Here is a 106,077-nt window from a genome sequence, read left to right on the forward strand (position 1 = left end):
CCTGCCTTGGCTGTGGCATCCCAGAGGTCCTGGACACTGGGATGGACCAGGAAGAAGTGAGAGGGTGGTGCCTCTCCTCCTCCCCTGACCAGTGAGCCCTCGGGATGCCTCCAGACCCACCTGCTTCCCTGTGGGGGCAACACCAGTGAGAAAGGGAAAGAGACTTTGTCCAAGTACCAGGGCTCTGGATTCCAGGGCCAGTCCTGCTCACTGCTGTGTGACTGTGGGCAAGTGAGACTTCACCTCAGTTTCCTCACGAGTAAGATGGGAATGCCCTCCTGCTTGGCTCCCACACTGACATGGAGAGTTGATGAGCTACTGCTGCCAGGGAGGCACCGGGGGAGCTACAGGGTGTTGGCACCCACCCCTCCAGATCTTGGTGGGTCCCCGCCCATTTGCAGAGGTCCTCCAAGGAGGTTTCCCCTGCTTTTGGCTCTGATGTGATCCTTGCCTCAGGGCCCCTGGTAGCCAGGAGGTTTTCTGATGCAGTAGAGAGGGAGGGCTTCTTGGAGCCATGCTGTGCATCCAGGAGGGTCCTGGCCCAGTACCCTGGAGCCCTTGGGCCACTCACCAGCCCAGGCAGTAGGGTGGAGTGGGTGTGGCTGTAGCCCTCTCTCGCCTTCCCTCTGCAAGTCTGGCTGGGATTTAACTCTGCTGACAGGGTAGGTGCTGCAGCTCTGCCACTCTCCCTCTGGAGCTGGACCAGGAGGGCTGAGAGGAGTACGGGCACATGTCTGTCATCCAGGGCCGCGATTCTGCTGCATCCCCTGCCGGTGTGTGCCTCCCAAGATGCCATCCTTATTGCAGCCCCACCCCCTCTCCTTCCTAGGTACTCCCAGGAGTGAGCTGGGGACGGGGCAGACAAGGTCAACCAATTCCAGGCTGTCAGGAGGCCCCTATGAGGTAGAGACAAAAGCCCCCATTTCTCAGGTCAGAAAACTGAAGGCTGTCTGAGACCACAGGCAAGTTCAAGGCAGACACAGTGCTGGAGCTCACGTCTCTAAGCCCTAGGCCAGGGCCAAATGCCGGGTGTGCGCAGTTTTCTGGGGAGATCTGTACCTTCAGCAGATGTTCAAGGGGGAGCTATGGCCCTGAACACAGAATTGGATGGAAGGAGAGAGTAAGGGTGGCTTTTCCAAAAAGCCCACACATCATGAAGTGTGGGGAGGTGGGGAGCATACAAGGAGACTCCCAAACACAGTGCTCCAGCATGCACGTGAACCTTTGGCCTGGAGTTCAGGTTCTGGGGGGCTAGTGGATGTCCCCAAGCCTGTCCTCAGAGTGAGGACACCTGGGCCAGTCCTCACATGCTGGGAGGACTCTGAGATTAGATCTCTGGGGAGGGGCTTCAGATAACCCTTTGCCCCCCCGCAAAAAGCAAAGAAGGCTTTCACCCAAAGGAGAAGAGAGAGGGAGAGAAGAGAGAAGACAGCCACGATGCGCAGGGACCAGGGCAGCCCTCACCACTTCCTGGCTGACCTGTCAGTGCCCTATCAGTGCAGCTTCATGGCACTGTCCAGCAGTAATGGCCCCTCAGGAAAGGAGATGCACTGCTCCCACCTCAGGAGACGGGGTCTCCTCAGGTATTTTGACTCCATGTAGAATGGCAGAGTCTCCCTGGGAGTGGGGAGAGAAAAACTGTCAAGACGGCAGGAGCCTGGCAAGCACTGAGCTGAGGGGGGTGGCTGGGAGAGGAGTGCCCTTCCAGCTCGGCCTCGGCCTCTTGAGATCTGGCTGGCTGGCACTGCGTGGCAGACAGCCTGCTTGTTCCTTGTTCTTGCTGTCACCTGGCTCGGGCCCCTCCCCAGATAGAGCTCACCTGGTGGGCTCACCCCACCAAGCCAGGCCCAGGGAGAGGTGTGTGAGGCCCACAGGAGGCCAGGTCACATGACGCAGGGACTCAGGCCCACTGGTCCCCTCACCCTTCCGTTTGCCCCTTCAAGGCCAGCTGAAACCCTGATTTCTTGAAGCCTTCCTTAACCATCCCCTCTCCCCTTCAACTGGCCTCACTGAGGACTCTCCCGCCCCCACCCTGCCATGGACACACATGGGTGTGGGAGGAGGCACCCAGGCCTTGATGCTGGACAAAGTTTACGTAGGTGCCATCTCAGCCAGGTCCAGTGACTCACGCCTGTAATTCCAGCACTGTGGGAGGCTGAGGCGGGCAGATCACTTGGGGTCAGGAGTTCGAGACCAGCCTGGCCAACATGGCAAAACCCCACCTCTGCTAAAAATACAAAAGTTAGCTGGGCACGGTGGCACCCACCTGTAATCCCAGCTATTCGGGAGGCTGAGGCAGGAGAATCGCTTGAACCCAGGAGGTGGAGGTTGCAGTGAGCCAAGATTGTGTCACTGCACTCTAGCCTGAGATAGGGTGAGACTCTATCTCAAACAGACAAACAAACAAACAATCATAGGTGCCATCTTTGCTCCTGACCCAGCACCTCCTTCTGGGCTGCACGGACCAAGAGGGTCTCTGCTGGTACACTGGGCACTGGTGTGCAGGAATCCACTTGGGCTGTAAGGGCCTGGAGTCACCTGCCCAGCATCCCTCCCTGTCCTCTTCTTGCTCAGCCCCAGTGCTGGGGAGCTCACTGCTTCTCAAGACATTTGCTGTTAGAAACACCTTGAGGTGAAACAGACCCCCCACCCTGCCCCACAGCCTTCCCTTGGGCTGGTCCTCAGGGTCTGCTAAGTAAACGACTCTGGTGGATGTGACTGGACAGCAGGAAGGACAGAGAGAGCAGAGGCAACGCCTGGCAGGGGGCGCAGCTGTGGCCCTGACTCTGTCCTTCAGTGGGCCTCAGTCTCCCCATCTGTCCTGAGGGGACTGAGTGTCTTGCTAGTCCTTGCCTGGCAGAGAAGAGGGGGCAGGGGAAGAGAAGAGAGGGAGGGGAGGAAACGGGAGGTAGAAGAAAGCTGAGTAGGGAGTGGTAGGCAAAGTCCAACCTGGGGGAAGGTGAGCAGGCAGCAGGGGGACTGCCTCAAAAGGGGAGCAGGGAGCCAGCAGAGGCACTGCTGGGACTGCTGCCTGGAGGGCTGGGGCATTATCTGGCTTGGAGGATGCCACAGACAGAGGCCTGAAGTGGGGATACTGGACCTCAAACCAGGGCTGGCCTGAAACCCTTAGAAGGGCCTGCTGATAGAGACAGAGGTGCGCTGGGCCCTTGGCAGGGCGGGATGGGCTTTGAAAGCCAGCACGACAGGACCAGCCCAGACCTGACCCCTCCATGGCCTACCATCCCGGCCACAGCCTTGACCTTCTCCCTCCCCAGCACCTCAGATGCCCACACACCCTGTGCACTACACTGTGCCCTCCCACCCAGGGCAGCAGCCCCCTGCAGGGAGGGCCCAGGCTAAAATCCCACCCATTCTGTCTCCTCTCCTTCCATTAGAATCCCACCTGTTTTGAGAAGTTAGCTGGGCCTGTGTTAAGGAAGCACCTGATAACCAAGGTGAGAGTGGTGGCGCTGGTCCCATGTCCTGTCTCACTTTTAGATGAAGAGTTTCTTCATCCTCAAAAAAAATGACTTGGAAGAGAGCCCTTTAATAGACTTCTCAGCCAGGGGTGGAGGGCTTGTAAGGACATTTCCAGATCCTTGAAAACAGAACTTCCAACGTTTAACCCTGGAGAGAGTGGGAGCCCGGGCCCCAACTCGTTACCCTGCCCAAGCCTCTTCTCTGAACTGGAGGCCTCTGAGCCTGACTCTGTGCACCCTAACGCTGGCCCACAAGCCATGGCTCCCTTCTGATGTCCCCTGAGGCCGCTGGCATTGGCAAGGGCTCCCTCAGCACCTCCTGGCGGGTGGGGGGGGTTCCCGCTTTCCCTACTTACTCCAGCCTTGGTTAGGGGGCCCACTTCCCAGCTCCTGCCAGGCCTCTCCACCCATTTGTGGTCAAGGCAAGAGAGACCACACCCCCTTGGATGTCCAGGCACTGAGTCCCTGCCGGCTACTCATATGGATGGGCCCTCCCCAGCTGCTCCTCACCACAGCTGCGTCCGGGTCCACACCACAACCACAGCATTGTTGGAAAGCAACTGCACACCTCCCTGCAACTTCCCCTCGCATCCCCCAGACTGAGTCATGCAGGCGGTGCCCGTGAGCAGGCCTGGCCAGGGTTGGCACCAGCTGGCCAGAGAGAATGAGAGGCACTGACCACACCCAGGAACCTCCCCAAAGTCTATGCATAGGAGTCAGGAGAGCAGCCAGATGCTGGGACCCAAGGGTGCCTGTGACACACACCACCCTGAAAGTTGCAGCTGAGCTTTTCTGAGAAGGATGACAAAGTCCTGGAAAAGTTTTAACTACAAAACTCAACATATGGAAGGCAGAGGAAGCAGGTATGGATTCTGGTCTCCTTTTACGTGAAATAGCTTCTAAAAAAACTGTTTCAAAATCACATTTAATATGCGTTGAGCCCCCTGGCTACTAGGTGGGAAATTCAAAGACCTGAATCATTTACTCCCACCCTAGATGCCTAGAACTTCAGAACTTCAGAGAGGAGTCCTGCGGTCTTCAGTCCTCCCGGTCACCGATCCCTGGCTCATTCACTCTCCTCTAGGGGCGGTGTCTCCACTTCCTGCAAAGCTTGGGCACATGGGCAGCCATGTCCCTCGAGGTTCGCCACCTCCCCAGGGCACTGCCAGGAGGCACTGTCCTCACTATTAGCAGAGTCAGAGCCACCACCACGACCATAGCCACTACCTCCCCAGCCTGGGGAACTCTCCCAGCCTCTTTCCTCGGCCTGTCTTCACTCCCTCCTAACTACTCACTCCTTTCCTCTTCCTCTCTGGGGCAACCTTCCATTATCCCTGCCATGTGCCTTGGTTCACGGATCAACTTTGGATTCTGGCCCTTGAGATGAGAAATCACAAGTACCTTCTAGAAATGAGAAAGAAGAAAAGACCCAGCAGGGGAATGCCAATAATGTTAGTGACACTCACCAACTTCTTCAACACTTAGCCATGGGCCAGGCCCTGCCCTAAATGCTCTACAAAGGTTAAGGCCATTTAATTCTCACAAGAGCCTTATGAGGGAGATGCTGTCATTCCCATTTTGCAGATGGACAAGCTGAGGCACAGAGAAGTCATGTGACTTGCCCCAGTTCCATCAGCTAGTGAATGGGAGAGCCAGAATTCCAACACAGGCACATTTCTGGAGACAGGGCATGGGTTCCTCCAGGTCCTCAAAGGCATCTGGGACCAGCAAAGAAGCCATAGGTCTGTGCTCTGAAACATGGTCACAGCACTGTTCAAACTGTCACCTCCTTCCTCCACGAGCCCTCTAGAATCATGCGTGACTCCTGGAAACCGCAGCTTGAAAAGGATTGGCGAGAAGTATAATTCCTCTTAGAAGTAGTGTGGTAGAGTAATTCAGACTTAGATTGTTCTTTATGGGTGAGAGAGAGGGTAAATTACAATCGATAAACCGGCTGGGTGCCGCGGCTCATGCTTGTAATCTCAGCACTTTGGGAGCCTGAGGTGGGTGGATCGTTTGAGCCCAGGAGTCCGAGATCAGCCTGGGAAACGTGGTGAAACCCTGTCTCTACAAAATATACAAAAATTAGCTGGGCATGGTGGTGCACGCCTATAGTCCCAGCTATCTGGGAGGCTGAGGTGGGAGGATTGCTTGAGCCCAGGAGGTGGAGGTTGCAGTGAGTTGAGATTGTGCTGCCGTACTCCAGCCTGGGCAACCGTGAAGCCCTGTCTCAAAAATAAAGAAATAAATAAACCATCAGCTAGTCAACAAAATATTAATAGAAAAATACGGGATTAGAAGGGATAAGAACACAGCCATGGAGATGACTTTTCAAATTGAAGAAACTAGTGCATGCTTATACATAGGAGTGTCCCAACATTAAATAATAATTTTCTAGTACTTCTAAATTGCCAAAATTGACTCAAGTGAAAAGCACAAAAAGACCAATTACCACAGAAGAAAATTTAAAAATTATCATCTCTAAAAAGACACCAGCCCTAGAGAGTTTTAGCATGAGTAATTTCAAACTGGAAGAACAGTGAATTTCTCTGTTATTTAAACTCTTCCAGAGCATATGGGGAAAATGCTGAATTGATTTTATGCTTCTAAATTGATTTTATGAAGCTAATCCTAACACCAAACTCTGATAAAGATTGCTATCCTGCACCACCCACCCTCATGCTGATAACCACAGACCAATTTTACTCCTGGCTACGAATACAGAAGTCCTGGATAAAATGCCACCAGTGGAATCCCGTACCATTGTACTGCCAGATGCAGCCCGTGTTTGGCATGCTTTCCCCTACACCAGATGTGTGCTAGGGCAAAACTGGAACCTGATATCTGGGTCCAGGCAATTTGGACACAACATTCATTTCTGTGGTCCTAAGTACCCCCTCTCAGGAAGCAGAGAGTAAAATGCAGCAGGTGTCCAAAGCTTGCAAATATACAGAAAGGCTACAGCTTGGATTACTGTTGTTGACTGGCAACATAGTTAACCACAATATCCTGTTAAGAGTGATTGTTCGTCGTTTCTCTTTTTTTTTTTTTTTTTTTTTTTTGAGATGGAGTCTCGCTCTGTCGCCAGGCTGGAGTGCAGTGGCGCTATCTCGACTCACTGCAACCTCCACTTCCCGGGTTCAAGTGATTCTCCTGCCTCAGTCTCCTGAGTAGCTGGGGCTACAGGTGCCTGCTGCCACACCCAGCTAATTTTTTTATTTTTAGTAGAGGCGGACCTTCACCGTGTTGGCCAGGCTGGTCTCGAACTCCTGACCTCAAATGATCCACCCGCCTCGGCCTCCCAAATTGCTGGGATTACAGGTGTGAGCCATCATGCCCGGCTGTCATTTCTCTTCCTTGTTGAGAAGTTCTTAAGTATTTTTTGTGCTTTTTTCTTGTTGGTAGGTGGCTACCTTCTCTGCCTTTTCCCTGCGGGTTTGATAACATGATTGAATAAGCAAGTCCTAATAGATGCCCTGTTTGCTGTATCAACATGGATACCCCCAAAACTTGGGAGACAGTGCCTGTGGTGCCCTGGGAAACCGAATCCTGGGCCCAAGGGACATGATCCAGCTGGTAGTGCCCCTGTGCCAGGTGAGAAAAAGAGACCTTGCCCTCTGCGGGAGTTGCAGTAGCCTGGAGCTTCTCGGCCAGGGAAGAGATCTTCGCTGCAGCTGGAGGACACTCTATTTCAGATATGACATCAAAGGCCATCTCATTTCTGGTTCACAGCCACTGCCCCTTCCACTTCTTCACTAAAATTCAAGTATATTAAGAAATATATTTATTTTTTGAGACGAGGTCTCACTCCGTCGCCCAGGCTGGAGTGCAGATCATGGCTCACGGCAGCCTCGACCCCCTTGGGCTCAGGCAATCCTCCCACCTCAGCCTCCCAAGTGGCTGGAACTACAGGCAAGTATCACTATGCCTGGCTAATTTTATTTATTTATTATTATTATTTTTTGTAGAGACATGGTTTCGCCATGTTGCCCAGTCTGGTCTCAAACTTCTGAGCTCAAGTAATCCTCCTGCCTCCACCTCCTAAAGTGCTGGGATTTATTTATTTTTTTGTAGAGACAGGGTTTCGCCATGTTGCCCAGTCTGGTCTCAAACTTCTGAGCTCAAGTAATCCTCCTGCCTCCACCTCCTAAAGTGCTGGGATTACAGGCATGAGCCACAGTGTCTGGCCAAGAAATAATCTGCATACAGCAAAATTTACCCTTTTTAGGTGTACAGTTTGATGAGTTCTGACAAATATATGCAGTGATATAAATACCCCCACAATGAAGATGTAATACCTCCATCAGTCAGGACTTCCCTCATGCCTCTTTGTGGTCCGTTTTCTACCTCCCACCCGCAGCCCCTGGCCACAACTAAGCTGTTTTCTGTTCCTGTAGTTTTGGCTTCTCCAGAATCTCAAATATATGGAATCACATAGTATGTGGTCTTCTGTATCTGGCTTGCTTCACTTAACATAATGCTTTTTTAATTTAAATTTGATTTTTATTTATTTATTTATTTTTGAGACGGAGTTTCGCTTTGTCGCCCAGGCTGGAGTGCAGTGGCATGATCTTGGCTCACTGCAACCCCCGCCACTTGCCAGGTTCAAGCAATTCTCCTGCCTTAGCCTCCCAAGTAGCTGGGATTACAGGCACGCACCACCATGCCCGGCTAATTTTTTGTATTTTTAGTAGAGACGGGGTTTCACCAATGCTGGCCAGGCTGGTCTCGAACTCCTGACCTCGTGATCTTCCCACCTTGGCCTCTCAAAGTGCTGGGATTACAGGCAGGAGCCACTGTGCAGGCCTATTTTTGATTTTTGAGACAGTCTTACCCTGTCACTCAGGCTGACGTGCAGTGGTGCAATCTTAGCTCACTGCAACCTCTGTCTCCCGGGTTCAAACGATTCTCCTGCCTCAGCCTCCTGACTAGCTGAGATTGCAGGTGTCCCCCACCACGCCTGGCTAATTTCTATATTTTTAGTAAAGACGGGGTTTCTCCATGTTTGCCAGGCTGGTCTCTCAAGTGATCTGCCTGCCTTGACCTCCAAAGTACTGGGATTACAGGCATGGGCCTCTGCACCCGACCTAATCTTATTTTTAATTGTAAACTGACAAATAACAGTTGTATCTATTGAGTATGAAGTGATGTTATGATGTATTAATATGATGTTGAATAATCAAATTGAGCTAATTAACATATCCATCACCTCAAATACTGTTCTTATTTTTTGTGGTAAGAACATTTGGAATTTACTCTGTTGACAATTTTGAAATGTACATTATTTAAGATACTTGGCCAGGGGTGGTGGCACATGCCTGTAATCCCAACACTTTGGGAGGCCAAGGCAGGCAGATCACTTGAGCCCAGGAGGTCCAGACCAGCCTGGGCAATATGGTGAAACACTGTCTCTACAAAAAACACAATAACTAGCCAGGGATGGTGGTGGGTACCTGCAGTCCCAGCTGCTCAGAAGGCAGGGATGGGAGGATCACCTGAGCCCAGGAGTTTGAGGCTACAGTGACACTGCACTCCAACTTGGGTGACAGAGGGAGACCTTGTCTCAAAACAAAAAACAAAAACAAAAACAAAGTGTCTACATGCTCAACAGACACATTATATCTTCTTCTTCTTTTTTTTTTTTTTTTTTTTGAGACGCCAGGCTGGAGTACAGTGGTGTGATCTCAGCTCAGTGTGCAACTTCCGCCCCTGGGGTTCAAGCGATTCTCCTGCCTCAGCCTCCCAAGTAGCTGGGATTACAGACACGCACCACCACACCTGGCTAATTTTTGTATTTTTAGTAGAGACAGGGTTTCACCATGTTGGCCAGGATGGTCTCAATCTCTTGACTTTGTGATCTGCCTGCCCCAACCTCCCAAAGTGCTGGGATTACAGGGGTGAGCCACTGTGCCTGACCTGTATCGTCTTTTTTAAAGCTATTCTACTAGGTACCCAGTGGCAGTCATCTTTCCATATTCCTGGGGACTGATTCCAGGACTCCTGAAAATAGGAGAGTCTGGGGATGCTCAAGTCCCTGATATAAAATAGTGTAGCATTTGCATATAACCCATGCACATCCCCCACTTTACTTTATCTCTAGATGACTTATGATCCCTAATATAATTTAAATGCTATGTAAATCCTTGTTATGTCGTATTGTTTTTTATTGTTGTATTGTTATTTTTTTCAATATTTTTTATCTGTGCATTCACTGTGCAGTTGGTTGAATCCGTGGATGTGGAACCCATAGATACCGAGGGCCAATTGTATTTCATTCTGGTTTAAATTTTCATTTCCCTAGTGACTAATAATGTTGAGCCTCTGTTCATGTGGTTGTTTGCCAGGATATCTCTTCTTTTTTATGAAGTTTCTCTTCAAATCCTTTGCCCATTTTTAATTGGCTTGTTTGTCTTATCATTGAGTTGGAAGAGTTCTTTATCTATCTATTCTGGATACAAGTTCTTCATCAGTTATATGTTTTGCAAATATTTTCTCCCAATCTATAGTTTGTCTTTTCATTTTCTTACTAGTACCTTCTAAAGAGCAGAAGTTTTTAATTTTGATAAGAGCGAATTTATCACTTTTTTCCTTTTATGGATTGTGTTTTTTGTCCTATCTAAACCTCAACATAAACAATGTCACAAAGATTTTCTGTAAGCACTGCAGTAAATGGTATCCCATGAATTTTTAGAACTAAGTTCTGAGTTTTGATCTTGCCAAAATTTCTATCTAAGTGGTCTAGGGAGTCATGCCCTACAAATCATAAATTCTCATCAGATGGATTTTATTTATATATCGTGACTTACTTTTCAATCTGACTCTGGCATAACATTACGAGACAAGGAAAAAATATTTAACCCCAAAATGTATTTCCTTGCCATACCTTGAAATTGCCCTGCAAGTCTCTTGTGGGAAAAATCCACATTCTATAGAGAATCCCTTTTCCCTTTTGTTTTCCTTTCTTCCTTTCCAGATCCAGGAGATAATCAACTAAGAGCCAGGCACCCTTTTAGGTCTAATAAGAAACATTTTACAACCTGCTGTCTCTCTCTCTCTCTCTCTCTCTCTCTCTCTCTCTGAAGTCTGCTATCTGAGAGATTCCTCTGCACAATAAAACCTGGTTTCCACAATCCTTTATTTTAACCTGAACATTTCCTTTCTATTGATCCCAGATCTTCAGATAAACCAACCGTCAACCAGAAAATGTTTAAATTTACCTATAGCCTGGAAGTCCCCGCTTTGAGTTGTCCCTCCTTTCTGAACCAAGCCAATGTATTTCTTAAATGTATTTGATTGCTGTCTCATGCCTTCCTAAAATATATAAAATTAAGCTGCACCCCGACCATCTTGGGCACGTGTTCTCAGGACCTCCTGAGGGCTGTGTCACAGGCCATGGTCACTCATATTCGGCTCAGAATAAATCTCCTAAAATATTTTACAGAGTTCGACTCTCTTTTTTTTTTTTTTTTTTTTTTTTGAGACGGAGTCTTGCTCTGTCGCCCAGGCTGGAGTGCAGTGGTGCAATCTCGGCTCACTGCAACCTCCGCCTCCTGGGTTCACGCTATTCTCCTGCCTCAGCCTCCCGAGTAGCTGGGACTACATGCGCCTGCCACCATGCCTGGCTAATTTTTTGTATTTTTAATAGAGACGGGCTTTCACCATGTTAGCCAGGATGGTCTCAATCTCCTGACTTTGTCATCCACCCGCCTCAGCCTCTCAAAGTGCTGGGATTACAGGCATGAGCCACCGCGCCCAGCCAGAGTTCGACTCTTTTCGTCGACAGTTTTGATATGTTGTATTTTTATTTCCATTAGAATATTTCTAATTATCCTCATGGTTTCTTCTTTGAACCATAAGTTGTCTAAAAGTATGTTGTTTGATTTCCAAACATTTGGGGACTTTCCAGATATCTTTCTGTTACTGATTTATAGTTTAATTTCATTATGGTGAGAGAACATACTTTGTATGATTTCACTTATTTTTATTATGGTGACAGAACATACTTTGTATGATTTCACTTATTTTTAATTTGTTAAGATTTGCTTTGTGGCCCAGAATATGGTGTATCTTGCTAGAGTTCCATGGGCACGCAAAAAGAATGTGTATTCTGCTGTTGTGCGGAATGTCCTATAAATGTCAATCAGATTAAGTTGGTTATTAGTGTTATTCAAGTTACCATACCCAGCCTGATTTTCTGTGTACTCACTCTACCAAGTATTGAGAGAAGAGTGGATTTGTCTATTTCTCCTTTCAGCTCTAACGGTCTTGATTTCTCGATTTCAGCTCTAACGGTCTCGATCCTCACTGTGTTCTCCAGTGCACATGCACGGACAGGTATGATGTCCTCTTGATGAATCAACCCCTTTATATACGGTCCTTCTTTATTCCTGAAAATATTCTCTGTTTCTGCTTCGTCTGACATTAATATAGACACTTGAGCTTTCTTTCGATTAGTGTTTACATGGCAAGTCTTTTTTCCATTCCTTTGGTTTTAGGCTATCTAGGTCTTTATTATTACTTTTTATTTCTTTTGAGACAGAGTCTCGCTCTGTTGCCCAGGCTGGAGTGCAATGGTGTGATCTCAGCTCACTGCAACCTCCGCCTCCCGGGTTCAAGCGATTCTCGTGCCTCGGCTTCCCAAGTAGTTGGGATTACAGGCACATGCCACCACACCTGACTATTTTTTGTATTTTTAGTAGAGATGGAGTTTCACCATGTTGGCCAGGCTGGTCTTGAACTCCTGCCCTCAGGTGATCAGCCTGCCTTGGCCTCCCAAAGTGCTGGGATTACAAGTGTGAGCCACGGCCCCAGCCCTAGGTCTTCATATTTAAAGTGTGTTTCTCACAGACAGCCTGGGGGGGCCCGGAAGTTTTCTCAAAGTTGCGGCTCCACCCTCAGCTCTCAGCAGCCCCTGCTCGCCTGCACCACCTAGGGGATGTGAGGTCTTGCCCGCCTCCTGGTGGTAAATGCCGTTGCTGCTACTCTTGGTTGGGCTAGTGGTGGAGGTGGTTTGTGGATGTGTATTAAAGGGTTTACTGGCGGTGGGATGTTGCTCCATTCTCCTGGCCCAGCCTCCGCAGAGCCTGTGTACTAGGGTCTCAAAACGTGGAGTCTTCGAAGTGTTCCTGTCCCTTCTTCTCGTGCCTTCTATCTCCTGTAGGTTTAACACAGGAGAGTGCGTCCTGCCCCTCCTGCAGGGGCAAGTGGTGTTTACTTTGATTCTGCCCCAGAAGTAGTGGATCTTCGTTTCTGCCTCTCTGGTAGCAGCCCAGGGCCAGAGAGAGCAGCCTCCCACGTGGCTTTGCCCAGAGAGAATCATCCTGGGGAAGCAGGTGGGAGTCGCTGCACAGCAGCCAATCACCGCTTGCATGCTTGTGTCACCAGCAAGCGGGGAGGGATCTCTCCCGGCTCCCCCTCTGCCTCCAGTCTTTTTCCCGCAGTGAAGACCTGTGCAAAAAGCTCAGAAGGCAGGGCAGACTCCCTCCTGCCCACCACATGCTCTGTCCTGCCTTTCCTTGGCGGGGCTTGTCACTCTTTGGAATTCAGTTCTCTTGGTTGCCTGCCCCCTCAGCTCCTGACTGGTTTAAGAAATGATGGTTTTGCAGATTATCTGGTGTTTTGTTATTGTGAGAGTCATGGGGCAGGGTGGCTTATTGCTGTACTCTCAGCACTTTCAGGGGCTGAGGTGGGTGGATCCTTTGAGCCCTGGAGTTCAAGACCAGCCAGCCTGAGCAACATGGTGAAACCCTGTCTCTACAAAAAAAAAAAAAAAAAAAAAAAAAAAAAATTAGCCAGACATGGCGGCAGGAGCCTGTAGTCCCAGCTACTCAGGAGGCTGATGTGGGAGCATCACTGGAGCTCCCCCAAAAAAGAATGGGAATGATGTTCCCTTGTGATTTTCTACATCCTAAGAGGAAATAAACACTCTTCTCTTTCACTTTTAACATATGCAAATGAGTGACTCCAAATGCCTTCTAGGGCAATGTCTCATGGCTTACAGTGCCTCGTGATTTTTCTTATTTTTTTGACGATTGCAGTTGTATTTGCTACCACTCGTGCAGCTGACATTTACCAAGCCCTTACTGTGTTCCAGCATGGTTTCATTTAGAACCATCCCTGACTCCTCTTTTCTCTCAAACCCACATTCAATTTGTCAGATAATCCTGTTGGCCCTATGTTGAAAATATAACCAGTTCCTTTCAAAAATAAAAATGGACTTATCATAAAACCTGGCAATTGCACTCGCATGCATTTTTCCCAGAGAAATGAAAACTTATTTCTATGGTGGAAGTTGTACACAAATGCTCACAGAAGCTTAATTTGTAATAGCCCTAAACCAGAAAAAAATACTCACAAACTATGGTGTATTCATACCACAGGATACTGTTTTGCTGTAGAAGGAATGAACTATAGATACAAGCAACAACTTGGATGAACTTTTGCTGAGTGAAAAAGCCAACCTCAAAAGGATACATCACTGCATGATTCTATTCACATAGCAAATAATGTAATTAGAGAGATGGGGAATAGACTAGTGGTTGTCAGGAGTTAGGAATGTGTATTAGTCCTGTTCTCCTCTTGCTATAAAGAAATACCTGAGACTGGGTAATTTATAAAGACAAAAGGTTTAATTGGCTCATGGTTCTGCAAGCTGTACAGGAAGCATGGTGGCTTCAGCTTCTGGGGAGGCCTCAGGAAACTTACAATCATGGGGAAGGCAAAGGAGGAGGCAGGGACTACTTACATGGCCAGAGCAGGAGGAAGAGAAAGGGGAGGTGCTACACACTTTTGAACAACCAGATCTCATGGTGAGATCCCATTCATGAGAACTCCGCTGGATTTGGTGGGGACACAGATCAGTACCATATCAGAATGGGAGGGGAGGGTGTGGCTGCAAAGGGGTAACACAAGAGGCTTTGTGGTGATGGTACAGTTGAGCACCTCGATCATTCTGGTGGCTACTCCAGGCTACTCATGGGACAAATTTGCATAGAGCAACTTTGTGGTTGGCCAGGCGTGATGGCTCACGTCTGTAATCCCAGCACTTTGGGAGGCTGAGGTGGGGGGGATCATGAGGTCAAGAGATCGAGACCATCCTGGCCAACACGGTGAAACCCCGTCTCTACTAAAAATACAAAAATTAGCCAGGTGTAGCAGTGTATGCCTGTAATCCCAGCTACTCAGGAGGTTGAGACAGGAGAATCGCTTTAACCCGGGAGGAGGCGGTTGCATTGAGCCAAGATTGCACCACTGCACGCCAGCCTGGCAACAGAGTGAGACTCTGTCTCAAACAAACAAACAAACAAAAGCTTTTTTGTGGTCTTTGTGCTGATATCAAGTAAGTGGTATCATTTCCAGTACCAATTGATTTTCTGATTCTGTGATACCAATTGGGTGTTCAATAATTCAATTCTATTCCGATACTAACTACCTGGAGTTAGTGTCAGGCTCCACAGGCTGAAGGGCTCAGTCCCATAAGACTACTCCCATTTCTGCCAGCCGCGGTGGCTCATACCTGTAATCCCAGCACTTTGGGAGGCTGAGGTGGGCCAATCACCTGAGGTCAGGAGTTCGAGACCAGCCTGGCCAGCATGGTGAAACCCTGTCTCTACTAAAAATACAAAACTTAGCCAGGCATGGTGGTGGGCACCTGTAATCCCAGCTACTCAAGAGGCTGAGGCAGAAGAATTGCTTGAACCCAGGAGGCGGAGGTTGTAGTGAGCTGAGATCACGCCACTGTACTCCAGCCTGGGCAACAAGAGTGAAATTCCATTTCAAAAAAAAAAAAAAAAAAGGGGGGCCAGGTGCAGAGGCTCATGCCTGTAATTCCAGAACTTTGGAAGGCCAAGGCGGGTGGATCACCTGAGGTCACGAGTTTGAGACCAGCTTGGCCAACATGGTGAAACCTCATCTCTACTAAAAGTACAAAAATTAGCTGGAAGTGTTGGTGAGTGGCTGTAATCCCAGCTACTTGGGGGGCTGAGACAGGATAATTGCTTGAACCCAGAGGCAGAGGTTGTGTGAGCTGAGATTGTGCCACTGCACTCCAGCGTGGGTGACAAAGTGAGAATCCATCTCCAAAAAAAAAAAACAACAAAGACTACCCCGATTTCACATGCCAGTCACGAGTACTGGGTCCCCAGGTTACCCACACTTCTGTCCAGCCAACTACAAATTTGGAGGTTCCCATGACCCCCATTCCTCAGGTTTGACAATTTTCTAGAATGACTCACAGAATTCAGAAAAACATATTACTTAACCATTACTGGTCTATTATAAAAGATACAACTCAGAACAGCCAAGTGAAGAGATGCATAGGACTAGGTACCGGGGGCTGCGTGTGCAGAGCCTCCCTGCCTGCTCTGGGCGTCACCCGTCCAGCATCTCCATGTGTTCCAACCTGGAAGCTCTCCAAACTCCATTGTTTTGGAACTTTTTGAAGGTTCCATTACAGAGGCATGATTGATGAAATCACTGGTCATTGGTGACTGAACTCCATCTCTAGCCACTGTCCCCTCCCTGGAGGTCAGAGAGTGGGGCTCAAAGTTCCAGCCCTCTCATCACCAATCATGGCTTAGTCTTTCTGATGAGCAGCCTGTATCCAGAGACTATTTAGGGTCCTTATTAGCATAAGCTCAGGTATGGTTGAAAGGGGTTTGTTATGAATAACAAGACATTACTGTAACTCAGGAAATTTTAGGAGTGTTTTAAAAGCTCTGTGCCAAGAACCACGGACAAAGGCCAACTCTATTTTTCTCACTATATACATGATTTCCCATTTCCTACAGGCACACACAAACACACACACAAATGGGTGCATGTGTAACTGGTTAGATCTGAATAAACTCAATGGATTGTGCCAATGTTCCATTTCTTCATTTTGATACTGTACTCTGCTTATGTGAGTTGCTCGTATGAGGGGAACATGGGACTTCTCTCTACATTCCTTTGTGACCTTCTGTGACCCTACAATTATTTCAAAATTAACAACTTAGAATACAAATAACCAGAGTCCAACTCCCGCGCCGCTACCAGCCTGGTCCACACCACTTTTTCTCCTGCCTGGATTATTGCAACAGCCTCCTTTTTTTTTTTTTTTTTTTTTTGAAATGGAGTCTTGCAACAGCTTCTTAATGGATCTCCCTGCTTTTACATACAGTCTATTCTCAATAAAGCAGCTTTGTAAGACGGGTCCTACCATTTGTAGAAATAAACAAAAACCAATCAAATGAGAAACACAAAGGCTACTTATTCAGAGCTTGCTATAGCAAGGGAGTCAGCCAGCATCACTTGCATTTTTGTAGGGATTCAAAGTCAGGCTGAGCCTTATAGTGGGGGGAAAAAAAGGGGTTGGGGAAGGCTTCGGGTGTGTCCTAATTGGAGGCTATTGGCCTGGAGGAGCTGAAGGTGGGATAATTTGGAGGGGATTCTGAGATTGGCTGGGGAGAGGTGGGTGCATATTTGGCTTTCTCTTGCTGGCCCCAAGTTGGAAGCTGGGACAAAAATTAGGGAAGCTGCCAGTTTTTAATCAAGTCCTGGCCTTTGGGGGCTGGTTGTTAGAGAAGTTATTGTTTTGCTTCCTGGATGGCTACTGGAGACAGTGATCTGGCTTCCTACATGTCTGACTTATAGCAGACTGGCATCCTTGGCTGTGGATGCCAGATGAAGGGGTTGGTTTCCTGGGCAGCTTGCTGCAGGCTAGGCTCGGAGTTCTAGTTTCCACAAGGTCTGGCCACGGTACACCTGTATGTTCAGTCCCTCATGTTCCTCTGCTTAGAAGCCTGCCGGGGCTCCCACTGCACATAGCCCTTCCGGTGGCCTACCAGGCCCTACACGAGCTGGCCCCATTTCCCCTCTGGCCTGGTCTTCTGCCACTCTCCCGCCTCTCTCCGTCCCAGCCACAGTGGCCTCTTTGCTGTTCTAGAACATGCCAGGCCCTCTCCCAAGGCATTCATGGCCTTTTAACATGCTGTATGCCTTTCTTATTTCTCTCTCTCTCTCTCTCACACTCTCTCTCTCTATATATGTGTATACAATATGTACACACGCACACACACATACACATATATGTGTACACACACATACACATATATGTATACACACACATATATACATACACACACACACACACATAAATGTATTTTTTTTGAGACAGGGACTCACTCTGTCACCCAGGCTGGAGTGCAGTGGTGTGATCCTAGCTCACTACAGCCTCAAACTCCTGGACTCAAGCGATCCTCCCACCTTAGCCTCCAAAGAGCTAGGATTACAAGCATGAGCCAATGCACCCAGCCTCCTTTCTGATTTTTAATGCTTATTGCTTAAGTTTAGCTCTCCCAACGAGAATGTAAATTTCACAAGGACAGGGTTCTTGGTGGGTTTGTTCCCCTACTATATCCTTAGCACCTAGAACATTGCCTTGCCCAGCACATAGTGAGTACCCAATAAAAAATGTCTGAGTGAATGAATGAGTTTGCGAGTATGTGTGTGCAGATACATTTACTAACATCTACTACTTTCAATTAGGTGCTCAGCGTTTACCAGACACTATGCTAAGTGCTTTTATCTAGTATCCAATTTTTATTCTTCATAGCTTTCCTATGGGTAGGTGTCATCAGGCCACTTATCTTTCAGGTAAAGTGAACTCAAAGGACATGCTGAGAGCCCATGAGCTTCTCAGGGACCTAAATCAATGTTTAAAACCTGAGAAAAGTCTTGGCTCCAAAACGTAAAAACTACAGAATCATCCAAATTGATAAATGTTTAATCAAATGTCTACAAAGTGTCATCGATTGTTAATTTATGTCATTAATTCTCTATTGGCCTCTTTAATTATTAAATGTAGTGTTCATAAGAATTTCATTACTTTTGGCCGGGCGCGGTGGCTCAAGCCTGTAATCCCAGCACTTTGGGAGGCCGAGGCGGGCGGATCACGAGGTCAGGAGATCGAGACCATCCTGGCTGACACGGTGAAACCCCGTCTCTACTAAAAAAATACAAAAAACTAGCTGGGCGAGGTGGCGGGCGCCTGTAGTCCCAGCTACTGGGGAGGCTGAGGCAGGAGAATGGCGTGAACCCGGGAGGCGGAGCTTGCAGTGAGCTGAGATCCGGCCACTGCACTCCAGCCTGGGCGGCAGAGCGAGACTCCGTCTCAAAAAAAAAAAAAAGAATTTCATTACTTTTAAAAAGAATCTGTAGACTAGATGTTTTTTAACTCTTGGAGCACAGTCATGCATCCGTTAACCACAAGAATACCATCAGAAAAATGCGCCATTAGGTGATTTCAATGTTGTGCAAACATCAGAGAGTGTCCTTATACACTCTGTGATGTGTGGCCTGCTATACACTTAGGCTATATGAGATATAGGCTACAAACCTGTACAGCATGTGACTGTACTGAACACTGTAGGCAATTATAATACAATAATAAGTATTTGTGTATCTAAACATAGAAAAGGCACAGTAAAAATATGATATAAAATATTTAAAATGTATACCTGTCTAGGGTACTTACCATGAATGGGGTTTGCAGGACTGGAAGTTGCTCTGGGTGAGTCCATGAGTGGGTGGTGAGTGAATGTGAAGGCCTAGGACAATACTGTACACTACTGTAGACTCTAAAGACACTGTAACCTAGGCTACTACACTAAGTTTATTAAGAATATTTTTCTTCTGCAGGGCGCGGTGGCTCATGCCTGTAATCCCAGCGCTTTAGGAGGCCAAGGCGGGTGGATCACCTGAGGTCAGGAGCTCGAGACCTGCCTGGTCAACATGGTGAAACCCCATCTCTACTAAAAATACAAAAAATTAGCCAGGCATGGTGGTGGGCACCTGTAATCTCAGCTACCCGGGAGACTGAGGCAGGAGAATTGCTTGAACCCGGGAGGCGGAGGTTGCAGTGAGCTGAGATCGCGCCATTGCACTCCAGCCTGGGCAACAAGAGCAAAACTCTGTCTCAAAAAAAGAAAAGTTTTTCTTCAGTAATAAATTAACCTTAGCTTTCTACAACTTTATGAACTTTTAAATTTTTTTAACTTTTTGACTTTTTATAATAACACAGCTTAAAATACAAACACATGATACAGCTCTACAAAAATATTTTTTCTTTGTATCCTTATTCTATAAACTTTTTAGTTTTCAATTATTTTATTTTTACTTTTAAAACCTTATTGTTAAAAACTAAGACACAAATACACACATTGGCCTAAACCTACACAGGGTCAGGACCATCAATATCACTGTCTTGCACCTCTACACTTTGTCCCACTGGAAGGTCTTCAGAGGCAACAACATGCATGGAGCTGTCACCTGCTGTTACAACGATGCTTTTTTCTTTTCTTTTCTTTTTTCTTTTTTTTTTGATAGAGTCTTACTCTGTTGCCCAGGCTGGAGTGCAGTGGCATGATCTCAGCTCACTGCAACCTCCGCCTCCAAGGTTCAAGTGATCCTCCAGCCTCAGCCTCCCAAGTAGCTGGGAGTACAGGCACGTGCTATCACGCCCAGAGAAGGGGTTTTGCCATGTTGGCCAAGCTGGTCTCGAACTCCTGACCTCACGTGATCCACCTGCCTCGGCCTCTCAAAGCGCTGGGATTACAGGCGTGAGCCCCCGCGCCCAGAGGACAATGCTTTCTTCTGGAATCTCTCCTAAAGGACCTGCCTGAGGCTCTTCTTGAGGAAGTGTCGGTCTTTTCAGAAATATGTCCATGGTGGTTTGCCGGGTTTGTTTCTTTTTTCCATAATAGATTTGCATGAGTATGCTTTGTGTCACCTAAAATGTTAGCTCGGCTATGACGTCACTAGGGGATAGCAGTTTGTCAGCTCCATTATAATCTTACGGGACCGCCATCGTATACGCAGCCCATCACTGACTTGAAACGTCGTTATTTGGGGTGTGATTGTACTTTAAGAATGCAAATGAATAACCCAGGGAGAGCTGAGAACGCATAGGTAATTACACCATAAATGAATTACTCTTAGCCAAGTAATTTCCAAGGCAAACATGCAAAAATCACCTGTGTTATCTTACAGTGCTATGTAATATTTAACGTAGGATTTCTGTGTATTTTAATATTTAATAAGATGTGGGAAGGAACTTCCAAAGGTAATAGCACCTGGTCCAGGAGGTCTTAAAACGCCCTTTGATTTCAGAATGCCTCATTTTGCAGATTTAATCCAGAATCTGCAGTTTCTGGCGATGCAGTAGTCTGCCTCCCCCAGTTTCTCCAGGCCAAAGCCTCCCACTTTCCTCCCTACCCCCACAACCCTGTCAAGTGCACCTGGGCCAGGCACAACAGCGGTGTGTGTGTGTGTGTGAGTGTGAGTGCGTGAATGCATTTGGGAAAGGCTAGGCAGGGTGAATATTCCCTAGACCCCGCTCTTCACCGTCACTCTACCACAGCAGCTCACTGCCCCTCCCCGCCCCGTCCCTTCCCGGCCCTGGAAAGCAACCTTTGGAAAGAGGAAACCAGCTATCTCCCGTGTCGCCACAAGATGGCACCACAAGCTCGGGACTGGTTTTCTCTACGTTTCCGTCATGAAAAAACGGGAGATCTGACCTGGGAGCCAAGACGCCCAGGGAGGCCTCTGGATGCCACTGCCCGGGCTTCTTCTCCTCCTCAGGGTGACTCGGACCCTCTGGAGTGACCTGCATGGCTTTGTGGTTTGGGTGCCCATGAGACCCAGAAGTCAGCATGGAGACTCAGGGCTTCTCTTGGGCCACTTTTCTTCTCATACCCAGCATGCAGACCAAGGTTGGGATGAGATCTGAACATGGGGCAGAGTCCCTGACCCCAGAGCAACTCTGAGAGCACCTTGCCCTTCTTCCCACGGCACAGGCACCAGCCCTCCTCCCCAGCTCAGTCCTTGCTTCTTTCTTTTTTTCTTTTTTTTTTTTTTTTAAAGACAGGTTCTTGCTTTGTCACTCAGGCTGGAGTGCAGTGGTGCAATTATAGTTCACTGCAGCCTTGACCTCCTGGGCTCAAGAGATCCTCCCTCCTCAGCTTCCCGAGTAGCTGGGACTACAGGTGCACACAACCATGCCCAGCTAATACCTAGGCTGGTCTCCAAATCTTGGGTTCAAGTGGTCCTCCCACCTTAGCCGCCTAAAGTATTGGGATTAAAGGTATGAGCCACTGTGCCGGGCTTGCTTCTCCTTTCTTCCTCTGTGGCCCTGTTTCTCACTCTGTCTCTGCCTCTCTCTCTCTCCTGTCCCTCCCTCTATCCCTGTCTCCCGGTGGTTTTGTCTTTCCTAGTTTACCTTCTCTCTCTATCTCTGCCTCTCTTTCCCTCCCTTCTTCTGTTCCTCCCTTCTTCCGGCCTCCTCAATATCTAAGACTTCTTCATCTTATTCAACGAGCTAATTTTGAAAACCAGTTGCTGGTGCCTGTTACATGGCAGACACCATGCCAGGCTTTGGAAAGTCAGTGAAAGCAAACTGGAGCCCCAGCCCAGAGGGGAACTATGGTGGACAAATCTTCAGTGCCGAGAAGAGTCTCTTTCATCTTCAGCTTCCTCGCTCTCTGCCTCTCCCCGCCACCTCACCTATCCTGTCTAAGCAGGGGGGAATCTGGGGCAGTAGGGGTAGAACTGTGTCCCCCTCTGCCCCACCCCGACAGTCCACCCATCAACCCCTATGCAGTGGAGTCAGGCTTGGCAGAGCAACTGAAAGTCGCAGGTCTTGAGACCTTCTTTATTCTAAACTCATCTTACCTCCCCACAGTTATGGGCTTGGAGCCATGAGACCTGGTTTCAGGAACCTGCTTTGCCCCCAGATTCCCCTGGGAAGGTTTTCTCTGGGCCTGCTGGACCCCCATCTTCCTTGGCAATGAGCCGGGTGGATCAGTAATCCCCTGCTCTTCTCCCACTCTGCACCCCAAGGTGCTCCTGACCGATCACTCACTGCTCCTTTAGCTTCACCTAACACTCCGAGCTGCCCTCATCAGTCTTGAAGATGTTGGCCTTGGGTCATCACTGAAAGGCTTGATCTCCTGGTTGGACTTCACTTGGCCCAGGACAGGAATGAAGAACTACCCACCAGCCCTCACCACTCCAGTATATAAACAAGTCTCCCCAAGTGCCCCTCCCCATCACTCTATGATTTTGGGCTGGGAGGCCCCACTGAGGGGCTAACCAAGAGTAGCTGAGTAGCTGCTGCAAATGACCCAATGACTAAGATTTTACCATTGGCACTTCTTTCCCTTGAAATTGTTACAGGCACTAAACATCCCAGAGCCAATGGGGTAAGATGGACTATGAAGATTTTCAACCTTTACCCAGGCATTACCTGCTTCCCCCAGCCCACCATCCTTTCTCCCATCTTTCTCCAGGGCAGAGTTTCTTTGTCCTTCCACCAGGGCTCAGGACCCCAGTCTCTTCTCTTCATCTAGAAACTCCCTCCTGGCCAGGTGTGGTGGTCGCTCACATCTGTAATCCCAGCACTTTGGGAGACCAAGACAAGAGGATCGCTTGAGGCGAGGAGTTCAAGACCAGCCTGAGCAACAAAGCAAGATCCTGTATCTCCAACAAATTTAAAAATTAGGTGTAGTGGTGCATACCTGTAGTCCTAGATACTTAGGAGGCTGAGGCAGGAGGATCACTTGAGCCCAGGAGTCCGAGGCTGCAGTGAGCTGGTGAAACTCCATCTCTACAAAAAATACAAAAATTAGCCAGATATGGTGGTGCACACCTGAAATCCCAGCTACTAGGGAGCTCGCCTCTTAAGACGCGAGTCTGCCGACGCTCCCGGCCGAATAAAAAACCTCTTCCTTCTTTAATCCGGTGTCTAAGAAGTTTTGTCTGCGGCTCGTCCTGCTACAGAGGCAGAGGTTGCAGTGAGCCCAAGATCATCTGAGATCTGAAATTCAAGATTGCACCACTGCACTCCAGCGTGGGCAACAGAGTAAGACTCTGTCTCAAAAACAAACAAACAAACAAACAAACAACAGAAAGAAAGAAAGTTACCTGAAGTAACCTGACATCAATCGGTTATTTTTCTTTTTTTTTTTTTTTTGAGATGTACTCTCGCTCTGTCGCCCAGGCTGGAGTGCAGTGGCGCGATCTCAGCTCACTGCAAGCTCCGCCTCTCAGGTTCATGCCATTCTCCTGCCTCAGCCTCCCGAGTAGCTGGGACTACAGGCTTCTGCCACCACTAATTTTTTTTTTATTTTTAGTAGAGACGGGGTTTCACCGTGTTAGCCAGGATAGTCTCGATCTCCTGACCTTGTGATCCACCCGCCTCAGCCTCCCAAAGTGCTGGCATTACAGGCATGAGCCCCCCCACCTGGCCACCAGTTATTTTTAAATTGTTCTGTTTCTCTGTTCCTGCCTTACGAAGAAAGTAACTTTGAAATGACCGATCCACTCTTCGTTCTTTGTTTCTGGCGTCTTTAGCCTATTCTGTCTTTAAAACCTGCATCCTCTGCTCAGCTCAATGGTACGCTCATTCTGTTTTATAGAAGTTAGTAAGTATGGGCCGGGCGCGGTGGCTCAAGCCTGTAATCCCAGCACTTTTGGAGGCTGAGACGGGTGGATCACGAGGTCAGGAGATCGAGACCATCCTGGCTAACACGGTGAAACCCCGTCTCCACTAAAAAATACAAAAAACTAGCCGGGCGAAGTGGCGGGCGCCTGTAGTCCCAGCTACTCAGGAGGCTGAGGCGGGAGAATGGCCTGAACCTGGGAGGCGGAGCTTGCAGTGAGCTGAGATCCGGCCACGGCACTCCAGCCTGGGCGACAGAGCGAGACTCCGTCTCAAAAAAAAAAAAAAAAAAAAAAAAAAAAGAAGTTAGTAAGTATGATACTATGATATATCTATTTTTTTGTTTTTGTCTATAGTTCCTGACTCACAGCCCATATAACCCTTGTAATTTCCTAAGAGACTGAAGTGTGATAAGAGTATCTTTCCTTAAAATACTTGACCTTTCATCCTTGGTTCCTGAAACGGCTCTGGAGCAGCTCCAGAATAAGCATAAAGGTGAAAGATAGGCCAGGCGCAGTGGCTCACGTCTGTAATCCCAGCACTTTAGGAGGCCGAGGCTGCAGGTCACGAGGTCAGGAGTTGGAGACCAGCCTGACCAACATGGTGAAACCCTGTCTTTACTAAAAATACAAAAATTAGCTGGGCGTGGTGGTGTGTATCTGTAATCCCAGCTACTTGGGAGGCTGAGGCAGGAGAATTGCTTCAGCACAGGAGGCGGAGGTTGCAGTGAGCTGAGATCATTACTGCACTCCAGCCTGGGCAACAGAGTGAGACTCCATCTCAAAAAAAAAAAAAAAAAAAAAAAGGGAAAGACGGGCTTGTTCTTTAGAGCCATAACTGAGCTTATGTTCATAACCACAGGATGGGGGGCTGCTTGCCAGGGGAACCAACCATTTGCTCAGAGCCCTACCCTCCACCTTCGGGCAGGGGAGAGGGACCAAAGGTTGATCACCAATGGCCAATGATGTCATCGATCATGCCTACTTAACGAAATCTCCATAAAAACCCGTAACGACTGAGTTGAGGGGTTTTTCAGGAAGGTGGTCTTGTATGGAAGATTTTGTATTCAGGGATGGAAGCTTTTGTATTCGAGGCCCTTCCAGAGTGTGCCCCGTTTATCTCTTCATCTGGCTTTTCATTTGTATCCTTTAAAATATGCTTTATAATAAACTGCTAAATGTAAGCAAGTGCTTCCCTGCATTTTGTGAGCTGCTCTAGCAAATTAAACCCAAGAAGAGGGTCATGGGAATCCTGATTTATAGCCAGTTGGCCAGAAGTACAGGTAACACAACCTGGGGCTTGTGATTGACACTGGAAGTGGGGGACAGTCTTGTGGAACTGAGCCCTCGACCTGTGGGATCTGATTCTATATCCAGGTAGATAGTATTGGAATTGAATCAGGACACCCAGCTGGTGGCCACTGCAGAACTGGCTGCTGCTTGATATGGGTGGGTGGAGGAACTCCACACATATGGTATTAGAAGTGTGTTTCTGGAGTATGGTAGGAGAAACTGAGTTTGTTTTCTACTCATACACAGAGAAACAAAATCACTAAAGAGCAATAAATTGTATTCTGTTCAGATAATATAATGGAAGAAATATTCCATTTATAGTAGTACCAAAAAGGGTAAAGTACCTAGGAATAAATGTTCAGACAATATAAAGGACATTTCAAAACTTCTAAAGGACACAAAAGAAGACATAAAAACACACCATGTTCATGGATAGGAAGACTCACTATCATAAAGACTGCAATTTTCTTTTTCTTTTCTTTCTTTCTTTTTTTCTTTTCTTTTTTTTTTTTTTTTTTTTTTTTGAGATGGAGTCTTGCTCTGTTGCCAGGCTGGCTGTAGTGTAGTGGCTCAATCTCGGCTCACTGCAACCTCCAACTCCTGGATTCAAGTGATTCTCCTGCCTCAGCCTCCCAAGTAGCTGGGACTACAGGTGCATGCCACCACGCCCAGCTAATTTTTGTATTTTTAGTAAAGATGAAGTTTCACCATATTGGCCAGGATGGTCTCAATCTTGATCTGACCTCATGATCCACCCACCTCAGTCTCCCAAAGTGCTGGGATTACAGGCCTGAGCCACCACGCTCGGCTAAAGATTGCAATTTTCTATGAGTTACTTGACACATTTAATATAATCCCAATGAAGATACTGACAATATTCTTTTTAAAAAACTACACCAAGTAATTCTAAAGTTCATTGAAAATAGAAACACTAGTCAGCCATGGTAAGTGGCTTGCATCTGTAGTCCCAGCTACTTTGGAGGCCAAGGTAGGAGGATCATTTGAACCCAGGAATTTGAGGCTGCAGTAAGCTATGATCGCACCTATGAATAGCCACTACACTCCAGCCTGAGCAATATAGCAAGACTCTGTCTCTTAAAACAAAAAAAGACAGAAGGTCTTTCTTAAGAAGCATTAAAAAGAATTACTCCTATAGATATTTAACGTTTTATGGCACCTCAATAATTAAAACAAAGTGGTCCTAGAGCATGGATAAACATTAGCCTGATGGAATAGAGCAGAAAGCCCAACTATAGACCTCAACACAAAAAATTCATGGTGTTGAAAAAAGGGGGATCAATATTTTATACTTTATACTTATTTAATTTCCAAATGAGTTTATAATTTTACATGTAAAATATAAAATAATAAGATTACATTAAATTCTGTTATGATCTCAGAATGGAGGTTTTTTTACTTATGACTCAAAATCCAGAAGTCATAAAATATTTATCAATTCAAATACATTTTTAAAATTTCATGAGAAAATATTATAAGCAAAGTCAAAATACAAACCAACAAATTGAGTGAAAAAAAATTTACAGCTCATATCAAAATGGCTAATCTTCCTAATATTTAAAGAGCTCCCAAATGTCAAAAACAGAAATAGAAACAACCGACACTAGAAAAATGAACAAAGTAGAAAAAATAACAGTTTGTAGAAAAGGAGACACGTGGCTCTTAAACATATTAGAAGATGCTCAACCTCACTCAAAATAACACAAAAGCAAATGAAAAGGTTTCTAGGTAATTCAATGGGGGAAAGATACCTTTAAACAAAAAGTGCTGGAAAAATCGGATATCACCATGAAAAAAAAGAACCTCAACCTTTACTTCATATCATATACAAAAATTAATTCAAAAATGGACCACAGGTCAGGCAAGGTGTCTCATGTCTATAATTCCAGCACTTTGAGAGGCCAAGGCAGGTATATAACTTGAGGTCAGGAGTTTGAGACCAGTCTAGGCAATGTGGCAAAACCCTGTTTCTACAAAAAACCTAAAAATTAGCCAGGTTTGGTAATGTGTACCTATAATCCCAACTACTTGGGATGTTGAGTGGGGAGGATTGCTTGAGTCCAGGAGGTTGAGGCTGCAGTGAACCAGGATTGTGCCACTGCACTCAGCCTAGGCAACATCTCGAGACTGTCTGAAAAGAAAAAAAAAAAGGATCATAGACATGAAGTCAATAGCTAAATCTGTAAAATTTTAGGAGAAAACATAGGAGAAAATCTTCAAAAAGTTGGGATGAGCAGAGATTTCCTGTGTTAGTCCCTTCTCATTCTGCTATAAATCACTGCCCAAGATGGGGTAGTTTATAAAGGAAAGAGGTTTAATTGACCCACAGTTCCGCAGGACTGGGGAGGCCTCAGGAAACTTATAATCGTGGCAGAAGGGGAAGCAAACACATCCTTCTTCACGTGGCAGCAGGAAGAAGTGCCCAGCAAAAGGAGAAAAGCCCCTTATAAAACCATCAGATCTCTTTTAAGAGATTCCAAGTCGCTGGGATTATAGGTACTCACTATCACGAGAACAGCATGGAGGTAACTGCCTCCATGACTCAGTTACCTCCCACTGAGTCCCTCCTACAACATGTGGGGATTATGGGAACTACAATTCAGTATGAGATTTGAGTGGGGACACAGTTGAACCGTATCACCTAGGCCAGGCACAAAACCTCTAACCATTAAAAAATTATAAATGGGACTTCATCAATATTTTAAAAACGTTTGCTCTTCAAGTTAGAGCATTAAGAAGCTAGAAAGGCAAGTTATGGACTGTGGAAAAATATTCCAAATATACATATCTATTAAAGACTGTGTCTAGAATATTCTAAGAACTCCCTTTTCTCTTTTCCTTTCTTTTTCTTTCTCTTTTTTTCTTTCTCTCTCTCTCTCTCTTTTTCCTTCTTTCTTTTCTTTCTTTCTGTCTCTCTCTCCCCTCCCTCCCTCCCTTCCTCTCCTCCTCCTCCTCCTCCTCCTTCTTCTCTCTCTTTCTGTCTCTCTCTCTCTCTCCGCCCCCCCCTTCTTTCTTCTTCTTTTAAGAGATCAGGTCTTGCTATGTTGTCCAGGCTGTTCTCGAACTTCTGGGCTCAAGTGATCCTCCTTCAGCCTCCCAAATATCTGGGAATACAGGCATATGTCACTGCATCCAGATATACTAAGAACTTCTAAAGCTCAACAATATTAATAGCCCATTTCTTAAATGAGCAAAATATTGAACAGATAGTTCACAAAAGAAGACACGTGCCCAAAAAGCAAATTAAAAGTGGCTCAACATTGTCAGTCACACCTGCTAGAGTGGCTAATGTTTAAAAGACTGACTATACTGCATGTTGACAGGATCACTTTGGAAATGTTTGATGGTTTTTCAATCCAGCAATTCTACTTCTAGGTATTTACCCAGATGAAAATATATGTCCAAACAAAGACTCATACACAGATGTCTGGAGGAGCTTTATTTAATAACCAAACCTGAAAACTACTCAAATGTTCATCAATGGATGAATGAATAAATTGTGCCTCTACCTAGACAATGGAATGTGTTGGCAATATAGTGAACTACAGATATAGAATAACATGTATTACTCTCAAAACCATTACAGTGAGGGGAAAAAGCTAGACACAAAAGAGTACATACTGTGTACTCATTTCATTCATATGAAATGCTAGAAAAGTGAAATGTGGTCAGCGGTTATGGATAGGTCAATGGCTGCTCAAGGCTGGAGGTGGTAAGCACTGACTGGGAAGTGATGTGGAGAACTTTGTGAGTGGATGGGAATGTTCTGTATTTGATTGTAGGGGTGGTGGTTACTCAGGTGTTCACATTTGTCAAAGCACATCAAATGATACATTTTATTTTTATTTTTATCTTTATTTAATTTTGAGATGGAGTCTCGCTCTGTTGCCCAGGCTAAAGTGCAGTGGCATGATCTCAACTCACTGCAACTTCTGCCTCCGGGGTTCAAGCAATTCTCCTGTCTCAGCCTCCTGAGTAGCTGGGACTACAGTGGTGTGCCACCATGCCTAGATAAATTTTGTATTTTTAGTAGAGATGAGGTTTGACCATATCAGTCAGGCTGGTCTCAAACTCCTGACCTCAGGTGATCCACCCATCTCTGCCTCCCAAAGTGCTGGGATTACAGGCGCGAGCCAGTCAAATAATACATTTCAAAAGGGTGTTTGTTGTATGTAAATTACACCTTTAAAAAATACTCAAATGCTAGGGGAAGACAGAAACCAAACCAAACCAAACCCTGTTCTTTGCTGGAGCTAGAAATCCAAGACTTACAAAGCAATAAACAATTGGACAATAAACAGGCTGGGTTAGGTGGCTCGTGCCTGTAATCCTAGCAGTTTGTGGGGCCAGGGCCGAGGTGGGAGGATCACTTGAGGCCAGGAGTTAGAGGTCAGCTTGAGAAGGCCCTGTCTCTACAAACAAACAAAAAAGCCACGCATGGTGATCCCTTAAGCCTGGGAGGTTGAGGCTGCAGTGAGCCATGATCACTGCACTGTACTCCAGCCTGGGTGACACAGTGAGACTCTGTCTCAAAAAAAAAATTGAACAATAAACAAAAAAATTACACTGAGATACAAATTTTAACTTTCCAGAATGTCAAAAGATCCAAAAGTTTCATAACACAGTGTATTGACATGACTCTGAGAAAAAAACACCACTGACAATGGGAGTGTAAATTGGTATAATCCCCAGAGAGGGTATTCTGGCAATATTTACTAAATTATAAATGCTTTGATTTAGCAATTCCACTTTCAGGCTTTTATCTTATAGATAAACTCTACCATAAATAGCACATGTTAAAGGTTATTCATTGCAAAAGCATTTAAAATAGCAAAACACAAGAAATAATCTAAATGTCTATCAGTCCAGGACAGGTGGAATAAATTATGATACATCCATACTATGGAATCCTATGTAACTACAAGAAAGAACAGGGAAACGCTGTCTGTGGTAACATAGAAAGATCCTCAATGGGTGATGTTAAGCGAAAAAGACAACATTGTGTTTCTAGGTTGCCATTGTATAAAAACAGGAACAACAAAAACCCAGAAGATACATATTTGGATTTTCTTGCATATGTATTTTTTAAAGAAACAAAATCTTCTGGAAGAATTACCAAGAAACTAATTGCAGGGGGTAGGGGAAGGCATGGGAAATATGTGTGGAGGGAGAATTTTCATAATATGCTTTCCTATCTTTTTAAATGTTTAGCCAACCAAAATTTAAATACTGGCTGGGTACAGTGGCTCACACCTGTAATCCCAGCACTTTGGAAATCTGTGGTGGGAGGATACTGCGAGCCCAGGAATTCAAGACCTCCTGAGCAACGGGGGAGACATCCTCATCTCTATAAAAGAGATTTAAAAAACTAGCCGGTTGTGGTGGCACACACCTGTGGTCCCAGCTACTCAGGAAGCTGAGGCAGGAGGATCGCTTGAGCCCCAGAGTTCAAGGCTACAGTGAGCTATGATCATGCCACTGCACTCCAGCCTGGGTGATAGAGCAAGACCATCTGAAAAAAAATTTTTTTTAATGCTTAAAAATAAGGCTAGGTGCGATGGCTCACACCTATAATCCCAGGACTTTGGGAGGCCTAGGCCCGCGGATCATTTGAGGTCAGGAGTTCGAGACCAGCCTGGCCAACATGGTGAAATCCCGTCTCTACTAAAAATACAAAAATTAACCAGGTGTGGTGGTGTGCGCCTGTAATCCTGACTACTCGGGTGTCTGAGGCAGGAGAATCACTTGAACCTGGGAGGTGGAGGTTGCAGTGAGATGAGATCGTCCTGCACTCCAACCTGGGCGACAGAGTAAGACTCTTTTTTTAAAGAAAATACTTTAAAATAACATCAAAATAACACATTATATATTAACATATTAACCAGGATACTATAACTATTATCATTACTCACCAGGTTATCTTGAAGAAAAATATAATACATAAGAAGTGTCTTGTCCAGTATAAGGACATATTTGGCACACAGATATGGTTACTTTTTCTATACCCTGCCCCTCAAATGCCCGCACACAACCTGTCTCATACTTCAGGTCCTAGTTCCCTAAAGCCCAGTTGCCTGGCTGCCTCTTCTAGCTCTGCCCTTGCAGGGACTTCTCCTCTGCTGAATCATTTTCCCCATCTCTTCTTACTGTCCACCTATCTGATGTGGAGGACATCACCTCCTCAGGGAAGTTTCTGATTGACACACATCCTCCTCCTCCCTCCTTACACTGACCCTTTAGGTGGCCCTTGTCCTCCCTCCCCTGTGGATTGCAGGGTCTGCTCAGTCCTCTGTAGCCCAGGGGCCACAGAACCCGTAGGCCCCCATTCCTAGAGTGCTGGCCCAGGATCGAGCTCTGCTCCGCAGGGTGGGGATCAATGGCGGGGCAGGCCTTACTCTCCACCTACACACACATCCAGAAGAGTTTTGGTTCCCCTAAATGTTATGTTGATCTTCCCATGCCCACAAAGAAGAGTTTGGGTTTCCCCTAAATTGTGATGTCATTTTTCCTGTCTCCCCTGCCCCCCAGCCCTACCCCAGCCAAAGGGCAGTGCCAGCTTTCATGGTGAAGATGCCTGGGGTTTCCTGGGCAGCCCTTCACATACTGTGTAATAGCAATGGAAGGAATCCACAGGTGAATGCTGATGTGGGAAGCTCCCAGTCCAGCAGGGAGGGCAGCCATATATGCAAGGAGGAGAAACACACAATGTGGAATGAGTGCAGAGAGCCAGGCGAGGGCATAGAGGACAAGTCCCACTGGGCCTCAAAGTGTGGCCGCAGTGTGGCTGTGGGGATTGGAAGGCAGGCTTTGGAACAGACAGCCTCAGCTAGAAAGCCCTGGAAGCGCCCATGAGAGGCCACCAAGTAAGCAAAGGGGCAACAGTAGGTGCAGCAGCCTGGGACTCTAGGAAGGGGCCCTGGAAACCTGAACCTCAATGGCCATGGCAGTGACAGAGGGGTCTGTGCTGGGCTTTAGGGAGGTGCCTCAGGCAATGTGGAGGACCTCCAGGAGGAAGGACAAGGCAGTGTCTGGCAAAGGCAGGGACAGACAGCAAACAAGACAGAGCCAGGCACCCAGGAAGGGGAGAGACCCCTGGGGGAAGGGGGGATACGGTGCCAGAGGACAGGCTGGGGGCTGTTCTTAAGGGGAGGCTCTGATTTTTGTGGTTTTGTTTTTCCCAGAAGTCTCCCCAAGGAGTAAGATTCCTTTCTTAGGACTCAAGAAGTCAGAGGCCCCCCTTCTCTGGGGCCCCTGGGGTTTGGGCGGGAGTACTGGAGCAGAAAGCAGGGCTGGGCTGGGCTGGGCCTGGGGCCAGGTCTTGATGACTGTTTCCTTCCCGGCAGCCAGCGGAGAGGCAGTGACAGAGTGTACCAGGAGGGGGAGCTGGCAGTGGTCCCAACCCCTCTTCAATGGGACATGACCACCCCGCCTGTCCCTCAGTGTTTGCAGGACACTCTGGCACACTCGTGCCTTGCTTTCCTGGTGAACCTGTACCCCACTACAAAGAGGAACAGATAACTCCCCACCCAGCGCCATCCCTGCTTCCAGGGGCTTTGAGACACTCAGGAGAAAGAGCTTCAAATATTGTGAGGGTCTGTCTGTGTCAGCCACCAGGACGTCAATCCCTGCCTGGGCTGGCAGCAGGGACCTCGTGGACCCTCCTAGCCCACCCCATGCCCCCAGGAGCTCCGCTTGGCTTCTTCTCTTTTATACATTGTAAACACCACATTTATTTGTCTGAGGTTTGCAAACCTCTGGTAAGAAGCACAGAACGCAGGGCTCTACTTCATGCTGCCCTGGGCCCCAGCTCGCCAGGCATGCAGGATGGAGCTGGCAGATGAGTCAGATATCTTCGGGAGCAGTGCCAGGGGAGCAGCAGGCCCTGCTCCTTCCCATGTCCACTCCCGCTAGCCTGGGCCTGGGCTGCAGCCAGGAAGGCAGGCCGGCCAGGATCCCCAGGTAACTCCGCCACAGGGACCTCTTCTTAGAGGCTGCCTTCCCATCCCTCCCCATCCCTCTCCAATCACTGCAGAGCTTAGAGCCTGGACCACATGCTTGGTCCCTCACACAAGGTCCAAACCAGCTGCTGTCAGGCTGTTTCTGTGGGTCCTGCCTCTTCAGTCAGGAAGCCAGCAAGGTAGGGCCCGGCAGGGCGGGCCTGGCTTACCTCCTGGCATCACACCATGCACCCAGCTCAAGGCTGGGCACTCAGCTGGGGACCAGGATGGACAAAGGCTTGTCCAGAGAACCATTGTAGGGGAGAAGTGCATGGCAGCCAGACTCAGTCTCCCCCAGCCTCCATCCATGGGCTCTTGGCTGGGCCTGAAACTTGTTAGGGCCTCAACTCTCAGTGGTACAGATGAACACTTCCTCCTCCAATAGGCCCCTCGGGCTTGGTGCCAGGCTTGGGACTGGGCTATGGAAAGTCAACCAAGGCTGCTACTTCAGGGCCCTGAGGACAGCCTCCAGCTTCATGGCCACGGCCAGGTCGCCCTTCACCTTCAGCCGTCCGCTCATGTAGGCCCCCAGGGGCCGTAGCTCTCTGCACAGCAGGGCCCGCAGGTCTGCCTCGGCCATCTCTACCACCACATCAGGGATGCCATCAGGCACCCCGTGTCCCACTCTTCCTTGTCCTGTGGGGGAAAAGAAAACCGAGTGTCAGTAGGGGGATGGAGGAACATGAAGGAGAGCTATGGGGATGGGAGGGGCTGGCATTTCCCACTGGGAGGAGAGTACTGGTTCAGAGTTCGGGTTCTAATACCCTGGGTTTGAGTCTTATTGGCTGTGTGAACTCTTGGAGCCTCAGTTTCCAAATCTGTGATGATAATCCCTTTACAGATGACAATTCCTAAAGCATAAGCTCATGGTGAGAAGTCGGTGAGATAATGCACAAAAAGTACTTGGCACAGAGCCTGACAGGCAGCAGGCCTGTAACATGGGCAGGCCTCTTGGTACTGGAAGCCTGGCTGTGTTGTCCTGCGGATGGTGGGGAGACCAGGGCATAGATAATGCCTGGAAATGGTGTCTGAGCCCCTGCCTGCCATGGGTTCACTCCAAATTATTAGCAGGAGCAGGGGGCAGTCTATAAGAGCACCACTGGGGTGGGTAACATGCAACCTAGCAAGCTGGATGGGAAGGAGAGGCAGGGAGGGCAGCGGCACCTGTAGTGAGGTCCAGGAAGTAGGCGCTCTGGGTGCCGCTGGGCAGGACGACATTGAACTGGTAGCAGGCCCCGACTTGGTTGACCAGGGCCTCAGACAGGAAGGGCTGTAGAGCAGTCAGCAGCCCCTCCGCCAGAGGCTGCTTTGGACTGGGCCTGGCACCGACTTGAGGGGCAGGCGGCTCAACTTCACTCACCATCTCCACAGTGTCTGCTGGGGATGGCCAACAGGGTTGGGGAAGGAGGCAGAGAGGAGGTCATCGCATTGCCAAGGTCAGGACCACTCACTGTGGCCTTTGCACGTCTCCTCTTACATCCCCTTCCGGCCTTTGTTCAAGTTCCTGCCCTACTGGAAAGGTGCCCCTGAGTTTTCAGCCTAAACCACAAACTCAGTTTCTAAACTACTCCAGCCTCAGATATAAAACTCTTTCCAGCTGCCCTTCTGGTGCTGCCGCCTCCTCCCACGGAGCCTGCCAATGGCCTCTGCACACTCAGACACCTGGCCTCCTCTCACTGCCTGGGCTGTGGTCAGCGTGGGCTGAACATCTGTGCAGGGTGTGTACTGCACAGGGCTGCTGGGACAGCGAGCAGTCTGTGCTGGCACCAAGCTGATAAGCACCCCCGGCCTCCTCCCCAGGGCTCCTCACCTGGCCCCGGGGACGGGGCACCTCCTGCCACTGAGTTCATGCTTCCTCCCAGGAAGTGCAGGGCCAGCTGCTGGAGGGTGCTGTCCAGGTTGGGCCCAGTTGGGCTGTCCTGGGGCGGCTGGAGCACGGCCTCCACCGCCAGCTCCACTCGGTCTACCTCCAGCCCCCAAGCCCTGGTCACATCGTTGATCTCCAGCTGGAGGACAGGGTGGGGAGAAATGTAATTCATTCAACAAACCTTTCCTGAGCACCTTCTTTGGGCAGACTGTGTGGCTGTGCACGGACATGGAGGCACCACACCACCCTTGAGACGCTCCTAGCCTGGGACACAGGCAGAGGGCAATGACCACTCAAGCTGTAGTAAGTGCCAAGACAGAAGCAAGGCCGGTGGTGAGCCCCCAGCAGAGGAGGGTGGTGCCAGCAGGAGGGAGTCCTCAGGTGGAAGAGGACCTTGCCAGGCAATAGGAACAGCATGTGCAAAACCCCGGACAAGAAAACCTGGCATGTTCACGGAGCTGCGAGGAACGAGAGTTCCATTTAGCTGGACCCTCACCTGTGGGCTGAGGACTGGAGACAGCTAAGGGGTCAGAGGTGGGGTAGTTCTGCTTACTTGGATTTATTCTGAAGCAACAAAGAGCCCCAGAGAAGAGTTTGAGCAGGGAGGTGACAGAGCAGACTTGCTTTAAGGCAAGATCCTCCTAGCTGCTGTGGAAGCTGGATTTTAGGGGGCTGAGGGGAGGGATGGAGACCAAGTAAGACATTGTTTCAAAATACAGCCAAGGAATGATGCAGCTCTCGTGAGGGCGGAGGGCAGCTGTGAAGCCAAGATCCACTGAAGGAGGCATGCCTCTATCAACTCTACTGAGCCATAACAGGGCACTAGAGAAGTGCAAGCACCAGGTTAGGGGCTGCCTTGATGTGCAATGATACAAGAGGGGGCAGGAGTGGGGAGGAGTCAGGCTCCTGAACGGATGAGTGTGGCATTCACTAGAGAGGACACACAGGGGGTGGGAAGGGAGGGTCGGCAACCTTTTTTTTTTTTTTTTTAAACTATTGTAAGCTTGAAGTGTCTGTGGGGCAGTCAACTGTCCAGTAGGCAGCTGGAGAAATGGCCCAGGGTACAGAAGCATCAGGGTTAGGGCAGGTCGTTGTGAATAATCAGCGTCCACAGGCAGCAGACAGCCCAGATGGATGAGCTCTTCCAGGGATGTCACAGATGAGAAGAGGCCAGTGATGAAACCCTGGAAACTCAAGGGCAGGAGAACAAGTGGCAGTAACCAGGGGTAACAGGGAAGGAGGAAATGCAGGGGGTTCTGGGGACTGGGGGCTGGGTCGACCATGTCGCATGCTGCCACCAGGTGATGTAAGGGAAGGGCTGAGAGGTGCCCACTGGGCTGGCATGTGGGAGGTCACCGTGATGTTGGCCAGCGCTGACTCAGGAGCCCAAGGAGGTCAAGACGAAGGATGTAGGGGCAGGGGTTGGGGGCATGGATGAAAGTCTTGCAGAAGAAAAGGGGAGAAAGGGAGTGGGAGCTAGAGGGCACTGGGGCAAAGGGAGAGTACATTTCTACACAGAAAGGAGAAGTAACAGAGAAAGAGTGCATGGAGTGGAGGGAAGGCATCCTGGGACAGCAGGGGGCCCAGAGCACTGCGCAGTACAGGGATGAGCCTCAGAGAGGGGAGACAGCCAGGAAAAGAGGCAGGAAAGCAGCACAGAGGCAGGTGGGTTTGAAGGGGTGAAACCGGAGGAAGCAGAGTGCTCATCCTAGTCTTTCTCCTGAGTGTTAGGAGGCAAGGCCTGCTGCAGAGAGCAATGGGCAGTGGTGGGGGCTGGAGGGCAGTGAAGGGCTGAGGCAGCTGGCCTGGACCTCTGGCAGGTAAGGAGTGGTAACTGGCTAAGGAGGGTCCAGCAGGTGAGAAGTGGGGACTCTGATTGCTCTAGAAGAAAATCAGGCATGTGAATAAATGTACACCTGAACCAGGGCCTGAGGCCGGTGTGCTGGACTTCCTGAGGTTCTGTCTCAACCACAGGCACAGATCTCACTCTACCAGGTGCCCACTCAGTCTGGGAAATGGGGCCTAAATGACTCTTACATCCTCGTGTGGGAATGGCTTCCCCAAACTGCCTCTCTCACATCAAAGAAATGTGCAACAAGACTGAGATCAATTTTCTCTTCCTAAAGGTGAATTAACATGGGACATGGTTTTATGAATAAAAGTTGTTATCCACTTGTTATCTGAGTTGTGTTAGATCAAGCACTGGATTGAGGGGAGCTGGTGGGATGGAAGCAGGTGGTCTGGCTATGACTCAGCTCTGCCCTTGACCATAGCTCTCAAAGGCAAGTCAAATTATTTCTTAGCCTTAGTTTCCTCCCTCCAAAATAAAACCATAGTACTGACTTGCAGCAAAAACGTGAAGCTCAGACACGCTGGGCCAGACAAAAGGACTTTGTAAACCATAAGCTGCTAAGCACGTGAGAGCTATTGTTAGGACCTCAAATAGTATTTCCTCAGGGATTTCACCTCGCTGCTTGCAGTGGGAACTCCAGGACTGGCATTTATCCCACTCCCCTGTCTGTCCTCTAACCTCGATTCCCCAGGGCAGAGGAAAGAGGAGCCAAGAGGAATGGGGAGAAACTTCACCTACATTCCCCTGTCAGGACACAAGAGGAAGCACAAGTTGAGTGTGGCTGCAGGGGACATGCCTCTGCATGTGTATTTATTTCTACCCCATCTTGTAGCAGAAGACATTTAAGGCAAACTCCAGTATATACATGGAGAAGAGGCAGGAAAAAGATCCAAATGTCCTCATGTGTCTTTGTTCTGTTCCAAACAGGGAAACCAAAATCACAAGCATGCACACGCTGCATGGTGAGCCTGGAATTCCCCAGCAGGTGACTGGGCTGGGAGGGTCCCTGCTCCTTTACCCACCTGCCTGCCCCATGAGTCAGGCCCGGAATGAGAGCTGCAGAGGCCAGCGTCATCATGGCAGAGCAGTGAGGGGTGAACACTCAGCAGTCAGGGGCAGACCCCAAGAATGTCTGCCGGGGCCACTTCCTCTTCTCAGGGACAAGTTTGCCCAAGATCGTTATGGTCTATGCCCACCTGCCATTCCTCAACTCATGGCCCCACCCAGGCACTGGCTCTTCAGAGGTGGTTACACTTTTGGGACATATGGTAAACTGAGGCCCAGAGTGGTCTGACGCTTTGCTCAAAGTGACCCGGCAGGTGGAGCCAGGCCGGTGCCACTCCCCAAGCTCTGTCTTGTGAGGGGCTACCTACCAGAAGCTGGTCGCTGATCTTGAGCTTCTCCATCTGGATCTCCCGCAGCGGCCTCTTGAGCAGGGCCTTGGTCATGGCGTTCTGGGCCGTCATGCGTGTGGCTGTGTTCAGGTCTTTCACAGTCATCACCGACAGCACCGGGTCCCAGATGCGAAACTGGACATCGGCTCCCACGGACAGCACAGCTCCATCCTTAGAGGCCAGCTGTTGGGGGAGGCCATGAGAGAGAGACACTGGAGGGGCTGGGGGTGCAGGGAGGTCAGGCCCACTGGGGCCACCCAGCTTGACCCACCTGCTTGGCAGCTAGCTCCTCAAGGGCAAATGGTGTACCCAAGTATGTAGGGTTAGGTGTATGAAGCAAGGATGTCCTCCCAGCCTCCATCAATTTTCTGGTCTCTTCTTCCCCCTTCCCCCCTCAGATGGTGACTCACAGGCCAAGGTCCTGGCACCATAGTACATTCTGGACAGGCCCCCAATTCCTCTGTCAAGGCAGCTGAGAAGCCCCTCACCTTGCAGGGAGGGACGTTGAAGGCTCGTGTCCTCAGATCCACCCTCTGAAAGGAGTCAATGAAGGGCAAGAGCAGAACCATGCCAGGTCCCTGGGGGGTGCGGATCCGGCCCAAGCGAAACACGATCATCCGCTCATACGTGGGCACGATCTGTCCACAATGGCAAGGGAAAGAGTTGAAAGTGGTTAGCCAAGGCTGGCCAGTGCCGTCTGCCTAAGTCCCTTCCTCACTTGGGTCACAGTTAGGTATCCCTAGCTCTGTTTTCAGATCAGAAAACCAAGGCTCACGGAGGCTAAGTTACTTGCTCAAAAATTGCATAGCCCTAAGTGAAACAGGGAAGACCTGAATGCAGTTCTGAATAACTCCAAAGACCATGTGTCTTAACCACTGCACTGTATTGACTTGATCCTTAAGAGAAACTTTTCATCTCTATGGTCTGAAGCTAGACATGACTCATACCAGGAAACTGTCTGTCCTTGGATTAGTTAGGAGAAAAGGCTGGGCTGCCCTAACAGCACCCCCGGGCAAAGGGCTTTGTCAACTTTAGGTCCCTGGACCTCTTAGGGAAGTAGTGATGTCCAAATTGAGAAATGAAGGCCCAGAGAGGCAAAGCAACCTGCTCAAGGTCACACAGCATTTGTTTCTGTGGCAGTTTTAGAACTAGGATCTGGGGCCATTTAAGGACTCCCTGGCAGACCACACCAAACCCAGTGATTTTCTAGAGAGGGACTGTTGCCTAGGGTTACACAAAGGGCAAGGCCTCCTTGGGCTTCCACCTTCCCCACAGCTTTCATGTGTGATGCTGAACTACAGCTCCATGACTCATCCTTTTCCCACTGTACCACTCCTTATTGAAAATGAGGCCTGAATTCCTATTATGCATTACCTGCTGGGCTAAGTTGGGTGTTTTCATTTCTAATTTATTCTAACCCAAAGAGAAGATAATTTGGCAAAGACGTCTGTGTGCACCTTAAAGCCAGTGTCCAGATCCCAGGACTTAGGAGTTTGGGACTTGTTTCTACCCGCTACTGGCTCCCAGTATGACTTTAGACAAGCCCAAGCCTTGTTTCCTCCCCTGAACAATGTGAATGAATGATTCTTGCCTAGCCCATTTCGCAAAGGGGTAATATTTAGGGAGACGGGACAGAGGATAGGCAAATTTATTCATCAATGCCAAAGCTCTGTGTGGCCCAACCACCCTGGGGGCTGACCCAGCCGGCCTTACCTTCAGGGCAAACCAGCCGGAAATGGGGAAGGTGACCAACAGCAGCAAGAACCCCAGGAAACTGATGAGGCCATGACAGAGGCAGGAGGGCCAGCTCTGGGGTGCATCTGCAGGTGAGAGCAGAGATGGTCAACTGGACCTGCCATGACAGCTGCAAGTAGAGTGAACTTGGGCAAGCGTACCTTACGCCCACCTTCCCCTCGAGAGGCTCCTTCCTTCTCAGGGCTCTCAGTCTGGCTCCTTGCCTAATATCCCCATATCTTTGGGCAGCTGCGAGTTAGGATCTGTTCCCTCCTCCCATACATCAATACTCATTTGTCCCAAGTCCAACAACCCTCACAAGGCCTTATTCTCTGCTAGGCAACAGTCATCAATCTCAGAATCCAGTCCAGGTGATGATGCTCTCCTCACTGGACTGAGTAGGGGTCAATCTTCTCGTTTAATTTATATTGCCTACTCATACCTGGCATGCAGCCAGGAGCACCTGGGCATCTGTAAACATGCACTGAATATTGCTGGCAAAACACATTCCTCCTATACCATTAGCCCTAGAAGTATGCTTTCCAGGAGTCCTTATGAAGATGATGCCTTAGCCTACAGGGATAGAGCATAAATAGCTTATCAACAGGAGCCATAAATGAGGAATAAGATTATTATTTTCTATTCCTCACCCTACTTTAATGCCTTAATGACCATTTAAAAATGTCTGTTTCACGAGATTGCGCCACTGCACTCCAGCCTGGGGGACAGAGCGAGACTCTGCTTCAAAAACAAAACAAAACAATAAAAAAACAAAAAACAAAAAAACCCTGCCTATTTAAATTCAAGAAAATTGTTAGGGGTCGGGGTCAGGGGCAGGGCTAGAAAGATGAGGCTTATCCAAGCCAAATGTCCTGGCCCCTGGAGAACCAGGATGGGAGCGCAGCCAAGACAGCTCCAGAATCTGGGATGAGGTTATTTGCTGCTTTCCTTCCCCCAACCCTGGACAGGAAGCAGTCAGGAGCCCCTGCTCCATTCTTCAAGGAAGCCCTGCCCTCTGGGCTAATCCCCAGAGCACTGAGGCTCCACTTTGTGCCTGGCTCTGATCCCCAGGCCTCTCAAGAGAGTTCTGGATACGGAGAGCTTTCAGGACAGGAAGGCCAGGGAGGGATCAAATCCAAGGTTAGGCGGTCAGGCTGAACAGTGTGGGATCTGGCCTCTAGGCCAAAGGAGCCACAGAAGACTTTGAGGGCAAGACAGAGGCAGGGCAGATCCAACAGGCAGCTGAGGACCAGTCTTTTTGGCCTGCACATCCAGGAGATGCCTAGTTCCCGGGCTTCTAGAGGTGCCCCCTAAGGTGAAAATACTTCCATTTCTTGGCAGCAGGTGCCTTTAGGGTGCTGGTGGCCTCCTCTGCCTAGACCTCGGTTTCTTCTATGCGAAATAGAAACCTGAAACGTCTTCCCAGGCCTAAAGGGCTAATAAGAACCGAGGACAAATGTGGTGAGGTGAGGTTTTGGAAGATAGGAGCAACGCTGGCTGGCTCCAGGGCCACCGCCCCGTGACCCTAGGGAGGGCGTATCAGCGCTAGCACCAGGCGCCGGGTCCAGCCCCCTCTCCACATCGTATCCCCTTCTCAGTCCCCCCTCGTAGGGTGCGATGACGCCGGGCCGGCCGACTCCTCGGAGGCAGAGATTTCGGGCCTGGGGGTTGCCGGCCGGTCCCCCCCGGGTCCGCCGTGCCGGGCGGCCACTCACCGGCCCCCGTCCCCACGCCGCCCCGCTCCGGGGACAAGCAGCCCTTCTGCGAGCCCAGAAAGCCAAAGCTCGACTGCTGGAAGCGGTCAAAATCCCCCAGGGGCAGCGCCCGGTACCCAGACCTGCCCAGCATGGCTTTTGACAGGAGACACGCCCCGCACGCCACACGGCGCCCTCCCTGACCAGCGGGCCCTACGCGGCCCCGCCCTGCTGGCTGCTGCTTCCGGCTTCACCCACGCTGCCACCCGCTGCAGCGGCGGGCGCAGGAGGAGGAGACTGGCCGGGGCCCGCTCCCGCTGTCGTATGGCGTCCCCAGTGCTGGGAGGACCGAACTGCAGCCGAGGGCCAAGGGGTGTGATCGGTGTTCCCGGGAGCACGCTGGGGTCGTCGCCTCCTCCCGTCTTCTACTCAGCCTTAGAAAAGCTGAAGGGGAAGCTGGGCACGGTGGCTCACGCCTATAATCCATCAGTTTGGGAGACTCAGGCAGGAGGATCGCTTGAGGCCAGGAATTCAGGACCAGCCTGAGCAATACAGTGAGAGCCTATCTCTACAAAAAATTTTGAAAAATTAGCCTGGCGTGGGGATGCCTGCCTGTGGTCCCAGCCACTTGGGAGGCTGAGGCGGGAGGATCTCTTGAGTACAGGAGTTTGAGGCTGCAGTGAGCTATGATCGTGCCACTGCACTGCAGCCAGAGAGAGAGAGCAAGATCTCATCAGGGTTTACAGGAAGCGAATCTTCTCCAGGATCAAGGACATGCTATTATCAGCCTTCTCAGCACTCCTTCTCGCACACTGGAGGCAGGGCATGCCATATCTGGACTTTGGGTTTCTCTGGGACATAGTCTGCAAATTATTCCTCTTTGTGAACCCATAGCCCAGCAAGCAGGGACTGGCATAGGGCAGATCTCAGTACTTATTTGTTAAGTAATGGCCTAGCCAGGTCACCGTGATCAAGGTGGAGTAGGAAGGCCTGAACTTTGGCACAAAAAGAAAGAAGTTTCACATGCAGACCTCGGGGAGCATGGAAGTGTAAGGAAGAAGGGGGTAGCACAGAGCCACATGAGGGCAGGGGCCCCAGAGCACCACAGAGGTGAGGCCCTCAGTCCTGCAGGTCTAGAAACAGCATGCCCCTTGATCTAGGTAGCTGAAATTAACTGGCCTCTCCAGGGCTTGAGAAAACCTGAATGCAACTTGCGAATTTACTTTGAGAAGTGTTAACTTCCAACAGAACTCTGGGGTAGTCTGGGAGCAGGCTATCTTTCAAAGCAAGCAAATAAATGAATAAAGCTTCCCCAGCTCTGCCTCCTCAGCCAATCGCCTCTGGCCTCCAAAGCCCCATCCTGCCATAGCCCACTTCCAGGTCCCTTGTGCAGATGGCTGCCCACCGTATTTGGCTTTCATGGACTGATTCTCTAAAGGCCTGGGAGTACTGACCAGGCTGGAGGGAAGGGCAGGCTCCTGAGGCCTCTTACAGTCCCTAGGAAGTTGGGTATCCACCCAACCCTTGACCTCCAGCCCGCATACTATAAGGTTTACAAGAGCCAGGCCCTATCATCATCCTTTCTAGTCTGTTTCTAAGTTGGAACAGAGTACAGAATGGGTACACAGGAGCCAGCACAGTGGTTGCGATGGTTTAAGTTTGAAGCCAGGGGCACTGGCCCAGTGAGGTCACCTGGAGCTGTGCCCTTTCCCCCTCACCAGCTGGGAGTCTGGCATGCTTTTCCACTGGTGAAGACCTAGCTGGCTCTCCCCTCTCCCTCTTCATACCCGCTCTCCAGCTCTCCCCCTCCCTCCTGCCCCCACCACCTCACATCCACCAGCCTTTCCAGCTGTCACTCAAGGCGTCACCCTGCTCCCTCACCTCCAGTCACTGGCTTCCCAGGATCTCTGACTCAAGACCCTCCTCTGCATCCCACAGCCACTGTCCTAGACCAGGGTACGTGCCCCTAGGTTGTTAGAGTGACTGTCCCATCATGCACAGCTGATCATGTTGTTCCCTGGTTCCAGATCCTTCACCAACTTCCCATCACTCCCAGAACTGGTCCAATCTCCTTAGTTAGGATCTTGTCCCAGCACAGTTCTTGGGCATCATTTCTCATGAATTCCCTCTTAAATCTGAAAACGGCCAAAACTAGTTCCCAAACAGGCTTTCGTGTTTCAAACTTCCATGCCTTTTGCAAGAGCTATCTTTTGTGTTTCCAGTGTCCCCTGGACCCCACCACCTACAGCCCTGAATCCCTGGTGAATTCCCACTGCTTTTTCAGGTCCCAGCTGAGGGCTCTCCTTTCCAGAATGTCTCCGTTTGCAAGCTTGCTCTTCCATTACATCTGGGGCTCTTAAAAAGCAGGGGCTGCGTGTGGCTCATATTTGTGCGCCCAGCTCCCGGCAGGAGGTGGCACGAAGCAGTGCCAGTGTGAACTGATGAATGGATCAAACCCGGGGGTGGGGCTGCCCCTCTGCAGCTCTGCCCTGCCTCTCCCGCTTTACCGTAAGCCAGCAGTAGGTCTGCGGCTCCCCGCCTCTCCTTCCTCCCCGCTCTGGGCGTGTCTTTAAAACCCACAGTCGGCCTCTCTGCCCCTAGAACCGCCCCCAGCTTCTGTCTCACTTCCTCTCCAGAGGCGGGCCCTGAGCTGGCACCTCCCCTTTCGGACAGCTCAAGGGGCTCAGCCAACTGGCTCACGCCTCCCCTTTAGTTTCTTTTCACGCCCTCCAAGATCTAAACCGAGAATCGAAACTAAGCTGAGGTCCATGGAGCCTGCACCCGCCCGATCTCCGAGGCCCCAGCAGGACCCCGCCCGGCCCCACGCGCCCACCATGCCTCCCCCCGAGACCCCCTCGGAAGGCCGTCAGCCCAGCCCCAGCCACAGCCCTACAGAGGTACTATTGGGTTAGGGGATGATGGGGTTAGGCTTTATTGGTTTGCTGTGGTGGGGAGAGTGGGGAAGAGAGGGTCTAACGGAGGATTTGGTCAAGTACGCTAGAGAGTGACACAAAGCGGAAAGACCACACACCAGGGTCCTGACCTTCTTGGCTGGGGCATGGGAGGGTAGGATAGAGTAGAAAAGAGGACCCGGAGGAGTTGGGGCGGCCTCGCTGGGCTGCGGTTTCTCCACGGAGCAGTTGGGCAAGGTGAGAAGGGTCAGTGGCCTCCGGGCCTGGGCCCTTCCGCCCACCCTCGAGCCCTGCCTCAACCCTGCCTCAGATGCAGGACCACAGATTAGGGAGGATGGAGGTGGTAGCCCTGTTGCGCTGGCCTGGAGCCAGGAGCCTGTCCCAGGCACAGCAAAACTAAAACCAACTTCCCAGATCCGAGGTGAGAAACTGTGGCTCAGACTGAAGAGGTATCTTTGCCAAGGCCTCCCAGCTCATGTGGTTTCTGCTTAAGGAAGCCTCCCTAACAAACCCTTCTCTTGCCACACCTGTCCTGCCTACCTCCCACCTCCACCCCCAAAGGAACTACTTGGGTTTCTTGTTCTGCTGCCTTCCAGGCCCTTTTGCTCCCCTTCATGAAAGTACAGAGGACACTGTATTACAGTAACTTTTATAAGCATTATTACAACTAAGAATAACATTACTTAACAACACTAGCTAACATTTATGAGCACTTCAAATGTGCCAGGTACTGTATTAAGCACTTTGGTTTTTTTTGTTGTTTGTTTTGTTTTGTTTTTTGTTTGTTTGTTTATCTGTTTGTTTTTGAGATGGAGTCTTGCACTGTCGCCCAGGCTGGAGTGCAATGGTGCGATCTCTGCTCGCTGCAACCTCCTCCTCCCGGGTTGACGTGATTCTCCTGCCTCAGCCTCCTGAGTAGCTGGGATTACAGGCCACACCACCGTACCTGGCTGATTTTTATATTTTTAGTAGAGATGGGGTTTCACTATGTTGGCCAGATTGGTCTCTAACTTCTGACCTCGTGATCTGCCCACCTCGGCCTCCCAAAGTGCTGGGATTACAGGCGTCAGCCACCATGCCCGGACTGCTTTTGTATTTTAAAAATTGTGGTAAAATATACGTAACGGATAAGCTCCTATGTTAACCATTTCTAAGTGTAACGTTCAGTGGCATTAAGTAGATTCACAATATTGTGTAACCATCACCACCATCTATTTTCAGAACTTTTTAATTGCTCCAGAAACTCTGTACCCTTTAAACCATAGGGGAGGGAAAGATGGCTTCCCTCCACCCTTCTAGTTTCCTTGGCTGGGCTATGAATTAAATAGTCATAAAATAGATTAACAGGGGGAAAACCCATATTTAATTACATATGTATACTCAGGAGTCCCACAAAGTATGAGACTCAAAGAAAGGTCAGATGATTGAAGCCTATATAACATCCTGATCCACAGAAAAGAGCTTGGAGCTTCTGGGTGGTGATGATGACACAAGTTATGGGAGGGTGAGGAGAGGAGCTGTTGTCTTGCTATGTAGATAAAAAGTTCTTAGATAATAAGAGTTGTCTGGAGCAGCCCTCTTTTAATATAGACCATTTTACTAATGTAGATTTTCTTTGGGATGCAAATGCCTTTCTGTTTTACAAAAGGAGAGCTTTTCAGAGCTATTCCTGTATCAGCAGTTTCTCAGAATAACCAGCTTAAAATATGCCAACAAAGTATATTTCAAGGGTGGCATATTCTGGCCTCCTGCAGTCATATTTTGAAGTGGTGTGTCCTGAGTCTCAGTAAAGCAATAGCTCCTCATTTTCTCCTTCCCCTAGCCCTTGGTAACTTCTAATCTACCTTCTGTCCCTACAAACTTACTTATTCTAGATATTTCATATAAGTGGAATTGTTACCAGTAGACGGTCTTGACCGCAAGTTGTTCAGGTTCTTGGCGTTTTGAACAAAGAATTGGACAAAATGCACAGCAAAGCAAGGAAAGAATGAAGCAATGAAAGCAGAGATTTATGGAAAATGAAAGTACACTCCACAGGGTGGGATGGGTTGGAGCAGGGCTCAAGGGCCCAAGTTACAGAATCTTCTGGGTTCCAAATATGCCCTAGAGGTTTCCCATTGGCCACTTGGTGTTCACCCCATTGGTTGTAGAAAGCAACCAATCAGAGGTGCTTTCAATTTTCCATCTGCCAGGCAGGAAATGGGGTGTTTTGCAAAGAGAGTAGCCTCTGGTCCTTTTGTTACTTGGGCGTGGAGAGTTCGGGTTTTCCTTTGGATTTAGTTCTAGGAAGTCAGAGGGAATCGGCCTTAGGTTCCCTGCCTCCAGACCCTATTCTCCTGCCTCAGAATCATACAGTATTTGACCTTTTGTGTGTGGCTTATTTCACTTAGCATAATGTCATTGAGGTCCATCTATGTTGTAGCATGATCAGAATTTCATTTCTTTCTAATGCTGAATAATATTCCATTATATGTGTAGACCACATTTTGTTTATCTATTCATCTGTTGATGGATACTTGGATTGTTTCTACATTTTGACTATTGTGAATAATGTTGCTCTGGACATTGTTGTACAAGTATCTGTTTGGGTCCTTGTTTTTAGATCTTTTGGTTATATATGTAAGAGTGAAATTGCTGGGTCATATGATTGTTCCATGCTTACCTCTTTGATGAACCCCCAAACTGTGCATTAAGCACTTTATATGAGGTTGGTACTTACTGTATCTACCTTCCAAACTGAGTTCCTTGAAGGCAGAATGTATCCTATACCTCTTATATCTCAGGGCCTAGTACTGTGTGTGATGAGAAGTAGATGCTCAATAAATGGTGCAGTGAGAGCAGGAGGGCCTGAATAAGTGGGAGTATTGGGGTGCTGATAAGCCAGGGTTTTGCATCATCCAATGACTGGCTGGAATGGAATATGAGGTCCTACTCCAGGCTCCAGCTGTAAGGGTGGTTGGCCAGTGGGTGGGGGCTCTTGGGACTTCTCCAGGCCTCACCCGCCTCTCTGGTCCCCCAGCAAGCCCCCTCTCCGGAGGAGGAGTTCCAGTTTCTGCGCTGCCAGCAATGCCAGGCTGAAGCCAAGTGCCCGAAGCTGCTGCCTTGTCTGCACACGCTGTGCTCAGGATGCCTGGAGGAGTCGGGCATGCAGTGCCCCATCTGCCAGGCGCCCTGGCCCCTAGGTGCAGACACGCCTGCCCTGGATAACGTCTTTTTCGAGAGTCTGCAACGGCGCCTGTCGGTGTACCGGCAGATTGTGGATGCACAGGCTGCGTGCATCCGCTGCAAAGAGTCCGCCGACTTCTGGTGCTTTGAGTGCGAGCAGCTCCTCTGCGCCAAGTGCTTCGAGGCACACCAGTGGTTCCTCAAGCACGAGGCCCGGCCCTTAGCAGAGCTGCGCAACCAGTCCGTGCGTGAGTTCCTGGATGGCACCCGCAAGACCAACAATATCTTCTGCTCCAACCCCAACCACCGCACCCCTACACTGACCAGGTGAGTGGGCTGGCACAGGGTGGGATGGTGCATCCAAGAACCAGGTAGAGGTGAGAGGAGCAAAGATCCAAAGAGTCACACAGCTGAGGACAAGGAGCTTCTGGGGCCTTGCAACTCTAAATGTGGTCTGCAGATATGCAGCATCCGTGGTGACGACCGCAATTTATGCTGCCAGTCCCCACGCAGGTGGATAGTAAGTTTCCAGTTTCCTCCTGTAATAAATAATGCTGCAGAATCATCTTTGCATTGTTATCCAGTAATTTCTTCAGGATAAATTTTTAGAAGTGCCACTGCTGGCTGTAGGGGGACAGAAATTCTACATTTGATACATGTTACCAAACTGCCCTTTAGAAAGTCTTCGAGTGAAATTTTCCATGAGCGCTGACAGAGAATCTCAGTAAGGCTGGATTCTAGGATCAGAGGCAGGTAGGTAGTTTCTGTCTGAAAAGTTGAGACCATTAACACCAGGCAGTGCTATCTGAGAGTGTCTGTATGGGAAAAAAAAATCACATCCAGTTGTAATTGTTTTTATTAAACAGATTTTAATTCAGTTTTTTAATAGGTAATACATTTGTACAGTTCACGAACAAAATTTATAAAGAGGAGAGAGAGAGTGCAGTCTTCTGTCCATCCTCAACTGTCTAATTCCCACCACTTCTCCCTCTTCCCATCCACAGGTAGTTTTGAATGTTTCTTCTGAGAGTTTCTTTATGACTATATATGCAGGTAGCAGCAGTCTTATCAGGTCCTATTTTCCCTCTTTTAGCCAAAATGGTAGCATAACTATGTGAACTTTCAACCATCAGAAATAGATTGTTTGTAGAAGGCTCTTCTTGGTTCTTAGGGATCCACTTGCAAAATGGAAGCATTTTTCGCTTGTTTTTGACAACTCAGAACTATATATGGCTAAACCACATACCTGCTAAACTACGTATCTGCTAAACTGAGTGTGGTTTGTTTCCTGCTTTAGGATAAACTTCCCCCACTATCAGAATAAGCTTTCCCCTCCGACTTCTCAACAGCTGGTATCACCACATTTCTTAGCTTGTTGTAAAGGTTGAGTGGCTTTCCACTTGTTTATTGGCCATTGTGTTTCTTCATTTGTGAATAGCCTGTTTAGGTCCTTTGCCTGTTGTTGTTGTTGTTTCCTTTGAGGAATTAAGGGATTAATTAAGGAATTCAGGAACAAATTCCTCGAAGGAAAAAAATTTATGCGTTTCTTTTGCTCTTACAATTTGTGCAGTTTTAAAACTTACATATTCATTGGATTTTGATTGAAATTGCAATAAATTAGGGGAAATTGGCTTTATCTCTGGTTATATCTTTTGGATTTAAAAATTTTTTTTAATTTTTTTTTTTTTTGAAATAGAGTCTCCCTGTGTCACCCAGGCTGGAGTGCAGTGGCGCGATCTTGGCTTACTGCAACCTTCGCCTCCCGGGTTCAAGCAATTCTCCTGCCTTAGCCTCCCAAGTAGCTGGGATTACAGGTGCATACCACCATGCCTGGCTAATTTTTTGGTATTTTTAGTAGAGACAAGGTTTCACTATATTGGTCAGGCTGGTCTCCTGACCTCAGGTGATCCACCTGCGTTGGCCTCCCAAAGTTCTGGGATTACAGGCGTGAGCCACCGCACCCAGCCTTATACTAATTTCTTAATGAATTTGTAAGCTTTCATGTTTTGAACATGATAATGCAGCCATCCCACGGGATCCATGGGAGACTGGTTCAAATTCATAGATGCTCAAGTCTGTGATATAAAATGGCATAGTATTTGTATATAACCTCTACACATCCTCCTGTATGCTTTATTTTTTATTTTATTTTTATTTTTTGAGACAGGGTCTTGCTCTGTCGCCCAGGCTGGGGTGCAGTGCTGCACTCGTGGCTCACTGCAGCCTCAGTCTCCTGGGGTTCAAACAATCCTCCCACTTCAGCCTCCAGATTATATGGGACTACAGGTGTGCACCACCACGCTCAGCTAATTTTTAATTTTTTTTGTAAAGACAGGGTTTCACCACATTGCCCAGGCTGGTCTTGAGAATTCTTGGGCTCAAGTAACAACCCTCCCACATAGGCCTCTCAAAGTGCTGGGATTACACGTGTGAGCCACTGTACCCAGTCTCTCCTTGTATACTTTAAATCATCTCTAGATTACTTATAATGCCTAATACAGTGTAAATGCTATGTAAAGAGTTGTTTTACTATATTTTTGAATTTGTATTATTTTTTATTGTGGTCCTTTTTTTTATTGATTTTTTTTCCCCTGAATATTTTTGATCCAAGATTTGTTGAATCCACAGGTGTGTAACCTGCAGATACTGAGGGCCAACTGTACATATAAATTGTTTAACATAGTGCCTGGCACATATTAAATACTCAATGAATGTTAAAATTCTATTATAATTTCTCTGCTCTAGAACAGTTTGAAGAATATAAGAAATTTAAGCTTATAAAAGTTTTTCGAAAAACCATCTTGGAACTGGTGCCTTTTTTATAGTAGATTTTTGAGAACTTTTCCCATTTTTACCATGGAATTAGTCTGTTCTGGTTCTTGTGCCAGATTTTTGGAAAATTTTCCAGTTCATCCTGAGTTATCTTTCATAATTTAAAAGACTACAGTGCCTGTAGTCCCAGCTACTCGGGAGGCTGAGGCAGAAGAATGGACTGAACCCAGGAGGCGGAGCTTGCAGTGAGCCGAGATCGTGCCACTGCACTCCATCCTGGGCGACAGAGAGACTCCGTCTCAAAAAAAAAAAAAAAAAAAAATCCTCTATGTCTGTAACTGTACCCCCTTTTTTTATTTCTGATGTTGTATATTTGTGGTTTAGTGGTCTTTTCAAAGTACTGTACTTTTAGTCTTTCCTGAGATTGCTTACTGATTTTAATATTTTCCTTCTTTCTGTTTGGTCATTTTATTATTTTTGTCATTTTCTTCCTTCTAACTTTTGTCATTATTCATTTTCTAGCTTCTTGAACTTATAATTCATTTATTTGCAATCTTTATTGTTTAATAATAATAACTTTTTTTTTTTTTTTTTTTTGAGACAGAGTCTCCTTCTGTAACCCAGGCTGCAGTGCAGTGGTATGATCTTGGCTCACTGCAACCTGTGCCTCCTGGGTTCAAGTGATTCTCCTGCCTCAGCCTCCCTAGTAGCTGAGACTACAGGTGCCCACCACCACGCCTGGCAAATTTTTTTATTTTTATTAGAGACGGGGTTTTCCCATGTTGACCAGGCTGGTCTCGAACTCCTGGCCTCAAGTGATCCACCCGCCTCAGTCTCCCAAAGTTCTGGGATTACAGGCATGAGCTACAATGCCTGCCTAATAATAACTTTTTTAAGGCATAAGTTTTCTGTATATGGCTTTGGCTGTATGCCATAACTTTGATAATTTTATGAGTGTTCTTATAGTCAATCATTTCTCAAATATCATTTCAGTCTTTTATTAAAAAGGTTCTCTTGCTTAAGGTCAAGAGTTCGAGATCAGCCTGGGCAACATGGCAAGACCTCATCTTTACAAAAAATAAAAAAAATTAGCCAGGCATGTTAGGTGGTACATGCTTGTAGTCCCAGTTATTTGGGAGGTTGAGGCAGGAGGGTTACTTGAACCTGGGAATTTGAGCCTGCAATGAGCTGTGACGGTGCCACTTCACTCTAACCTGAGCATCAGAGCCAGACCCTGACTCGAAAAAGGAAAAAATTTTTTTTCTTTTGAAAAGTTTTAGAGAAGAGTGTTTTCTAAAATTTTCAAGTGGTTTGTGATGTTTGGTTTCTCGCCCTGTCACCCAGGCTGGCATGTGGTGGTGCGATTTCATACTTGCTAATTTCTGCACTATGGCCAGTTTATACAGTTTGTATGAGTTCTACATCTAAGACTATATTGAGATTTTCTTAGTGGCCTAGGATATTCCTTGGACTCACATATTCCTAGCAATAATCCTTAGAGTTGAAAAGTTGTATTTGTTGTACAGTACACACATATATATAATATACAAATATATGTATATATAATGTATATATGCATATATATGTGTATATCCATATATATGTAAGTTCTAGTGCTTGTGTGTGTGTGTATCTACACTCTATTGAAACTTTCTACTTTTCTTTCTTTTTTTTTTTTTTTTGAGACGGAGTCTTGCTCTGTTGCCCAGGTTGGCGTGCAGTGGCGTGATCTTGGCTCACTGCAGCCTCTTCCTGTGGGGTTCAAGTGATTCTCCTGCCTCAGCCTCCTGAGTAGCTGGGACTACAGGCGCGTGCCACCACGCCCGGCTAAGTTTTTTTTGTATTTTTAGTAGAGATGGGGTTTTACCATGTTGACCAGGATGGTCTCGATCTCCTGACTTTGTGATCCACCTGCCTCAGCCTCCCAAAGCACTGGAATTACAGGAGTGAGACATCACCCCTGGCCAAAACTTTCTACCTTTCTTTCCATTCTGTTTCACCAATTCTCTAAATAATAATTACAGAGTGGTAACTTCCCCATTAAAACATATATATAGGCTGGACATGGTGGCTTCCACCTGTAATCCCAACACTTTGGGAGGCCAAGGCTGGTGGATTGATTGAGCCCACGAGTTTGAGGCCAGCCTGGGCAATATGGCGAAACCCCGACTCTACAAAAAAATACAAAAATTAGCTGGGCATGGTGGCACGTGCCTCTCGTCCCAGCTATTCGGGAGGTGGAGGTATTCCTCAGAGAGGATCACCTGAGCCTGGCAGTTCAAGGATGCGGTGAGCCATGATCACGCCACTGCACTCCAGCCTGGGTGACAGAATGAGACTCTTGTCTTAAAAAAAAAAAAAAAAAAAAAAAAGGGCCAGGTGTGGTGGCTCACACCTGTAATCTCAGCACTTTGGGAGGCTGAGGCGGGTGGATCATGAGGTCAGGAGTTCAAGACCAGCCCGACCAACATGGTGAACCCCGCCTCTATTAAAAACACAAAAATCAGCCGGGCGTGGTGGTGGGCGTCTGTAATCCCAGCTACTCAGGAGGCTGAGGCAGGAGAATCGCTTAAAACCAGAAGGTGGAGGTTGCAGTGAGCCGAGATTGTACCACTGCACTCCAGCCTGGGCAACAAGAACGAAACTCTGTCTCAAAAAAAAAAAAAAGTGTGTATACACACACACGCACATGCGCACTCTAGAACCTATCTCATCTATCACCACAAAGAGTAGAATATAACTGTTCTTCCAGACAAAATAAAACATTTAGCACACTTTTATAATTTTTCTTCTTCCCTCTTCCCTCTCACTTTCAGATTTAGTTGAAATAATGTGAACTTTTAGTTCCAGATTACTACCAAATTTTTAATTTTTTTTTTCTATTGTAAGCATCCTTTCTGAACAGGTATTAAGCTTCATGGTCATATTACAACCCACCTGTTAGCCATACCTTAGACTTTAATTGGATTCATTGCTCAACATAATTTTTCCTATAGCTTTTCTTCCCCTTTCTTGAATTATTTAAGGTGATTAATTTTCCATTTGACAGGAATACTCCATCAAGTAATTTAAAAAAATTATTCCAGAGTTTACTTTCTGAGACCTTAAGTGTCTTTACTTGTATGTCTTTCTTTTCTGTCACATATGAGGGAAAGTTTAGGTGTAAAATTCTGAGGTCACAATCACAGTGCTTTTACCTCAGAATGTATAAACCTTGCTTCACAGATTTCTAGTCTGGTGTTGCAGATGAGAAGTCCAGTTATGGTCTATTTTTTTCTCTGTGAGTATACTTTTTAGAGATGGGATCTCACTCTGTCACCCAGGCTGGAATGTAGTGGTGCAGTCAGAGCTCACCATAGCCTCAAACTCCTGGGCTCAAGCAATCCTCCCACCTTGGCCTCCCAAGTAGCCAGGACTACAGGCACCTGCCACCACGCCTGGCTAATAAATATAGTTGGATGGTTTTCATTTGTTTATTTGTTTGTTTAGAGACAGGGTCTTGCTTTGTTGCCCAAGCTGGTGTGCAGTGGTGTGATCATAGCTTACCATAACCTCGAACTCCTGGACTCAAGAGATCTGCCAGCCTTAGTCTCTGAGTAGCTAGGACTACAGGTGCCTGCCACCATGCCTGGCTAATTTTTAAAATTTTGTATAGAAATAGGATCTCACTCTATTGCCCAGGCTGGTCTAAACTCCTGACTTCAAGTGATCCTCCTGCCTTAAACACCCAAAGCACTGGGATTACAAGCTTGAGCCCATGCCCAGCCTGCTAAAGATCTTTATATAATTTTTTCTTTTTTCAATAATCTTCTATCACCATTGTTGATCTGAAAAACTCAAGTCTTTCTTCAGCTTTTCAGCTCAGGGAAATTATATTTTGCTATTTATTTATTTATTTATTTATTTATTTATTTATTTATTTGAGATAGAGTCTCACTCTTGGAATATAGTAGCATGATCTCAGTTCCTTGCAACCTTTGCCTCCCAGGCTCAAGCAATTCTCATGCCTCAGCTTCCCAAGTAGCCGGGACTACAGAAGTGCGCCATTACACCTGGCTAATTCTTGCGTTTTCTTTTTAGTAGAGACAAGGTTTTGCCATATTAACCAGGCTGGTCTTGAATTCCTGGCCTCAAGTGATCTGCCCGCCTTGGCCTCCCGAAGTGCTGGGATTATAGGCATGAGCCACTGTGCCTGGCCATACTTTTTAATGTACTCATAGCCCTTCATTTGTTTAATTTATTATTTATTTATTTATTTTAGACATGGTCTCACTCTGTCACCCACGCTGGAGTGCAGTGGCACGATTGTGACTCACTGCAACCTCCGCCTCCCAGGTTCAAGCGATTTTCCTGCCTCAGCCTCCTGAGTAGCTGGGACTACAGGTGCGCACCACCATGCCCAGCTAATTTTTGTATTATTAGTAGAGACGGTGTTTCACCATATTGGCCAGGCTGTTCTCGAACTCCTGACCTTGTGATCCACTCACCTCGGCCTCCCAAAGTGCTGGTATTACAGGTGTGAGCCACTGCACCTGGCCCATTTGTTTATTTTTAAAATGTTTACTACTGTTGTTATATGGATATTGGAACTCCAAGAACATATTTTGCATCTTTTAATTTTTTTCCCCATTAATTCTGTTGCTTTGCCCTTTTTCCCCGAGATTCTCTGAGCGCTCCTTGAATTGTTTTTCTAACTTGCCAGCTCATCTTTTCACAGCTGACTCCATTCTTCTATCTGCTACCCCTGTTGAATTGTTGTGGGTTTTTCCCCCTCAGCAATCTTTTTTTTTTTTTTTTGGTTGCCAAAAGAGCTTAATGCTGTCAGGATGCTTTTTCTTGGCAGCCTGTTCTTGTTTTCTCACTGTAATATGTTCTTAAGTCTCCCTGAAAAACACACTTCGCATTTACAGAGGTGTATGTTTCCTACATGATCCCCTTTTCAATGGGGACTTGCTCAGTTTGGTTGTTGATTCTCTTCATAGTTGTCCTGCGGTCTGTGCTGTCTGCTCCCATGTAAAGACTGACATCCAGATTGTTCAGTGTTTGTAGCTAGCGTGGGCTGGCAGCAGTTGTGTAAAGCACAATTTATACCCCACACTCAATCCCTGCAGTGGAACAGGGCCGCTCCCTGCGAGTCCCAGATGGTGTCAGCTTGTAAGTAGTCCCACCTCTACTGTGGGGGTCAGAGGTGGATTTCTCCCTATTAAGGATGGAGAAAGCCTTTTGTCTGTACCCATTTTAGATGTCCAGCTAGGTCCCTGTAAATTAGACTCACAAGATACAGATTCACAAGAGAAAAGCAGGCTGGGTGCGCCTGTAGTCCCAGCACTTTGGAAGGCCGAGGTGGGTGGATCACCTGAGGTCAGGAGTTTGAGACCAGCCTGACCAACATGGCGAAACCTCATCTCTACCAAAAATACAAAATTTAGCCAGGCGTGGTGGCACACACCTGTAATCCCAGCTACTCAGGAGGCTGAGGCAGGAGAACTGCTTGAACCCTGGAGGTGGAGCTGCAGTGAGCCGAGATCACACCACTGCCCTCCAGCCTGGGTGACAGAGCGAGACTCTGTCTCCGAAAAAAAAAAAAAGAGAGAGAAAACCAGGAGCATTTTACCATGTGCATCTAGCATGGGTATCACATCTAGCATGGGAATTGTGCATATACATGGGAGTATCCAGAGATGAGTAACTCAAAGCATTGGTTAGAACTTCAGCTTACATAGCATCTTAATGAAAGAAAAGGAAATGTTTAAAGAAGTGGCAGGATTGGCCGGGTGCGGTGGCTCACGCCTGTAATCCCAGCACTTTGGGAGGTCGAGGTGGGCAGATCACGAGGTCAAGAGATCAAGACCATCCTGGCTAACATGGTGAAACCCCATCTCTACTAAAAATGCAAAACATTAGCCAGGCGTGGTGGCGGGCACCTGTAGTCCCAGCTACTTGAGAGGCTGAGGCGGGAGAATTGCTTGAACCCGAGAGGCGGAGGTTGCAGCAAGCCGACATGGCGCCACTGCACTCCAGCCTGGGTGACAGAGTGAGACTCCGTCTCAAAAAAAAAAAAAAAAAAAAGGAAAAAAAGAAGTGGCAGGATAAAAGAAAGGGGTTTTAGGCTTGCAAAGGTGGCAAACTGTAGGAAGTTGTGTTTCTGTTTTGCATTGCTAGAAGGAATACCTGAGGCTGGGTAATTTATAAAGAAGAAAGGTTTTTTTGGCTCATGTTCTGCATGCTGTACAAGCGTGGCACCAGAAACCTGCTTGGCCTCAGGTGAGGCTGCAGGTAGGTTTTAATCGTGGCAGAAGGTGAAGGGGGAACAGGCGTGTTGCATGGCAACAGAGGGAGCGAGAGAGAGAGAGAGAGAGAGAGAGAGAGAGAGAAAGAGAGAGGGAGGAAGCTGGAGAAGGAGGTGTCAGGTGCCTTTAAATAACCGACTCTCCCATGAACTACCAGAGAGAGAATTGTGGCCCCAAGCCATTCATAAGGGATCCACCCTCATGACCCAAAACACCTCCCACTAGACCCCGCCTCCAACACTGGAGGTCACATTTCAACGGGAGATTTGGCAAATATATGGGAATACTAATGGAGTAAGGTTTGTTTGTGCAGGCCTACTTGGCGCCAGCTTTCCATCTTCGCGGCTGTAAAACTTCCCTGAGAGAGGAGATTTATGCAGTTCTTGTTTCTCAGAAGTTTCTGCTTTTAGTCATAAGAGCAAAGAGCGTAACAGTCAAAAGAGTTTCTGTTTTTAGTCATCAGCTCTTAGAAGGCTCCTTTCTGTATCTGTTGGTTTTCATTTGCCTGCAGCTCAGAACAATCACATGCCAAAGTGGCATATTTTGGAGTGGTATATTTTTATCCCCTATGTCAGGTACAATGAGCAGGGAAGGGTCAGCCAGCAAGAGGGCAGGATTCCTGTTCCTTCAGCACGATGCATGGCCTTAAAAATCCTGAAAAATCATATGCTCCACTCCCATTTCACACTGCTTCACAATTTACCAGTGGTTACTGGATAAACTCAATTTATTTTTTCTGCACAAAACCTCAATGCCATAAATAAAAGCTCACAACTTCCTCTGGTCCCAAGTCAATTAGCAGCCACCTCGCTCTTTGACACTGATCTGATTTAGAGCTCACACTGGGGAGCAGCCCCAGAGGTGGCTTTAAACCTGGGACTTGGGGTGTCTGCCCTGGGGCCATTGGTATTTGTTCCACATGCCTGTGGAGTCCATTCTTTCATGTTCATGTCACACCTACTGTGTGGCATGTTCTTTACTAGGGGCTGGGGTAGAATTACGAATGGACACAGCACCTCCTTGAGGTCACAGCCTGGTAAACAGATCAGCCATTAACATCGAGGCGGCAGGGTTCTGTGCAGAAGGCTGCGTGACTTTGCTGTCTATTGTGACTGTGTTTTGATAGTTGCCTTTGTCACACTGTCTTCTGTGTTACGTTTGGCCTCAGCAGCATGCCTTATCTGGCACAGGGCCGACATCCTGTTTGTGCTCAGTCAGTTGTGGAAGGAAGAAGGCAGGCAGGCACAAAGGTGGCTGAGCTCAGAAAAGGCCACTTACCCTGCTGGGATTGGCTGGGGAAGGCGGCTTCCAAGAGGCCATCACACTTAGTGTGATGTATAAGGAAAGAGAAAGGTTATAGACAGGAGGGACCGCAGGGGCAAGGAAGGGGCACTAGTGAGTCTGCAGCATTTCAGGAACTGCAATAGAAGGTTGATGTGAGGGCAGGCACTGGAAAGGTGAGTTGGGGTCAGACGTGGCAGGCTTGGAAGGAGTCAGGACTCTATGCTGCAATTTCCAGAACACTCAGTGTTGTCAGCTTTCTCCTTTGTCATGCCTTCATACCACCTAATCGTCTCACCAGTGACTATCCTCTGGAAGACAATGGGAATGGGACCCTGTGGTGGGCTCTACTGAAAATCCATTGATGGGGCCGAGCGCGGTGGCTCACGCCTGTAATTCCAGCACTTTGGAAGGCCGAGGCAGGCGGATCATGAGGTCAGGAGATCGAGACCATCCTGGCTAACATGGTGAAACCCCGTCTCTACTAAAAATACAAAAAAATTAGCCGGGCATGGTGGTGGGCACCTGTAGTCCCAGCTACTTGGGAGGCTGAGGCAGGAGAATGGTGTGAACCGGGAGGCAGAGCTTGCAGGGAGCCAAGATTGTGCCACTGCACTCCAACCTGGGCGACAGAGTGAGACTGTCTCAAAAAGAAAAAAAGAAAACCCATTGATGGGTGTTGAGGAGTGGTAGGATGGATGATCAGACCCTCTCTCTGCACTCTGGTACTTTGACAAAAGTGGGCAAGTTTGGGAACAGGGAGATCAGAATTTCTTTGGCTGCATACTTATTTATATTTCACCCCATTCCATGGAGAATTTGAGGGGACTTGCCACCAGATGTGGGATACATATCCAATAGAAACTGAAGCAAAGAATCTGGAGAAGGGAAAGGGAGCCTCATGAGTACACTAGGTCTTAGGTTCAGGTGGGGGTGAGACCTGCAAGAATGCAGAGAGGGAGGGGTGTGGAGACGGCTGCAGTCCCACACTGCCAGCACTTGCCTGACCAGACGTGCTCTGGAGTGCTTCCACCCAAGAATGCAGAGATGGCTGCGGTCTCACACTGCCAGCACTTGCCTGACCAGACATTCTCAGGAGTGCTTCCACCCAAGCATAGTGTGGGTCTAGGGCTGCAGGTGGAGCTGAGTCTTATCTGTGTCTGGGTGTCAGATCCTAAAGTTTGCTGGATGGAGTGGGGGAGTTAATCCAGGGCCATCAAAGCCTGCAGCCAGAAAGAGCTTGAGTTATCATTAATTGGAGGAAACAAAAGGCCTATTAATCAAGTTTAAGAGGTGTGGTTGGAGGATCAGTACCCATGCCTGCTTGGTGCTCTCTTGGTGCCCTCTGTGAAGTTAGCGGTAAATTGCATTTTATTGGGGATTGATGATATTATTGGGATTGCTTCCTGGCCTGCCAGGCGCATTACATGGGCAGAAGAAAGGCTGCTGCCAGGAGTTGGGTAACATGATGAAAGATGTGGACAATAAATGACCCATTTCCAAGTTTTTTATGAACTTACCTCGAAGGTAGATTTGTAGAATAGTATGTGGATAAAAGGGGTTTTCCTCCTGGTCTCCTTTGATGTTTTGGAGAAAGAAGCAAGAAGTTTACTTATTTATTTGTTTATTTTTGAGACAGTATCTTGATCTGTCACCCAGGCTGGAGTGCAGTGGCACAGTCATGGCTCGCTGCAGCCTCAACCTTCCAGGTTCAAGTGATCCTCCTACCTTAGCCTTCCTAGTTTGTAGAGATGAGTTTTCACCATGTTGCCCAGGTTGGTCTCGAACTCCTGGGCTCCACCCACCTCGGCTTCTCAAAGTGCTGGAATTACAGGCTTGAGCCACCATGCCCAGCCAGAAGCAGGGAATTTGAAGCAGCCCAAGCCAAGATCAGGATTAGGGCTGGCGCTGCTTTCTGCAGCTGTGGGAGTGGGCTTTGCTATTCACAGATGGAGGCCTGGGACATTTTAGAACAATTTGGGGTTTTTTCGTTTTGTTTTTTTGAGACAGGGGCTCGCTCTGTCATCCAGGCTGGAGTGCAGTGGTGCGATTACAGCTTACTGAAGCCTTGACCTCCCAGGCCCTAGTTATCCTCCCACCTCAGACCCCCAAGTATAATAGCTGGGACTACAGACATGCACCACTAGGCCCAGCTAATTTTCTTTCTTTTTTTTTTTTTTTTTGTAGAGATGGGATTTCACTATGTTCCCTAGGCTGGTCTCAAACTACTGAGCTCAGGCAATCCACCTGCCTGGGCCTCTCAAAATGCTGGGATTACAGGCGTGAACCACTGTGCCCAACCTTTAGAACGATTTTTAACAAGACTTGAAATTAACAAGCTTTTGGCATAGTGGTGCACGCCTGTAGTCCCAGCTACTAGGGAGACTGAGGTGTGAGGATCACTTGAGCCTGAGACGTTGAGGCTGCAGTAAGCCATAAATCATGCCATTGCACTCCACACTCCAGTCTGGGCAAGAGAGCGAGGGCTTGTCTCCAAAAAAAAAAAAAAAAGAAATTAACAAGCTTTTCTCATTGATTGCTAACTGACACAATTAAAAACTAACTATTAATAGAACCACGGCCAGCCAGCCAGACAGCCATTGAGCAATCACTTATTAAGCATCTATTTCATGACTGGTATTATGATAGCTATTGCCAGATGAAAAAGAATGCCTGCCTTTGAAGCTTGAATTTGTGGAGAGTTTCAGCCTATGGATAATTTGCATGTGTGTGCAACCTTGTACTCTATGGCAAGAACCCAGAGGTCCCAGAAGACACGTTCAGATCAAGTGCTGTGGCAGTTTTAAGAAGGGAAAACTTGTGTTTATGTGGGAGGGTCAGGGAAACCCTGATATTTTAGCGTTTCAGCTACACCTTGAAGAGGTTTATTTGTCTCTATAAGTTGCATCTAAAACAAACTATAAATTAGTGACTTTTTTTAGTAGGTTAAGCAAAAGCTGAATTGATGGCTGATGTAAGTGAATCGGGGTCAAGCTGGCCTCTGACCTGACCGATTAGATACTCAGATTGTGTCACCAGGAGGTACTTTCTCTGTATGTCTTGTGACCTGGCTTTCTTCCAAGACTGGTCCATTCACAGAAGGGTTAACTCCTCATGGGTGCCAGATGTTTGCAACAGCTCCAGAGGTTACGCCCTCAGCCCCAGATTCAAGGGGAAGAGAGTGTGACTCTCTCCCAGCATTCCAAGCTAAATCTCAGTGTGTCTTTGATTGGGTCAGGTTCCTCTCCCTGCAAGGGTGGCTAAGGCTAGGGGGGTTCTCAGATTAGCTTAAGCCTGAGTCATATGCTCCCCCAAAGCTCATGGACTGAGAACAGGAATGTGTGGCTACCTAAAGGCAAAGTCCAGTTTCATATTGGTACAAGAAGAAAGAAGAATGTGCCTTCAATACATCTTAGAAAAAATGTCCAGTAGCCACTGTAAATGAAAGCAAAGAAGAAAAAAAACACTCCAGGTGTATGGAAGGCAGTGGAACAGAAACTGAAGTGCAGGGGACAGGTTTGAAGCCAGCCTCAAGTGAAACAACACCCTCACCTCTTGGTACCTGGGTAAACTCTCTTCAATAGAAAGCCATCCTTTTCCAACCAGGTTAGGAAATGGGCTGTTGGGGCTGCATTCGGCCTTTCCTTTTAACAAAGTAGAGCACTATCCTGCCATTTGAGATGTTTTTCCTGTGTTATTCTTATAATTCCCACACCCTCCTGTAAGATTATTAGGAAGAGAGAGCTGTTCCCTTTGTACAAACAAGGTGAGAGGCCAGAGAGTTAACAGGAGCTTCCCAAAAGGAAGAGCTTGCGGGAGCCAGGGCCAGAACAGGATGCAGGATTTCCTGATTGCAGAATGGGTGCCCCTTTCCTACTCCTGCTGGACTCTACATTCAGGCAGCCCAAAGCTAACGACTGCACTGAGTTGCAAAAATAATTCTAACAGTTGTTTCTTAAGAATTTAGAGTGTATCTTAAGTAAGCATGCAATTTAAGCAATGTTGAACTTAATTTTCCCTGACTTTTACAGAAGATAAAGAAACTAAAGTAAAATTAGACTTGCTGAACTTCAAAGAAATCATTCTTCATCTTAAAATATTTTCCTAAAAGATCCCTCTAAGATTAAGGAAAAAAACCGCAAGACATTAAGAGGTTGCAGTCATACTGTTTTTTTGTTTTGTTTTGTTTTTTGAAACAGAGTCTCACTCTGTCGCCCAGGCTGGAGTGCAGTGGCATGATTTCGGCTCAGGGCAACGTCTGCCTCCCGGGTTCAAGCGATTCTCCTGCCTCAGCCTCTCGAGTAGCTGGAATTACAGGCGTGCACCAATAAGCCCAGCTAACTGTTTTGGGGTTTTTGGGTTTTTGTTTTGTTTTTGTTTTTGTTTTTGAGACAGAGTCTCACTCCATTGCCCAGGCTGGAGTGCAGTGGCGCGATGTTGGCTTGCTGCAACCTCTGCCTCCTGGGTTCAAGCAATTCTCCTGCCTCAGCCTCCCAAGTAGCTGGGATTACAGGCTCCTGCCACCACTCCTGGCTAATTTTGTATTTTTAGTAGGGATGGGGTTTCTCCATCTTGGCCAGGCTGGTCTTGAACTCCTGACCTCGTGATCCACCCACCTCTGCGTCCCCAAGTGCTGAGATTACAGGTGTGAACCACTGTGCCCGGCCATTTTTTTGTATTTTTAGTAGAGATGGGGTTTCGCCATGTTGGCCAGACTGGTCTCGAACTCCTGATTTCAGGTGATCCACCCACCTCAGCCTCCCAAAGTTCTGGGATTACAGGCAGGAGCCACCATGCCCAGCCTCATATCGTTTGTTTTTAATGAAACACTTCTATTTTACATGGTAGTAACTGAGTCTCTGCAATGAAAGATCAAGATGGTTGGCTTCCATCCTTCTCGTTTTGGTTCCATGTCAATAGGACTATAAGGTTCACCACTGGTCTTTTTACTTTAACATCACTTTTCCCAAGTTGTGTATTTTCATTGAGCTCTTAATTGGATAGATGTTATCAATAAGCAATTTTTTTTTTGTCAAGAAGAACTTCTTTGTTCTGAATTCCTTGAGTCTCTTGGTGTTGAGAATGTCTCTGGGTTACTCTGATACTTGAATAATAACTTGGCTGGGTATAATATTCTTGGTCACAATCACTTTCAAAATTTTGTAGATGCTGCTGCCTTGTCTTCCAGCATCAACTGTTCATTAGGACAGCTCTGGGGCCAAACTGACTTGCTTTTTCTGTCTTTCTTTTTTTTTTTTTTTTTTTTTTTGAGGTGGAGTCTCGCCCTGTCGCCCAGGCTGGAGTGCAGTGGCCGGATCTCAGCTCACTGCAAGCTCCGCCTCCCGGGTTTATGCCATTCTCCTGCCTCAGCCTCCCGAGTAGCTGGGACTACAGGCGCCCGCCACCTCGCCCGGCTAGTTTTTTGTATTTTTTAGTAGAGACGGGGTTTCACCATGTTAGCCAGGATGGTCTCTATCTCCTGACCTCGTGATCCGCCCGTCTCGGCCTCCCAAAGTGCTGGGATTACAGGCTTGAGCCACCGCGCCCGGCCGCTTTTTCTGTCTTGATGCCTAAAGATATTTTTTATTCTTGAAATTTATTAATTTAACCAAGCTGTCTTGGTGTTGAACATTTTGTATCAAATTATTCTGGAACTTAGCATGCTCCTTCAATCTAAAAATGCTCTTTATTTCAATTGCTTAAATTGCTTCTCCTCCGTCTTCCTTTTCTTCCTTCTCATTTTCTTTTTCTTGCTCTATTACCAATAGTATTGCAATTTGTAATTTATTAACTTTAGGTTTGTTCAGTTTAGTAATATAACAGTACTACTACCATTTGGGGGGGGGGGGAACTTACTTAATGACTATTGAATGAGTAACCAAGATTAGAACCACCATATACATTCACTTGATACATATTTTTATAAAAGTGCTTGAGAATATCAGAATTATTTATGTCACATAAGGAGTTACTGCTTGTTTTCTGTGTCACCAGATTATATTAATATTTAATGATTAATTCTACTCTTTGAATTTTGTAACAAATTCCTGCTGTGGCATATTTTGCAATTTGGTTATGTTCTGCCAAAGCTGTAAGAGTTGGTGAGATGTGTCAAAATTGGCATGACTGAATAGAAGAGCGGTCCGTTTTCACGATATGTTACTTAACTCATATATTGCTATGTTATTTTTATCTTACTCATCAAATTATCTTTTTTCTTATACATGGCTTTAATTAATGATTATTTTAGGTATTTCCATCTCTTGATATTTCATGTACTGAAAATAGATCAGATTTAAATAAAAGCTTGATAATCAGTATTTATGTGATAAACTTTGTCTTATTTCTTGCAACATTTACCAGCATATAAATCCAAATTGAATATTGGTTAATGTTCACCAATATTCAATACTATATAATTGTAGTGTATTGTTATGAAAGTCAATGAATTTCCCCCAATGATGTACTTTGTTCCAAAATTTGAATCTCCTTTAATAACGTATAACACATATGATGCTTAAAAAATTTCTCACCGCTGACACTATTTGGATTGTACTTATGACGGGCATACTGGCCATTACCTCAGCATATGAGGATAAGCATATTTTAGAAATACCATGCTGGTGGCACTGGGGAGAGCTGATTAGAGCTGGAGAGACCAGAGGCAGGGAGGCCTCTTAGGACATCGTGCTCAAGGAGATAAGCAATAATCGAGGCAAGAAGAGAGGCAGTAGCAGTGGGAACTGCTGGGACAGGTTTAGGAGTCAGCATTCTGCCTTAATCATCTTTATACCCTTGCCCCATGCCTAGACCTAGATGGTACTCAGTAAGTTTTTTGGGTTTTTTTTGAGATGGAGTCTCACTCTGTCTCCCAGGCAGGAGTGCGGTGGCATAATCTCAGCTCACTGCAACCTCCGCCTTCCGGGTTCAAGTGATTCTCTTACCTCAGCCTCCCGAGTAGCTGGGATTACAGGCGCCCGCCACCACACTCAGCTAATTTTTGTGTTTTTAGTAGAGATGGGGTTTCACCATGTTGGCCAGGCTGGTCTCAGACTCCTGACCTCAGGTGATCCGCCCGCCTCAGCCTCCCAAAGTGTTGGGATTACAGGCGTGAGCCATCGCGCTCAGTCGTAAGTTTTTTAAGTCAATGAAGATAGGATCAAGAAGACTTAATAAAAAATTATTGGGCCAGGTGCTCACACCTGTAATCCCAGCACTTTGGGAGTCCGAGGTGGGCAGATCACAAGGTCAGGAGTTCGAGACCAGCCTGACGAATATGGTGAAACTCCGTCTCTACTAAAAATACAAAAATTAGCCGGGTGTGGCAGCAGACGCCTGTAGTCCCAGCTACTTGGGAGGCTGAGGCAGGAGAATTGCTTGAACCTGGAAGGCAGAGGTTGCAGTGAGCCAAGATCATGCCACTGCACTCTAGCCTGGGTGGCAGAGTGAGACTCTGTCTCAAAAGAAAAAAAAAAAAAAAATCATTGAAGCCGTAGAGGACAGGGAGGCATCCAGGAGTGGCTGTTGAATGGTCGTGCGATTCCCCACCATAAAGATGGCAGGAGAAACAGGGAACCCATGTGGCAGTGTACCCGCCGCCTATTGAATGAGTGACATGATGCCGAGGAACACTGCCCACCATGGATACACCAGCCATATGCCTTGGGAGCAGGTACCTGTGTAGAAAAGAGTGGAGAAGAAAAAGCACAAACATTCCCTTCCCCATTCCTGGGTGTGGCACCAGCATAAGACAGAAGTGTGAAACAGTGCTTCCTTTCACCGCTTTCCTTGCTGCTTTTCTCTTCTGGTGTCTTCTCTAAGACCTCAGGCTTTCCCCTCTCCAACACCCCTTCTCAACCAATAAATCACTGGAGGGGAGGTCAATAGGAATAATGCATTCACTCTCTTCAAATACCCCAGGCTCTAGAATTACCCATCTCCTCTCCTGGTTTCAGAAATCTTGTTTTTTCAGCGGTGAGATAGCAGGAAACTGATCTGGTGAAATGCGTTCATACTACTGTATAAATGATCGATGGATTCTTTTAACTGTAGTTACTTGAATTTCCAAAAGAGCTGCTCTTTTACCACTCTACCAAAGTGAAGGTGGCAAGTTGCTGCATGGAAGTGGGACAGGTAGAGGAGTGTTTTTGGTCACCATTCAGGTAAGCCAGGTGGTATCAGCTCTCCTTCACTGGTCCTGTTTCATAACATTTTTGCTTCTTGCATTTTAGAGCTACCAGTTCCCTAGAACAGCAGAAATAGCATGCTCCCCTGGCCCAACCAAGAGGTGCGGCTATAGTGGCCTATCTGTACTGGGGAGGGGACACCCCAGATCTGATATTGATAGGTTCACCCAACAGCAGGGATGTCCCGTGCCATGTGTAATACCCCCTCTTCTTTTATGGCTCCAGAATGTCCAGTGACTACACAGCACTGTGCTGAGCCGTTCACATACACCAGCCTATCTTTGTGCTTGTAACAGTCTATGAGGGAAGCATTATTACTCCCATTCTACAGGTGGGGAAATTAAGACTTAGAGAGAAAAGGTAATTTGCTCAAGGCCTTGTAGCTAGAAATTGCAGGAGCTAACACATACCATTCTTGGCATGGCAGTTTAGACATGGACAGCTTTAGGATGGGGAGACTGAAAACCCAGGAAACATGTTGAGGCTTCTATTAAAATACACTACTCAGCCAGGCATAGTGGCTCATGCCTGTAATCCTAACACTTTGGGAGGCCGAGGTGGGCGGATTATGAGGTCAAGAGATTGGGACCATCCTGGCCCACCTGGTGAAACCCTGTCTCTACTAAAAATACAAAAATTAGCTGAGTGTGGTGGTACACACCTGTAGTCCCAGCTACTTGGGAGGCTGAGGCAGGAGAATCGCTTGAACCCAGGAGGCAGAGGTTGCAATGAGCCGAGATCTCGCCACTGCACCCCAGCCTGGTAACAGAGCGAGATTCCGTCTCAAAAAATAAATGAATAAAAATAAATTAAAAAATAAATAAATAAAATGAAATGAAATACACTACTCAGGAGGCTGAGGTGAGAGGATCGCATGAGCCCAGGAATTCAAGTCCAGCCTGGGCAACATAGCAAGACCCTGTCTCTGAAAAAAAAATTAACAGTGTGGAGTCATTGCACTGAAGAGTCATAAAGGGGTAAATGAAACAATACATCCCAGAGAAGAGAAAGAGCTTTGTTGTAATACCTAGATGGGAGGTTCTTTGAGTGTTCCCCATTGCTTCCTATTTAAAGTCCAAACTCCTTTACTTAGAATTGATTATAGAAACTTTTGGAAAATCTAAATAGGTGAAAAGGAGGGACGAGAGTAAAAGAGGAAACTACTATCACTCTAGACCTTTTCCTTTCCTTTTTGCTATCTCTGTGATCATCTAAAACAAAATGAACAACACTTACTGTTGTATAACTTGCTTTTCTTATAAATAGTCCTGAAAATCTTTCAAAAATATATAGTTTTGATTTTTTTTTTTTTTTTTTTGAGATGGAGTCTTGCTCTGTCGCCTAGGCTGGAGTGTAGTAGTGCCATCTCGGCTCACTGCAAGCTCCGCCTCCCGGGTTCCCGCCATTCTTCTGCCTCAGCCTCCTAAGTAGCTGGGACTACAGGCACCTGCCACCACGTCCGGCTAATTTTTTTGTATTTTTAATAGAGATGGGATTTCACCATGTTAGCCAGGATGGTCTCGATCTCCTAACCTCGTGATCCACCTGCCTTGGCCTCCCAAAGTGCTGGGATTACAGGTGTGAGCCACCGTGCCCGGCCTGGTTTCGAATTTTTAAGGCAGTGGCATCTACTGATTGTGTGGTTTCTTTCATTTTTTCAGTAATTATAGTGTCTTTACTATGGTGAGAGTAAATAGTCCACTATGTTTTCTCCTTCGAGATGTAATTTTACACATTTAACTTTGTGATTCATTGGAAGTGTATCTGGACATGAAACAAGAAGCAAAGCTCTAATTTCATTCCTGCCCCCTACCCTCCTCCCTAGCTAATTTCTCTGATTCCAATTGTTGAAAACTCCTTTAATGTCCATCAGTTTGGGCTGCTGGCTGGGCGTGGTGGCTTATGTCTGTGATCCCAGAACTTTGGGAGGCAGGAGCTGTCAGATCACCTGAGGTCAGGAGTTCAAGACCAGCCTGGCCAGCATGGTGAAACCCTGTCTCTACTAAAAATACAAAAAAATTAGCCAGGTGTGGTGGTGCACACCTGTAGTCCTGGCTGCTTAGGAGACTGAGGCAGGAGAATCGCTTGAACCTGGGAGGTGGAAGTTACAATGAGCTGAGATCGCGCCACTGCACTCCAGCCTGGGCGACACAGTGAGACTCTGTCTCAAAAAACAAGAGAAAAAGATGGGTTGCTTTCTTCATTATATAAAATATTACATTTCTATATGCCAGGGACTACATCAGGCCTATCAGGTCTGTTCTACTGATCCTTCTCTTGACTCTTGAACTAGTACCATATTCTCTTAATAATGGCATTTCTGTAATGTGTTATCCCTTCCTTACACTGATTCCTCAAACATTTCTTAGCAGCTGGTCATAGTGGCTTAGACCTGAAATCCCAGCACTCTGGGGGCCAAGGTGGAAGAATCACTTGAGCCTAGGAGTTTGAGACCAGCCTGGGCAAAATGTTGAGACTCTGTCTCTATAAAATTAAATTTTTTTTTCTTAGCTATTTTATCTGTTTGTTCCTTCATATGAAATTTAGAAACCTAGCCAGGCATGGTGGCTTACGCCTGTAATCCTGGCACTTTGGGAGGCCGAGGTGGGCGGATCACCTGAGATCAGGAGTTCGAGACCAGCCTGGCCAACATGGTGAAACCCCATCTCTACTAAAAATACAAAACAAAAAACAAAAAACAAAAAACCATTAGCGAGGCATGGTGGCTCACACCTGTAGTCCCAGCTACTTGAGAGGCTGAGGCACAAGAATCACTTGAACTCGGGAAGCAGAGGTTGCAGTGAGCCAAGATTGTGCCACTGCACTCCAGCCTGGGCAACAGAGTGAGAACTAGTCTCAAAAAGAAAAAAAAAAAAAAAAGAAAGAAATTTAGAATACTTTGGTTAAGTTTCAAAAATAATTTAATTGCCTTAAACCTGTTTATTAACTCAAGGAGAATTAGTAATTTTATAATATTTAGTCTCTCTTTTTGGGACCTTGATACAGTCTTCTGTTTTTTTAGAATTTATCTCTTAGTAGGTTTTTGTAATTTTCTAGGTATTTTGTACCTTTTTAAAATTAAAAACAAGTTTTTTAGAGATGGGGTTCTTGCTATGTTGCCCAGGCTGGCCTTGAACTCCTGGGTATAAGCAATCCTCTCACCTCAGCCTCCCTAGTAGCTGGGACTATAGGCACACAACCATGGCTTTGTAGAATTTTTTAAATAGCTGCTGTGAATGGGAAGATGGAATTTTCCCCATATTTCTTTTCGTTTGCTTTGCTAAGATAGAATTATGCTATTTTTCTTTCTTAATTATTATGTAATCTAGCCACTTTGGTGAGCAATTTCTTATTAAGTTAGTGGTGTTTTTCCTCATTATTTTGAGTATTCCAGAAGCAAATAAATAATTATTTTGCCTTTCTGAAGATACAGTTAAGTCTGGGTTCTTGTCATGGAGCCCTTCTGGGCAGTTGCCCACTTCACCTCTGCCTCCTCCAAAGTGCCAAGCACACAGTAGGTACTCAGTGAGTGTCCTTTGAATGAAGGTAAAGGAACCGCCTGGCTAAGGTCATTCCTGGCCCTGGGTGGCAGCCCTTTGATTCAGGGTCTGCACCTCAGTCTTACCAGAGGGCTGGGGGCTTTTAGACCCAAGTGTCTGATTCAGGCTGGCCACCTCACAGACACTTGCTACCCATTTCCATGTGGAGTGGGAGCAGGGGCCAGTCTCCCTAAGGAGACCCCATTCAGGACAAAAGAAGCTTAGAAAAAGGACACAGCGGAGGCGATGGCCATCCAGAAGGTCTTGCTCTCTATCCAGCCAGGCTGCCTGAGGCGTGCCCTTCCAGGCTTGGAGCCCTGTCTCCAAGGAAAGGGATCCAACATCAGACACAGCCCCTCTCCCCAAGGGTCCAAGATCCAAAGTGGGAAACTGACAACTGTTTCTTATTCTCCTCCCTTTATTCCTATACCCTATAGAATTGCCCATATTTATTAGTATTCTGTTTTTTGATTTCAAAAAAAGGAATACATTCATACATTCACAAGGCTCAAACATAATCTAAAAAGGTATACAGTGAATGTCTTACTCTACCCTCATTCCACCCATCCCGTAGCCACTTTTAATAATTTGTGTGTCCTTTTAAGATTTATTTATTCAAATACAATCAAATATGAAGATATTCTTATTTTTCCCCATTCTTACACAAAAGGTAGTATCTGATACACACATTTCTGCACCTTGATTTCTAACTTAAAATATATATCATAATAATACAAATAGCATTTATTGAACACTCATTGTATGCCAGTCATTTTTCAAACTTTCATCCATATATTTAACTCATTTAATCCTTCCAGTACTCCTATTATTAACCTCATTTCTCCATGGAGAATTTTCCTTATCATTATATAGATTCCTCAGTGGCTTACAGCTACATAGTATTTGTTGTATGGGTGGATCATAATTTATGTAACTAATTGCCTTGTAATGGACACGTGGGTGGCTTCTAATTCTTTGCTATTGTGGACTGTGCTGCAGTGAATAAATTGTATGGATATCATCTTGTTATGTGTGGAGATAGAGCTGTGGAGCAGATCCATAGAAAGAGGATTGCTGGGATAAATGCATTTGTAATTCTGATGGGTATTGCCAAATTGCCGTCTTCAGAGTTATTAGTTCTTTTCATAATTGCTTAGTATTTCTAATTAAGCGTAGCATTGATGAGCACTGTGTATCAGTCTGGCTGGCTAGTAGGCTCTCTGTTGCTGGTTCCAGAACAAGTTGATCTCAACATGGTCCCAGATGAGACCCTTTCTTCTGGCCTCAGGTGGGCTGACTAATTCCTCTTTTTTTTTTTTTCTTTTGGATGGAGTCTTGCTCTGTTGACCAGACTGGAGTACAGTGGTGCTATTTTGGCTCACTGTAACCTCCGCCTCTTGGGTTCAAGCAGTTTTCCCACCTCAGCCTCCCGAGTAGCTGGGATTACTGGCGCAGGCCACCAAGACTTATTCTGAATATCACTGCCGGTGAGGGTAAATTACAGCAATATTTCTGGGGAAGTAACAGTATTTTCCCTGGTAATATTTGAAGCAGCAGCCTTGTAATGGTTAAGAACATGGACTCTGAGCTGGACTACCTGGGTTTTTATATTTTCTTTTTTTTTTTTTTTTGAGACTGAGCCTCACTCTGTCGCCCAGACTGGAGTGCAGTGGCCGGATCTGAGCTCACTGCAAGCTCCGCCTCCCGGGTTTACGCCATTCTCCTGCCTCAGCCTCCGGAGTAGCTGGGACTACAGGCGCCCGCCACCTCGCCCGACTAGTTTTTTGTATTTTTTTTTTTTTTTTTTTTTTTGAGACGGAGTCTGGCTCTGTCGCCCAGGCTGGAGTGCAGTGGCCGGATCTCAGCTCACTGCAAGCTCCGCCTCCCGGGTTTACGCCATTCTCCTGCCTCAGCCTCCCGAGTAGCTGGGACTACAGGCGCCCGCCACCTCGCCCGGCTAGTTTTTTTGTATTTTTAGTAGAGACGGGGTTTCACCATGTTAGCCAGGATGGTCTCGATCTCCTGACCTTGTGATCCGCCCGTCTCGGCCTCCCAAAGTGCTGGGATTACAGGCTTGAGCCACCGCGCCCGGCCTGTATTTTTTTTTTTAAGTAGAGACGGGGTTTCACCGTGTTAGCCTGGTCTCGTTCTCCTGACCTCGTGATCCGCCCGTCTCGGCCTCCCAAAGTCCTGGGATTACAGGCTTGAGCCACCGCGCCCGGCCGGGTTTTTATATTTTGTTTTGCTGCTGTAACAAATTACCACAAATTTAGGGGCTTAAATCAATGTAAATGTATTCTCTCATGGTTCTGGAGGTAAGAAGTCTGAAACAGGTCTCACTGAGGTATATTAAGGTGTCAGCAGGCTTTGCTCCTTTGGGAGGCTCTCAGGCAGAATGTTTTCTTGCCTTTCCCAGCTTCTAGAGGCTGCCCACATTCCTTGGTGCATGCCCCCTTTCTGTCTTCAAAGCAGCAACATCACAACACTCCCACCTCTGCATTCATCACATCTCCCCTTCTGCCTCCCTGCCCTTTCCTTTGTAAGGATTCACGTGATTACATTGAACCCACCCAGATAATCTAGAATGATCTCTTTATCTCAAGGTCCTTAATTGAGTAACACCTGCAAAGACCCTTTTGCCATAGTAAGGTGACATATTCACAGGTCTCAGGAATTTGCACGTGGACATCTTTAGAGGCCACTATTCTGCCTACTAGAGTTTGCATCTAGACTCTACCACTTACTAATCGTGTGAGCTTGAACAAATTATTTCGCCTCTTGCACCAGTTTTCTCATCCTTAAAATGGGGATAATAATGTTATCTATTCCATTGGATTGTCAGGAGGATTGAATGAATTGATATTTGCCAACACTTATAATAGTGTCTGATACACAATAAATGCTATGGAAGTATCTGCTAGCTAAAATATATTAACCAGGCTAGGAGTGGTGGCTCACGCCTGTAATCCCAACACTTTGGGAGGCTGAGGCAGATGGATCACCTGAGGTCGGGAGTTCGAGACCAGCCTGACCAACATGGAGAAACCTTGTCTCTACTAAAAATACAAAATTAGCCGGGGTGGTGGTGCATGCCTGTAATCCCAGCTACTCGGGTGGCTGAGGCAGGAGAATTGCTTGAACCCGGGAGACGGAGGTTGTGGTGAGCCAAGATGGCGCCATTGCACTCCAGCTTGGGCAACAAGAGCGAAACTCCGTCTCAAAAAAAAAAAAAAAAAAAAATTAACCAAATAAAAATATTAAAATACAAACACTTTGATCTAGCAAGCCTATATTTATAATCTATTTCATAGGAACAAAAGCATCCATGTTTAGGCTATATAACTTGGATATTACTAAAGTGTTGTCCATATTGGCACCAAAAGAAAAAAAGGAAAGGAAAAGAAAGAAAGAAAATACACAAACAGGAAATTACCTGAATGCCAGCAAAATGAGTGATTGAATCAATTGTAGCCCATCTGGGATATACCAGAGTATTAAAGAGAATACATCTGATCTGTGCCTATGCACCTAGAGGAATGCTCTGAGTGAAAGTTTGTTAAGAGGAGGAAGTTACAAAGTAATTATATGAGTTGATTTCTTTCTTTTTTCTTTTTCTTGTTTTTTTTTTTTTTTTGAGGCGGAGTTTCGCTCTTGTTGCCCAGGCTGGAGTGCAATGGCACCATCTCAGCTCACTGCAACCTCCGTCTCCCAGGTTCAAGCAATTCTCCTGCCTCAGCCTCCCAAGTAGCTGGGATTACAGGCATGCGGCACCACACCCGCCTAATTTTGTATTTTTAATAGAGACGGGGTTTCTCTATGTTGGTCAGGCTGGTCTCGAACTCCCAACCTCAGGTGATCCGCCCGCCTCGGCCTCCCAAAGTGCTGGGATTACAGGCGTGAGCCACCGCGCCCGGCCGATTTCTTTCTTTTCTTTCTTTTTCTTTCTTTTTTTTTTTTTTTTTTTGACAAACGTCAATCCCCAAAATTGTAGATATCCAGGTCAATCATTTAACATGTTCTGTTTCTTCCTCTGGGAAATATGCATAACAATAATTCTCATCCAAGGGGCTCTCGCAAAGGTTAAGTGGCATGGCTGACATGTGTCAAGTCTGTACCATCCTGCAAGCAGCTGCCAGTCTGGCATTTGTGTAAAGCGGTTTCACTGGAGAGAGGTGTGGAAGGGTGCACCCCACAATGCTTACCTGGTGCTTCCTCAGTGAGGAAGGGAAATTCAGAAGTGGTGGAAAGAGATGATTGTCGTTTCGTATATCTTTGTATTGTTTCCCGGATGTTGAAATTGTTACTGTAGTAACTTTTTATACTCATGTTATTGGTAGTTTGGATACTATCACCATAACCACAAACAATGAATTGGGAAAAGCAGAAACCTAGAAACACGCCATGATTCAAAGTCTGGTAATTTTGGAAAAGGAATTTTATAACGAACGTTTTAAGAGGAAAAAGTCAGGAGAGTCCTAACCCAGGCCAACCTTGTGTGTCCACAGCATCTACTGCCGAGGCTGTTCCAAGCCGCTGTGCTGCTCGTGCGCTCTCCTTGACAGCGGCCACAGTGAGCTCAAGTGCGACATCAGCGCAGAGATCCAGCAGCGACAGGAGGAGCTGGATGCCATGACGCAGGCGCTGCAGGAGCAGGATAGTGCCTTTGGCGCGGTGCACGCGCAGATGCATGCGGCTGTCGGCCAGCTGGGCCGCGCGCGCGCCGAGACCGAGGAGCTGATCCGCGCGCGCGTGCGCGAGGTGGTAGCTCACTTGCAGGCGCAGGAGCGCGAGCTGCTGGAGGCAGTGGACGCACGGTACCAGCGCGACTACAAGGAGATGGCCAGTCGGCTGGGCCGCCTGGACGCTGTGCTGCAGCGCATCCGCACGGGCAGCGCGCTGGTGCAGAGGATGAAGTGCTACGCATCGGACCAGGAGGTGCTGGACATGCACAGTTTCCTGCGCCAGGCGCTCTGCCGCTTGCGCCAGGAGGAACCCCAGAGCCTGCAAGCCGCTGTGCGCACGGACGGTTTTGACGAGTTCAAGGTGCGCCTGCAGGACCTCAGCTCTTGCATCACCCAGGGGACAGGTAAGTACGCAAGCCACCATCCTGGGCGCCCTGTGCCTCTGCTGCACCCTAGGGAAGGCGAGTCAGAAGAGATCGTCTCCATTTGACAGAAAAGGAAACTGGGTTTTTATTCAGTCTTTGGGATTTGGTAAGGTCTTAGGTTCCAGGACACAGGATAAGGGGGAGATAAGGCCCTGACAAAGGGCTGCAGCCACCCAGAGGGGACACGTTTTGCTAATTTACAAGACTCTGGATTGACCTAGCAATGACTCATAGGGAACGAAAAACTGCAAAGCTGAGAATCAGACCCAGTATCATTTTGGCGCCAGAGGGACCAACCACTTCAGGAGGTTCTCTTAAGCCACCAGTGTCTCGGAACAGAGAAGTCAATTGGAACCTGGGGTTAGGGTAGAAGGGAGCTAAGAAAACCTCCGGGAGATGATTGGATGCTTACCCAAAACCGTACAGTGGCTCAGTGGAGGAGACCTCTTGTCTCTAGGATGACCTGCTGTCTGACAACCTTTGCACGCCCTGCCTAGTGTTGGGCACTTGAGAGGTGAGGAGACACAGACCAGTTTCTGATCTCAAGGAGCCAGAGCCACATCACATAGCTGGAGAATGAGACAGTGCTCAGCTCTGCAATCCAAATCCGGGAGATGTGGCAGCTGTGTATTAGCTGGAATAAGGGGACTTTCAAAGTAAGGGGTGAGGGGAGTGCACAGGAGGGTCTCCAGGACTCTTTGACTAAATCTCCAAGCTGGAATGTGAGCTCTGAGCAGCTGGTATAGGACGCCCTTACTGGGAAAGGGGAGGGAGGCTACGGAATCTGAAGGCACCTGGGTATGTGCCAGTGACAGAGAGCTTACTTACTTCTCCTGGAGCTGGACATGGATCATAAAGGATAATCTTAGAGGGCCTGGACCTGTGCCTTCTCCACCTAGGCAGTGAGTGTTACCCATATTAAGGAAGTGACGCCACAGAGTTTACACAGCTTGTCTTAGGTGTTATAACTGGGCAGTGGCAGAGAGAAGGATTATTTTATTCTGAAGCATAAGAGATTTAGATTTAATAAAAACCAGCCTGCAGATAAGGAAGATCATGGAGCTCTCACTATATGCAGAGAGTCAGTGAGCTGGGAATGATGGCTTTATGATTGCTCACACTTAGCCTTGCTGGTGGCTCAGAGATGCAGAGAGGTGCACTTGGAGTTTGGAGCCAAAAGCAAGCACTGTAATGCCACCTCTCTTTCCCTTCTGGCTGGGTTCCTGCCCACTGAATTCGAGAGAGCTCTCCTTCCAGCTGCCCCTCCAGGGAGTTGTCCAGTGCTGTGGGATGCCCTAGAAAATGTGTAACCAGGAAAAGCAACAGGGACCTCCTGTCTATCACTGTCCCAGGTCAGGATGTCCCTTACCAGCATTTCCTTGACCTGCCTGTGACCTTCTCTGTGTTCTACAGATGCAGCTGTAGCCAAGAAAGCCAGCCCAGAGGCTGCCAGCACTCCCAGGGATCCCACTGACGTTGACTTGGTGAGATGGGTTTGAGGTCTGAAGGGGAGGCGGTGGGGCCCAGCAGGTCAGGCAGGTTGTGAGTCCTGCTATCCCTGTGTGTGCAGGGAGAGTGTCTGAGTGAGGGACAGCAAGTGGCTGGACTGGAAATTTCAGTGAGAGGAAGTAAAGGGAGACAGTAAGGAAGGGTTGGCTGGCTACCTGGCTGACTCTAGGCTCCTAAATGCCGAAGTTGCTCTTGATGGTCCGTGAGCCAGGTTCAGTGGGGGTTAGATGTGGGGTAGACGGACGGCTACAGATCAGGGCTGCTGCAGAGGGAATTCCAGCATTAGATGGCATATGGGTGCCTTCCAGCCATGAGAAACTATGGTTGTCAGATGTATGGTTAGATATAGGGTCAGCAGCCCTAAGGGATGTGGCAGATGTCCTCTCCCCTCCTGCACCCTGTCCCCAGTGTGTGAGCCTTCTCTTGGAGTCAGCACAGGTGGGCCTTCCCCGCTGTTCCCCACAGGTGGTTCTTGGAAAGGAATGGGAAATGAAGCCAGGAGTCAGATCTCGATCCCAGTTGCCCAGGTTCTGCTGGTGTGATTCCAGGGCCACCATACATGTAAGAAACCAGAGTGTCTCAGGGTTGGAAGGTATCCATGTCCCATCTAATGCTGGCGTTCCCTCTGCAGCATCCCTGAGCCGTGGCTGTCCAGCTTTCATGTACACATCTCCAGGGACAGGAAGCTTACTCATTCTAGAGGCAGCTGCTCCCAACTCTGGACTGCTCTGACTTAGAAAGTGCTTCTCTGGGTGGAAATGCAGTGGTGTCCCTTTGACTTGCCCCCTTTGGCACTCACAAGTATGGCTCCTCTCCACCAGAATAAGCATCCTCGGTTTCTTCCTGGACCTGGCGTCTGGTCTCTTCCCCAGCCTGGTCACTCAGATTTGTGTGCACCTAGCCTATCAAGGGTCTGGCCCCAGGACTGGCCAGTCCTTCATGGACAGCAGGTCTTCTGGTGGTGGGTAGGGGCCTAGCTTTTGCCATGGCATGACCCATAGAAGAGAGAGAGTGCTGTAGGTTGAGGCAATCAGGAGAGGCTTCCTGGAAGAGACAGGACTTAAGAGTCTCAGAGTTTTAGAGCCAGGCAAGAGCATGGAGTCTAACCCCCTTTTTTTTTAAACAGAGGACGAAGGTAAGGCCCAGAAAGAGGATGTGACTTACCTAAGGCTACACACAGCAAGTTAGGGGCAAGATTAAAAGCTGACTCTGTTTTTGTTTGTTTGATTGATTGTTTTTTAGATGAAGTCTCGCTCTGTTGTTCAGGCTGGTGTGTAGTGGCACAATCTCAGCTCACTACAACCTCTGCTTCCAGGGTTCAAGCCATTCTCCTGCCTCAGCCTCCCTAGTAGCTGGGACTACAGGCACGCACCACTATGCCTGGCTAATTTTTGTATTTTTTAGTAGAGATGGAATTTCATCATATTGGCCAGGCTGGTCTTGAACTCCTGACCTCATGATCTGCCTGCCTCGGTCTCCCAAAGTGCTGGGATAACAGGCGTGAGCCACTGCGCCCAGCCTAAAAGCTGACTCTTAACTGCCTTGGGTACTGCATTCCTATATACACAACCTCAAAGTAAAAAGAGGACTTTAAAAAAAAAAAAAATATATATATATATATATATATACACACACATAATACAATCACATAGTCAGAAATAAAAACATAGAAAGTGATTAATAGTGTCTTACTCCCACTTCAGCCCCCAGTTCTTATGCCCATATAACTATCTTTTAAAAATTTATTTTGAGACAGTCTTGCTCTGTCACCCAGGCTGGAGTGCAGTGACACAATCTCAGCTCACTGCAACCTCTGCCTCCTGGGTACAAACCATTCTCATGCCTCAGCCTCCTGAGTAGCTGGGATTATAGGTGTGCGCTACTACACCCAGCTAATTTTTTGCATTTTTAGGAGAGATAGAGTTTTGCTATGTTAGCCAGGATAGTCTCAAATTTCTGGCCTCAAGTGATCCACCCACCTCAGCCTCCCAAAAGTGCTGGAATTACAGGCATGAGCCACCGTACCCCGCCTCTTTTTAAATTTCTTATATATCCTTCCACAATTTATTTATGTAATTACAAGCAAATATTATTACAGATATTTGCCTTTTGCATTCTGTGCTTCACAAAGGTAGCATAATACCATATACACACGGCATCATACCAGAATTCTTATCCTATCAATAGGTAGAGAGCTTTCTGATACCTGCATAATGGACCATTAAATGGATATGGCAGGCTTTATTTAGCCAGCTCCTTGTTGCTGCATATTTAGGTTGTTTTGCTATTACAAACAATGCTACAATGGATGATGTTCGCAAATAAATAATATAAAATAATAAGGCTGGGTATGGTGGCTCACACCTGTAAACCCAGAACCTTGGGACACTAAGGCGGGCAGATTGCTTGAGCCCAGGAATTTGAGACCAGCCTCGGCAACGTGGTGAGATCCTGTTTCTACAAAAAGTGTAAAAATCAGCCAGTTAATCCCAGCACTTTGGGAGGCCGAGAAGGGTGGATCACGAGGTCAGGAGATCGAGACCATCCTGGCTAACATGGTGAAACCCCGTCTCTACTAAAAAATACAAACAACTAGCCGGGCGAGGTGGCGGGCGCCTGTAGTCTCAGTTACTCGGGAGGCTGAGGCGGGAGAATGGCGTGAACCCGCGAGGCGGAGCTTGCTGTGAGCCGAGATCCGGCCACTGCACTCCAGCCTGGGCGACAGAGCGAGACTCCGTCTCAAAAAAAAAAAAAAAAAAAAAAAAAAAAAAAAAAAAAAAAAAAAAAATCAGCCAGTTGTGGTGGCATGTGCCTATAATCCCAGGTACTCAGGAGACTGAGGTGAGAGGATCACCTGAGCCCAGGGAGTTTGAGGTTGCAGTGAGCTGTGATCACACCACTGCATTGTAGCCTGAGTGACAGAGTGAGACCCTGTCTCAAAAAACAAACAAACAAATAAAATCAAAATAATAATGGGGAAGTGCACTTGGTCCACAGACTCAGCTGTCTTCCAGGTGCTAGTCATTGGTGAATGAACAGTAAGAGAGCCTGCACTGTCTTGTGTGAAGGTCTAGGTATTTTGGGTCTTTGTCTTGATAAAATCAGAATAGACGTGGCCTGTCAGTATCAGCTAGGAAGCAGTTTGAACTTGGACTATTAGAGGGTTGCTCTTTTTGCGGAGCCTCTGGCTTCAGTCCTTGCCTGGGGATGGCAGTGGAGCTGAGGGAAGAAAGTGGGGAACACAGTGTGAGTGCAAGGACAGGTGAGGCAGGCACAGACGGCTGTCCTAAGGGAAAGTGCTCCATCAGCTGTGCCAGGAGAGAAGCAGCTCTTGGGTCCATGTTTCTGCCTTAGAAGGCGGGAGTTGGGCATCTAGCTCCAGCGCTCCTCCCTCTTGAAACTGCTGGTTTGTTTACTTTCATTGCAACTATATGCCTGGAAGAGATGAAGAGAAAACTCAACAGGCTTCACTAGGATTGTTTGGGTGGGGCGGCAGCAGCTCGGATATTTTCCCTCCTCTGTTTCTCATAGGCTTTTTGTAATCATGTTATAATACTTTAATGGAAAAAAATAAATTTATTATTTAAAGCTATAAAAATTATAAATCCGTCATTATGATGTGTTTTTCTCTACTGAGCCCTCTGGTGTGTTCCCTGTTTTATTAACGTGGATGGAGGGTGTGTCAGGGAGGTTGGGACAGAGGCAGAGAGGAGGCCAGCCCGGCCTTTGGGGAGTTCGTGACCTGTCTGGAAAGAGGGTCTTTTACATACCAGCAGTTTGCAGAGCCAGACACAGAATGATAGAGCAGGACCTTTTAAACTCCTTTTTGAAGAAAAAAAAAAAAAAAAGTTTAATTTTGGTAAAATACACATAACATAAAATATTTCATCTTAACCATTTCAAAATGTTCAGTTCAGTGTATACTGAGTGTACAGTTCTGTAGCATTGAGTACATTCACACTGCTGTGCAGCCATCGCCACCACCCGTTCCAGAACGATTTTCATCTTCCCAAGCTGGAACTCTGTCCCCATAAAACAGTCACTCCCCAAGCTGCCTCCCCTCAGCCCTGGTGACCCTTGTCTACTTTCTGTCTCTGTGATTTTCACTACTCTAGGTACCTCCTATAAGTGGAATCACACAGTATTTGTCCTTTTGTGACTGGCCAGTTTCACTTAGCACAATGTTCTCAAGGTTCATCCATGTAGCATGTGTCAGAATTTCCTTTCTTGTTAAAGCTGAATAATAATATCCCATAATGTGTATATGCCACATTTTGTTGATCCATTCGTCCGTTGATGGACACTTGGCTTTTTCCATTTTTTGGCTATTGTGAATATGCTACTGTGAACACGGTGTACAAATATATCCTTGAGACCTTGCTTTCAATTATTTTGCATGTTTACTGAGAAGTGGAATCACTGGATTATATGGTAATTCTATTTTTAATTTTTTTTGAGGAATCACCATGCTATTTTCCATTTTTTATTGCACAATTTGACATTTCCACCAGCACTGTATAAAAGTTTTGACTGGAGAGAATACAGCTTCACCAACATTTGTTATATTGTCTCTCTCTCTTTTTTTCTTAAATAATAGTCATTCTAATGTGTATGAGGTGGGTTAAACTCTTTTTTGACCACTATCCTCTATTAAAAATGTATATATTTTACATCTTAACTTATAGTGTATACATATGCACACACATACTGTAGCTAAAGGAGAAGTTTTATAAAATAGGCTGGGCGCAGTGGCTCACGCCTGTAATCCCAGCACTTTGGGAGGCAGAGGCAAGTGGATCACCTGAGGTCAGGAGTTCAAGACCAGCCTGGCCAACATGATGAAACCTAGTCTCTTCTAAAAATATAAACCTTAACCGGGCTTGGTGGTGGGCACCTGTAATCCCAGCTACTCAGGAGGCTGAGGCAGGAGAATCATTTGAACCTGGGAGGCGGAGGTTGCAGTGAGCCAAGATTACGCCACTACACTCCAGCCTGGGCAACAAGAACGAGACTCTGCCTCAAAAAAAAAAAAAAAAAAAAAAAAAAAAAGTTTTACAAAATAAATTATGATTGTTACATGGGATATACTCTGATAATATTTCTATTCTATACTATTATTTTTGATATAATAATGTTGGTCATGACCCACTAAATTGCTTTCATGGTTGGATCCACTAATGGGTCACAAGCTGCAGTTTGAAAACCACTGGCCTTAAGAGTGACTAGACTCTCCTAGAGGCCTGGCAGAGACAGATCCTGGGAGATCATCTGTTCTCTCTCCTTCCCCAGACAGACTCACACTCTCTAATCTGCAGAGATCATCCTCCTTCTTTTTAAAGATGTGGAGAAAAAGGAAGGAAGGAAGGGAGGAGGGAAGGAGGTCAATCTATCATGGCCAATGGTGTGGAGCCCAAGAGAAGGACCCACGGTGGGGTTCTGGTACCTGGCACACCCAGGAGCCAGCACTGTGCTGGGGCCATCCCTGCCTTAACTCACACACCCAGCAGCCTCTGTGGGGAGCCTCTTCGCCCAGCCCCAGCTTGCCTGGGTGGTTCTCAGAAGGCCCACATGGGAGGGACAGAGCTTGTCCCCATAAGGAAGGCATATCCCTGCCACTCATTGTCAACAATTGGTCCAGTGGACGTTTAAAGTTCACATAAGAGAGAAAGATGGTGGGGAAGGATGTAAAAGACTCAGCAAGTAAAGAAAATGAAGAGCACGCTGGGCAGGAAGAGGCCTCCATTTCAAGACACTGGATTTGGCCAGGTGTGGTGGCTCATGCCTGTAATCCCAGCACTTTGGGAGGCTGAGGTGGGCGGATCACCTGAGGTCAGGAGTTTGAGACCAGCCTGGCCAACACGGTGAAATCCCGTCTCTACTAAAAATACAAAAATTAGCTGGGTGTGGGGGTGTGTGCCTGTAATCCTAGCTACTTGGGAGGCTGAGGCAGGAGAATTGTTTGAACCCAGAAAGCGGAGGTTGCAGTGAGCCAAGATCGCGCCACTGCACTCCATCCTGGGAACAGAGCAAGACTGTCTCAAAACAAACAAACAAAAAACACTGGATTCAAGCCAGGCCAGAGGTCCCGAGGTATGTGACCTTTGGAAATCACTTCACCTCTCTCTGCCTCCGTTTCCTTCTCTGAAGATTGGCAATAATCATAGTATGGCACCTACTTTTTTTTAAACTATAATCTTTATGGTGATAAAATTCATATAAAATTCACCATTTTAACTCTTGAAGTGTGCAATTTAGTGGTATTTATTAACATTCATAATATTTAAAAAATTTTTTTTTTCTTTGCAGCTCCAGCTCAAATGGTTAAATTTTTTTCTTTTTAATTTTCAGAGATGAGGTCTCGCTATGTTGCCTAGGTGGGAGGCTGAGGCGATTGTCACACCTCAGCCTGCTGTACTTTCATAGTCTTGCACAGCCATTGCCACCTATCTAGCCCCAGAATATTTTTATCCTCCCAAAAGGAAATCCCTTACCCATGAAACAGTCCCATTTCCCCCTCCCCCATTTCCTGGCAACCACCAATCTGCTTTCCATGTCTATGGATTTAACCATTCTGAGCATTGCATGTAAATAGGATTATACAATGTGTGTTTTGTGTCTGGCTTCTTTTTTTTTTAATTAATTATTATTATTATTATTATTGTTTGAGACGGAGTCTCACTCTGTGCCCCAGGCTGGAGTGCAGTGACACAATCTTGGCTCACTGCAATGTCTGCCTCTGGTCTCAAGCGATTCTTGTGCCTCAGCCTCCCAAGTAGCTGGGACTACAGATGCGCACCACCACGTCCAGCTGGCTTCTTTCATTTAATGTAATACGTTCAGGGCTCATCCATGTTGTACATCTCAGTCCTCCATTCCTTTTTATGACTTAATAATATTCCATCATGTGGCTGTACCACATTTTTGTTTATTCACTCATCAGTTGATGCACATTTAGTTTGTTTTACCTTTTGGCTATTGTGAATAGTGCTGCTCTGAACATTCACGTGCAAACTTTTGTTTAACCATCTGTTTTCCCTTCTTTTGGGTGCACACCTGGGGTAGAATTGCTAGGTCCTATGGTAATTCTACATTTAGTCTTTTAAGAAACTGCCTCTATTTAATTTTGAGATAGATACATGAAGTACTTAGCACTGTGCCTGGCACAGAGTAGTAATAAGAACAATATCATCAATGACATTTTCTAAGTGCCAGGTATTTTATATTTTACTTGTATTAACACATTTCATCCACATTACCATATAAGGTAGATGTTGTTACTCCCATTTTATAGAGGGGGACTGAGGCCTGAGGAGTTTTAAGCAATTCACCCAACTAGTGTAGTAGCTGACCCAGGTAGAGTTAAGGCTGAGAGGGCAGAGGCAAGGTCCCAGGGAGGCCAGTTTCAGCTCAATGGGAAGATTTTCTCATTGTTACAGGAGCTGCTTTCGCCAGTAGTGAGCACTTTGTCCCTGGAGGTGTGTGTATAAGTTGGGCTAATTATTGAGCATGTCCTGCGTCGGGCACTGTGATTCCTGGGGTATCTTCCAGCCCTCTTAGGACACACAAGAACCAAAGTGGTCCCTAGGCACCAGTAACTCAGAGTCAGAAGGAGGTGATGACAGGCGCGGTGGCTCATGCCTGTAATCCCAGCACTCTGGGAGGCCGAAACAGGAGAATTGCTCAAGCCCAGGAGTTCAAGACCAGCCTGGGCAACATAGTGAGAGCTTGTCTCTACAAAAAAAATTTTTTTAAAAAAGGAAGTGATGTGAGAGTTTGGAGGACTTCTTGTCCCCAGTGAGCTCGGAGCTGTGAGTCAGGGAACCTGGACCTGTGACTTGGTGAGGCCCCAGGCATTGGGCCAACCACAGGTCTGGGGTACCTGGTCCTGGGGCTACTGCCTAGTCATTTCTGACTTGATTTTCCCAACTTTGCAGCCCGAGGAGGCAGAGAGAGTGAAGGCCCAGGCTCAGGCCTTGGGACTGGCTGAAGCCCAGCCTATGGCTGTGGTACAGTCAGTGCCCGGGGCACACCCTGTGCCAGTGTACGCCTTCTCCATCAAAGGCCCCTCCTACGGAGAGGTAAGGTTCTCCCCAGCCCCGGCCTCCCCTTCTGAAGGCCTCGATTCCACCAGGAAAGTGAGCTGGCACTGGGGTGGGAATCCAGGCCTTTATCAGATCAGCTCTTCGTGGGAAAGATTTTGCTCAGCGCCTTCTCTGTGCTCTCCCCTGTTCTTGGCTGCATGGTCAGGGAGCTCCCCAAAAGCATGGCCCACTCCCAGCCCAGCAGGGGTGCTGAGACACCCAGGGCTGTCAGAGGCCAGCAGAGACTGGTGGACAGCAGACAGTACCAGTTTGGGAAGACTTCCTGTCTGAAGAGAGACGTGATCTGCATGGTTGAGAGCAGAGGAGAGGGGACAGTAGGAGCAAAAGGGTGGTCACAAGCCCCTGGCACTCAGGGCAGGCTCTGCCCACCCACCCCTGGAGGCATCTGACCTGGCTCTGTGACTCCCTCTGTGCAGGATGTCTCCAATACAACCACAGCCCAGAAGAGGAAGAACAGCCAGACCCAGTGCCCCAGAAAGGTCATCAAGATGGAGTCTGAGGAGGGGAAGGAGGCAAGGTTGGCTCGGAGCTCCCCGGAGCAGCCCAGGCCCAGCACCTCCAAGGCAGTCTCACCACCCCACCTGGATGGGCCGCCTAACCCCAGGAGCCCCGTCATAGGAAGTGAGGTCTTCCCGCCCAACAGCAACCACGTGGCCAGTGGCACCGGGGAGGCAGGTAGGGAGGTGGGTAGGGCAGTTGCTGCCTGCCAGGGTCTGGGTGGGGCCCCTCTTCTGTATTTTTGGCCCTATCCACAAAGCACAAAGCCAACAGGAGTCCCTTATTCCCACTGAATAAGATAGGGAAAGTTCACAGTGTGCCTGGGGGTGAGAGTGGATACGGTTTACCATGTGTTTTGCCATGATTAAGGTGTGGGGAGCCTGACAGGCTAAAATGCACAGTTCTATGAGTCCTTTCTCCCAAACATTAATCTTACAGTGCCCAGTACTGTGCCTTTGCACAGGGCAGGTCTCCACAAGAAGTTTTGGCTGATGCCTAGCATACTCCCAGAGAGGACTTGGGCATACCCTCACAGGAAACTGGACTCCCCGTGACCTTAACTCTGCTCTCTCAGTCTACACCCATCATTTCCCCAAGTGTTTCTACAAAGGCCACCTACCTAGGTATCTCATTTGTCAGAGTTATCTTCTACGAACACTGCCAGGCAGGTAGTCAGTTGGGCAGGAGTTGAGGTCAACCCAGAGAAATCTGGAACAAGAGAGTTCTTCTTGGATCTGCTTAACCCAGAGTACAGCTTTGTTCTTCATTCTGACCAAGCCCCAGCCCTGGTCACACACTGAGCACTGACTGATATTCCTTACCCACAAATGCCATTGGTAATCGATGAGTTTTGATTAACTAAATGAAGCATATTTTAACTCTAGACACCCCAGCTCATGGAGCTGCGAATGGGGACAAACAGTGTGCTTCTTTAGGATTGCAGAAGGTTCCAGACCAGGTAGTGGTTGTCAGGCTTGCTGTACAGGGGGCAAATTCTGAATTCTGGGCAAATAACTTAATTGAATATTCATAGATAAGGCACAGCAAGAAATTATGGAAACCCATTTGTGAATTACACAAATCCAAGTGTAAAGCAGTCACATTGGCACACACAGTGGCTATTCCCATCCCCCTGCAGGGCATCCGTTGCCCCCAGTCCACTGGCCTGCAAGGATTCCAGTAGGTGCACACCCACACCCTCCCAGCGTGTGTCCTGGACAGTTAATAATGCATCTCTGCTTGCCCGTTTCAGAGGAGCGCATTGTGGTGATCAGCAGCTCGGAAGACTCAGATGCCGAAAACTCGGTGAGTAGCCCAGAAGTTCAGCCCAGGACTCTTGCCTCCCCCCATTTCAGGTCCCAGGGGACACAGCCACAGCAGGTAACTCTCAGACTTGCCTTGCACCTGGGGAATTTTCCAGTGAGGCCTTGAGTCCCAAGCTGTGCTGAGGACAGTCTCCAAATGCTAGCTGCATGCCTGGACCACCCCAGCCCTCCCACTACACCAGGGCAGGAGCCTTCAGTAGCCATATGTACTCTTCTGAAATGCTGATAGCATGTGTCCAGAGCCCTGTCTCTTTTCTGGAATGTCCAAGGCCTTTGTCTGGAACTTCCTTATGCATTTACTGTCCTCTTAAGTCCTCAGTGAGGAGGGCTGGACAAGAATCCATTCCTTGGTTTATTGCAGCCAGTGGGGGCCAGTGAAAGGGTGTGAGGCCACAGGGCAGCTGTTCAGGGGCCAAACAAGTGAGGTTTGACTCTATCCATGTAAGAAAGAACTGTAAATCCATTCCACAATGAAACAGGTGGCCTCATGGGTAGCGACCCTTCTGTCCCTAGAGGTTTATTACTAGAGGCTGGGCCATCACCTGTCCAGGGGAAAATGGGATCTGAATAGAGTGAAAGGTTGGACTGGGTGGCCCCTGAGGTCTCTTCCAGCCCTCAGTCTGAGGTTCTGTATTGGAAAGTGCACAGAGCCCATGGAGACCGCCGAGCCACAGTCCTCGCCAGCCCAGTCTCTGCTGAGAGCACAAGGAGCCTCCAGCCTGCTCCGTGGCACACACCACCCCCCAGCTTGGCCTCCCCACCAGCCCACTGAGCAGGCTGCCGTCCCCGATGCTGAGCCTCACAGCCAGCCTCCTGATCACCAGGAGCACCCTGCCGTCCACCGTGGGATCCGCTACCTGTTGTACAGAGCACAGAGAGCCATCCGCCTTCGCCACGCCCTCCGCTTGCACCCTCGATTGCATCGGGTCCCTACTCGGGCTTGGTCTCCCCATGTGGTCCAAGCCAGCACTCCTGCCACCACAGGGCCCCTCAACCATCTTGCCAATGCCCAGGAACATCCTGCCCAGCTGCAAAGGGGCATCTGCCCACCCTGCCGGATACGAGGGACTGTGCGATCCCGCAGCCGCTCCCTCCGGGGCTCCTCCTATTTATCCCAGTGGCTCAACCACTTTTTTTCCCTTCCCCTCTCCTCCGTGAATTCCCAGCTTGATAACTCTTCCATGGTGGGGGCAGGGGGAGGCAGAGCCCAGACTCTTGGAACGGGTGTTTCCCCTGGGGATTCTGTCAGAGGCGCCATGGAGGCTTCTCAAGTCCAAGTGCCTCTGGAAGCCTCTCCAGTTACATTCCCACCACCCTGTCCCCCAGAAAGGCCCCCCATCAGCCCAGTCCCAGGCGCCCGTCAAGCAGGCCTCTGAGAGTGCTACCCTTCTCTTACAACCTTGCAGCCAACACCCCTGCCCGGCCCCTGAGCTGCCTCCTCTAGCCCATGCTCTTTCAGGCCCTGCACAGAGTACGCATTCGTTAATTCTTGGTAAAGGAATGACTCAGTGAATGACTGGCTATGCATGGACCTCTGGGCAGGGAGACATGGGTCTTCTCTGGCTGAGAGGGGAAGGCTAAGGCATGGCTGAGACTCAAGCCACCATTCCAGGACTCTGCCCAAGAAAGAAACTTTTGTCACCCCTGCACCCTCCTGTGTTCTGAGTCCCTGGCAAATAGCACAGCCTTCCATGCCCTGATCCCCACCCCAAGCTTTTCCACGGGGCCTCTGCCAGGATCTAAGCCCACGAGCACAGGGACTGGCTATCCCAAGACCTGGCAGACGTGGCTGCTCAATAAACACTTGTTGAACCATCACCCTTGCGAACCCTTATTCCATGACCATCATGTCCTCTGATGGATCCAGCTCCTCGCTGCAGGCTGGTTCTCTCTTCCCTACGGTGGAAGTTGGTTCTCCTGTGGGGATACCATGCCCCCTCTTCTGCCCACACTTATGGGCATCAGAGGTGGGAGGTAGGGTCAAGGCCCCGTGCTTCCTGGACTGTTGCATCCCCCTCCTGGCTGTCTGGTAAGATCCTCTGTGCCTCTGAGGATCCTCTGTCCCTCTCAGGGTGGGCCCTATGCTCCCCAGCTCATCTCAGACACTCACCTGCCTACCCTCACTGAGGGCAGACGTGAGCATTCGCCTCCCAGATTTCTTCTCCCTGCTCAGCTCCTGCCTTCCTCCTGAGTGAATTCTACATCCCCCGACCTGCCCGCCAAGCCACTCCTTGACCTCTCAGGGGTCATCACCCCATTCCCCCCAACAACTGCCTGCCCCATGGCTGCGCCCTGCACCTCGCCATCACTGAGCACTGTCAGTCCCTCAGCTGGCCCCCTCGGACTCTGACCGCAGCCTCCTGTTCCTTGAGCTCTAGGTCCTACCTTTGCCTCCCTCCAGCCCCGCACACTCGCCATTTCATCCCATCTTTCATCAGGATCACAGCTGCCTGCCCAGCAGAAAATCCTGGAAGGACTCAGGTGCTTGTCGCCTCTGTGCTGCCACCTGGAGGCCGAGATCTGCGGGAGAAAGGCCTGGGAAAACTATGAGTGGTTGTCTGTAACTACTAAGGGCTCCTTAGTTCTCTGCCCAGCATATCCTTTTGCTCTGCAGGATAGCCCCCGCCTGCCTTTCCTCACTGGACCCGTGTCCCAGCCTCACCCTCAGCTGGTGGTAGCACCTTCTGCTCCAGGGAGAAGACAGGAGCTCTCCAATGGCATAGGGACAGTTAACATCTTGCTCCCTATTTACAGATCCCCATCACATCCCTTCCCTGCCCTCGTTAGGGTGGAAGGGATGTCTGCCTGCCTCCAAGACTCACCCTGTGTCCTGGCCCCAGCCCTTGACCCCCTGGAAGCCTCATTCCTCCTCCTCATCTGTCTTGCATCTCTAATGCATCCAGAAACACCCTGAATGAGCTCTTTCTCATCTCAGAAAACTCCATCCACTTCCCTCTTCAACTGTCGGCTCCCCTTCCTCTGCTTTCCTTGTTTAAACTTCAACCCCCTCCTTGCCCCTTCTTCACTCCACCTCCTGCGCTTCCCCGCCAGTACCAGAGTGGCCTCCATGCCTCTAGGTGCAGTGTTGTGTTTAGTCCTTATTATTCTTGACTGGCGCCGGGCCCAGTCTTTCCTGGAAAGATTGCCTGCTCTGGTGCAGCTCTGGGCACTCCTCCCTCTCCTCTGCAGGCTCTGTTTCGTCTTGGGTGTGGTGCTCCTCCAGCTTTGCTGCTGGGCCCTTTCCTCTTTTCGGTCTGTGTATTCTCCCAGGTGCTCTCTGCCATGCCCCTGACTTCAATTACCGCCCAGGGGTAGCTGATACCCAATGCTCGCACCTGCCTGCCAGACCAGCGTGGCCAATGACCTTCTAACAGCTCCACATGGATGCCCATTGGCACCTCAAACTCAGCACCTCCTCCTCCCCTCTCAGTAGCTCACCCCACTCTCTGCCCCGTTGCGCAAGCCGAGACCCCAGCCACCCAGGGCACCCCCCTTTTGATTATTCCTTACATCCAACCAGTTATTGTGTCTTGTCTTTCTAGGGTCTAAATTCCTCTGAAATCTGGGCACTTATTTCCATCTCATAATCTTGGTAAAATTAAAGCTACCACTGACCCTGGGTAGAGGCAGAAGCCTGGGAAGGAAAGGTGGAGAACGGGATTGGAATGCCAACAGTCTCCCCAGACATCATGGACAGTCAAGTAGAGGGACCCCAGCAATATTAGGGGCGGAGAGTATCTAATGCTCAGCTATCAGCAAGGAGTCATTAGGGGCTATCCAGTGAATTAAGGGAGGGGGTAAGAGCACATTTCAGGTGATGTGAAATGTCACCTGGAGGCCTGGAGATGTGGGGAGAGAGCCAGAGGACCGCTGCTTTTGTGTATGTAGCTTTAAGACACAGGTTTTAAAAATTGTTACAGGAGTCCCAAACTTTAGAAAATATATATTTTAAAACCCCAACAAATGAGGTCCCCCCATGCATTTGTCACTCAACTTCTATGCCCTTTCCAGACCCCTGGTGCCCCTAGAGTACCCCCAGCACCCCCACTGCAAATTCCTACTCCCCAGCTTAGAGGGAGGGGGTAGGGTGATATTCCCAAGGTGACCCCGGCTCCCTCCTAACCCATCTTCCCCAGCTGTGCCGCTTGTATCCAGCCTTACAGTGAGGAAAGTTGCAGAATACTGGTCTGCTACGATATGACACTTTCCAAGTGTATCAGGGCATTTAGGGACCCCTCCCTTGAGCTTCAGCTGTATCCTAGGGATTCAGTGAGAGACTGCTGGTGCAAGGAGGAGCGAGAGGCAGCAGGGCATAGTCATGGGGTGGAGCGGTGAGTCCCCCAGGCCTGGTTGTGGAGTACCTGGGGTGAGGACTTTGCTTAAAAACTGCCAGAGTGGGACAGCAATGCGCCTGCCCTGGGGCCTCTGCTTTAGGATCCAAAGTGGCCAGAAAAGATAGGTGTTCTCACTCACTCTTGTGACAGATTACTGGTTCCAGTGCCTTGGTGGCAGCAGCAACAGGAGGGGGTCAACGGGAGGGGGCAGCCTGTGGCAGAAGTGGCAGTGGTGATGGCGAAGGAAGGGAGGCCTGTGGGGAATGGCTGATCCAGGGAGGGGCCGTGGCACTGGTGAGTGTGCATCTGAGAAAATGAAACGGAGGTGCTGGCCAAGAGGCTGGAGCTAGGCAGAAGGGCAGCAGAGGCCACAGGCTGGCCAAGTTTATGGTCCAGTTCACTGATAACATGTGCAGTATTCCTGGGGTCTTTGAGGCTTTGCAAGACCTGGGGTTTTGTGTCTGCAGAAAGACAGCAGTGCATGTGTCTTGCCAAACTGATCCCAGCTGTAGCTGATGCTTAAGTGCTCAGAAAGTTCTTCAGGAGCTTGAGGGCTCTTGATAAGCATGAATGTCAGATGCTCTGTATCTTCCAGAGGCTGGAAGCTGACTCTCAGAGTTTGGCTTGTGTGTGTTTGGTTGATGAGCAAACCTGGAATGAATCAGTGAGAAGGACGGTTGTTCTCAAGCTGGCTGTACACTGGGGAGTTTTCCCAACTACAGATTCCTAGGTCTCACGCCCCGAGATTCTAATTGAATCAGTCTTGGCTGCAGCCTAGGCCCCAATAGTTTTTTCTTAAAGCTACGAATGCCTCGCCAAAGTCAAGAACCACTGAATGGGATTCATTGCATGTCTGGTAGAGGAACGCTGATCGTTTGTTTATAGATGTAGCAGTCTTGAATGCAGGTGACATTTTCATACCGGGCTGTGATACAGCAGAGGAGGGGAGAGGCTGGATCTTCCCTGATGCACCTCCTAGACTTTTGGAAGGTGATTAAAGTGCCAATCCAGCCATTTCCTCTGAGCATGCTTAGGACAACTGTTAGACCTGCTGTGTTGAGTTGGAATGCAGTTGACCTGCTCAGGTCGGGAGATCTATGAGGAAGGGGAGTGAGATGGGTGTAGCTCATGGGCCAGACTGCATGTGTATCCAAGTTGCATGTATATCCTGAAAAAATCCCAGTTCTCACGAGGTTCAGCCTGAACACAGTTTTGCATTCAAAGAAACAATATCCATGAACCAAGTATGATAAATAAATAAATCCCAGTATCTACTTGCATCTTTTGAAAGAATATTAAAGGGAATCCAGCTCATAACCCCAGCAGCACTTCTTCAGTCCCTCTTCCCCTTTTCTTTGGCGCCTGGCATCTTTCACTACATAGCTAAGGTTTCCCCCTTCCTTCCCAGTCCTCACATGCAGGCTCAAGACTCTGCTTCCCATCCTCTTTCTTCTGTCTCCCTTCCTTTTCTCTTCCAAGCAAATCTAAGCCTTTTCTAGTGACTGTCCCTCTCTATGCTCCCCCGACACCCAGTTATCCTAATTTGTGAAATAAGGCCAAGGTGTGGGGCCTGGGGGCAGAATGGGAGAGTCTCCCCTAGTGAGCAGGGAGGGGAGTGTGTCCTGCACCAGGCCACTATGTCTGATGGCCCTGCTGGCAAACCTGAGTCTTTCAGAAAGTCTTATTTAAATGCGTCAGCACTCCCCAGCCGTGATGCTGGAGTTTAAGGTGGGGCAGGGGAGAATTCTGAGTTCACAGCTGGCTGGAGTTCCAGTGAGACCAGCTCCATGGGTGGCCATACTTTATGGAAGTTCCCAACGGCAAGAGGAATTTTGGAGGAAGTGAGTCAGGGCTGAAAGTTCCAGCCTGTCCTCCATTAACAAGCTCGGTGGAATGGGGTGTCCTTTTATTAAGGGAGAAAGCAGAGGTTTCTTAGAGAAGGCAGCTCCAGTAAGTTTAGGACAAAGGACTTTCCCTGGCCCCAGGACAATGGAAGGCTCTAGAAATGAGGGTCTAGTGGCTGCCATAAATGGCCCTGCTGTAACGATGGGAGAGATCGCCTAAAGAGACAGCACTGTGGCTCTCCAGGGAGCTCTGCTCTTGGAAGAGCAGATCTGAGAGAAGACTGGTTCTAAGGCCGAGGACATTGCCCCGAGCTTTGTGGAGGCACTCAGGAACACAAAGGGGCATTTGCAGTTGCGTTTGGAGCAGGAAGAAGAATGAAAAAGAGAAAGTCCTGTGTGCGGTGTCAGTAGGTGGCAGCATGGACTCAGCCTCAGCTATTGGCACCAGGGATCTGAACCAGGGAGGACCCAGGAGGGGAGCCCAGCCCCTCTGGCAGCTTGTGGGAGAGTGCTGCTGCCCAGTGAAGCCTGGAGAGAGGAAACAACTGGATTTTCCCTAAGCGGGAGAAGGTGGAGCCTCCAGCCACCCAGCTACAAGCTAGGAAGACGCCTTGTAGAAGGCTCCTTACAGGGAGGAAACCAAGTCGGGAAGGTGAGACAGCAGTGTGGGCTCACCCGGAGCAAGACGTGTGAAATCAGCCTTTGACACCGTGGCTAAATGAGGATCTGGAGATGCGAGGCGCTGGGCAGACTCTCTGACTAGATCCCTGGATATGAAGAGGCAAAGCCAGCTCTAGATGGATTCATAGTGAGTGCTTCTGACAATGACTGGCAGAAAGCTGGCGAGCCTGGAGCAGGGCTGTGAAATGCAAATCAAGTGAAACCCTGCCACTCCTAGGAAAACCCACCACATCTTAGGTTACTCGTAGGCGGAAATGCTTTTTCTCTCAGTTGAAGCTTGGTTGGAAACAGATGTTTCACTTGGGCATTGGAAGTGAAATGCATTGTCGCCTAGGCCAGGGACATTAGCCAGAGGCCAGAATTAACTGAGGCTTTAGCGCCAGGTGACACCAACTTCACTGAGAAGCCAGAGGCAGTCCATAAGGAGGAAAAACCCAAGGCCTGCCCTGGACTCTGTCCCAGCCATGCTCCCAGTTGGCCCTGTGATACTGGCCACGTCTCTTCCCTGCTGGTCTCTGGCTAACGTCCACAGGTGGCATTCACGGAAGGTTCCAAGTTGGTCACCAAAGACTAAACATCTGGGCTTGGCAGCTCAGCAGATAAGCAATTAACTCTGTATTACCATCAGAGGCACCACCTCCCTCTGTAGTCCCAGTCCCTTGGGAAAATCTCAGAGCTGGAGCCCTTCCCTCATCCTCTGGCTGCCCAGCCCATGGCTTCTCGAACAGTGTTCCCACCAGGACCTTGGGGCAGGAGAGAACACCTCACCTGAAGGACTCCCAAAACTCAGGTTTCTCTAAGCCTCTGGGTCAGATGCCAAGGGCCTCCACTGCTCTCTCACAGCCAAGGACCTGGGTGTCCACCTAGATGTGGCCTTCAGGAGGCCAAGCAGCCCTTCCCTTCGCCTCTGTGTAGGACACTGGCACCTTGGCTGACTTCGGGGACAAGAAAAGGCAGGCTCCTGACCCCTTCCAAAGAATCATCTGGGGTTCAAGATGAGGCTTCATTCTCCCATCCCAAGTTTTTGGTGTTTCTTCTGAGTCTGCTCAAAAATATGAAATTAGGAGCAGACATCTCAGGTCCTGCCTGCCATAGCAGATGGCTCCTTCCCTGAGCCTCCATAAGCAGCACAACACACTCGTGCACACACCCACTGGCATTTTCTCTCACACTTCCATATGCTTGTGTCAACGCAGGTTCACAGCTCACACTTAACTGTGCATGCACACACAGGCTTAGCACTTGGATTCATTCCCACACATGCACGTTCACAACCTGTGTGTGCCACCTTCCCTCCCCTACTCATGAAGGTGTATGCCCTGGTTCACACACGTAACCCTCACATGTGACACACCTAATTCACATCCATTCATGCACACATACCTTCTCTTGTGCATGCATGTCCCCTTTCCCAGTGGTACACCCTCCTTCATGTGCACGCAGATGCCCCCAGCTATACCAGCTTGCTAGTGTTCTGCACAGGTGCTTGCCTTGGCGCTCTGAACCCCTGACGCTTGGTTTTTCTGTGTTGCAGTCCTCCCGAGAGCTGGATGACAGCAGCAGTGAGTCCAGTGACCTCCAGCTGGAATGCCCCACTAGCCTCAGGGTCCTGGATGAGAACCTTGCTGACTCCCAAGCAGAAGATAGACCTCTGGTTTTCTTTGACCTCAAGATTGACAATGAAAGTGGGTTCTCCTGGGGCTACCCCCACCCCTTTCTAACTGAGTCTCTGAGTCCCAAAAAGAAGTGCAGGCAGAGCCATCTGTCAGGCTCGGGAGAGCGCTGAGCTCTGGCCAACAACTGCAGCCAGGCTGGGCAGAGCACTCCGGCTCACCTGGGCTCCGGGGGTGTCATTTGCTGGCTTGAATGAAGATGTCTGCCTTGTCCAGTGCCTGAGTGTGTGAGGGAGGCAGATGCCTCCACAAGTGCACCTCTGACCAGTTCTTCTCTTAGACGGAGAGCCTGGGGAACACACTCCTAGACAGAAACACAATGTGCGAGCTCATTGCCATGAGCCCAGTCATCCAAGTAAGGCCTCTGGCTGTGCTACACGTTTCTGAGTAGAGGGCCAGTCCCACAGGGGGCCGCACAGGGCTGCCCACAGATCCAAGGTCACAGAGGGACCAGACGCCTTATTCTGGAAGCCCCTCAACTTCCTCCAGTGCTTACCCTGGCTCTGCAAATGCCCCTCCTTGAGCCAGAGCCCCAGGCCCTACCCTGTGGCATGGACTCAACATTGGGGCTAGCCCAGCCAGACAGAAACAGCAAGTGTTTTCATGGTACAGGAAAGTTATTTGCAGACCTCAGTGGGAGGCTCTGGGCCTTGCTCTGAGTGGAGTGCTGTCTATGTCCCAGGGCTCTAACTGGGCTGGCGTCCTTGAGGGAATTGGAGGAAGGAGCATGGGATGGAGAGCTAAGTTCAAACAGCTTGGGATCTCTACTGTAAGCGGCTGAGGCTGACAGAAGACAGGAGGGCCCTGGATCCATGGAGTTTGGCCAACTCTGGGGCTGGTAGTGAAGAAGGGGAGAGCTGGATCCCCAGCTGGTGAACAAGGTGTTTGGAGGGCAGCCGAGCCTCCCCTTCTGACTGCTATCCCATCAGAACCAGGGTCAGAGCTGCATTTGGGGGCTGATGTGTGGCTACTGCCAGCAGGCCCCAAGGTGAGGTCTCTAGATAGTGGGTCAGCAGCCCTAGAGGACCCCCTGCTCCCACTCCAGAGCTCTCTGTGCCCCTGGGTCCTCACCCTGCCCTTCTCTCCTGCCCAGCCCAGAAGATTAGCCAGCTGGCTGCAGTGAACCAGGAAAGCAAGTTCCGCGTGGTCATCCAGCCCGAAGCCTTCTTCAGCATCTACTCCAAAGCCGTGTCCCTGGAGGTGGGGCTGCAGCACTTCCTCAGCTTTCTGAGCTCCATGCACCGCCCTATCTTGGCCTGCTACAAGCTGTGGGGGCCTGGCCTCCCGAACTTCTTCCAGGCCCTGGAGGACATTAACAGGCTCTGGGAATTCCAGGAGGCCATCTCGGGCTTCCTCGCTGCTCTGCCCCTCATCCAGGAGCGTGTGCCCGGGGCCAGCAGCTTCAAACTCAAGAACCTGGCCCAGACCTACCTAGCAAGAAACATGAGCGAGCACAGTGCCATGGCTGCCGTGCTGGCCATGCGTGACCTGTGCCGCCTCATCGAGGTCTCCCCGGGCCCCCAGCTGGCCCAGCATGTCTACCCCTTCAGTAACCTGCAGTGCTTTGCCTCCTTGCAGCCCCTGGTGCAGGCAGCTGTGCTGCCCCGGGCTGAGGCCCGCCTCCTGGCCCTCCGCAATGTGAGCTTCATGGAGCTGCTGAGCGCACACCGCCGTGACCGGAAGGGGGGCCTGAAGAAGTACAGCCGCTACCTGAGCCTGCGGACCACCGCGTTGCCCCCTGCCCAGCCTGCTTTCAACCTGCAGGCTCTGGGTACCTACTTTGAAGGCCTGTTGGAGGGTCTGGCGCTGGCACAGGCTGAAGGAGTCTGCACCCCTCTTGCTGGCCATGGCTTGGCAGAGAGGGCTTCTCAGCAGAGCTGAGAGGAGGGGGTGACCATCTTGGAGTCTCTGGTGGGCAGAGAGGGATGGGGTCCCTGAGCCAGGCCCCACCCATCACAGCATTCCCAGGTCCTGGTACCCAGCCCTCAGTTGTCATTTGGTTCAGAATCAATTCCCTTTCTCTGGGACCAAATTTCTCTTCTCTAAAAATCCTACAGAGAAGGTTCCAAAGCTGAGCACCCACTACCCCAGGTGTGCACCAGACTCCTAGCCCCCTCCTTCCAGGAGCCAGAACCAGGGAGGTCTGGAGTGAGGAAGTCATGACCTCTGGGCTCTCTAGGTGGCCCTGGTCTTACCCCATCCATCCCACCTGCCACTACCTTGGGTGTCCTTACAGCTCAGTCCTGACCCCAGCCCCTGCCCCAGGACACCTGTTGACAGCTCCCACAGAGAACAGTCTGAGGTGATGCTGGCTACAGCCCCAGCAGCCCATGGCAACTCAAAGTGCCTTCCAAACCAAACTGCCCCTCATGAGGTTAGGGTCCCCCACCCTCCACCTGCCCAGAGGCCAACTCTGTTCCCTTCTTTCATCCCAGAGGGGCCTCATCAACAAAGACAGAAACTGATGTTCCATGCACGTTCCTGCTTCCAAAGCCTGACCTTCCAAAGCTTGCTTCCTTCCTCCTGGCTGCACAGACACCTCTACTTGGCCACAGCTTTGCTCTTTGGTCCTCAGGCCACCAGACCCCTCACAGCATGGCCCTTGGCTCTTCCTGCACTGCCCTCACCCTCAGCCGTCCCAAGGAGTGCCCAGCACTACTCAGTATGTAGTCCAGGACCTGCGGCATTAGCATCCCCTGGGAGCTTCTTAGAAAGGCAGACCCGTGGACTCTACTGCAGGCCTCTGGAATCAGAATCTTCAGGGTGGGGCCCAGCAGTCTGTGTTTTAACAGGTTCTCCTGGTGATGCTGGTGCATGCTCAAGTTTGAGAACCGCTGCTCTCATAGACAGCTCCTCCAAGGGGAAGCAGTGTGGGACAGGAGAGAAAGTCCCGTCCCTATCTCTGACTGCGCAGTGAGTGTGGCCTAGGAACAGGCCCCTTCCTAAGCTCTAATGTCCCCATCTGTAAAGTGGACTGATTGGCCTCCATGGTCTCAGAGCTACCATCCCTCTGTGCCATCCTGCAGTTTTGGGAATGGAAAGCAGGCCTCTGAGGCAGTGGACAGGAAGCTTTCTCATCCTTGAATTCTAGCTCCCATTCCAAACTGTTAGTCCCCAGCATTGTGGTCACATCAGAGGTCAACAGCAGAGCAGAGGCAGGTCGGGGTTGTCCTCTCTGATTAGCAGAACAACGGACCCTTCCTCCTCCTCCCTCCCTCCCATCCCTTCTCATTGGCTCCCTGCTCCTGGGATGCTTTCCAAGACCTCTAGCCTCCATGGCTGATGACCTCAGCTTTCACATAGGTGAAATGTGTGTGCCCATACTGCAGCTCCATCCCATGGGGGCCCTGAAGACCCACTGAGGAATTCCACAGGGTCTTGTTCCCACAATTGGAGTGCTGGCTCTAACAGTGAACTTTGATGCATTTAAAATAAGATTCTGATGCCAGACTGTTAAAGCAGGCGCTGGTTCTGAAGCACCGATGGAAATAGATTGATGCAGATGGAAGGAGGAAGGGAGACTGGGCCCACTGATTTCCAGCCCCACCATGTGCGCTGTTTTCAGATGTGACTGAGGGGTGTTCTGCCTGCCTCCACTGTCACAGTCTTTAATAAAGATGTAAATCTTGAAAGCCTGATGCTCCAATCACAGACTCTGCTCAGCACCCCCAGAGGAACCACTGAGAAGCCTTTTGCCTGGATAGGAGGGGGCTCTCCCAGGCATAGGCTTGTGGCCACTTGTCCAGCACAACTGTGTTTTGTGGGGCGTCTTTTAGGACTTAGCAGAGCTGAGAGCCTTTGTTGCTCAGTGCTGTGAGCCTTAAGCATGTGAACCCCCATAGGACAAGTGGGGAGACCCAGGGTAGGCTTGCCTTGGGATCATCTCCAAATGGGAGTGCCACATGGAGGGAAAGAAACACCGATTTCAAGAATTACTTCCTAGAGAAAGTCAGGAACCAGAGACCAGAGTCTGCAGGAACTTTGCCACTGCCCCTCACTGGCTAATCCTGTACTTCTCTCTGTGTTCCTTGAGTGACAAGTGGTAAAACCCTTAAAAAGGGAGGTGTGGGAGGCCCAGGACTTTGGTAACAGGTGATGAATGTGTTGTCTTGGCCATCACAGATGGAACTTCAGTTAGTACCCGAGGGATTCCCATGGCACAAGCATTACAGGAATTAGTCCACCACTGGTGTGGGTGAGCAGCCAGGTAATGGGAATTGATCAGTGCCACCACCCTTGACCCCAACTACCATCCCAGATGCCCAGATTCCAGTCCTGGAGTTTTATTCTCAGCTTGACCCTTTGACCAAGAAGATCCAGTCCCAATACGTCACCTGTGCTTCATCTTTGGACTATATATCTCATGTCAGCTAATGGGAACTTACTGGGTTAGAAGTCAGGATGCAGAGTTTCAATCCTCACTTGGTAGTAGTCTGTGGCCCTCTTTGGCACATTTACCTCCCTCCTTGATCCTCAGGCCACACCTCTGTCAAATGGGATAATGTGGCTCCTTTTGACTTCAAGGGATCTTTGTGGGAACCGGTGAGAAAATGTGTGTGAAGATACCTTTTTGGTGTATTTTGAAAGTACACAAATTTAAGATCTTACTGCTTTATAAAGTGCTTTATGAATTATAGGAAAATAAACACATTTTAGATCTTAGAAAAAAACAAAAACAAAAAAAGTGGGCTTGTCTTCAGGGTAGCAAAGAACAAAATCTGGGATGAACAAACAATTGTGGGGGTCCTGGGGTCTGAGGGAGCCAAGATCAAGGGGCCCACCATGAAGGGGCTGGGCAGGAGGTGGCACTGTGCTCCCAGAACACCCAGATGGGACATTTCAGTCACTGGGGCCCAGAGTAGAGAACAAGCTTCCTGTGTGGCAGCTCAGCCAAGCTGTGCTCCAGGGTCTCCTTCTGAGGCCCAAGGGCCTCACACCCCTGGGAAAGTCATTTAAAAATCTGCTTTGCCCCCTACCCCAACCTGGCTCTTAGCTCCAGCTGCTGTCCCAGACCTGGCCAGGCTGTTCTCCCACCCTCTACCTCCCCTTGTCTTGGCCCATGTTCACCCTTCTCCCTGCCCATGTCCACCCTTCTCCCTATCCCAGCCTCACTCTGACTCCTGGCCCCAACCCTGACCACTCTTCATGCCTCAGAGTCTCCCCCTCAGCCCAGCCCTGCCAGCAGGCCCCATCTCCTCCTCTGACCTCAGCCTTGTCTCCGCCTCACACCCCAGGTGCCTCCAGCACGTATGCCTGAGTAAGGGGCTCCCTTCTCACCTTTCTTCATTCTTCACAATTAAGGAAACTCCACGGCTAGTGTGCATACCACCCAGGCTGGGATGCACCAAATGTCAAGTCAAAGAGGGTAGGACACTGGGGACCCTGCCTGGCGAGAAAGGGAGCTGAGCTAGGGCTGCTCCCAGACTCTGCCAGCAGCAGAAGCTGCAGCCCCCACACAGTGCCTGGCAAAGGGCATGAGCCACGGTGGTGCTGGTGGTGCTGGTGGTGCTGGCGGTTTAGGCTCCGGCACCTCAGTCCTTTCTAAAGTTCTGTGTGCACTTCCTGTGGTATGGGAGATAACTGTAGATATGAGACATGTGGAGGAACATTTTTGTTAAATGTTAAACCTTTTATATTTATTTTAACATCTGTTAGAAACAATACAACCAGGCCGTTCACGGTGGCTCACACCTGTAATCCCAGTACTCACTTTGGGAGGCCGAGGCAGGTGGATCACCTGAGGTCAGGAGTTTGAGACCAGCCTGGCCAACATGGTGAAACCTGTCTCTACTAAAAATACAAAAATGTGCTGGGTGTGGTGGCCTGTGCCTGCATTCCCAGCTATTCGGGAGGCTCTGAGGCAGGAGAATTGCTTGAACCTGGGAAGTGGAGGTTGCAGTGAGCCAAGATTGTGCCACTGCACTCCAGCCTGGGTGACAAGAGCAAAATTCTGTCTAATTCTGTCTCCAAAAAAAAAAAAAAAAAAAAAAAAGAAAGAAAGAAAGAAAGAAAGAAAGAAAGAAAGAAAAAAGAAACAATACAACCAGCTCATCGAAAGTGTGATTTCCGGGTGGGTGTGGTGGTTCATGCCTGTAATCCCAGCACTTTGGGAGGCCAAGGCAGGTGGATCACAAGGATGGGAAATCAAGACCATCCCGACTAACATGGTGAAACCCTGTCTCTACTGAAAATACAAAAAATTAGCCAGGCGAGGTGTCGCACACCTGTAGTCCCAGCTACTTGGGAGGCTGAGGCAGGAGAATGGTTTGAACCCAGGAGGCAGAGGCTGCAGTGAGCTGAGATCACGCCACTGCACTCCAGCCTGGGTGACAGAGCGAGACTCCATCTCGAAAAACAAACAAACAAAAAAGTGTGATTTCTGGGACCTAGTTGCTCAGAATGATGCTGAAGTGGAATTATTTAAAGATCCACTTAGGACAAATAGTAACTCCATGCTCGGAAGGGACGCAGGTAGAGCAAAACTTATGACTGTCAAAGTGAATGAGCTGTTAATTTGGGGAAATACTGGGTTACCAGTGGACTTGGGGTGAGCTCTACAGCTAAGGATAGGGCCCAAGTTAGAACTGGGGTAAGGATGGGGTGGGCTTAGAATTGGGGTGGGGGTTAGAGCTAAAGTTCAGGGGAGGCCCCAGGTTAGGATTTGGGATTAGATGGAGGAGCACACTTGGTGCTTAAGGTTGAGAATAAACCTTAGGAATTAGGAATTGAGTTAGAATTGGGATGAGTTAGGAATTTAGTTAGAAATGGAGTTAAAGTCACTCTTCGGGTCACAAATCTTTGTGACTTTAGTAACTGAAAAGTCCATGAAACTGTGAACAAATGGGCAGGAGCTTCTCAACCCCCTAATAGGCACCCCAAGTTCAATCTGCCTTTTCCCCTAAATCCTCTTCTAGGAGCACCTGGCAGTGGCTCTGCCGGAGCTCACAACTCCAACAAGGTCAATGTACACCAATCAGATCGGAGGGACCGAGGAGGGGGCAAGCCTGCCCAGGCAGGAGAGCATGGGACAACCAGGTAAGATAACTGGGTACCAGACACGATTTCACCATTTAGCACAAGTAACTTTCTTTAATTTTCCCAACTGTCCTATGTGGTTACAGCCCATCCTCCTCCTACAGAGGAGCACAGCAGAGCAGCAAGGCTGAGTACCTTGTCAGGGTCATTAAACTTGTATGTGGCAGAGCTGGGATTTGCCTGCGGGGAGCCTGTGTCTAGACGGGCACCATCTGTGGCCCACACCGTGGAGTGCATGGCCATGTGTTGGAGGACAGGCTCCGTGGTCTCTCCTTCCCGTGCCCTCCTGAGCTTCAGTCTCAGGTGATGCAGAAGGCAGGTCCCTGGAAGCTACCCCCACCTTCTAGTGCCTGTGCTTGAGCTTTCATTTTAATTTTTTCATTTAGGGCAGTGCTTCTGGATCTTTTTATAATAATAATTATTATTGTCCTCTTAAGGAGCATTTTTAGCATTTTTTCCCAATTGTGCCTCCCTCTATGAAATTTTAATACCATGGATACATTGTACCTTCCATAGGATTTTCTAAATACAAGATTGTATCATCTGCAAATAGAGATGGTTTTACCTCTTCTTTACATGGACATATGTATGGACTGTGAGCCTTTGGAGGGTCAGAAACCATGGTAATAGCTAAGATGGTCAACTGCCCTTCCTCCCCTGCCTTTTCATCCTCTGTGGGGTGATAATACCTCTGTTGAGAATGCATGATTTAGGATAAGGCCCCACCCCCAGTTATAATGTAGGTAAGAAGTGGTCACGGGAAGGAGTGGGTGGGATGCAGGCTGCACCTCGATGTGGGTGGAGACTAGGTGGGCCAGGCAGAGGAGACGGGAGGGAATGGAGATCCAGGTCTCTGAGGACACACTCCCCTGCAGTGGCCTTGATCCTGGTCCCAGGCACAGGCACAGGCTGAGCCTGGGCCTGGGGGAGGAATGGGGCCAATACCATCATTTATTTTTGTCTCTGAATCCAGATGTCAGCTCCAGACCCGCTGGACCTGAATAAAGCAAATACCTGTGCAGACTCTGTTGAGAGAAGAGTCTAGAATTTCAAGAGATTCTCCCCATACTAAAAGCAAACAAACAAAAACAAAATGAAACAACCAAACAAAAACAAAAACCAGAAAGTTTGGAAGTCTCTATTTACCCTTACAAAATGCATTTGCTGTCAAGTGAGGGGAAAATTCCTTCATTCTTGGCTCAGGGAACTTCCTTAAACTGAGACCAGCTGCCTGGACTATGCTAAATTCAGTTTATAAATATTATACATATCCCAAACTTGATAGCCAAGCAGATTACAAAAGCTAGCTAGCTAACCACAGAAATTTTCCAAAAAGCTAGCCAGTCAGACAAGTATGAGATATTGTGAAATCCTGTGTTGCTTGTCTGATTTCCTGAAATCATTCATCTCAGACTGAGCGCAGAGGGCCTGGGGGTGGAATTTAGGAGCACTATCTCCTACAGTTCTAGAGCCTTAAAGCCCTGCCTGACCCCAGCTTGGATTGACTGCACAGTAAGTCAGACCTACCAGCTGGACGCAGTGGCTCACACCTATAATCCTAGCACTTCAGGAGGCCGAGGCAAGTGGCTCTACGGTCATGAAGAAGGTGGAGGCATTGAGGCCCTAAGCAATTTTAAAAAGAACACGTTAGCAAATGTCCAGCACTATGGTTTCTTACCTTCACTCAGGGTCCACAGGGCCTCACGTTCTGACAGGTCTTATCAGACAAATTGCACTCAGTCATGCTTCATTCATTTTCCTCGGAGAGTTTCCAGGTTACATAGAACTGAGATAATCTCCCCACCACGCCATCATCCGCCACGAAGACACTCCATGTTTGTGCTTGCAATACATTCTCATACGGATCAATATTAGATTTTCAGGTGCTCTTTGCATTTTGCAACTATTGCTCAAGCTGGAGACCCTGAAAGAGCACTAGCTTCAGAGTCAAAGACCCCTGGGTTCCAGATTCAGCTGAGAGACTGTGAGCACGTCACTAGCCCACTCTGATCCTGTATCCTAGTTGTGTAATCACCTATTTCCCATCAATTGCGAGGCTGGAGAGAAAAGTGCCCACTCTGGCCAGTACACAGTAGGAGCTTACTAAGCTTAAGCTCTCTTCCTTCCCCACTATCCTAATGTATTAGGGGAAAGACAGAGATGTGGGGAATGGCACCTGGGAGGCTCCAGCTGTATGCTTCACAATCCTACCAATGAAAAATCTGAATTAGGCTTCAGTTTACCTTCTACAAAATGAGAAAGGGCAGGAGTGGGTAGGAAGAAGAGGAGCTGGGCTTTGTTAGTTTAAACTGGGCCAGTCTGATTGTGTGAGGCGGGCTTCACTGTTGGGTCCAGCCCACTCCCCAGCCAGGGCTTTGCGTGCTCTGAATGTCTTTTGGCCAAGTCCAAGGCTGCCCAGGGTCCGGGTGGGGAGGCGGGGTGGAGGATACTGGGGTAGGGGTGGAGAAGCAGTTCCCCCATATAACCTGCAGGAGCACCAGAGCAGCGTGGGAGCCGAAGGTTCCGCTCCAGCCTTCCTGGAGACCCGGGCAGGGCTGGGTAGGGCGAGGCAGAGGTGGTGCACACCGCTCGGCTGGGCAGCGGCACAAGCGCGACTGCGGATCAGTCCACACCGTTTAAAATGGACACATGGGTCTTCTGGCTAATATTCTCTCTTTGCCAGGGTGATCATATGCTTTATCATCCAAGTCCAGACACTTTGGAGAGTGAAAGGGGCACTATAATAATTGCACCGGGACAACAGATAAAACCTTAGAGGCACCTTGCAAACAAGAACATAGGGTCACCCTACCCTCCGGTCACTTTTTCTTCCTTGTTTCCATTCTTTCTTTTAATTTTTTTTTTTTTCTTTTTAAACACACAGCATTCTCTTTCCCTGAGCATCATTGTCTTTGCAAATGCTCTTGCAATCGGGACATTTTCGACCTGGCAGCATCTGCTTTTGCAGCTTGAGTCTGAACAGTCTCTCTGAACCCACCCCAAAGGCTGGTTTTTAGCTTCCAGTCAGAAGACTCTGTTCCCTGGCTTGCCATCCCCATGACTCAAGAATTAAAGGTGTCAGAAGATGTCAGAGGTGGGACAGTGACCCTTATCTCAACTTTGGTGCCTCTTTGCTAAATGTATTCCTGTAATTTTTTTTTTTTTTTGAGACGGAGTCTCTCTCTGTCGCCCAGGCTGGAGTGCAGTGGTGCAATCTCGGCTCACTGCAAGCTCTGCCTCCCGGGTTTCAATAATTCTTCTGCCTCAGCCTCCCAAGTAGCTGGTACTATAGGCGCATGCTACCATGCCTGGTTAATTTTTGTATTTTTGGTAGAGATGGGGTTTCACCATGTTGGCCAGGCCTGTCAGAAAGTCCTGACCTCAGGTGGTTTGCCTGCCTCAGCTTCCCAAAGTGCTGGGATTACAGGCGTGAGCCACTGCACCCGGCCCTATTCCTGTAATTTTGTTCTGAGTGCTCATGTCCTTTGTCTCTTTGAATTTACTATATTGGTTTATTGAATTGCAAGTAGACAAGTCCCATTAAGCAGGATTCTTATATTTCCAAGATCATCTCATTACTCCATTCAACCCCAAATTAGCATGCCATTTATCCCCTTGTTTCTGAACCCTCTTCACTTAATAGTCTCATAAACATCCATCCATCGCAAAAAGGACTCTAACTGTTCTCACTTCCATTTTTGGTTGATTCATTGCTATCTAAGTAATGATTTGTCTGGGGGAGTCATTAGCAGAGAACTGTGCCCTTAAATTTAGTTTTATAGTTGGATTCTGCTAGTTAATATCTCTCTCTCTGTCATTCTCACATTGCAACGAACGACTATGGGTTTCTGTCTTAACCTAAAATCTAGGTTAGAAATTTGGTTTTATCTGAATAAGATATTAATAGGTAATGTGAGAAAAATAATTTACTGAAACTTTTCTCAGCTAAGAATGACACTCATGGTCACAAATATGTATGTAAGCAAGTGGAAAATTGGGCTGTAAATATATAAATTCTTAA

The 106,077-nt window shown here is 48.3% G+C and overlaps 2 protein-coding genes and 2 long non-coding RNA genes across 43 annotated transcripts; 1 reads left to right on the plus strand and 3 right to left on the minus strand.

Moving 5' to 3' along the window:
- Window positions 1–32,970: 32,970 nt before the first annotated feature.
- On the minus strand, window positions 32,971–44,382 carry STOML1 (stomatin like 1). 12 transcript variants are annotated; one of them, XM_077939832.1, is made up of 8 exons: window positions 41,825–41,978; window positions 40,552–40,682; window positions 40,089–40,195; window positions 38,864–39,013; window positions 38,355–38,558; window positions 35,073–35,268; window positions 34,427–34,636; window positions 32,971–33,898 (listed from the first exon to the last, which is right to left on the minus strand). In XM_077939832.1, exons 2-8 carry the CDS (start codon window positions 40,556–40,558, stop codon window positions 33,705–33,707), a joined length of 1,068 nt encoding a protein of 355 aa, XP_077795958.1. In that variant the 5' UTR covers window positions 40,559–40,682; window positions 41,825–41,978; the 3' UTR covers window positions 32,971–33,704. The 12 variants fall into 12 exon arrangements, with proteins under 12 accessions (XP_077795958.1, XP_077795963.1, XP_077795961.1 ...); XM_077939837.1 differs by lacking the exons at window positions 40,552–40,682; window positions 41,825–41,978 and adding an exon at window positions 44,311–44,382; XM_077939835.1 differs by lacking the exons at window positions 40,552–40,682; window positions 41,825–41,978 and adding an exon at window positions 44,311–44,382 and having other exon boundaries at window positions 34,427–34,639.
- A 68-nt stretch (window positions 44,383–44,450) lies between these two features.
- PML (PML nuclear body scaffold) lies at window positions 44,451–98,653 on the plus strand. 29 transcript variants are annotated; one of them, XR_003730901.2, is made up of 9 exons: window positions 44,451–44,700; window positions 47,735–48,207; window positions 74,454–75,034; window positions 76,469–76,539; window positions 84,499–84,642; window positions 85,083–85,349; window positions 86,417–86,469; window positions 94,883–95,033; window positions 96,115–98,653. XR_003730901.2 is itself a non-coding variant. In XM_015142617.3 (9 exons), exons 1-9 carry the CDS (start codon window positions 44,572–44,574, stop codon window positions 96,125–96,127), a joined length of 1,869 nt encoding a protein of 622 aa, XP_014998103.2. In that variant the 5' UTR covers window positions 44,451–44,571; the 3' UTR covers window positions 96,128–98,653.
- LOC144329985 (uncharacterized) lies at window positions 46,704–57,471 on the minus strand. The gene is made up of 2 exons (XR_013395761.1): window positions 57,230–57,471; window positions 46,704–48,695 (listed from the first exon to the last, which is right to left on the minus strand). It is a non-coding gene; the product is annotated as an uncharacterized LOC144329985 (long non-coding RNA).
- LOC144329981 (uncharacterized) lies at window positions 87,682–90,425 on the minus strand. The gene is made up of 2 exons (XR_013395756.1): window positions 90,358–90,425; window positions 87,682–87,920 (listed from the first exon to the last, which is right to left on the minus strand). It is a non-coding gene; the product is annotated as an uncharacterized LOC144329981 (long non-coding RNA).
- Window positions 98,654–106,077: the final 7,424 nt, after the last annotated feature.

This window comes from Macaca mulatta, chromosome 7 (assembly GCF_049350105.2).
Source record: "Macaca mulatta isolate MMU2019108-1 chromosome 7, T2T-MMU8v2.0, whole genome shotgun sequence".
Lineage (NCBI taxonomy): Eukaryota > Metazoa > Chordata > Mammalia > Primates > Cercopithecidae > Macaca > Macaca mulatta.

What these genes read in the sequence shown, in the direction of transcription:
- STOML1 (XM_077939831.1), bottom strand. Translation starts at nt 41,957, where the DNA reads ATGCTGGGCAGGTCTGGGTACCGGGCGCTGCCCCTGGGGGATTTTGAC. An exon ending in CGGCTGGGTCAGCCCCCAGG is followed by an intron (nt 39,059 to 40,061) that starts GTGGTTGGGCCA and finishes GGCACTGGCCAG; the next exon opens with CCTTGGCTAACCACTTTCAA. An exon ending in CTTCCTGGACCTCACTACAG is followed by an intron (nt 33,899 to 34,426) that starts GTGCCGCTGCCC and finishes TTTCCCCCACAG; the next exon opens with GACAAGGAAGAGTGGGACAC.
- PML (XM_015142614.3), top strand. Translation starts at nt 44,572, where the DNA reads ATGGAGCCTGCACCCGCCCGATCTCCGAGGCCCCAGCAGGACCCCGCC. An exon ending in ACTCAGATGCCGAAAACTCG is followed by an intron (nt 86,470 to 94,882) that starts GTGAGTAGCCCA and finishes TCTGTGTTGCAG; the next exon opens with TCCTCCCGAGAGCTGGATGA. An exon ending in CCTCAAGATTGACAATGAAA is followed by an intron (nt 95,034 to 96,114) that starts GTGGGTTCTCCT and finishes TCTCCTGCCCAG; the next exon opens with CCCAGAAGATTAGCCAGCTG.